This window comes from Acanthopagrus latus, chromosome 23 (assembly GCF_904848185.1).
Source record: "Acanthopagrus latus isolate v.2019 chromosome 23, fAcaLat1.1, whole genome shotgun sequence".
Taxonomy (NCBI): Eukaryota; Metazoa; Chordata; class Actinopteri; order Spariformes; family Sparidae; genus Acanthopagrus; species Acanthopagrus latus.
The window spans coordinates 7,043,189-7,154,867 of record NC_051061.1 but is presented as its reverse complement, the minus strand read 5'-3'; the positions used below and the strand labels follow the sequence as shown (position 1 = coordinate 7,154,867).

At 42.9% G+C, this 111,679-nt stretch overlaps 7 protein-coding genes and 1 long non-coding RNA gene across 12 annotated transcripts in view; 5 read left to right on the top strand and 3 right to left on the bottom strand.

Annotated features, from left to right (window-relative positions):
• Positions 1-466, top strand: part of ap5z1 (adaptor related protein complex 5 subunit zeta 1) — an 8,696-nt gene extending 8,230 nt beyond the window's left edge. For both annotated transcript variants that reach the window (XM_037087783.1, XM_037087782.1), the window contains one exon: positions 96-466. In XM_037087783.1, coding sequence (XP_036943678.1) covers positions 96-348 — 253 coding nt within the window. In that variant the 3' untranslated portion in view covers positions 349-466. The remainder of the gene's footprint in view (positions 1-95) is intronic.
• A 1,283-nt stretch (positions 467-1,749) lies between these two features.
• LOC119013349 lies at positions 1,750-12,032 on the top strand. Its single transcript, XR_005072734.1, has 2 exons — positions 1,750-6,107; positions 7,526-12,032. It is a non-coding gene; the product is annotated as an uncharacterized LOC119013349 (long non-coding RNA).
• A 1,203-nt stretch (positions 12,033-13,235) lies between these two features.
• On the bottom strand, positions 13,236-23,209 carry mmd2a (monocyte to macrophage differentiation-associated 2a). The gene is made up of 7 exons (XM_037087784.1): positions 22,828-23,209; positions 18,957-19,038; positions 17,212-17,372; positions 16,283-16,357; positions 16,098-16,199; positions 15,836-15,905; positions 13,236-14,907 (listed from the first exon to the last, which is right to left on the bottom strand). The coding sequence occupies exons 1-7, from the start codon at positions 22,854-22,856 to the stop codon at positions 14,707-14,709; spliced, it is 720 nt and encodes a 239-aa protein (XP_036943679.1). The 5' UTR covers positions 22,857-23,209; the 3' UTR covers positions 13,236-14,706.
• Positions 23,210-30,311: 7,102 nt separating this feature from the next.
• wipi2 (WD repeat domain, phosphoinositide interacting 2) lies at positions 30,312-38,291 on the top strand. The gene is made up of 12 exons (XM_037089712.1): positions 30,312-30,549; positions 31,389-31,471; positions 32,137-32,306; positions 32,432-32,528; positions 33,467-33,564; positions 33,987-34,079; positions 34,224-34,294; positions 34,375-34,488; positions 34,626-34,790; positions 35,837-35,944; positions 36,102-36,199; positions 36,764-38,291. Exons 1-12 carry the CDS (start codon positions 30,476-30,478, stop codon positions 36,874-36,876), a joined length of 1,284 nt encoding a protein of 427 aa, XP_036945607.1. The 5' UTR covers positions 30,312-30,475; the 3' UTR covers positions 36,877-38,291.
• A 938-nt stretch (positions 38,292-39,229) lies between these two features.
• Positions 39,230-57,470, bottom strand: LOC119013292 (myosin-16-like). The gene is made up of 45 exons (XM_037087676.1): positions 57,037-57,470; positions 56,675-56,951; positions 56,424-56,567; positions 55,400-55,556; positions 54,940-54,967; positions 54,713-54,821; positions 54,489-54,581; positions 54,327-54,390; positions 54,093-54,191; positions 52,890-52,993; positions 52,541-52,679; positions 52,311-52,412; positions 52,007-52,173; positions 51,749-51,919; positions 51,414-51,590; positions 50,926-51,111; positions 49,986-50,073; positions 49,731-49,848; positions 49,415-49,535; positions 48,911-49,047; positions 48,682-48,763; positions 48,416-48,589; positions 47,939-48,019; positions 47,484-47,630; positions 47,268-47,372; positions 47,091-47,177; positions 46,852-46,997; positions 46,544-46,634; positions 45,558-45,614; positions 45,170-45,256; positions 44,823-45,068; positions 44,618-44,735; positions 44,376-44,503; positions 43,870-44,066; positions 43,603-43,735; positions 43,279-43,495; positions 43,061-43,197; positions 42,802-42,905; positions 41,543-41,735; positions 41,245-41,448; positions 40,980-41,105; positions 40,714-40,884; positions 40,426-40,626; positions 39,892-40,053; positions 39,230-39,721 (listed from the first exon to the last, which is right to left on the bottom strand). Exons 2-45 carry the CDS (start codon positions 56,882-56,884, stop codon positions 39,683-39,685), a joined length of 5,847 nt encoding a protein of 1,948 aa, XP_036943571.1. The 5' UTR covers positions 56,885-56,951; positions 57,037-57,470; the 3' UTR covers positions 39,230-39,682.
• A 3,082-nt stretch (positions 57,471-60,552) lies between these two features.
• smurf1 (SMAD specific E3 ubiquitin protein ligase 1) lies at positions 60,553-78,241 on the top strand. 4 transcript variants are annotated; one of them, XM_037089308.1, is made up of 18 exons: positions 60,553-60,836; positions 68,882-68,920; positions 69,299-69,407; positions 69,706-69,839; positions 69,946-70,011; positions 70,123-70,198; positions 70,702-70,913; positions 71,322-71,406; positions 71,874-72,020; positions 72,388-72,619; positions 72,988-73,091; positions 74,150-74,264; positions 74,397-74,575; positions 74,698-74,835; positions 74,942-75,062; positions 75,186-75,387; positions 76,330-76,405; positions 76,502-78,241. In XM_037089308.1, the coding sequence occupies exons 1-18, from the start codon at positions 60,782-60,784 to the stop codon at positions 76,599-76,601; spliced, it is 2,190 nt and encodes a 729-aa protein (XP_036945203.1). In that variant the 5' UTR covers positions 60,553-60,781; the 3' UTR covers positions 76,602-78,241. The 4 variants fall into 4 exon arrangements, with proteins under 4 accessions (XP_036945203.1, XP_036945201.1, XP_036945202.1 ...); XM_037089306.1 differs by having other exon boundaries at positions 76,321-76,405; XM_037089307.1 differs by having other exon boundaries at positions 71,874-72,026.
• An 821-nt stretch (positions 78,242-79,062) lies between these two features.
• rnf216 (ring finger protein 216) lies at positions 79,063-100,262 on the top strand. The gene is made up of 17 exons (XM_037088829.1): positions 79,063-79,219; positions 80,085-80,218; positions 82,031-82,161; positions 82,375-83,682; positions 83,813-83,889; positions 84,510-84,618; positions 85,348-85,509; positions 85,615-85,723; positions 86,246-86,379; positions 86,830-86,880; positions 87,760-87,897; positions 88,518-88,666; positions 89,198-89,276; positions 94,996-95,093; positions 97,678-97,900; positions 98,921-98,990; positions 99,352-100,262. Exons 2-17 carry the CDS (start codon positions 80,152-80,154, stop codon positions 99,726-99,728), a joined length of 3,282 nt encoding a protein of 1,093 aa, XP_036944724.1. The 5' UTR covers positions 79,063-79,219; positions 80,085-80,151; the 3' UTR covers positions 99,729-100,262.
• Positions 100,263-106,649: 6,387 nt separating this feature from the next.
• The window catches only part of fscn1a (fascin actin-bundling protein 1a), a 19,553-nt gene continuing 14,523 nt past the window's right edge, over positions 106,650-111,679 (bottom strand). Inside the window, exons 3-5 of the mRNA XM_037089387.1 lie at positions 110,985-111,106; positions 109,535-109,702; positions 106,650-109,159 (exon numbers count right to left, since the gene is read on the bottom strand). Coding sequence (XP_036945282.1) covers positions 108,951-109,159; positions 109,535-109,702; positions 110,985-111,106 — 499 coding nt within the window. The 3' untranslated portion in view covers positions 106,650-108,950. The remainder of the gene's footprint in view (positions 109,160-109,534; positions 109,703-110,984; positions 111,107-111,679) is intronic.

Genomic DNA, 111,679 nt, shown 5'->3' with positions numbered 1-111,679 from the left:
GACTGACAGCAGTGCACACTTCTTTAAATCGTCTCTCTTTTTTTTTTCCGTGTGTCATGTAATGTAATGCCATTGTGTGTTTCTATCTGTTTTAGGGTGTCTCTGTTCCTCTCCAAGCTGAGAACAGTCACCAGAAGCGGGTCAGTCGCCTGGTGCTCCGACGAAGAGGACCTCGTTGCCATAGTAACACGGGGGGAGGAGCTGTGGTCGCTGCTGAAGGCCCCCGGTGTGGCCCAGAGCGTCCTGACCCCACCTCCACATGTTACCACACCCCAGTGGCACCGAGACATCAACGTGGCCATGCCGCTGCGACTGCGGGCCCTGACCAACCTCACACACTCACAGTGACACACACACACACTTAGAATGCATCAGTATAAAGAAAAACAATCAATCTTAATGAGTCTTGTTTGATTTTTTGCACCTTATTTTTGTAAATAAATGACATTATTTGATTGAAAGTTGATGTGATGAAGCATTTTTGGCATCCACAAAACACACAGATCTCTCAGTTCAATATAGTGTCTCTTCTTTAATACAGTGGAAATAACATTTTACAAAATAGATCATCTGATTCAAAAATAGAAAGAAAGAAATGCTTTCCTGAGTAAGTGGTGTTTTCTAAAAAATATATTCTCTGATTAAAAAAAACAAGAACAATTTAATTGTACAGGAGGTTCAAGAAAACCTGCAGGTGTTATTGAAAAAAGTACAAACATTTTCATATTTAATCTACGCTTGTAACAATTACGTGTAAATTCTCATATTCAGAGGATTGCAGGAAATTCTACGACACTGCTGCTGATAGAAAAGTGCTCAAGCTTAAGAGTGCATCATTTAAACAAAACAAATGGCGATCACGGTCCCCTAGACAACATAATCACTGGAAATGGCCTCGACATTCTTTGTGAGTTTAAAATTTGACCCAGAATACAGTTAGTGAGACACTGTAGTGGCAAATACAAACAGGGTCATGATCATGCATATAAATTGATTTGAGAATACACCTTGCAGTTCTGTATTAACAGGGAATTTGAGCCTGATGAAAGACCAAGGTTTGATGCGTCCTGTATAATAAAAGCTGGAGTGGGGGAGCAGCAGGTGCAGCTACAGCTCACCCAAGGTCACAGATAGGGGCCTGGGTGAGACACTTTGTAAGCCTTAAGGAAGTCAGACAAAAATGAGAATAGTAAGATGACAGTCTCGCGTGATCATGACGAGGGGGGTGGTCCAGGAGGGCACTGGTGACCTGGACCTCGGGTATAAAAGAGGGTGATCGGGGCAGATTTCTCAGTTGCCCCGGGGTACCTCATGGATTTATAACTCTTCTCTTGGAATAAACACCTTTTTGGACTGAAGACTTGCTGCCTCGCCTCTGTTTTGGACTTAGTCTCTGAGCGGTCTTGTCTCAAATTTGGACTTAGTCTCTGAGCTGTTTTGCCTCTGGTTTTGGACTTAGTCTCAGAGCCGTTTCTCCTCAGATTTGGACTTTAACTTTTGAGCGGAGTCACAGAGTCAGATAGTGGAATAATTGGACGGATAAGGAAGGTAGTCTCCCACTACATTTTGGCGAGCCTAGCCGCGGAGGAGCGGCCCGGTACACAGCCTGCGGCGGCGGACCGGGAGGGACGGGACGGCGGATCTCAGGCGCGCCCCACATACACCATTAAGGGATATATTTATATCTTTTCTTCATTTACGAGTGATACCGTCTACTCCTTCCCAGCCCCAAGTCTCAGGTATTGTTCTAAAAACCTCTCCAAAAGAACCTAAGACTGAGAATTATGAAAAATAAAAATTAAATTAAGATAAATTTAATTAAATTATTATTGTAAATTTTCCTTTATAAAAATTAATAAGTAATTTTAAGTATTGTTATTATTATTAGTTTTGGTTGTATAAAAAAAATAAAAAAGTAATAACCTGAATTGAAGTATTTAAGAGGCATGGCAGCGGCCTTCAGGCCAAAATTGTGAGTATGTGTGATTGATAATTATATATGTATGTTTCATGTATGTTTATGTAAAAGTATGATTTAGTCAAGTCAGTTCATGTGCGCAGCGAATTATGTCTGATAAATAATGTTCATGCATAGCTTGCCCTAACCACCTTTTAATGATAAAACAAAGTATGTATGAAGAGGGATGGATAAATGTGAGAGAATGCTTTTTAACATGTTAATTTGCATGTGGATCTGTATGTGTCTGAGTCTTGGAAGTGGAATGGTGTGGTATGTTGTAAAATATGTGGCAGTACTGAGAATAATGGCACAAGGAAACTGCACTAAGCAGTTATCTGTTAAAACAAATAGCTCGAGCTGTGGAGTGTAAGGAGACGGGACAGATAAGTTGAAGATAAAATGCGCGTTGATGTCGGAACAAGTTGTTATTGTTGTCTGAGTGTCTTATCGGTTGTTATCGTTGTTGTTATCCGAGGAAGTCGGTGATAAAGTGGTATTGTGGAAATCTGCAGAAGTCGCTAATAAATTGTTATTGTGGTTTGAGACTATAGTAAGAGGTTGTAGCGGCCCGTGAAGAGGGCCGAAAGAACTACAAGTCTAATCTGTAGTTGTTGTTGTTGTTGTTGTTGTTGTAAGTCGTTAAATAAGGTGTTGTTGTGTTGTGAGATTTGAACAAAGAGCTCATTCGACCCGGGGGAAGGGTCAAGAGAACTGGCGGTCTTACGAATAATCATTGTGCCCTCTCAGGAATGATTTAGACGCGCATGAAGTTCTGTTTGGCGGGGAAGCCAAAATCGCTGTGCCCTCTCTGGAGCGATAAAAAGATAATGCGGATCCAAGAACAGCGCCTATGAAAGAGGGCTGTTATAGTGAAATAGCTGTAGAGTAGAAGAGAAGAAAATAATATAAGGCCTTTGTAAAAATATGTACATAAAGTGTGAAAACTGAAAAAAAAAATGCATGAATGTAAAATAGAGGAGTAAGGTACCGTGTAAATAATAAAATAGAACAAGTGAGGCAGGACAAATTAAAAGAAATAGATAATTGTAGTAGAAGAAATTGTTTTTTGTTCTTTGACAAAAATACGTAAGTAAACAGTTAAATTGTTTAAATAAAAAAAGAGAATAATAATCGGAAGGCCAGAGCAGGAGCAATCTAATCCAAAAAAGATAACGGCAGCAAGGAAGAAAGAATAGAAGATAAAAGTAACGCAGCGCCAGCTGTGCCAGTCAGCGTCCGACAGGATGGGCATAACACACAGTAAGCGGCCGACGGGACTGACACCCGCAGAATTAGTAATGTTAAAACACCCAACGCAAAAGAGAAAAATTCAGGAGTGCATGAAAAGATGGCACGGGGTATCCTCTGGAGCCACAAAGTGGCCGTTAGCAGGGACCTTTGACCTAAATTATTGTGACTGAATAGAGGCTGAATTACAGAGAAAAGACCTAAAGAATGATGATAATAAATGATAATGATAAGTAGAAGGAAACATGACAATTTCCACTGTGAGAAGTAGACGGGAGAATAGTGGGAAAAATTACAGTAGAGGTGAGAGAGAGAGGGCCAGAAGCAGAACACACACATACAATCAAAAATAGATCAGGGGAGACCTTGAAAACCAGCCAGCGCCCAGCACAGAAAACAATGAGACACTGTCAGGGCAGCTGCAATTTAGACTTCAGCCAAACCTTCTGCATTTAGCAGAGAACTTAGACTTGGAGTAGAGAGCAAGCATTAAAATCGATGCTGTGACAAATAAGTAATAAATAATAATAATAATATAGGCGGCAGGTAGAGCAGGTAGGCTCGTCATCGGAACAAGATACTGAACCCCAAATTTCTCCTGATGTGCAGTTGGCACCTTGCGTGGCAGCCTCTGCCATCAGTGAGGGCCCTGCGCTGAGCTGATGACTCGTCCAGGGAGTGCCCTGCCTTCACCCAGACAGATAACTGCGACTGGCTCCAGTAACAAACCCTGCGACCCCATAAAAGGGATGAAGTGGTGACGGACAACAATAATGATGCTAATAATAATAGTAATAATAATATTTAATAAACAATAAGAAAATAGTAAATAATAACAGAATAGTAAATAATAGAAGAATAGTAAGTAATAAGAGAAGTGTAATTAAAATAACTGATAATTATAGGCAAATTAAAGTAATATGATATGATAATAAATTGAATGATGAGGATAAAGTGGTGGGTGATAACACAGATACAAGCATAAAAATGAAAATAAAATAATTACTGATGACTATTGCGCCACTAAACGGGACATGGAAAATCAAGGTGTCGGAACGCATTTTTGGCTTGAACAAACATATTTTGATGATGAGGAAATTGGACATTGGAAACTGAGCAAGAAATCAGTCAAACATTATGGCATTTGACGAAAGTTGGTAATACAGACTCTTCCGGTTTGTAATCAATGTGCTGTAAAGAATATGATCAGGATGTGAGAGGAGGAGGAGAGACTCCCATTTGGAGTGTCAGAAAGTCATATAAGAGGCAATTATCTCTACATGAGGGGTTATCGTTTTAAGAGGGAGTAAGATATGAAGTGCCGTGAAAGTATGTGACCTCCACTCTGTTGTATTTAAGTCAGTAACATTTGGAAGACTGGAGAGAACAGTCTGGACCTTCCCTACATGCAGCATGCATTAAAGAGATCTGATTCATCACACTGAGTCTAACATTCTTAAGATATAAGATAATCCTTATAGGTGAGTAAGAAATTGAAAGGAAGTGACTTATGCAAACCTGATAAAGGGTAATACAATGAAAATAATAGCATATAATAGGAAGAAAATATAATATGATACAATATGAGATACTGTAATAATGATATGATACAGTACAGTATTACATGAGGCCCCACTACAATAAAATGGGTGTATGAGTGAAAATAAATATATGAAATAAGTATAAAGAATAAACTTCGTGGTGACATTCAGTGACTAGTATACAGCCTGTATACTACAGGGGTGCGTTGCTCGGAACGAATGTGTCATACAAACCAAAAAGTTACCCAAAGTTAGTGTGTGGTTGATGAGATCCATCCATACACTGTATGGGAAGAGCAGAATGATTGTGAAATTTGTTTGAATGATAAGTCCATTGAAAGTTTAAGCACATCTGTCCCAGTGAGTCAGCTGAAAACATAAGGAACAAAACCGGAAATTTATAAGCTCTATCTGACCCTCTTACAGGCTCTGCTGAAATAATGGCAGACAAATGGGGAAATAATGTGGTTAAAAATGTTCAACTTTGGCACTGTGTCACCCATGGGGTGCTTCCAGTAAAAGGCACATTAAGCACAGAATGTTTAAGATAGTGTAAAATATGTTAAAAGAAAAGGTAACAGGAAAGCAGGAAAGAAAAAAAGGTAGACTGACAAGTTTTTAAAATCAGTAGTGGGACTGAAACGGTAATGGGAAAATAGAGTTTGAGTAACATAAAGAAGAAACAATGTAGGGCCAGAATTAGGAATTGACCTCCTCCATGCTGTCTCCACACCTACAACCCTCCTTTAAACAATACCTTCTCCACACAAGGTCAGGCATCCCAGGATGACTCTGTGAAGGAGGGAGGAGGATAACCAGTACACCCTGTCTTTTCAGCCCTCTTTCTCTCTTCTAAAATGAGTCACAAATTAACCTTGCTTCTCCAAAAAAGCCTTTTTCTCCACCAGCCAGCTTCTACTGACTACTGACTGCGGAGTCGAGATCACTGAGGGGATGATGTTCCCCGACCCCGTGCTGAGGCAAACAAGGAAGCAGACTGTCATTGAGATCCAGAAGTGTTTTATACACAGACCATGTCAGCCAAACAAATTGAAGGAGGCTACAGAGGTATCACCTGACACAAAGACTGGAGTCGGGTGGGCCACAGAGTCCTGGACAAAGATGGCAGGCACTGCACAACAGCCAGAGGAAAAGGAGACTGGGCCCGTATCAAATTATCAAGGAAAGTGCAACAGCACTGACCAGATAAGCTATGCTGCAGAAGTAAGGTTATGGGAACCCCGAGCTTAATCATCAAGAAGGGAGAGATCCAGAGGAATCCTGACCACATGCACCAGCTAAAGGTGTCTGTTCATTTCCCAGGATTCACCTTGACACAGCCAAAGGAGACAGCAGAGGTCAGAGGTCTGAACTTTGAGCAGCACATACACAAGACACACACACACACACACACACACACACACACACACACACACACACACACACACACACACACACACACACACACACACACACACAGAGGGAAACACTGATTGAATGTTAAAGTCTAAGCTTTGCTTTCTGGCAGTATTTGATAGCTTTAGGGCTCTAAGCAAGTTTGATTTTTAGAAATATAAAAGATGCACATTCTGTTGTTATTCTGTTGTTGACTGTTAGACTAGGTTAAAGAAAATATGCACTCAGCCCTAGGGCTGTCAAGGTCATTGCTCATTCATCAGGGTGCCATTGTTGACTCTCTCATTTCACCATGTACCTCCCCCATCTTGCCCGGAAAAGAAACCAAAAAAAAAAAAAAAGGGGGGGGGGAGAGATTTTTAAAATACTTTAGGGTCATAAATTAAGATGCTGTAATGACTGTGGGTTTTCAGTTACTGATTTAACAAATGCATATTCTAGCATTCCTGTTTATCCTGACTCACAGTTCAAGGTTGCTTTCACTATCAATGGTAAACTTTGTTCATGGATTTGGATGCCATAGTTTTCTTCTCCAGTCCAACTTTGTTCCAAAACCGCAAATGAAAACAAATGATTGCCTTATTGGATTTAGCAGGCTATTGTTGTCCATAGATTGAGCTTTTTCTCATTCATTTATTTTTTATTCTTTTAGGCCTCCCAGACCATAGACGTCCCTTAAAGAAAAAAAATCATGAAAATAAGACATTTCTGAAATGAGGTGTTTATTTAAAAAAAAAAAAAAAAAAAAAGAGTAGTCCCACGGTGACGAAAAGTGATTAATAGATCATTATTTTTAACTTTACGTAACTTTAACGTTATGACCATATCTGATATAATTATGTGTCCTCTAACTGTTTGTGTTCTGCATGCTGTTTCATTTAACCTCAGAAAACCAAAAAGAACAGATAATTAAATATGTTGCAGATAGGGCGCAGTTTGCCTGTCGAATTTTGATGCAAGACGCTCCAACTGGTAAGCAACCTTTAGCATACTATAGCACCAAGTTAGATAACTCTGAGGCTGGTCTGCATCCCAGTTGTCAGGGACTTGCAGCAGCAGCTTTTGCTTTGAGAGAGCCTCAACAGGAACCATAGGACACCCAACAATACTGTATACATCTCACCAGATACATGCCCACCTCACCAGTCCAAGGTTTGTGCTTACACAAGCTAGGTTATGAAGTTGTGCTCTCAGCAACAACTGAACATCCAACGCTGCAATACAGTTAATCCTGCAACATGGATGATGATACCCATAGATAGAATGCAACATGACTGCCTTCAAGCCACAAATGTGTTTCTGAGACCACGTGAAGATATGCATAATCAGCCAATAACAACATATCTCTCTCTCTTTGTAGATGGATCCTGCTTCAGAGACGTGACAAGCAACAACACAGGTTAAGAAATTGTACAGTTGCTGCCAGATGATATATTTACCACAGTCCAAACAATCTATCTTGCCCAACCATGCTCAGCACAGCTTGCAGAAATTAAAGCTTTTAACTGCCGCAAAGCAAATTATCAGAAGGCAAGCGGTTAAATGTATACTCACAGTGGGCTATGCATACGCAGTGTGTCATATATATGGAAATATCTGGAAACAGAGAGGTTTTCTCAGAGCGGAATGGCACACCAGTAATGCATGGAGCAGCCATCTTAACACTAATTCAAGCATTCATCTATCAAGTGTATCAGCTATTATCAAGTGTGCTGCTCACCAAAAAAGCAGTTCCCTAATAGCCAAACGCAATAGCCTGGCTGACGAGGCCACTAAACAAGCTGAAACCGGTACATGTGTTGGACGGTTGAAGGCAGCCGAAAACTGTGAACCACTCACCACTTTACCATCCTTAATAGCAGCCCAGAAGGAGGCTGACATACGTACAGTTAGTGTGGTTAAAACGTGGTGATATTAAAACCACTCAAGAAGACCACCAGAAAGGTTTATGGTGTAAGCACAGTAGATAAAACTTTAGCAGAATGTTTGTGCAAACAATACTCTGAGGAAAGCCTTTCCTGCTGCAAAATTATACAAATTATACAAATGTGTTTGCCAGAGTGCATGAATTCTGATAACGAGTCATCTTTTGATAGAGATAAAGATTAAACTAGGAGTTTGAGACCATGGACTTCTGAAAATAAAGACAGTTCAGGCTAAAAAGGGCAGAGACTATCCAGGGTGGAAAAAAAAAAAAAAGAGCACTCTTCAATTTGGGCTAAGAGAAAAGAAAAGGGTATTTGTAGGACAGAGAAATGCAGGTTAAAATACAGCCTTAAGTCCATGGACGGCAAACATTGGATAAATAATCAAAAAGCAAGGTAAATTAAAGTCTAAATTAAAGGAAATGTGAGAATAATGCATGCGAGAACCAAAACTGAAAAAAAACACACACAAAAAAAAAAACAATCTGAACTGAAAATAAACAACGATAATAGTTGTTAACAAAAATCGAAGACCAACAAAAAAGTTTCAGTTAAACCAACAATAAATGTTCGAACATTCTTATGGGGGTTTAATAAAGTAAAAAAGTAGTGTATGAGGTTGTTGACTGTGTGTTGTCAACTACCTGTGTCTTGAGTGTGTGTTGAAGAATCTACTGGAAAAATTAGTGTTTCCTAAAATAAATTGTGCTATTTTGCAGTGTTGTGTGATTTGGTGCTGATGTAACTGTCAGACATTGGAGACATTTTTGCTGTTCTAAAGAGCTTTGTATTACTGTTAATAAGTGGTTAAGTGTGTTGCAGTACTCAAACGATGTGAAGGTTATTAGACAAACTTGATAGTTCTGGTCTAAAATGTGTGTGCTAATAGATATATTAGTATTGAATGTGATTTATGAGATGGTTGTTCTTGTGTGTTGTTTTTGACTTATGAATACTATTCGTGCAGGCTAAGAGTTTATAAATGCATGTGTAAAGTGTCGTTGAGATAAGGAATCCAAGTGACGGTCGGTTGAGGTTACAGCCGAGGAGACACATCCCCGGGCAGGTTTTATATTGTTTTAAGAGCGGGTTCCTATCTCGCTGATGGCTGAGGGAGTTGTGTGCTGAAAAGTTGTGTTTCAAACTGCAGCTCCATTGCTCCTCCCCTGGTGTGTGTGAGAGGGGGGATGCTAGCGCCCCCCGCTCTACTGCACGTCCGGTGTGACGTAATCACCCTCCCTTTCTCTCCTCGCTGTCGACTGGGTCCAAGCTCAGTGAACTTTTCCTTTTTTAGTACATCAAGGTTTTGTTGTGTATTTTTTGTTGTTGTTGTTTTTCAAGCTCCTTTCAGCATGCTGTCTCATTAGTGGTTGTTGTCTGAAGTGAATACCTATATGCAAGTGATATATACAATTTACGACGATTACATATAAGCTGCTATTTCAAATATTATAACCAATTGTGTTGCAAATACAGTTTAAGCCAGTTTATATTCAAGTAAACGCTATGATCTGTTCTTTGGAGTTACAGGGTGTGAGCTGAAGAAGGCTGTTGTTAATCAAGTAGCATTTGACCAACCTACTCTATTGCCCAAATGGTGTGTTCATAACAAAGAAATTCAAAGCTAATATTAGAACTGAAATATTAGAAATGATATATAATGATGTTGAAAATACTGAGATCCTTTACAAAAAAGCATATATATGAAGTGTCTGTGTTGATTGCATCATGATTTTCACATCAAAGTTCACATACCTGTTACAGAAGAAGTAAAATCATCATTTTAACTACAGAAACATCAAGCATCTAATAAAAACATACATATAACATGTCCACAGTCACAAGGTTCAGTAGAACATGCCAGTGGTATATCAAAAACTAAAATAGCCAAAATCATGGCTGATGGTAATGGTAAACTCACCTGAGAAGATGCTTTGCCATTAGCACTAATGTCTATGCACTCACAAACTAACAGACTAACCCATCTAACCCTGCATGAAATGCTCACTGGATGCCCAATGCCACTGCCACAGTGCAGGGGCCCTATAGAGGGACCGCTTCAGCAGCACTATTTATGGGGTTTAACTCAAATCTACAGATGTGTCCTCCAACAGGTGAAAGACTGATAGTAGTGTCGGAGAGGCTGCCGAGGATGATGCCACCAGCACAACCACGGGCAGTGACACCCTGGAAAGCGCACGTGCAGGACCGTCCGGCCTGCAAGATATACACCACCCGTCCACGCCTGAATTCTGGCCAGAGTCAGAGCGTTCTCTGACTCAGATTAATTTGTTTGTTTTCTTTCTTTTTGTGCTAACCCTTTCAGGTTTCGCAAGGGGGGAGGTAGAAAGAGAAGTCCTAATGACATGTGCCACTATTAACACACCACATGTTAACTGTGCACTTACCATGGTCACCTTAGCCACAATTACAAGGGCATAGTGAAAATGGGAGAACTACTACATCTTCTGTATGTAAAAGCTGACACATATGGTTGTTCACTAACCACCGATGGCACAATAGCTAACGCTCCAGGTTAACATTGGGTGGGACTACCCCGCACCACTGACTGTCAAGAGAATGGATGGTGACATTACAGGTAATACGCACAAACACGTCATGTTAGGACACAGAAACAATCAGAAAATGAAACTTTTAGAAGCCAGTAGATGGATTCGGCTAAAGAGTAACTGAGAAAAAAGAGATTTGGCCAAACTAAGAAGCACAGAAAAAGACCAATAAGAGTGTATTGTACGTTACAAACGTCAAAAGAATACCACTGCCAGGAAGTCACAGAGGTGACTGTTCGGATATAACTGAATGTCTTGCTTGTTGTGCAGTGCACATGGCAGTGAAATTGGATAGATGGAGTTCCAACTCTCAAATATGCCAATGAAAAATTAAAAACAATGACAGCTATGTAAACTTGATAAACTAATCTTCCTTTTCTGTGTAGCACGAGGACGAGTTGGTGTATGTAACCTGGAGAAACACAACCAACCTGACGTGGTGAGACTAATGAAGTGCAGCAATGAGACCTGGTATCCGGCCACCAATGGGGGCAATGCTACCACCATAAAAATGTGTGAATCCAGCCCTTCAACAATTAGCCCAACCACAACTACAGGATGAGCTCTCCGTGGATAATCAGCTAGGAAGACAACATCATGGATAGAGGTCAAAATGTAATTTAGATAAATGTGCCAGCAAGGCTGTGAGCCTGGCTAAGGTTGCTGTCCACTCCTGCAGAGGAACAATCCAAATGGATACAACAGAGCAGAGGTATCTGTCAGTGCCTGCACCCTCCAGGAAGAAGGGTGAGCTATCAACACAGAGACTACTGTACAAGGAGAGAGACAGGCTGACAGGTTTATAAATTATGTTCCGACAATTGTACGACGATCCCTTGTATTCAACATAGTTATGTAGAGTCAAATGTTGTAAATGTGTTGATGAAGAAAAGCGGGCACTCATTTGTGAAGGTCACGTCAGAAAGCTGAGTGCCATAAAAAGCACAAGAAATGTATTAAACCAGTGTGGTTTACAGGAAACCAGTAAGTTCATAGGGACTCTGGTGTAATGTTGGCCTTAGGGCCGCCACACTAACCAAGGCAACACCACGGGTAATATGTCACCAAGGCTAACAAATAACCCAAGCGTGTCATTTAAGTCCAGGTGCTAAGATTGGATAGAGCTCTTACCTGTCGTTATGTAATTGGATCATTGGAAAAATACCAGAAGAAATTTTTTTTACAAAAACAAAAGGTGGTATGAGAGTTTTACGTCAATGATCTAATAATTACTGATCTAATGTTTGCTGAACTGACCAAAGAGGGATCATCTTTACAAAGTGTGTCTAGATAATATTCTAATTCTAAAGGGTTTAAGAATTTGTCTATGTAATCTTGTGCTTTTCTGAAAAAAAAAAAAAAAAAAAAAAAATCTTAAACCTATGATATATTCACATGAGCACGAGTTACCTAGTTATGCATGCTTAAAAACAAACCTTGAGGTGTTGAATGGTGTAATTCATCAAGAGTTTGATTCACGTGTGTCACAGTCACGAGTGCCTTCAAAGAGTTAACCACAATGTGTGATTTAATGCTGTATGTACACATATTATGTTTGCACCAACAGAACAGGTCAGTTGGTGGGCCACATGGTGGGGCATTTTACCTCTCATAAACAGCTAATTGGAGAGGATGTTTCCCCTGTCATGTTGCCAGGTCAGAATAGAAACCTGTCAATGAATATCACTGGGTCATCTGTTTGAGGGCTGGTCCAGAAGATGGCTCAGGGAGAGCTCTCAACTATCGTCTTGATAGTTGAAGCACTTCCCTGTGGGTTGATACTCATTATCAGTCTCGTAGGATGGGGTTGCATTTACGCTGTTTGAAACTGTATATTGTGTTTTATTTACAGTATACTCATGCTGTTGTTTCTGTTTTGATGATAAGACAACTGTACTCCCTGATGTTCAAGTTTGAAGTGTTGGTCCTTTTTAGAAGGACCAAAGGGGGGACTGTAGTGGCAAATACAAACAGGGTCATGATCATGCATATAAATTGATTTGAGAATACACCTTGCAGTTCTGTATTAACAGGGAATTTGAGCCTGATGAAAGACCAAGGTTTGATGCGTCCTGTATAATAAAAGCTGGAGTGGGGGAGCAGCAGGTGCAGCTACAGCTCACCCAAGGTCACAGATAGGGGCCTGGGTGAGACACTTTGTAAGCCTTAAGGAAGTCAGACAAAAATGAGAATAGTAAGATGACAGTCTCGCGTGATCATGACGAGGGGGGTGGTCCAGGAGGGCACTGGTGACCTGGACCTCGGGTATAAAAGAGGGTGATCGGGGCAGATTTCTCAGTTGCCCCGGGGTACCTCATGGATTTATAACTCTTCTCTTGGAATAAACACCTTTTTGGACTGAAGACTTGCTGCCTCGCCTCTGTTTTGGACTTAGTCTCTGAGCGGTCTTGTCTCAAATTTGGACTTAGTCTCTGAGCTGTTTTGCCTCTGGTTTTGGACTTAGTCTCAGAGCCGTTTCTCCTCAGATTTGGACTTTAACTTTTGAGCGGAGTCACAGAGTCAGATAGTGGAATAATTGGACGGATAAGGAAGGTAGTCTCCCACTACAACACTCGCTCTATTGTAATCTCATGTTAGACTTTTCATCTTTTATTCACATCAGAGTAAATCATGAGAAGTGATTTATGACGACTTTACTGTGGATCACAACAGAATCACAACTGGATCAGTTCTGCTGCTTCTTCTGATGACAGTAATTGTGACACTTGAGCTTCGTTGTTTCAAAGCGGGGTTAGCACCGTTGTAATTGAATGCCCGTGTAGTAACATTTGGCACGTCACTTGTGGAATATGAAACAGAGAGCAGTTCATGAGCCCAGGATAGTTCAGGAGGTGTAGTCACAGACTCCACACTGTCAGTTCAGTTACAGAGATGAGTGATTAAAGGAACAGTTCAACTATTATATGCTAATGTTCGTTGTTGCAGAGGGTTAGATGAGAAAGTTGTTACCACTCTTGTATCTGTACAGTAATTAATAAGCGACCACCAGCAGCAGCTTAGCTTATCTTATCTTAGCATAGGAGTAGTGACGTCCTGGAGAACCTGTTGGTTGCCCCACAACCTCACAGATGGACCGCAACTAAGTACATTTACTCAAGTGCTTTACTTGAGTATTTCCATTTTCTCCTACTTTATACTTTTTTGAGGCAAGTGCTGCACTTTCTACTCACTACATTAATGTTTTATCTTTAGATACTTGTTACTTTTCGCATTGCATGCTGCATCACAGCCAAATCAGTGCATTTTTAGATTAACATATTTAGTCAACAATCAGATAAAAAAAAAAAAAAACACTGATTCAGATCATCAGAAAAATGCTCAATATCAGATCTAATAATTGGCCAAGCTAATGATCGATAGTATACAGTATTTATATGTACATGTTAATTTATGAGTAATTTACTTTAATTGTACTTTTGACACTTAGGCACATGTAATATCAGATACTTTAAGACTTATAGTTTTGTGCAATCAAGCTATAAAATGAGCTATGTGCACAGCATGTTATCGTCTCAGTACTTAAATTCCGTGCAACGACAGTAAAGTTGAATCGAATCTAACTAGTAAGCTTTAGAGGCGTCGATTGGTGGATTTGTGATGTTTAGAAAGAGCCAAGCTAGCTGTTATCCCCTTTTTTCCAGTCTTTGTGCTAAGCTAACTGACTGCTAGCTACAGCCACATGTTTAGCTTACACAATCGAAAAAGTGGTAACAATCTTCTCATCTACCTATTGGCAAGAAATTAAGGAGTACATTTTACCAAATTCATAGCTATTAATTTATTTAACTACGATGGATTGGTCATTGAACTTCCTGGCACACTAAATGTTTTTCTGTTTGTTCAACATCTCTCATGAGTGTTTGGTCCCAGGGGTTTGGCCCCACCAGGAGAATTTCAAGCACCATCTCTGCATGTAAGCTCACAACTCAGGTTAGCTGTAGTTAAACTCAGTGGTCCTGTGACTCAAACACGTTTTCTCTCAGTCAGTCCTGTGACATCATCTGACATCAGGTGACGGCGGCTGGTCACCTGGACGTGTGCAGCAGTGTCCCAGGTAAGTACAGGTACCTCCAGATGGCGTAGTAGTGAACGCACGCTCCTGCCGCCACAAAGAGGTGCCAGATGGCGTGGGCGAAGGGGACGAGGCCATCGCTCTTGAAGAAGACCACGCCCACCACGTAGAGGACACCTCCCACCGCCAGTTCACACACGCCTGCGCGCTCCACCTGGAGACATGCATGAACAGGTGTTAAATTATATTCAGCTCAAACACATCATGTACATTTTGCTGACAAAATGTACAACATGGTTCACTAACAAATGACTATTGTGTATCGCCTAAGTTGAATAAGCTGTTTTATTGTTTGGATTTTGGCAACAAAATGTTAAGATTGTGTGTGCTTTAACACAGGAATTACACTTTTTTGCCAGCTGTTTTTGGTTCGATATGCAAATTTTAATGACATTCCAACTAAAAAAAGTAAATCCTGCAAACATTTTTTACCACCGCATTGATGTATTTTTTCTAAAAGTGGTTGACGTTGTTCACCAAGACCTTTTTTGTTGTCCTTCCTTGTAAAAGGTCTTGGTGACCAACCTTTTTCCACATATATACATTTATGTAAATAAATCAACGCAGAGGCAAAAAAAACAAAACAAAGAAATGTGTGCAGGAATGACTATTTTTCATTGGAATTGAGTATTTGGGGATTTGATTGGTTGAGATCTGACTGGTGTCGGTGTTGCCTTCCACTCATTGAAATCAACCAACACCAACATCCACAGAGTCACACTAGCATATCTAAGAAACAAAAATGGTGTGTGGTGCTGTATCTCAAACAGTTTTGTGTCTCTGCAAGTTTAATTTTAAAGCACACTTGAATGGAAGCCACTGAGTCCATGGCGACAGGAAGTCAGTCTAACAAGGCAAACACAGGAAGAATACTTGGCAGTTATGTTTCAGTGACTAGATCTTTGTAGGTGATGGGCTCAAACAAACAAAACCACCAGTTTTGTTTCTTTAAAGACAGACCGTCCGATTCCCACACAATGGCAGGAAGTCTGTTGCAGCGGAAGAGGGGTTTACAGAAAACCTTTTTTGTTTCTCAGAAGCAGAAAGAGACAACACTCAAACCCTTTGTGGTTTGTGCTTACCATAGACAGGATGACCAAAGCAGGAACAGCCCCCATGGCCACATACCCCAACAGCTCCACCAGCTTGTACCTGCAAATAGAAAAACAAGGACGTGAAAAGATAGTATCTCCCTAAAGCATTTTTTACGCGATTGTGTTCTGTTTCTGCTTCAAACAGCGTGTGTGGTGTAAACACATGAGGACAGGAGTTTAGTTTCAGGTCCATTGTGTCAACACGCAGCAGAACGAAGCCAAAGAGACAGAGAGAGAAAGACTGCGTTACCTCTCGTGGAAAAAGAAGACATACATGGATCCCACGCAGGCCATGACCCAGATCAGCCAGCGCATGTGGCACGACCAGGGACCCAGCTCCCTCAGCATCAGCCTACGGAGACAAATCAGTACATCTGAGCGTGCGAAGCAGCTACGTTCTCCACCAAACTGCATATCACGTATTGACTGACCCACCAGGGAGAGTAGGAGGCAGCTATGAAGAAGTAGATGGCCATTCTGTCACACATGTGGAAACGCTGCTCCACCTTCCTGCAAGGTGACGAAAAGGCAGAATATTAGAGCTTGTTTCATCGTGACAACCTATCTAGTGCTGAAGATTGTTTCGGTATATGGCAGGGGGCCACATTTTTACTTTGTTTGTCACCACATTAAAAGGAGCGATTTGTGAGATATGGATGTAATGTTATTCACGAAATGCACAGTCTTCATATTTTGTCTATTTCTGAGAAATTATGCCTCAAAGCAGTGAGAAATGTATGATTTATGCACCCATATCCCAAGATCCCTAACTAATTTAGTGGAAAAGTCAAGTAATAGGGGAATAAATACACAAGCAAATTAAAACAGATTTAAGAATATTTTCAAGACGTCTACATTTACATTTATTCTATTCTTATTCATTTATCTATTTATCAATGATTTAATTTCTCTATCTATTGATTTCTGAGTTGGCAGTCCTCCACAGATAACTCTAGATTAGTTAAGATGATTGAAGAACATGGCTTTCTTTCTATGGAAAACATTTCCATTATATATTTTGTGCAGGATCTGACAAGAGGGCTGACAAACCCCTGAAGTCTGTGTTTGACTGTTAATATGTGAGTGAGTGTTTTTCAGAGGGTGTGAGTTGGAGCTGATGTGAAATATGTTTTCAGTTCCACATCTGCTCTTTGGTCTTTGGCCCTCTGGCTGTGTCATAATTAACAAACTGTATGTCTGAGTGTGATGTAAATGTCTGCTAGAGCAGCACTTAAATACACAAATGCACATCTGCCAAATCCCTACCAGCATTTTCTGCTACACACACATACACACACATTCACACACACACAAACACACACACACACACACACACACACACACACACTTATACACACACACACCTGAGGTGGCTGATTTTCCAGGCAGCAGTGTGGAAGAGCGTTGAGGTGACGAACAGGCCGGTGAGACCGCTGCCATAGAGCCAGGCAGCCATGCGATGCCACTGGTCAACAGACAGGAAGTAGAGCACTGACCCGCCCACCAGACTTGGGAGGATCCACAACTGGAAAGGATCAGAATGACACAAAACCATAATGTCACATTATTTTGTGAATTTCTCTTTAAAAAAACAGAATATATGCAAGGGCGGCTGTAGCTCAGTGGGTATAGCAGGCTGACTAGTGATCGGAAGGTTGCCAGCTCAAATCCCGGCTCCGGGCAGGGCTGAGCTGCATGTTGAAGGGTCCTTGAGTGAGATACTGAACCCCACATTGCTCATCAGTGAGGGCCCTGTGATGAGCTGGCGACTTGTCCAGGGAGTACCCTGCCCTCGCCCTGAGACAAGGCTGGGATTGGCTCCAGCAGCAACACCCCGTGACTCCATTACAGACAATGACAGAATACGTGCATTTTAGAATATGTTACTTGCCTGTAGCTTTTTTTGCATTTTTTCTTATTTCAAATAACTCTTCAGTAATCCAGTAATTTGGAAATGATATTTATTTATGTATTGTATGTATGCCTAATATTTTATATATGTATTTGACTAATATTTCTATCAATTTGGATAAATGATAGTAGTAGCTAGCTCAATTGTAAGTCATTGTGTTCATGACATTAGATGAGCTTGAACTTGTACTTCATGACAAACCTAATACAATTTTGTGGAACCTGTTGAAAGTCTTTTCCAATCTTTTAAAAGTTGTCTCTCTGGATCCAGGAAAAACAGCTGCAACCACTGTTTAAAGGAATAGTTCAATATTTTGAGCATTGCTCCTCTTCTTTTTCTTGCCAAGAACTCAAGTTGAAGATCGATACACTCCTATAGTCTGTAAACTAGGTATGGAGCTACCACTAGCATCTGCTTGCCTTAACTTAGCATAAAACTGCAAGCAGCTATCCTGTCTCTGTCTAACAGCAACAAAATCCAGCTGCCATCAACACTTCAACTCACAATACATATGGTACATGAGATGCAAAATGCAACTAGGTGGATATGTTCACCTAGAACCAGGTCGGATGTTCCCTTGTTCCCATCCTTGATGCTAAGCTAACCTGACTGTAGCTTCATCTTTAGTCTACACTCATGTGGGTGGTATCAATCTTCTCATCTCTCTCAGAGAGGAAATTAAAGCATTTCCCCAAATGTCAAGCCACCCCTTTAACTGACTCTGTCTCTCACAAAAGTTTAGGATGTTGGCTGAGCTGACAGAGGTAATGAATCAGTAAATGGACAATAGTATCATGGAGAGATTTCACTCAGCCCGCTTGCGGCTTTACAGTCATTATTGTCGTGTTTTCCTCAGTTTTCTTTCATCTCTCGCTGTCTGTCTCATTCGCTGTCTGTCTTGCTCTCTCAGAGGCGGAAACCCACAGGGATTACAGCAGATTAGAGAAAGCTACAGGCCGAATCACAGATTATAGCCCACTGCCTCTGTGGCGCGGCCAAAAAATCCTCCCCGTTTCATTCCTCGCAATCCTCTCCATCTTTTCAGAGTCCTCTCAAACAAACTCGCTGCACGCAAGAAAGAACGGAGGGGGCAGTCAGAGACAAGCGAGAGAAAAAGCAGAAAAAATAAAACTGCAGGAGTGACGGGAGAAAAGAGAGCTTTAACTTTGAAAGTGCGTCTCTGTCTGTTTGGCTCACCCCATGCGTGGCACAGTTTGCAGCGTGTTCATATTCAGTGGGCTGGTATCTCTTACTGGCTGGCACCCTGCAGTTCATGAACCTGAGAGAGAGGTGAGGTGAGGGGGGGGAGAGAGGGGCAGAGACAGAGCGGTGCGTTCAGGTAGTGAATGAAAAATGAGGCAAAACAAGGTAGTTCTTTATTAGGTAATAATAAAGTTACTGTGCGCTGAGTACACAAAGGCCAGTGTGTGTGTGTGTGTGTGTGTGTGTGTGTGTGTGTGTGTGTGTGTGTGTGTGTGCAGGGCGCCGGTGTGTGTGTGTGTAAGATGTTCATTCTTGGAGGATTTACAGGTCTTTAATCCACATCACGTTGTCTGAATTTCAGTGTGCCTCATCGTTACTATTCATGCCTGTGTGCATGAGTGTGTGTGTGTGTGTGTGTGTGTGTGTGTGTGTGTGTGTGTGTGTGTGTGTGTGTGCTGTGTAGACTATTTAATCAGCAGTAAATCTCTCAATCCCGGCTTACAGGGAAAAAACACATCTGGAGATGTTACGAAACCACATTTTATACATCAAGATGCACACACAGACGGACACACACACTCACTAATTTGAATGTAGCTTCACATGGAGGGGCCACAGGTGTGTCTGTGTCGGTCAGCTCTGCAACTTGATTACACATTTAGGCCAGCGGCTCATCGTCACACACGCACACACCAGCATCACGCCTCATTCCCGATACGCATTCACATGCGCACAAAAATCCCATCGCTGTTTGTTGTTGCAGTCTATTAATTCTGCACAGAGAATCAGAGGAACTACCTTTTGTTTGATGAAATATTGTCCCGTTAAACGTTAATTTTATATAAAACAATGCTAATTCAAGTACACCCCTGCAAAGAGAAATAAACTGTTGATGTTTAATATTCAGACAAAGCAACTGGAATGTGGAAATAACAAATAAATGAATATCTCAAATAAATCAAACGTGCAAACATGTGAAGCAAATCTGGGGTTGGTGCATGGTTGAGTGAGGCGGCATCAGTGTTACTCTTATGTTGAATAAATAAACTAAGCTACACTAATGTGACAGTGAAAAAGTCAATACGTTTCAGTGTCCAAATCTTTTGAGACTAATGATCTGAGTCCTTTGAAAGTATTTAGAAACAAGTCAAACCACTCGCTGAGATTGCAAGATAATCTTGGCTCGTGAGAGGAAGGAAACCCAGCTGAGATGTCAGCGTGTGATGAAAGGCATCCTGAATTCAAAAAGTCTGCTAAATATTTGTTTTCAAATTTTTTACAAAACTTTATCTCATGCTGCCGGAGCTGTGCTACGATGTTTCCCCGGCCTTAAGAGCTCATTTTCCTTCGTGATCACCATCTTTGGAAAAGCTGTAATGTGTGACTGGGGTTTGGTGGACAGAAGAGACTCGGGCAAGTAACATTCTTGGGTCAGCTCGTTCAACATCTTAGCTTGAGCTGTGTGTGTGTGTGTGTGTGTGTGTGTGTGTGTGTGTGTGTGTGTGTGTGTGTGTGTGTGTGTGTGTGTGTGTGTGCTTGGGGGGAAACAACATAAGCCTTTTAACCAAGTCACAATGCTGGGACCGGCCATCCTTATGGGATCAATACGCAAGTAACATCAAGCCATAATGTAAATTGTTAAACTTTAAGGTGAAGAATTGGTTTAAGGCTAGGCCTCTGTGTGTGTGTGTGTGTGTGTGTGTGTGTGTGTGTGTGTGTGTGTGTGTGTGTGTGTGTGTGTACATATGCATACTACTCATGCTGTCAGGATTTATATATGTATATATCTGTTTACGCACTCACATTGTGGGGACCACAACTCCGCATTATGTAAAACACAACTCCCCATTATGTACAGGACTTAGGGGTGTGTGTGTGTGTGTGCATGTGTGTGTGTTTGCACTCACCACCAGAGCCCTTATGACAAGAAACCCCAGTGTGTTTTCCTGTTGCGGGTCTAAATTGATAGAGGGCATCAGGGCTATCTGGTGCACATGAAAACATCTGTCTCTCACACACACCCTCCACATATTTTCCGTATCTTACTAAAACAAACGCGGCAGAATACCAAGAGCTCGGGAGTCATTCCCTTTCGGTGTCATGATCCCGTCAGCATATAACTCCAACACAGACTCATGATGACATTTATTGAAGTTCTGCTCACATGTGAGTGTCTGCACAAGTCCTGTTTCTAACAGCGACAAATCAAGTCCTGTGTCACACGTGCTGTCTCTCTCAAGGTGCAATCCACAGAGAGAAAACATTAAGTGACATATGATCATTGTGAAGCTGACATCTCATCTTGTTTTTCCCTGCAGGCCGTGCCGAGTGCACAACAAGAAAATTGTATCTTCCTGTTGTGTTATTGTAGGGCCATCAATGGACCTGAATGGGACAGTCTGAAGTCCTCTAATCAGTTATGACAGAACTCTGTGTGTGTGTGTGTGTGTGTGTGTGTGTGTGTGTGTGCGTGTGTGTGTGTGTGTGTGCGTGAATGCATGCGTGGGTGTGTGTTTGTTTGTGTGCGTGTTTGCGTGTATGTGTGTGTAATGAAGTGAAAGGAAGGGATAGGGATTCACAGGCTCTGATCAGAGGGAGCATTGTTGTCCTCATTGGCGCACTGTTCTTTCTCTTCTCTCTCGTCTTTCCACACACTATCTGTTTTTGTTTTGTGTGTGCCATGCAGTTCATTTGCAGTGTGTGTGTGTGTGTGTGTGTGTGTGTATGTATGTGTGTGTTTTAGCCACACAAAGCGAGTGTTTAGTTACAAAAGCCCATTACAGCACATTCCATACATTAATAGGATCGATTACGACCAAGAGGATCAGAACCTTTGGATCATGGGTATGCTAATGTGTACACTGTAGAAATATGTGTGTGTGTGTGTGTGTGTGTGTGTGTGTGTGTGTGTGTGTGTGTGTGTGTGTGTGTGTGTGTGTGTGTGTGTACGCTCTCTGTAACTCCAGGCCTATTCCTTTTACAGTGAAGATCAAGTTCATCTCCTCTGGGACTCAAACTCCCGTTCTCACGATTATCGCCATCTCCCGTTTACACACACACACACACACACACACACACACACACACACACACACACACACACACACAAACCCATGCATGTACAGGCTTTCTAAATGATGAATGTGCATAAGAAGAATTTGACATGATATACTATAAAGTGCTGTGTATGTTTGGGGCCATATCCAAAGCTATGCAGCAGCACATGATGAAAAATAAATGAATACAATTGAAGTATGCAAACCGCTCACCTGGACACCAGACAGATGGATGCAGGGAAATAAGAATAGTGATTCTAAAAGTAAAACTAAATTAAGTTGTTAAAGGTGTAACCGTGTAGTCTTGGAAAAGAAGAGAAAGATCTTGATTGACCGATATTCTTATGCCTAAACAAAATAAATAAGGAAACAAACCCTCTGATGGAAATACACCGAATAAACAAACTGACCTTAAAGGAGGACATAGATTAATTTTTTTCATAGTTTCACTTTGTTTAAATGTGGCGGACCCTGCCACTTTTTTAGCTTCGAACAGTGTTCTGAGGACCCCATCTCCCTCTGAGTTGTGTGTGTGTGAATTTCTTCTCCAAACCCACCTAGAGCCCCTTTAAAAAGTGTGCTTTTCAGCTCTTTTGGTCTGTTTGGTTGTTACATCTCCCTCTTTCTGCCTCTCTGTCACACAAAACACAAACACACTCAGCACTCAAACTAATCTATAACACCCCTCTGATGGCTCCTGTGCCAGCGCGTCAGTGCGCATGGATGCACAGGATGTGTCACACACACACACACAAAAAAAACATGGTGCCACAAATCAGCAACAAACTTCCCTGACAAAACACCAGTTACCTTCCAAATTTTGTCTTCTTAAAGTCCATCTCGTGCGTAGGCTCTGTGTGTGTGTCTGGGGGTGGGCGCGCGCGTCGGTGCGCTCGCGCTCTATTTACCAACAGCACGCCCGCGAGCGTCGTCTCCTCTTACGAATTCCCCATTCCGGATGTCCCGCCGCCGCGCGTCCCAACATGAACACACAAGTCCGACAGAGGCAGAGACCGGCAGAGTCAAGAAACCGCAGCGACGAGCCAACTGGACGACTTTTTTTTTTTTTTTTTCAATTTTTTTATCCGAAGTGTCGCGAGGTCAAACAACGAGCCATCCCGGCGTGAGCACGAGGCGGTGAGAGAGAGAGGGGGAGAGAGAGAGATGGCAGGCTGCACAGAGTTGAGTTCAGATGTGTTCGCAGGATGTTTTGCGGGACTGGGTTTTTAACCCCTCCTCTCCTCCCCTCCCCTTTCCTCTGGCTGATGATAACACGGCAGCAAACACAGACCACCCCCCCACCACCACCACCACCACGCACACACACACACAACGCAGCCACAGTTTCTCCACCCTCCTCTCACTTTACACTTTCAACTGGGCAGTGTGACATGTTTAAATGCTGCTGGAAGATACACAAATGTCGGAGACACAAAGCTGATAACGAACCCTGAAAAAAGGGGAAGCTCTTCTCGTTGCCCAACCTTGAGATAAAACAGCCAGTGTAAACAAAAATGGAACTGGACTTTATTGTTGAGAGGTGGGCAGTTACCATCTGGCACAGGGCAATAACCAGGATTTCACAGGTCCAGTTTCAACAAGCTCTGCCCCCTTACAGCTCAGAACATTTGGAGCCAACACCTGGTAAAAAGTTGATTTCTAATTATTTGGATGTTAACATTTTTTCTATTATTATTCACTGGATTATTGAAGGTGCGCTATGTAGTCGTAATTCATTGACTGATTTTTCATGCCTAAACAACCTAACTAAAGCAACTCTCTTCATTTCCACGACTGATTTAACCAATTAAACAAACTGACCTTAAACTCAATTTCATCCTGTTTTACTTTGTTTGTATGTGGCGGACCCTGCAACCTTTCTAGCTTCAAACCTTGGGACATTATTTTCTTTGGAGAACAGCTTGTTTATTCAGTTACAGGAAAAGATAGTATTTCCAAGTTTGCATTATTAACTCATTGATATTGTAAACATTTTAATTTCTCTCCTGAAACGACATAGTTCCCATTTTGATATTTGCCCACTTATCAGCTTCATGATGAGTAATGAGGCTGCACACCGGTGGGAGGTTTAACAGCTGCTCCTCTGGCGCAGTCAAAACAACCTTGAGCTGAACGCACTCAAGTCTGTGGAGATTTCAGGAGAAGCATATCCCAGAGGGGAGTTCTGTGGGTGGGGGTTATTTTTGGTGAAGTGAGAAGTGCCTGTTTCTCTACATCCCGTTCTCCTGGTGTTTGCATGCTCCCACCAGGAAACCAACACATCCCCTCACCATCAAAAAAAAACATCTGGCCGAAAATGGTTTAACAATGAAACTGGAGTTCCTTCCCTGTTAGGCTGCCCACTGCTTTTAGTGCTTAGGGCGGGGTGAATGCAGAATCAAACTAACTATGCTACAGTGTATGATTTTGTATGACACAGACGGGACTGTCACTGCAAAGGACATCACAAGTGCTAACCTTGCCCTCCATTCAGGACTAAATTTACCTCCAGATTTGGGAAAAGCTGCAGAAAACAAACACCTACATCTCCTTTCTGGTAGACGCTGAAGAGCACTGTGCCAACACAACCAGACACAAGAACAACTTTCCACCCACAGGCCATCACTCAGATGAACACTTACAACTATGTGGTTTTGGGAGGAAAAAAACAAGAAAGAAAGAAAGAAAGAAAGAAAGGAAACTCAGAAAGTGAATATTTACCATATTAAAGCTTCAAATTCATACTCAAAACAGATAGGTGGCATCATGTGACATAAGTAATCACTAAATTCTGTTAACTGTAGCTACCATTGGCTAGTGGGCACAGTTAGCTTTGCAGCTAGCTTTTTAACTAGGAGATTCAGGGAAGTCCAGGGAGGTGTTTCTGTTTGCAGCACTAGCACAGGAGCTTTGGACCGGGATGGGCCAGTGCTAGCTGGTTAGCATGCTAACTTCAGTAGATATCTGTGGAACAAAATACACAAATGTCATGATGTCGAAATTATTCATCAAAACTGTTATTCACATTATGTTGATAGCTCTAATTAATCTTTGAACTTTTTCAACCCAAAAATATTACATATAGCCCCTTTAATAAGGAAATAATACAAACTCAGAAATAGTTATTTGATATATTTCCATATAAACAAGTTGTTTATATTTGCAACACTAGCACAGGAGCTTTGGACTGGGATGGGCCAGTGCTAGCTGGTTAGCATGTTAACTTCAGTAAGGGAGCAAGGTCCCTAGACCACTGTTTGATCCTGGAAGGGTAGCCACTAAGAAGGGTCCTGCTAATATAAACAAAGTAGAACAGTGTGAAATTTTGCTTGTTTATTCAATTTATTCAGTCATGAGCAATGAGTGAAGATTTTTCTCCTCTCTCAAAATGTCTTCCTCAAAACTAAAATAAACTATAAATGAGTTATTCTGTGTCACTGAACCTCTCACACTGACACTATAGTGGTATAGATGATCATTTAGAGATAACGATTTGATGGCTGAATGCCCGCTTATTCACTTGTGTGTGTTTTCTTGCACTGTCACTGTCTAATCCTGTGTGCTGTACATAATGTATATAGACATGTATACATGCATGAAGACAGGCTGCTGTACATAATTCATCCGCTCCATGTTCACATTCATTCAATATTTAATCCATTTCTTGGCACTGATCTTATTGTTTACAATTTGAAGTACTTGACAGGTATTTAGAGTTTAATCTATGTTGTTGTCACGCTTAGGCATATCATTTTTATGTATATTACAGTCACACCCTTTTGTTGTCTTTATTCGTTAAAGGTGCAGTATGTAAGAACTGGCCACCTTTTAAATTCATACTTAATAGGGGACAGCATCACCACGGTAACCATTACCTGCTGCTGACTATAGCAGCCTTAGCTAGTTAGCTCAGTTAGCCGTGCAGCTAGCGATTCAGACTAGGAAATTGGGGACCAGGGGAGTGTCATTTGCACCTCTAGCGCAGGAGCTTTGGACCAAGATGGGCCAGAGCTAGCTGGGTTAACATGCTAATTTCAATACAATACAATATATGATCAAAATTGCAATTTATTCTTATTCCGTAGATAATTTTGTCAGTTTTTTAAATTAATTTTTGATTAATGTGATTAATTAATTTTTTTCATCTAAAATGTTGATACATTGCCCTTTAAATATTTAATTGTCCCTGTTCTCATCTGTATGTCAGTTATACTGTGGGTTTTAAGAGGTGGCCCGACCCTTTGGTTGGGAACCACTGTACCCATATAAACTAGTCAAAACTAGCTCCACAGATGCTTTATATGACAGTAGAATAGCTAAATGGCTCTGCTCTGCTCTCAGCTATAGTGTAAGTTTATCTCCCCATTTAAAAAAAAACCAAAAAAACAGGAAGGGGAATGTCATCCTCTCTCTCCGTCACTGAATTTCTTTTTGCAGATCCACTCATGCTTCTCTTCAAACAACACACACACATACACACACACACCCACGCACTCAAACTGGATGGAAAATTAAATATTATCCAACAACAACAGTGGCCAGCAGAGGCCCTTTGTGGCACTGTGCAGCAGCTGTGTGAGACAGCACAGACACATTATGCAAACACACTGACATCCAAACAAGTTCCCACTCTTCAAACAAAACATGTTACACATTCACCCGTGGCTGTGTTTGGAGATATGATTCAAAATTTCAGTGACAGTGGCGAGGCAGGCATATTTGCACAGGCAAATAACAGTCTCTTTTGGCTGTTCCCAGTACGCTGTAGGTACAATGCAACACAAGCATGTAAAAATGTGGTTAGGCATGAATACAAACATTGATGCATTAGCACAGCATGGAGGCTGATCTCATATTGAATATTGTGAGTGAAACATGGGTTTAATGTGTTGAACATATATCTAATATCTGTGTTTTTATGACAAATTCAGGGCTTTTAATAAGTATATTTTTTAGATTTTAAAGGGGCACTATGTAGTTTTGAAGAAGAAATTAAAACTTAGAATCTCAATATTTACAATACTAATAAGGTAATAATACAAACTCAGGAATGTTTATCTTTTCCATAACTGAATAAACAAGCCGTCCTCAGAGGAAAATAAGGTCCCAGGAACACTGTTTGAAGCCAGAAAGGTGGCAGGGTCCGCCAGATATTAACAAAATGAAACGGTATGAATTAGTCATGTCCTTTAAGGTAAGTTTATTCATTCATTTTATTCAGTCATAAAAAAGGGGAGTTTGTTTTTAGGCATAGAAAAAAATCGGTCAATGAAGATTTTTCCCTTCTACTTAAAATGTCAAAACTACACAGTGGACCTTTAACACTGTTTCCATCATGTTGTCATTGATAGAAATCATTAAAGAAGATAAACATTAACCCAAAAACCTTTTCATTTATATTCTGCTGGACTCCTGTTCATCTTACGGACCTGAACTTTTCTTGTACAAGGATATGCAGCCTCGCTTTCTCTTTCACAAGCCCCACCTCTGTCTCTCGGTCTATCATGTTTACTTGGAGGCTGTGGCTTGTGTAAACCAAAGGCCAGTACACGGTGTGTTGGACCTCAGCCCGCGCCAAGAGGCCTCCGCCGACAGGAGAAGCAGCCGCTCAGTCCCTGAAAACAGAAAACTGGACAAAAGGACAATGCTGACGCAGAATCGCAAGCACGCAGGAGCAAACAAACGAGTCGAATTAACAAAATTAATCCAAAATGGAGGGGGGGATTCATGTCGCTGTGGTCATTGCTCAGTTAAATGTGAAGAATAAAATGCATCAGTGACAGTGCTGAGGTTTATCTTTCTGACTACAGACCCTCTTGTAAATAAGAGCTGTTCATCAACTTATAACACAAATTATTTAACATCTGTGTTTTAAGGATAACATGTAGTCAAGGGGGCCAAAAGTTCATCATGGTAGACATGTTTCTTCCTCAGTGCAGCCATGGTTTTCTTATGTCTGCTGCAGCTTTCTTTCTTTTTTTGTTTCTGCTAAGCATCACGTTGAAATGAATGAAAACTATCACTCCCAACCGCACTCTGACATGCTGAGACTTACACCTGAAACTGCAGTGAAACTCACGCACGCAGATGGAAACTGTGACTCACACCCTTAATTACACAGCCGCCGCGTGAGATCACGCCTCAGACACCGCTGCCCCAAACACCAGAGTCATAATGGTGCATCAGGTTTTTGATGCCCACGCCGACTGTCTTGTGGGAAGACGGGCCATTCAGGAAACAACTGCTGTGGAGCGCCTGAAGAGCAGTGTGGTTGAGCAGAGCAGAAAAGAATGCAACTTCACAGGATTATCGACCTTGATTTTATCATTTTTAATAACAGTGCATCCAAACAAGTTGCATATAACTCACAGATTAAGTTTGATACATGGTCAATAAAAGGTCATGTATACACTTCCACACACAGGGATATATATTTCATTAAAGGTGCATTATGTGTTTAATTTTAATCACTGACTGATTTTTCTTATGCCTGAACAAACTAATTACACAAGCTCTCTTTGTTTCCACGACTCAATAGACCGAATAAACAAACTGACTATAAAAAAAAAAAAAAAACATCTTCGAGCTTTCTACACTTTTCTAACTTCAAACAGGAGATTTTATGTTTCTCTGAGAACAGCTTGTTTACTCAGTTCTGGAAAAAAAATAAAAAATGCACAAAAAATGCAATGCTCTTGATACTGTAAATATTCAAATTCTGAGTAAAAAATGTTTTCCCCAAAACTTTGTTGTGCCCCTTTAATGGTTTTCACACATATCAAAAGTTGTTTGGGCTAATATGTGGAATACATAATTGTTTTTTTAAATAATGTAACATTTACAGAGTATGTGTATGTGTAGTGCAAGAAACAGCCCTATATTCAACATAAATAAATATGTATTTAAAAGATGTGACTTTAATATATTTATACTTAATAGTAATATGAAAAAATGGCTTTATGATACTTTCTAACAGTAGCTCACAGTTTAGCGCAGTTGTATGCATATAATTAAATGATGTATTATGTACAAAATATTTATTATGGCTCATCATACAGCTGAGATTTTACACAAAAACAACAAAAAAAAGATGCTTCACTCAAGCAGACTCTCCTTGTCTGCAGCTACGTTCAGGAACAGGTCCTGCTTGCACCTGTTCACTCGTGCCATGGGAATCAGGAAGAGCAGGAGGCTCCTGGGAGGGAGGAGGTGCAAACAGTACCTGAGATGCTGGACGCATCAGGTTTGGGGGAAGTGCTTGTCCCTGCAATGTGATGACTTACTCCATTTACCCTAGAATGTACACAAACTAAATATCTGTAGTCATGTTTAATGCTCTATTTATAAGATAAATATACAATTCAAATTGGGAATGTAATCATATCAATAGCCTTAATTGTGTCATATGGGTAGAGAGTCAACTCTACACAGTTTGACACAAAACATGATTCAAAGTCATAGCAAAGTTTGGTTCCACTTCCAAGTAATATTTTCAAAATAATATGTGGTACATTTAACTGTAATTTATCCTTGTATATAATCAAATATCAGTCCATTCAAATACAAGATAGGTGCTATTTTAAGAACTAAGCGAGTCCTCAGCGGGTAGAGCAGGTCGACTAGTGATCGGAAGGTCACTGGTTCAAATCCCAGCTCCGGGCAGGGCTGAGCTGCATGTCGAAGTGTCCTTGAGCGAGATACTGAACCCCACATTGCTCATCAGTGAGGGCCCTGCGATGAGCTGGCAAATTATCCAGGGAGTACCCTGCCCTCGCCCTGAGACAAGGCTGGGATTGGCTCCAGCAGCAACACCCTGTGACCCCATGGAAAGGGATAAGTGGTTCGGACAATGACATGACATGGCTTTTTTGTGGAACGGAGATATGTGAATGAAGATGATGATTTCTAATTAACTAGAAAAGATCTGTTGGAAGAGCTTTACCAACACTTTGGCACAAACTATTGATCAACAATCAATTTTAGGCTGGAGTTAAAGAGAATACAGGAACAGGCCACAATGTACCGTACACTGTATCTACCATTAGTTTTAGGTGTTGTTTGCACATGTTGACAGTGGGAGGCGCTGTTTGATCAAGTCCTGAGTAGTTACTGTACAATGGAATATTTCTGCTGCTTTCTCTCTCCTGTGAAGCCGATACATCGAACAAAAAACATACTACACACATTAATTTATGGATTTAATGACATTTATATCATATAATTCAGCACTTGATAAAGCTGCTCTGGCTCTTTAAACGCACCGCACGCCGCGTCTTCTGAGCATGCGCAGTAAGGCGGAACAACAGTCCCTATGAAAAACAACAACAATCACTACAGCAGGGCTAGGAAAAGAGATGGCCCCCTGAAGACCAGCACCTCTGGCCCTTAACACAGTAGTAATCCCAGCCCGACTGCTGCTATTTCCGCCGGAGCATTATATGTCGATGGTGCCGAGCCCATGAACTTGGCTAGTCAAAGCGGGGATGCTGGCGGAAGCCAGCTCCTGTTCGCCAACTTTAACCAGGACAACACGTAAGGCAGGGCCGGGGAGAGTGTCTGGGGATCCGATGGCCTGTCAAGCTAGCTGACGTGAGCTAGCTCAGTGTGGACTTGTCTGGGCGCCTCACGGGGTGACAGGTCGCGATGTGAAATAGCCTGGATGTAGTTTCTCACGTTAAGAATAGAAAGAAAAGAAAAATAACGCTAGTTTTATCGGCAGCCAATGAAATTGTCCAGTTAACGGTAACGTTGTGTGCTAGCTCACCCGTCATTAGCATAGCCTTCTAGCTAACATGATGCTGTTGTACGAGGCTAACTTTAGCCACAATACACATGCAGCTTAGGTGTCATGTAACTTGGGAGCCAGGGGCGAGTTTAGTTATTGTCAATACACAGAGAGCAGACAGATATAAGTTAATGAGATATAATTCTGTTTGTTTTGTTCATAATCTTTGAATGGCTGATAGTCCTTATAGGACTGACGCTGCAGCTAGAGGTCTGTAATAATGCAGTAAATGTCTGAAACTGGGTCAGTGTATATCTTGAAGACTGACTTCCATAAGTCACGTAGCTGCATGTTGTTGTAGTGAGCGGAGTGGCAGTCCGCTAAATGTGCTGGTGACCACACAGGCCTGCGCTTATTGCAAAACAGCTCCAGTCGTGTGACCACTATTACAGCCTGCCTGCTACCCACAGAGACACAGAGACCACAGATATGACACTGACCGGCCGATCCTTCCCGTGTACACTTTAAGACACCTCTGTGAGCTGTAATAACGACATCAGAGCCGATGTTTTGCGTGTTTATGGGTGTAATGTGTTGCTGATGCAATGCTTGTTCAATACTGTGTCTGTTTGTGTTATTTACACAGGTCCTTAGCTGTTGGCACCAAATCAGGATACAAGTTTTTCTCCCTGTCCTCTGTGGACAAGTTGGAGCAGATATATGAATGTAGTAAGTAATGTCCAATGCCTTCTCCACACAGTTTCTTTATTCATTCATGTGTGTTACATCCTTATGTACGTGTAATTGGTTGTAAAGCTGTCTTATATTACTGCATGGTCATATTATTTGAGTTAATGTGGTTTTATTGCATGCTGCCTAAACAGAACGTAATCACTGCACCATTAGAGCAATACTCATACTTTAAATATTAATAAAAGGTTTGTCAGCACTTTTCCCACACTGATATATAATAACATCGACTTACTTCTCTTTATTGGATTTGCATAATTTATTGTATAATCTCGCAACGATCTTATGGCGTCTGTTAACTACCCATATATGGTTAGTTAGACTTTACCATGTGATGATTATGTTAAATTTAAATAGCTGATGCAAAGCAGGCATTGGAGACTCATGCTGTACAGTCAGAGGAAGGCGATGAGTGTTTTGGCTCTCTAAGTGCTCTTATCTATAATTCATGACCCCGATCCATTTGTAAATACATGCACAGAAAACAATTCAGGTGCGTTCAGGAACCACAAAAGTCACTCAAAGATTACAGCAGCACCACATTGTTCACCGACAGCAATTGTATCTTGTGTCAGCTCACTGCTAAATGCGGTTCTAATGTGATGCTTTAATGTGTGTGTTTGTTTGTGTGCGTACTCCTGCAGCGGACACAGAGGATGTGTGTATCGTGGAGCGTCTGTTCTCCAGTAGCCTGGTGGCCATCGTCAGCCTCAAGGCCCCCAGGAAGCTCAAAGTATGTCACTTCAAGAAGGGAACTGAGATCTGCAACTACTCCTATTCCAACACCATACTGGCCGTCAAGCTCAACAGACAGGTAGGAGGAAGTGGACACAGAAACTTCTGTCTGTCTGGACAAATGTGCATAGTTAAGTAATGAATGATTGTCCAGTAGGGCTTTGCCTTTTACAGCAATGCTGATGTTTTGTGGTTCCTCTGCAGAGGCTGATCGTGTGTCTGGAGGAGTCGCTTTACATTCACAACATCCGAGACATGAAAGTGCTGCACACTATCAGAGAAACTCCACCTAATCCGTCGGGTGAGTGAAAGGAACAACCAACAATGTCTCACTCTATCTAGGTGTATTTTATGTAGAGTATAGTAGGTTGTACAATAGTGAAACACCCATAGGATGATAAACATTAAAGGGACAGTTCACATCAAATTCCAAAATACATATTTTTGCCTCTTACCTGTACTGCTATTTATCCATCTAGATGGTTCTGGTGTGAGTAGCTGAGTTTTAGAGATATCAGCTTTAGAGATGTCTGCCTTCTTATCAGTATAATGGAGCTAGCTCTAGTAACTCAGCTTGTAGTGCTTAAAGCCGCCCAAAACACATTAGAAAAACTCGACAGCGGTGTCTCTTTTGTGGCCTTTTTACTCAAGATAGTCCACAGACCTTAGTGTGAGCAGTTTCATATGAGAACTATTTTCTTTCTGTATCACCACGCAGGAGCAAACGTACATCTTCTCGTGGACGGGAGGCCTATGCTCCTGACAGGGCAGGATGTAAACAGTAATGGCGTCCTCCTCGGCCGAGCTGTAATTTTAGCTTAGCTAGCTAGCCTCTCATCCATGAGAAGATGCATGCTTCCTTATGTGTTGCGACATGGAAAGAAAAATAGTTCCTGCTGTCGATGTGACTTTCCCCTCTCTTTCATTTCTACCAGTTTATTTTTAGTTCAAAGTTAACTCCATTTTGTTTGCTGCTGCCCTAAAGGCTGAGATCTGTCTCTGCGATCTGAGTCGTTTCTGTCCTATTTGTATATTTAAAACATCCGCAGAGCAAAACTCACCCACTCCTCTTGTCAGAGCTGTTAAATACGTTTAGATACTTGTTGTTACTGAGTCATTCTTTCAGTTTCACTTGTCGTCAAGATCAGATAAACGTGCTTCTGTTGGCAACTGATGAATCTTCTCTTTCTGTGGCTTCTTTTTGTTCATTAGTTTGTATCTGTGCTAATGTTTCTCCAGGACTGTGCGCCCTGTCCATCAGCAACGACAACTGTTATCTTGCCTACCCAGGCAGTGCTACGATAGGAGAGGTTCAGGTGTTTGACACAGTCAACCTGGTAGGTCACCACGACACAGTAAAGTTTGCTGTCATTCTTTGATAAATACATCATTACCCATCTTGGTAACACTCAAAAGGGGCACTATATAGTTTTTGAGGGGAAGTTTGAAGCCTTATTTTTTCCATAACTGAGTAAGCAAGCTGTTCTCAGAGGAAAACAAGGTCCCCAGAACACTGTTTGAAGATAGAAAGGTGGTAGGGTCCGCCAAATGTAAACAACTGTAGAACAGTATGAAACTGTGTTGTCCTTGAAGGTCAGTTTGTTTATTCAGTCATGAGCACAAAGTACCAGACAGTAACTATTCTGTTTCGACCTCGCTATTCTAACAGCCAGTGTTCCTATCATCCGTCACTGTGCCTCACTGTTTTCCTCCCTCTGAAGCAGCACATCTCTAACTAGTGTCGGAATTTGTTTCCCAGCGAGCGGCTAATATGATTCCAGCCCACGACAGCCCATTAGCGGCTCTAGCTTTTGATGCCAGCGGAACCAAACTGGCCACAGCCTCAGAGAAGGTAAGACAGTTACTGCACAGTGCGCCAGCCTCTGTGGGTTGTTTGTGTATGATTTTTGTTTTCCAGCTGAGCAATTCAAATCAGTGTCGCTCCTTCCCTCTCCGAGTTTCGTCATCCTCTGTGCATCTTTCACTTCCTCCTCAGGGCACAGTCATTCGTGTCTTCTCGATCCCAGAGGGACAGAAGCTCTTTGAGTTTCGAAGAGGAGTCAAAAGGTAGATTTGATGACTGATGTGGTAAAGTTTTAGATTTTTAAGCTGTCGATGGACTGACCTGATTCTGTATGCTTTCTTAGGTGTGTGAGCATCTGCTCACTGGCGTTCAGTATGGAAGGCTTGTACCTGTCGGCCTCAAGCAACACAGAGACAGTCCACATCTTCAAATTAGAGACACAGAAGGAGAAATATGTGTATGTGCCTCTCTGTCTCTGTCATGATATTTTAGATTTTAACAACTTCCTTAGGGTGAGGGTGTCCTGCCCAGTTACAGTTTTCTTCATAATCCTCAGAGAAAGACAGGCTTCTCACATTGTGTTTGTGTTTATAGGCCAGCGGAGGAGCCCACTACATGGGGAGGTTACCTGGGCAAGGTCCTGATGGCGTCCACCACCTACCTGCCGTCCCAGGTAACGGAAATGTTCACACAGGGGCGAGCCTTCGCCACCGTACGTCTGCCCTTCTGTGGACATAAGAACATCTGCGCCTTAGCTGTGTGAGTACACATTCAAACACAGAAACACACACATGCACCCCATACTACATGCAAATATGTGTCTTTGGTGTTGAACAGTATGAAACTGTTTGTAGAAGTCATGACACACTAAAAAGAAAGTGAAAGTTAAATCAGAGCTAATACGAATGACTCAGTGCCGCCTGCTCTCAGGGTCAGATTTTCATACACTGACAGGTCATGCAAATGTGTCCTCCTGCCTTTCAGTCCATTCTTTTATTAGTAACCCCACAAACAGGGACCTGTTCCTGTTCAAAGTGATCTTAAATAAAAACCAGGACAGCTAGAACAGGAAGTTAACACATTTGTCTTCTATATAATCATGTTGTTCGTGCATGATGATGTCATATCGTCATGTGATGTACTTTGCGAGGCGCGGTGCCAACGAGCAGTGGTGACAGTGAGTGGGGGGAAGGGATTTCTGTCAGAGAGGTTAAGAGAAGTAGTAGTTTGAAGCGAAGTTGAGCACATTGAGCATTTAAAGGTTCTTCAAGAAATGATTACACATTCACATAAACCCCAGTGTAGGTAATGGGAAAAAAAATCTCATATCTCTAAAACTGAAATAGGGATTTGGAGTGTTAAAAAATATTTTGTTCATGTTCCTATATTTAAAAATCATTCGGATCAATGAGCTTCATGTGTTTATTTAGTTAGATTTGATCATAAAATGCCTGACATTTGAAATGGCATGAGAAATGACAGCACAATAATCAAAAACACCAGCGTAGGCACTGGCTGATTAATTTTCAGTTTAAAAGGTTAAAATGGGACCTTCAAGGTGATCTGTGAGATGATCTCCAGTTTTTGGCTTCAGCTGAACATTGTATATACAGTTTTATCAGTGCTGCTCATGTCTGTAATGGAGTCCTTCAATGAGAAAACGCAGCAGATCTCGCCTTCATCCGAAGAGAACTGTTTCAGTCGTTGCATAACAACAGCACACAACCCGTGGTAGCTAAATTTGGTGTTCAGTGTATCAGAGGCAAAGATGTTAGTAAATCTTTGTTTTTATTGTCTTCAATCAGGATTCAGAAGATTCCCAGGTTATTGGTGGCAGCCGCTGATGGTTACCTGTATCTGTACAACCTGGATCCACAAGAGGGAGGGGAGTGCACACTTATGAAGCAGCACAGGTAACACACACACACACACACACACACACACACACACACACACACACACACACACACACACACACACACTCTCACAGACTGTTATGAGAGTGCACAGTCAGCAGCCCGAACTGTTCCTGAGTCTCTGTAAGTAAATCTCTGCTGTCATTAACTTCAGGTTAGACGGCAGCGCTGAGCCATCCAATGAGATCCTTGAACAGGGGTCACATGACCGCCCACTTGTGGCCCAGACCTACAGTGCTGCAGTCACTAAAGGTATGTTGCACAAATGTTCACAAGCAATATTATATTTTACTGTTTTTTTTTTTTAGTATCTGTATCAGTAACTGCACACTCTAGTGTGAATTATAGGAAATGTGTTAACTTAGACGGTTTCTTGAGTGTGTTGTGGTTACTTTATAAGCAGTTTTATAGTTCAATCACTGTGATACTTGAATGATTATGAATGAAAAGAAATGAAATTATACAAGAAGTTCACACCGAAGTTTGAAATTCATTCAATTTTTGACTGAAAACTTTATTCTGTTTACTACTATAACTTAGATTCTCCCATATTTTGAATTGCGTGCTTGCCTTTAGACAAATACAGCATCGAATTAAGAAATTACCTCTAAAATGTGAAGTTTCAGTGTTTCTTTGGCATCATGTTGAAACAGAAATTCAAAGGTAAATCACAACAAGAGTATGGCAGGGTCGAATGTTCATATTTTTTTGTCATTTTCAGGAAGTGAATTAAGACAGAATCTTCCTTTCCTCTTGACATGTGACCTCTTGACTCGTTACAGAATTTATTTCACCTCTGACCTCTTGTTTTCCAAGGTTACTGCGAAGAGCAGGGCGCCGTTGGAGGAGCGGGCCTGGAAGACGACCTCAACGACTTGCGCTTGGAGGAGGAGAACGAGCAACCGCCGCTCATCCTCGAAACCGACTGACTTAGCGGACGGCTGTACCCACCAATCAGAGGGCTCCTCTGGTGCTGCTATGAACATGTGACACAAGGGGGGCAGGGGCAGGATCAAAGACTGGGGGTGTTTTTAAACGCTCAAAGTGTTCAAGAGCCTGTCTGTAAGTCTGTCTGTGCGTTTGTCTGTTCACATACATCTTATTCTCCCTCCCCCCTTCCTCCCGCGCTCCCTTTCCCCTCAGTTCCGCCTGCGCAGGCCCAACTGACGCTTTGCATGTACATGTGCCAACCGCTAAAAGACATGCTCCAATTTGAAAACGAGTATCTGTGAGTGTGTGCGTTGGACGTTTGATCAAAAACAAAAAAAAAACACAATGTAGCTGTGTCTTCATTTAAGACACACACACTGACGCAAGCACTGTGTAAAACAAAAGTGATTGTGTAAGTGCCTCGCTGCCCAAGTGTCATGGTTTCTTCTGTTTGAGAGGAGGATTCTGTTTTCATTGGCTTAATAAAAATCTATTTTCAGTTGTCAGATCTTAATCAAGGGTGTGTATTCATCTTTTTCTGACCCGTTTCCTCTCTCACACACAGTCACACTGCCCTGCGAGGAGCGTGGCTCCCATCACGTGGCTCAACCTTTCCCCTCCAAAGAACGATTCAGAAGCTTTTGGCATGAGGCAGAGGTGTTTGCGAACCAGAGTGTGTGTCTGTGCGCTTGTGCTGGGAACCCATTTGTGCGTGCGTGCGTGCGTGCGTGTGTGTGTGTGTGTATGCCGGGCATGTACATTAGCAAAACACTGAGTAACTAGCCTCCACTTGTGTGTGTGTGTCCCTCCCCCCGCCTCACTTTTACCTCATCCAAACAGAGGCTCAGTGGACCTTCCTGCCCCCCTCCCTCCCTTCCTCAGGCCTGCAGTCATTGGTTGATTAAAACTCTGATATTAATGATCTTTTTTTTCTTAAATCTAGATAACCAATCATAACCAATGATGTGTCATGCGTATGAAAACATGCATGGTGTTGTTGACGTGGTACTTTGTCCATACATCGGAAGACATTTGGGAAGGCAGTCTGTGGGTCAGCTGAGAAATGCAGGAAGCTGCTTAATCTCTACTCTGTACATTAGTAGATGTGGCGAGATATCACTGTACCATACTGTCAGGTTATGACCGGGGCTTTGAGATGTTACGCTGTGGGTCGGTGGGTGCGTGGCCATCGAGGGGACTGTTACATTTCGATTGATCTGGAGCTCGGGCTGAGCCTCAACAACTGGTCCAGGATGCTGCATGATTCCCCATTAATCCTCTGGCGTCTGCAGCCGCTGGACAAGGATTAGTCGCGGGATTTTGGAGTGTCGGGCATTTTCTAATGATTTTGTATAAAATGTGAAACGTTCATCTGAAACTAAAATGAAAATAAATTCCATGTTGATGTATGAGATAGGTGCCTTTTGTTCTTGTTGCACTGTGGTAACTCGGTAATATTCATCAAGAAAAGCGAGTCGGACGGCTTGGTGAGGGAGCAAGTTGTATTTATTATTGTATCAGCTAATTTCACCATAATGTTATTGTGCTTCATCCCAGATTTAAGAACACTTTGAGCTGAACTGGTAAGTGCCTGTAGTGGTTTTGCATTGTATTGCATCATAATCCCACATTCATTTGCAAAATGTATGTTACTTTTATTTTTACTGCCGCTTGGGGTCAGCTCAACAGGCTGTAAAGAAACCACTGGCGTATCATCAAGTTCATATTGTTTGCCAACATTAGCACATCCAGGAGATACTGAGCAACGTGAATATTCATTTTACCAACACTAACAAGTCACTGGTTAATGTCACAGGCTTTATACTATTAAATCGACTTTGGTAACCTGCAGTTTATGCACACCTGAGGGTAGAAAAGGTTCAGATGTGATGAGCAGCATAATTTCATATATCAGAGATATGTCATTATGTCATTTCATGATATTAAAAGTTGTAGACTAGATGTTCGGCTCTCTGGCCTACACTGACTGGCTCTCACTATGTGCAGCAGTGCAATGTAATGAGTTGACATCTTCGTGTAGAGAGGCCTTGTGTCAGAATCTAGCTGTGATGTCTTAATTGCATCAGTTAATATTATGCATGCATGGTGTACATTAAATAAAACTGATGCAACCAAATGATCACAAACCTCAGGTGTTTTTTCCACAGGCCCTTAACGGGGTTTCTGTTCATAGTTATATCGTTGCCGGTGTCAGCTGAGGGCCGGGTGTGTCGGGTACATGGTAGAGGTGTCCGCTTGATGTACGGTACGCCAGACTTCTCTTCCTCACACAAACAAAAGCTAAAGAGATGAACGTATGTGTTCCATGAAGAATTCCACAGACCCTCCAGCTCATTTGCTTGAACTTTATTAAGACTTTTGCAGCGGACCGCCACACAAACACACACACACACACACACACACAATCACTTTTAACACACAGGTGGGAGCGACACACGCAGGTGGGCTCTCTGTCGTTGATGTGAGGGCACAGCTTCGCTCGCTCCTCCCTCCGGCGCAAAGACACCAACTGAGACCAGACAAGGCGCAGACACACACATTAAACACACTGTCTCACACAAGACTGTCCACACGTGCAGCACATTCAAGGCACACTGACAATAAGACGTACGTGGCGTGTAGGCGGAAATCGACTAGCGCAGGTTAAGTGACTCACCCTAAGACTATATTGATTAAGACTATTGGTGATGTTAAAGACTTGTTTAATTATTTAAGACTTTCGAAGGATCCGTCTGGGCCTCTTTAAGACTTTCTGTCTGGGTGCCTGACCCCACACTTCCTCAGTCAGGCGTCCTTCGGAGGGCTGGACGGGTGTGTGTCACTCTGCGTGAAGACAAAGACACACTGAGCAATGTTGTGTGTGTCAAAGATGATAATCTGAGTTAGATGAATTGTTTAAATTGCCCACCTGCAAGCGATGTGTGTGTGTGTGTGTGTGTGTGTGTCTCTTTCCCCCTCTACTCGTCCTGTCCTCCGCCAGCAGGCTTGCTGACCTGGACGATCTCCACCGAGGTGAAGCCCTTGGTGGCGGAGGCTCTGTTCCTCATCCGCATCTTATTCAAGGTCATTTCCGCCACCTCTGCACGCTCCTCAGCATCGTCCAGTTCATGGATAGTCTTCCGGTATTTGGACAGGCTGGTGTTGGCTTGCTCCTCCTGCAGAGACACAAGAGGTTCATTTTAGTAAGAAGAAAAAAAACAAGTCGCTCTTTAATTTGTCTGCTTCTGAGGAATTAAAGGAAAGTGTCCTATTTTTTTTTTTATTGACACATTTTTTAATATTCTAGGCTCTAATGGCATCCAAGACTCATAATTAAAAGTGGCACATTTTAAAGGTACTGTTCGGCATTTTAGGAAATATTCTTATGGACCTTCTACCGGACAGTTAGATGAAAAGGGTTTCTATGGGATTGATCATTTGGGAGTGGGTTAGTACACAACTCAACAAGATATATTACGATGGCCCAGTTATAGGCACAGAAATGTTGATATTCTATCTTTAAATCCAGCATCACCAGTCCTACTCACAGCGTCCTCTATCTGCCGTTTGTAGGATTTGAGCTTGTTCTGGAGTTTCTCCACCAGCTCCTGCATGCGCTGATTGGTCTTGTGGTCCTCCTCCGTCTGGAAGACCAGCTCCTTGAGTCGTCGCTCTCCCTTGCGGAGGTTTTTCACCGTCTCCATGTGGCGCTTCTGCTCCTGGTCCAGCTCATTCTCCACCTCCCTGATCTAGAAGCAACGAAAGTGAAGAATCAACACAATGTGTGATTGAGACCTGGTTCCTGGTGAGACCCATCAACCAGCCCAACTCTTCACCCTGTTCTCCAGTTTCTGGATGGTGCGTTTCCCGGCCTTCAGAGCCTGCTGCTCGGCCTCCTCCAGCTTCAGAGTGAGGTCTCTGAGGTTCTGCTCCTGGTTCTTCTTGATCTTTTCCAGGTGGGAGCTCCGGTCCTGCTCCTGGCGAAGCTCCTCACACAGTCGCGTCGCCTGGAGGAAGACACATTTGTCCATTCATTGACAAAACAGCAATCTGTGTCATGCATTTTATCCCTGTGCACTATCATTTGTAAGTTCTCACTTACATCAGTCACAGCCTTTTTGGCTCTCTCGTCCACAGAGCGGAACTCTGAGATCAGCTCTTCGTGCTCACTGGACAGTTGGGTGAGGTCGGCCTCCAGTTTTCTCTTCAGGATGGTCAGACTTTGGTTCTAGATTAAGAGAAATTGAATAAAGAAAAGAAAAGACAGCAGCAAGAAGTAACACTAAATTAAGATCATGAATTAAGAATCAAGAAAAATGGGATTGTAAAATGAAAAACATTTATTCATGGTTGTCTCTGCCACGCACCTGCATGTTGAACTCACTGAGCCTCTCTGTGGTGTCGACCAGTTCCTGCTCGATCTGTTTCCGGGCCCTCTCGGACGCCTCCAGGCCTCCTCTCAGCTCCTCCATCTCTCCCTGCATGAGGCACAGCCGTCTCTCCTGGAGGCTGTACTTCTCCCTCAGCTCGTCGTGCTGACGGGCGTCCTCGTCCATCTGCACCTGCAGATCCTGGGTGAGAGACGGGGGAGGGAGCGGATTACCGCTGTGGCGTTTACAAACCACATGGATTTTTTTTAAGCACTTCCTCAAACAAATCTCCTACTTTGATCTGCTGCTGCAGCTTCTTCAGGGTTTTGACCAGCTCAGCGTTGTTCCTGTTGGAGTGCTCCAGCTGAATCTCCATCTCGTTCAGGTCTCCCTCCATCTTCTTCTTCATCCTCACAGCCTCGGCACGACCTTTGGCCTCTGCCTCCAGGCTGGCCTGCAGCGACTCCACTGCACGCACGTGGTTCTTCCTGGAGGAACGGCACAGGTGAGGGACGAGTTAATAATGAAACAAAGTTCAAGCTGCGTGGTGGAACAGGTACAACTTGTACACTTGCGAATCTGTAGTTAATCAGTGATTTAACGGTTTACTTAAGGGGCGGTAGGAAAGTTATTGTTGGGATTGGAAAAAGGGGAATTTTAGTTTTTTATCTTTTTTTGTAGGATTTGTATGAAAGGACAGCTGTTACCTTCCACATGCCCCAGATCTGTATTTGATTTAAGCCTTTTCTAGCAGATGTACTGCAAAGAAAATGTTTAATAGTTAAATCAAGTCCATGCACAGTGTTTGCGCCCGGGATGTATTTTGCCATATGAAGAGGACACAAATTATTGTGTTTATCCAGGCTCCATGCTCTAGTATATAGTAGGACTGGTATGTAAATTTTTAGAAACAGTAAATGTGGATCTTTACTGCTTGGAGGATGATGTTTCTCTTTTAAAGTTTTTGACAGGGTTGATGTAAACAAAAGCTGGTTGGATGTTGAGAATCCTGAATGTCAGACAGCAACAGTGTTTGAGATAAAATGCCAGTCAAGTTCGTCAAAGCAATTGACAGTTTATCACTCCATTTTCAATCAATGTATGTTTAACCACTACACTTCATTAATAAATTCAGGAGCCTTTTCATCACTTTCCTTAAGCGACTGGCATTTTTATGTTCTGAATAAGTGATTGATGAATGGAAGGAGGGAAAAACATCCAACATGGCTGTTTCCATCATATCATGACTGCCTCAATTACATTTTCTTGCATTTACATATTAAACTTGAAATCAGGGTTGAGCTGAGACATTTAATGTTAGTCTCAGTTATTAATAACCTTGGCGAGGGCCTTGATGTTTTAAGAAATCAAACATAAGGCTCCCATCCCCACTCCAGTAATTTGTACACAGTCACTAAACTCATGATAAAATCTTTACTTTCTTATAAGATCCTGAAACTTAAAAAAGTTCATGTTTAACTGTTTTCTGTGTTGTTGATGGGCTTTGTAATGTCCATCTGTTGTCTATTCATGTGTGTACGCTCCTTCTCTAACCTTGTGACCTCAAACTCTTCCTCCTTCTCGTGGATTCTGCGGTCGATGTCGGCCTTGACCTGAGCGAGCTCCAGCTGTACACGTACCAGTCTACCTTCCTCCACCTAGAGACACACACACACACACACACACACACACACACATCTTGACAACTGGAATATAGACAAAAGTACTGTGGGCAGAAGCAAATGTCCCATGTTTCTCATATTGTCATGCGGTCAGATTTCACACATGCGTGGGGCTTTTTTTTTCGTCGTACCTCCAGCGAAGCCTCGGCCTCCTCCAGAGCCAGCTGCAGCTCCTCCTTCTCCACCTCCAGTTTCTTCCTTGCCTTCTGCAGCTCGTGGACGCTGCGGCCTCCTTCCCCGAGCTGGTCCACCAACTCCCTGATCTCCTCTGCGTGGGGGGAGAGAGCTCAGTATTATCATCCTCCTTTTAGGATATCATCCCCTCCTTCACACAGCAGTTCGAGGCTACCTGAGAGGGTTTTGTTCTCCTTGCGGACGGTCTCTATGTGATCCTGGCTCTCCTCGTACAGCGTCTTCAGCTTGTAGAGCTCCGTCATGTAGGAGCGGCTCTCCTTCTGGCTGTTGTCCAGTTCCAGTTGCAGCTCCTCGTTCTTCTGGCTCCATTCGGCCGCCAGCTTGTCGAAAACTCGTTGCTTCTTATCCAGAGCTGCTGCAGCGGCGTTGGACTGGAGAAAACAAACGCAGACCGTAATACATATTAATGTCCCTTTTGTTATCTTAATATCACTGTTGCATTCATTTATGTGTCTGCATGTGTGTGTTGGTGTGTTACCCTCTCCAGGTCTATGGTGAGGTCCTCCACCTCCCCCTGCAGCCTCTGCTTGACCTTCTCCAAGCTGGCAGCTCTGGCCTGGGCCGCCTCTGCTGCCTCCTCGGCCTCCTGGAGACGCACTGCAAGTTTGCGCCTGGAGAAGAGTGGGTGGACGGAGAGAAAGAGATTGAAAAAAGTATTTTGACAACCTCCATGTTTCATTCATGAACAACACAGACATAAAACACTTTTGGCTCTGCTGTATTCGTCTCGCTCTGTACCACCTACTTGGTCTCCTCCAGCTCCTCAGTGCGGTGGATGGCGTCCGTCTCGTACTTGCTTCTCCAGGAGGTGACGTCAGCGTTGAGCTTGGACACAAGGCGCTGCAGCTCCCCGCGGCCTTCAGATTCCTCCTCCAGCTGCTCTTTGAGCAGCGAGAGGTCATGGCGGGCATTGGCCAGGGACACCACTGCTGCGTTACGACCCTGCAGAGGAGAGGAAGAGTAATTTTATGTGCAAGTTTTAAAGGCAGCAAAAAGAAAACTTCAGAGACTAAAAGAATACAAACAGTCAGCTAAAGATCAGAAAAAGTCTTGAAACTGAAAGCTTAGTCGGTGTGCCCATAGGCAAGGCACCTAGTCTCACTCCTGTGGCCTAAGTAGGAGGCTCTCACTTGGGACACATTCCCTTAAGGTCAAATGAAATAGTGTGTGTGTGTGTGTGTGTGTGTGTGTGTGTGTGTGTGTGTGTGTGTGTGTGTGTGTGTGTGTGTGTGTGTGTGTGGTGACCCGTACCTTGTTCTCCTCGTCCAACTGCCGCTTGAGCTCATCGATCTGCAAGGTGAGGGAGGTCTTCAGCCTGGTCGCCTGGGTCAGCTTACTCTGCGTGTCCTCCAGCTCCCTGCTCAGGTCATTGTTCTCCGCTACACACACACACACACACACACACGCAGGAACAAAGGAGCAAACTGTCAATAAACCAGAAAACACACACACAAAGACACAGTGTGTGTGAGCATCCATGTCTGTGTCCTCACCAGTCAGGTGGATTTTGGTGGTGCTGAGCTCCGTCTGAGTGCGCTCCATCTCCGCCAGGCGAGCGTTGGCCTCCCCCAGGTTGTCCTCCAGCTTGTGGGCGTGGGCTTCAGAGTTCATCTGCACTCAAAAGCAGGATTTCGTATCGGTCATGAGTCACGTCTGATGTGTTATCATAGTGTTAATCACTCAAGATTTAGTCTGCACCTTCGCTTTCTGTATGGTCTCCATGGTGACGTTGAGATCTTCGATCTCCGCCCTCATGCTCTGCTTGTCCTTCTCCAGTTTCACCTTCAGCCTGGTCAGGTTCTCCAGCTGCTCCCCCAGCTCCGCCATCGCATCTGAGTGCTTCTTCCTCAGCGCTGCCGCGGTGGCCTCTGATTGGAGCGCCGCCTCCTCCAGCTCCCGCCTCAGCTTCAGCAGGTCCGTCTCCCGCTTCCTGTTCTGCTCAATCTGAACCGGTCAACCACAGACAGAGTTGTACTTTAAGGTTTTCTGACCAAAACAAAAATGGTCAAAGTTGAGGTTGATCGACAGGTGTCGGTCACACTCACCTGGGCGACTGTGGCTCCTCCTGCCTCTTCCAGTCTATCACTGAGGTCCTCAAGATCTCGTGATAGCTCCGCCCTCTGCTTCTCCACCTGTCGATTAAAGAATAATCACCAGCTATTTTGTTAATTGATTAATCATTTCCATTATTCTTGTTTCAGTTTGTTAAATATAAAGATTTGCAGCTTTTCTTTGTCCTTTTATGATACGAGATGAACAGTGTTTCTGTTTTGGACTGTTGGTTGTGAAAAAAAAAATTGAAGCCGTCACTTTGTGGTGAGCATTGTTCACAATTTTTTGACATTTTACAGACTAAACTAAAATAATCAGCAGTTTCTTCCCTAACTACAGTGGCTACTGTTTAAACAAGGTCATTATAGACTAGAGCTGTACCTTGGCTCTCATGGCTCGTTCTGCTTCCAGCTCCTCCTCCAGCTCCTCGATGCGGGCCTGAGAAGAACCACACAAACAAAAATAAACTCCCATCTTTAAAAACAGATATCTATTATTCTCATTTATTTCTTCCACTCCTCATCTTCACTCGAATTCCAAATCTCAAATTCAACCTTAAATTCAAACACTGTCTTCTTTTCCCCACACAGTCATCTGTTATCTCACATTTACACCCCATCATCCTTTCGTTTTTTTAACCTTACGCAACATTCGTCACCTGACATTTAACGCTGCTCAATAATTGCCAGGCTCACTGCACTGAATTCACCGATATCAGGAGCCCAACACATTCTATTTCAAAATTAACACTTATATAATCAAGACAACTATAGAAATATTATCCACCCTTGTTCTTAGCTCCAAAATAAAAATTGTTTTGTAACTGGGAATAGTAACGAGAATCATACCACAACAGTCTGGAACACACAACGAACTGAGCTAACTAGCTAACAGCCACTACAGTTAGCAGGAGTTAGCTGTTACTGTGTAGTGACATGCTGCCCATATATTTTGAGTATGAATTTGACAAGTGGGTGATTCTTACATATTGAACCTTTAAGCAGCTATCTTTAGTTTATTAGCAAGCTAATTTACTAATAAGAACTAAATGTCATTAGTCCCTAACAAATGTATATTTGACTTGATAGTGTTGCTATAAGCAAAGTCATGGGGGTCATAGAAGTCGTTAGCATTCATCCTCTGGGGAGCATGAATGTCAGTTGCCGAGATATTTCAGTCCGGACTTAAGTGGCTGCAGGCATGGCTGAAAATAACTACACAATGTAGCATAAATATGCAAACATCTACACACGCTGGGGCTGGTCTGGGGCTCTTAATTGCTCTGTACATAGCTAGCTGACCTAACTGATCATCACATCTTAAACCACAGAAGAAGACACAAAATCGGCAAGTGTAGTCGTTTGTACCTGGTGCTCTTTGAGCTTGCGGCTGAGCATGGAGCTGAGAGACTGTTCGTCCTCCAGCTTCGAGTTCATGTTGTTGATCTCAAAGTCTCTCCTGGATGAACACACACGCACACACACACACAAACAAACACACACGCGCACATACAGCAGAAGGGGATCATTAAGTATGAAAGAGAGTGAGGAACACACACAGATGTATCTTCTACTGTAGTGTATTAGTTTGTTTTGTTTGTTATGAGAAGTTATGAGAAGTGTGTGTGTGTGTGTGTGTGTGTGTGTGTGTGTGTGTGTGTGTGTGTGTCCCTCACTTCTTGATGACTTCCTCCAGGTCGAGCTTAGCATTCTCCATCTCATTCAGGTTCTCTATGGTCATCTTCAGGTCCCCCTCTGCCTTCCTTCTCGCTTTCTCCACCTCCGCCCTGATCCTCTTCTCCTGCTCCCAGCTGTCCTCCAGCTACACACACACCCACACATACAAATATTCGGTATATTCAGCCTAACTTGATAATCGAAAATCTTAAGGTCAAGCAGGCCTTTCTGCTTGTACCTCATTCACTTGGTTGTTGAGCTTGCTGTTGGTCTTGGTCAGATGGTTCACTTTGTCCTCTTCTGTTTGCAGATCCTCCAGAGTTTTCTGATTAAATTATAAAATTACATAGTTTATGTTTATGCATGTTGTTGTGTGTGCATGTCCACCTACACACACACGTGCCTATTTGTTTACCTGTTGCAGTTCCTCCAGAGCTCTTCTTTCCTTCTGCAGTTTGCCGATTTGGTCATCTCTCTGACTCAGGTCGCCTGTCAGAGTTCGTACCTTGAAGTCCAGGCCCTAAACACACCATTAAACAGAACTCAGTGGCAAAAGCCTACATCTAATATTCTGTTTTTCTGAAACAAAATAAACAATTTCTCTACTCCTCATCCTCCTCCTCCTCTCTACCTGTTTCTCTTTCTCAGTCCTGGCCAGTGTGGACTCCAGAGACTCCAGGTCTCTCTTCAGCTCAGTCAGTTCCCCCTCCAGCTGCCTCCTCTGGCCGTGGAGGGAGGCTGTGTTGCCTTCTTCTTCCTCCAGGCGCTCACGTAGATCCTAAATTCAGTTATTTTAGACACAGGACAGTTTTTCCAGCTGTTTCTAGGCCTCAAAGTCCTTTAAATCAAATTTCACAAATATCACAGATTGGTAATAAGATTATCTGCATTAACATTATTCATATATAATATATATATATATATATATATATATATATATATATATATATATATATATATATATATATATATATATATAGAGAGAGAGAGAGAGAGAGAGAGAGAGAGAGAGAGAGAGAGAGAGAAAGAGAGAGAGAGATAGATAGATATATAGATAGATATGGTTTATCTTTAATCATCTATTACCTGCAATGATTCCTCCAGCTGGACCTTTTGGTGCATCAGTTGGGTGGCGCGCTCCTCAGCATCACTCAGTGTGTCTTGCTCCTGTGGAAAGACAAGCAGATTAAGCGTGTATATGTGAGTGTTAACTATACTGGTGTAATGACCGAGGAAAGATGTATCAACAGCTCTGGCTTCAGAATATGTATATATTTATGAGCCATTTGTCAACCCAAATGACCCCAAAATGTATGTGCTGTTTAAAGAATGTATGGGCTTTTCAAAGATTTTTATTTTTTTTTCAGAATAACTGAACCAAAGCACCATTAACGGGACTGGAATGTAATGTTACTAGAAGAGTAAGAAGAGAGACACATTTCTATCTTCCTTTATATGAAACTATATCAAATGAACAAGAAAACAGAGGATTTAAAATATTATATAACAATTATTCACACAAGCATCAGCTGACGAAACTATGCGTAGATGACATAAACTTACTGCAGCCAATGCCAAGGAAAGATCTTTCTTCTCCTGTGAAAGGGTGGCCATCTTCCCCTCCAGATTTTTGATTTTACCCTCCAGCTCTTTGACTTTCTCCACAGCCGCCCTCAGCTCCTCTTCCTTCGCCTTGAAGATCTCCTCCTGACGGGCAACCATCAGCAGGGGCTTCACCTGCAGGAGCCGAGGCAGGAAATATGATGATGGTGGTGAGAGAGATGGTGATAACATATCATTTGACATGAGATTAAAATTCAGCATTTTACCTTGTTGTAGAGTTTCCACCACCCCCAGTAGCGTAATTGAAGGAATTTCCTCACGTTGCGTTGGATGGCCATCAGCGCAATTCTGCATCACACACACATAAATATGGACACATTATTATTGCTTACAAGCATTCATTGAACACAGCATCTCTGTGACCCAGCTGTCATAACGGAGAACACATTTTGTGTATACACACACACACACACACACACACACACATACACTTACCGTCTGTCCACCATCTTCTTAAACTCGATCCTCATCAGAGTTCCCCTGAGTTGAGCCTGCAGCATGGTGATGATCTTCACCAGCCGCTCGTCACGCATGTCCTCCAGCTTCGCCAGGATGCCTGCACGGAAAAACACCTGCCGAGGAAAACACAAATATAATTTTGTGCGCAACTGAGTTTGTTTTATATAAGTTACATGTAGGGATGTAATATATTGGCAAACTCTGTTTGCAATGTACTGTACAATATGTCAAGTATATTTTGCCATTTTTCAACTAAAATACCAATTACTGTCTCATTAAATGTCTTATAAACATAATCACAAATGTGGAAAAGGAAATGTATGAAATGTGATATAAGAAGACATTGGCATATACTGACATATATGTGGAGTCTTTACACATACAGTATCTAAATTCTAATATATAAAATCTTATTTTATTTGTGCAATAAGAGGTATTATTTAATTATTGTGTCTTAGGCCAATCATAACAACGGTGTACCTTGGTGTGGCCGATGCGGTACTCCATATTATCCAGGCCAACTGAACTCAGGAGCAACTCAGAGGCCTTCCTGCTGTCAACGAATCCCTTAGGGATGACGTTGGGGTTGAGGATGTAGTACCTACGAAACATCAGGAAGAGGAGGAGAATGAGACAATGGAATGATGAAAATCAAAACATAAGGGCAGTCAGATAATAAGAAGAGGGATGAAACGTAAGAGTTATAAGGGGGGGAAGAGGACCATAAAGATCATGGAAATGATAATGTTGATAAATAACATAAAAATATAGACATCGGAAGAAAATGGAGTCAGACCTTTGTTTGAATTCTGGGTACTGTAGTCTGTTGGGGAATCCTTTCCTGCAGATACGGATCCCCTCCAGCACGCCGTTACATGCTAACTGGTGCAGGATCAGATGGTTATCTGTCACACCTTTATGACATGAAAGACAGACAAATGTGATAATTATCAGCATCATACAGTTCCAAAACCTTCCTTGACAGAGTGAACTCATTTTTGCAACTTGAGATAGAGTAGATGGAATAAAAACAGTGGCTTCACTCACTGACCTGACTTCTTGAACTCGTTGGGCACGATGCAGCGGACAAAGTGAGGAGCAGTGCTTCGCAGAGTGCTCATCAGCTTATTCAGTTGTTCCTGTTGTGCATAAATAATGTAATTATTCATACCTGAGGTAATGAACATATTGTGAGTATTGAAGTATTTTTAAATGAAGGCATTTTGTATGTCTTTGCACTTTTAAGCTAATATATATTTACATACACAATATTCTATAAGTATGTATATTTTCCCTACACTTTGATTGACTGGGGACTCCGCCCTGAAAGTTGCTCTTTAAACTTTATGATGAGTTACGGCTGACAGACTAATTCAAAGATTTTTGACATTTTGGTAAATATGCTTATCCATTTTCTGGTGAAGAATTAGATATGAGGATCAATACCACTCTCACGTCTGTCTGCTAAACATGAGGCTATGGGTAGCATCTGATTAGCTTATCTTAGCATAAAGACTGGGTCAGTCCAAAGATAAAGAAGTCTGCCCACCAGCACTTCTAAAGCTCATAAATGATACAATCTGAACAAAAGTAAGTGTAATGTCATTTCATAATTTATGAGGGATTTAGCAAGAGAATAGCTGTTTCCCCATCTCCAGCTTTTATCTTACGCTAAGCTAAGCTAACCGGCTACTGACTGTAGCTTCATATCTAACTCTCAGCAAAAGAAACTGCGTTATATAATGATGAACATGATACGGAAGTATGTCACACTACTCCTTTAGATATTGTTATTATTATTATTTGATAATATAATAACACATGATATCATATTACATATACATGATATAAGTGTGCTGTTACAGTTCTTTTAGTTCTCTCACTGAGACAGGAATCAGCCACTCATTAGTTTCGGCATTTCAGGCATGAAGTTGTGTGTGTTCGCCCGCACACAACGGGTGAAAGCATCCCTGTGTGGCTGCGTGACGTACTCTGTAGAAGTTGGAGACGGTTTGAAAGGAGGACCCTTTCTTTTGTTTCTTGGCTCCCCCGGCAGCCTCCTCCTCTTTGAAGAGCAGAGCCAGCAGAGGCAGGGAGGACTTCTGGAAGAGTCCCACCACCGTCTCATTCAGGGGGTCTTTGTTCTTCTCCAGCCAGCCAGTGATGTTGTAGCCCACCTGTGAGAGGCACAAGCTGCTTAACTGCACCCATGTACACACCTTGCTTTACATTCAGAGATAGGACTTACTTTGTTGGCAGAGGTAAAGAAGATTTTACACATAACTGCAGACAATGTGAGGAAAGAAATTTACAGTTTTTTTCAGCTAAAACACAAACAAGGTCTTGTAATTAAGTGAAGCTGATACACACAAACCTATGTTATTATTTTTTATGTTTGATTGTGCTTTATATTCCCATCTCTATCTTAGTGTTTGTGTATTTTCCAGCCACTAACGCTGTCATGTCAAATGCTACTCACGGTGCCGGCATAGTGCACAAGTTCAAAGTGGGCCTCGGGTCCTCTCTTCCCCCCTTTTGGCTTGAGGAAGTTGGAGGACTTGCCCAGGTGGTTGTCAAACAGTGCTGCCTTGAAGGTCGCGTCTGTCGCCTTTGGAAACACACACTGCTCCTCCAGGATGGAGAAAATGCCCATAGGCTACAGAGGAGACAGAGATAAGGAAGCAGAAATACAAAAATTCAATGTGAGTGACTCTTGAGTACGTGTGTCGCTCTGTGTGTGTGTGTGTGTGTGTGTGTGTGTGTGTGTGTGTGTGTGTGTGTGTGTGTGTGTGTGTGTGTGTGTGTGTGCGTTACCCTCTCCAGCAGGTCGATGCAGGCCTGCAGGTCCAGGCCGAAGTCAATGAAGACCCAGTCGATACCCTCCTTCTTGTACTCTTCCTGCTCCAGCACAAACATGTGGTGGTTGAAGAACTGCTGCAGCTTCTCATTAGTGAAGTTGATGCACAGCTGCTCAAAGCTGTTGAGCTGGAGGTGAAAGGCAGAGCTGGATCTCAGCGCGATGAGATATCATGAGATCATGATCATAACTCACCCAGCGAATCGTCATCTCACCTCAAAGATCTCAAACCCGGCGATGTCCAGCACTCCTATGAAGTACTGCCGCTGCATCTTGGTGTCCAGGGTCCGATTGATGCGGGTCACCATCCACTTGAACATGCGGTCGTAGATGGCCTTCGCCAGAGCTCCGATGGAGTACACACACTGGTCCTGGTTCTGACCTGACAATTCAAATTCAAATATTTGAATGGTGGACGAGTGCAACGCCTAACCTGGTTGAACAGTCTTTGTTTACAAGAACAGCAATTGATGGGATAATTAATTATCTTAATTATCTGAATAATGTCTTTTTGAATACCTTTGGTCACAAACTCGTTGCCAACCTTGACCCTGGGGCGTGTTATGCCCTTCTGCAGCTCTCCAGAGTTGATGGCCATGAGGTGGGCGACTTTGTCAGCCACTTTAAGAAGGGTTAGGGTTAGATGGAAGTTGATGAAAGGGAAAAAAAACATAAAATAGAGTTTGAAATACATGAGCTGTGACACCAGAATAAGAGAGACAGAGACAGAGAGAGGTGGACTTTGATACCCTCAGTAGTATCCACATCAGCCTGCTCCTCTCTGGGTTTCTGTTTGAACTTCAAGTTGCCAAAGTGCATTATGCCTCCAGTCAGCTTGTACACGCTCATCTTCTCCTCGGGGGTGAAGCCCAGGACATCAAAGGCTTCCTGTGGATACAGCAGCATGGAGAGAGTCAGACAGAGAGGACAGAGACCAGAGCTGCAGCACCGCACACAGAGAAGCAACAGCACCATCAACTGGCCGATGCAGTCATAGATTTTTTTTTTCCTTTGGATATGCAAAGCAGTGATTCTGTCTTTGTTGCTGATTTTAAATGAGAGCAAAGCATCAGTAAGAGAGAAAGGCTATGGACTCACATCAGTGAGCATCAGTTCCTCCCCGTCGTCCATGTTGTCCACCACAGTGACTCCCTGACTCACCCACACATACTGTTTGGGGTCTGGGCTCAGCAGCAGAGCCTCTGAAAGACATAGATACACACATAATCAAAAAAAAAACAATGATTAATTGTTACTTTGGAAGAAAACTCCACTGTTTAACACTGTATGTTATGGTATGTATATTACAAACAAGACATGTTTCAAATGTCTTAAACTACATTCATTTCAACTGGATATTACCTTTGTTTACTCTTTTCTCACACAATTGAACTGTTAACATTTAGGTGAAGTTTCCATTCATACAACTAATGGCAGAAGTTTCTACTTGCCTCCTTTAAGTTAACAATTTCAACTGTTTAACCAGTATTAGCTATAATCCACCACCTCAGGCTTTTTCATTAATGTTAGACAAGTTTTATCTAGCTACTTTGGCCATACCCACTAGTTTTAGCTAGCTCCTTCAGATTTAATCCACTACTTTGAGCTAACTAGGGTTAACATCATTGTGTTAGCTGTGGCTAAGCTAATTTCAGCTAATTTATTTCATCCATCCAAACTATTTCAACTCTGTATCCATAACTTTTAGCTAAGTAGCTAGTTCAACAGTTTAAATGTGCTTTATTTCAACCATTTATCTACTTTTAGCAAACTGTTTAAACATCTGTGCTCGTTTCCTAACTAACTACTTCGGCTAGGCTACTCTCAGTCTTGATGTGTTGTGTTCAGGTGTAACAGCTGACATAAAATATGTTTTGTTTTTTAACCTCTGTTTCTTCAAACGAGCTGAAACTCAGCACTCTTTCCACATTCATCCTGGCAACTGCAGAACCCTGGGCTACCAGCACCGCTGGCTAGAGTGCTGTATGCTGTTGACTCTAGGTTTAATATTTAAGAATAAACTTCTAGAAACACAGTCTTCTCGAACCTGTATGTGACCAGACTCTTAAACAACACTACCCTTCTCACCATCCACTGACATCCATGGAAACGTGTGTCATTGTAAGCTGTTCATTGTAAAATGTCCTTTTTCCCCAGATGTGGAGGAAATGGAGGGCAAATATTAGCATTCATAAATTGGATGGTAAAACAGTAAGGTGTCAACAGCAGTAAGGTGATACAGATCAGTAGCTCACTATATCTCCATATCAGCTGATGTCATTGCAGCAATATCTGTCTCACCCATGAGCTCTGGCTTCCTCCCAGACAGGAGTTGGTAGAAGATATGGTATCCTCTCTCAGCAGCCTGCTGGGAAATCACTCTTGATTTCTCTAGAAGATCTGATGCATGCACACACAAACACACACACACACACACACACACACACACACACACACCACAATGACAATATTTGTATTTGATGAAGAAAAATGGTATTATGAATTTGTACAAAGTAATAAAAGAAAAGCACTCACAGCTCTCGATGTCAGCACCAGCCAGCTTAGCCGTGGGCCCAAAATGGATGCGGATGAACTTTCCCTGAAATGACACATAGGCTACATATTATTCTCACAAGTGTGTTTATTCCATTTTTATTTCATGATGTTAAAAAAAATTTGCTATTTATGTGTCCCTACAAAGCGCGAGGAGTTGTTGTTCCTGATGGTCTTGGCGTTGCCAAATGCCTCTAGCACCGGGTTAGCCTGAATGATCTGGTCCTCCAGGGAGCCCTGAGAGAAGAGAAGAGAAGAGAAGAGAAGAGAAGAGAAGAGAAGAGAAGAGAAGAGAAGAGAAGAGAAGAGAAGTATATATGATTTTCTAAGACAAGAAAAGCAACTTATAAAATCATGTCCGTACATACACACACACTTGCCTTGGAGTCTGAGGTTTTGCTCCCAGTGGCTCCAACATTGGCAAAGTACTGAATGACTTTTTTAGTGTTTTCAGTCTTGCCTGCACCAGATTCTCCACTGAAGGAGAAACAACAATGAGGAATTAATTCTAGTGAGACTTGCAGGATACACTGAGTCCCTTTGTTAAAAAATTTTAAAAAATTAAAAAACAAAAGAGAAGAAAACATGTCCTTACGTGATCAGCATAGACTGGTTCTCATGCTCTGTGTTGATGGGACATAAAGAGGGCAGGAGTGAAACAGAGAGCGTGTGAGAGACAAGAATAATTACTGCTGATTTTCCCTCTGAGCAGATCAGAGGACTGCTGATGTTTTCTGTCAGCAGTCCTAACAACGCAGACAGCTGTCAGCTCTCCCCTGATGCCATATAATGGCTTCAAATATTTTTCTACTCCCTGAACAAATCATCACACACCACACTGATTACATACTTCCAGCAACTGCCCCACTCCCATTTTCCACATAATGACTTTCGAGCAACTCTCAAGGGGGGTCATCCCGAATCACCGCATGCCACATGCATGCTTACCTCTCCTCATCGCTGGCTCTACCTCCCTCCCCTCTCCGAACAATGGCCTACAGTATGTCTGATAGAAATGTTTCACCCTCCACACCGTGCCCTTGCCCTCTCCTCACCCATCAGCATGTCGTGGTAGGCGTTGTCAGAGATGGAGAAGAGGTGAGGGGGAGCTTCGTTGCGTTTCTTCCCCTTGTACACCTGAGCCACCTTGGCCCCGTAGATGGGCAGCCATTTGTATGGGTTGATCGTCACGCAGAAGAGGCCCGAGTAGGTCTGTAAGAGGAAAGGAACATGTGAAGAAGTTTTAAAGGCTGCATCAGGATGGAATGGTTGACAAGATTGGTAATGTGAGCTTTAAAATGCTAATGAGAAGTCTGGCGCTACTGTGGAAAAAGCCCACAATTTGATGTATATATTTATATGTGTATAAGTTAAATACAGCCGAGGAGTTGTTGTGCAAAAAAAGTGATATGTGTGTTTTTGTTGCATCCATTTTCCACACTTCATTGCTTCTATTAGTAATTGCCTACAATGTAAATTCGGACAAAGGAACAAATCATTTTAAGTTGTTAAACTTTTTTTTTTTTTAAACTCCTGCAACTTAAAGTATACGTTACTTTGTTATTCTGAGGTTATTATTCTGGCTTCCTGCCTTTTTTAAGGTTATATTTCAAGATTTATGATTCACAGAATGCCCTTTAAAAGGGGATACCACTGATTTAGTCTTTCACTTCATAGTTTTTGGGGATTTGTAAGAGACAGATAACAAAAAAAATGTGGTCAAAATTGAAGCAGCCTGAGCCAATCCTACGTTGGTTCCTACATTTCCCATAATGCAACCAACAGTGTCTTTTTATTAGACCCACCCTTCTTGGTAAACCCCTTTATATTTTAAACTTTAAGCCTCAGTTTTGCAACTCTCCCTTCTCTTACAAAATATAAAGTCTCCTAGGCGAACCCCAATGACATCATTATGACATCATCAGGGTTGTGTTCTAAGGCTTGGCAAATCTTCTCAAGAGCTACAGAAGATATTATACAACTGATTTAACAGCTGTCCTTAAGGTGTGATATAAACAAGGTCTTGAGGAAGTTTTTGCAGTGCTGTGAGGTCCTCACTGTTAATTAACGGAGGCTTACATAGATCCTCATGCTGACGTAGCGGCTACGCAGGTTTTCCAAGACGCTGGCCTCGTTGAGGAAGGTGAGGTTGGCCATGTCGCTGGCCTGGTAGAACTTCGGAGGGTTCATCTGCTGAACATCATCCATCCTCACGGTCACAGTCTGATCAAAAAGTGGGATAATCACTCAATCAGTTCATCTACATGAATTTCACTTAATAAAAATGTGTGTATGCAAAAAAAAACACTTAGCTTCAGTGTTACTCTTACAGTGTTCTTGGTGGTCTTGACTGTGACTTTGTCCCCATCTTCAGACTGAATCTCCCCAGCGACGAAAGCCTCCTTCTCGTCTTTGATCCAGCAGGAGCGCTTGATGTCATATGGTTTATTCATAGCATCCAGGCGCTCCTTCTCTGAGGGAACCAGGAACGGCATGGGGTCCACATTATCCCCGCACTCCCCTTTATACGCACCCGGCATGGCTGCTGCTGCTGCCACCAGCGAACACTGACCAGCTCACTCACCTTCTGGCTGCTGCAAAGAGAGGCTAACCAAAGGAGAGACAGCAGAAATTCAGAAGAAGGACGTTGGCCATTAGTTAATAAGATCCAACATTTGACTGAAATGCTCACCGATGCAGTAGGCGGAGGTACGCTCAGGAGGAATACGGGTGTTTGAGATGAGGCCATGCCGTTTTATATCAAACCGTCTCCTCCCTGATATGGTCACAACTCTAAAATCAGCCATCACCCCAAGGCCTCATCCCTCTGATCTGCCTGGCGGCACGGGACCTGGGAATTCTTCAATCTTCCGCCGTCCATTTAAGGTTTCCGTGGAAAAATGCCATCACAGGCTGAAACCATCTCCTCGCCCCATCGCTCGAAAATAGATAGATATTCCTCATCCCTCCGGCCTTCCACACCTCGATTTCCATCCCTGTCCCTGTATATGACAGGGTGTGCAAGTCACGTCTCAAAAACGTAAATAGATCGACAGATTGCTGAGGCTTGAGTTTGGTTTCAGGCCACAAATGAAGGAGTTTGGCTCAAGTAACAGACATGATGAGAAGAAAAAAACCCTGTTTCTCTGCTTTTAGCATCACCGTCTTCTCATCTTAACCAGTGCAGCCTCAGTCTTGCTTTCTCATGACTGAAGCAGCTGTTGCTCCTGTTTCCCAAAGGGAGCTCCAATAGATACAGACTGACGTTAATCACACTCTCAGGAGAGTCTGTGGTTGGACTCCATCTGAAAATCTGAAAGCTCTCCAAAGAAATATCGATGTAGTTTGAGATAAATTCTGACATTCGTCTTTTTGAATTTTCTGGTGTTTCACCAATTCTCAGGGGCAAAGATGTTTGAGCTCTCTCACTGTTTCTCCTCTTTCCTTCTTCTTACGGACTCATGTAATTTCCCCCCTCTCCCGTTTTTATTTCCACTTTGTCTATCAAAATCATTTTTGCCAGAACATACCCACATTTGGCCTCTCAGGGGAATTTCCCAACTGTTCTGTGCAATGAATGGCTTCATCTTCATTAAGCGTGTGTGTGTGTCTCCCCAGAGGTGTAACTAAGTTTGTCTCTATGATCAGTATGATATAAGTAGTTGCGAACACACTTGGTCTGTCTCAGGGGTCCCAACGGCACTTTGAATAACACACACTCACCCTGTATAGACACACACGCATGTGCACGAACACACACATAATCACATAATCATACGAACAGCTGTACATGACCGTTTTGGAGGGATCAACTAATTTGTGTGTGTGTGTGCGTGTCTGTCTGCCTGTCTGGCGTGTCTACAACAGCCATCTGTGAGGTGTTGACATGTACATGATACATACATGATACACGATACACAAACACAAGCGCTGGTTAGACAGATGTTGCGGTCGGGGATAAAAAGTGGGAAGAGGAGACTGAGAAGAGGGACAGGCGGAGGCAAAAACACCAGAGAAGTCCTCTAAATCATTACTCCCACCTGTTCCTGCTGCAATTGTGAGCATATCTGTGTGAGAATGACAGAGAAAAGAAGTGTGTGTGGGGAGGTCAGATGAAAAAAAAAATAGATATAAAGGTCGCAACTGTATGTGTGTGTGTGTGTGTGTGTGTGTGTGTGTGTGTGTGTGTGTGTGTGTGTGTGTGTGTGTTCGTGAGAAAAAGTGTGCGTGCATGAGTCTGGCTTCTGGAAGTGTGTGGTATCCGGCAAGCCATTTCACCGCTTATGTGGATTTGCTGTGTTCTGTAAACAGGCTGGTGTGAGGGTCCATTGTTCCGCCAGCTAATACTGCAGCCGAACTGCTAACCCCGGTGCTGCTAAAGAGCCAAATCCCTTCAGCCATTATCCCTGCCCACCCAGCTCCTTTAACGGAGCGCGCCGGCGTTTGAGACCGCTGTATGCCGTACTTAACATTCCCGGTGAACATGTTTTTAAGCATGTCGTATCATTTCAGATACAGCAATGCATCTACTGGAACTTGATCTGCATTCTCGGTCTCACCTGCATCATCACTATAATTAAAGGAGCAATGTGTGAGAATTGGCCACCTGATGATTTTGTACTACAATCATACAGGGGCAGCATATCATTAGAGTAACCGCTAACTGCTGCTAACTGTAGCTGCTGTTAGCTTGTTAGCTCAGTTGGCAGCTAGTGTTCCAGACTGGGAACAAGGAGCACTGGGGCCATGTTGGTGTTGTTTACATCGCATCAGCCTTGGGCCCGGAACAGGGGGAGCCCATGGAGGAACGCTGGCAGGGAGAGGGGTCATAACATAACATAAAACATGTTATTTCATCATATGATGTTGATAGTCTTAAGATATTTTTGAAATTTTAATTTTTTTAATTAAAATATCCTAGATACTGTACCTTTGAATGATGGATTTTGTTGGGTAGTCTCCCATCTTGTTGTATTCAAGTGCTTGTTGGAAGCTGAGGGACAGCCTGTCAATATTTGGGTAAACAGTTCATCTATATTCCTACCTTGAAATTAAGTTTTCAGCCACACTAGAAACAAGACTACCATCTATTTGGTGGATTGCCATGAAATTCGGTAGAGAGACATGGTCATAGTGCTCAGAGGATGAGTCCTAATGACCTTTCTTATCGCCTGACTTTTCCTGTAGAGCCAATACAGACGACCATTTTAAAATCAGAGAGCACTAAAATCTCACTGTCCCTTCCAAAAAGTCCATGAGGTAATATTTGCTGCTCTGTTGCTGATCAAAAACCTGTGGGAAGAGACTTGCGCCAGTTTAGCTCACTGGCATTTATAAAAACTGATTCTGAAGTCTGTATATTGGAGGTGTTCATAGACACCTGAATACATGAAGAGAAGAGTTCTCAAGGGAATCATCTTTGCCCAGGCTACACTGCTGCACTCGCTGTTACAATATGTGACCCTTATGATGCCAAACAAAGCATCAACAAGGGTGAATACTGCAGCTGCTTACAAGGAAAATAGAAAAGATAATACCACTTGAACTGCAATATTACAGGCATATTATTATGATTATTGAACAGTTAAATCATTTGAAACGCTGAATATAAATAAGAAATGGAGAGCAGAAGTGTGGGAGGGTTAATGTAGGCAAGTATGACAAACAACAAGCTCCTCTGAATGGAGAGATTATTGATGAGAATCTACTGAACTGAGATCTGTTGTTTGAGATCAGGTGGGAGAATAGAAAGAAAGGATTCATAACAGCTTTTTGAGTTGTAAATACATTCCGTTTCTACATAGTGATGATGAAGGAGCTTGAATGGAGGCCAGCAGATAACAGTATATGAGTGAAACTGAGAGTAAAACTGAAAGAGAAACTCACAGATAATTTGAGAATGTATGAGTGAATCTGTACACGTCAAAAGAAAAGACTCATGTTATTGTTATCTGTTCATAAATATTAAATTTCTTGATTAAAATAGATTTAAAGTATGATTGTCTGTGGTTCCAATTCATAACATACGTAACAAATATATTATGGGGAATCATCAGGGTATTTTTTTGTTGTTAACACTGAAAGTTACAGTGCCTAAAATAAAAGCAAAACTGAAAGGTCTGAGGGATTGCTGGATTGCTGAAGAAGCTGATCCTCGCGGGCACGCCCACGCTTCCCGGACACGAGCACGTAAGGTTATACCCGTTAAGGACATGACGTCAGTACGTGCTTGAGCCTGCCCGAAAATGTTCTCTCGTGTTGTTGGATTTCGAAGGAGCGCAGGACTTTGCGATGAAATAATACATCTAGACCCGTGAGGAAAACAAAAACAAACCGCATGTTTTTGTACTAAACTCGTTCGCGTTCCCATTAAGTGGTGAAACTGTGTTTTTGGGAGACTCCAGCGGGAAGTTTGTGTGATCGTTTCTCCCGGAGTGATGTCGAATCCTGGGACTCGGAGGAACGGGTCCAGCATCAAAATCCGACTGACAGGTAAGAAAAAAAAACGAGACCGAAAGAAAGCGCTTACGGTGCATGTTTGAACTGAAGCCGTAATGTTTTTACAGACACGCCACTCTTGTAAAGTGTTGCTATCGGGAAGCTAACAAGACATCACCGAGTGTCTTTCAGGCTCTCGGCTCTGCTGTTTGCCCAAACATCCGGTTTTTGTGTGGCAAACACAGCGGCACAAGTGCTAGCTTGTTAGCCGAGATGCTAAGCGAATTACCGAGAGGACAGTCGAGAAGCAGCCTACTGTCCTGTGGGTTTCACAGCTGAGACAGCCGACTAGTCAGCTGTTTCAGCTCGTTGGGGAAACCGACTCTTGAGAGCCACGTTCAGAAACTTTATCCAATGCTAGCACTTGCCTGTGGCGTTAGCTAACACTAACACAGTGGGTAATGTTGACCGCTAACGCTCGCTAGCTACACCCATTTTTTGGGGCTGACCACCAGCCGAACCCGGTGCTTGACCTGAATGCGACGAGCTCTGTACCAGTAAACCAAACGTCGAACTCCAGCCTCTCTGCAAATCAATCTGTCGGTAGATTTGATCTGACATGCTAGCCTAGATTACCCATGAGTATTGATTGGCATTTCGCAGCTGTGTCAGCTGTAGCAAGACAAATGTCTGAGTCGTTTAACTTCTCCTCCGCTCACAGGAGCCTGACACGTTTGCTCTTTACGGACACCCTGTACGCCACTCGGAAATTTTGTCCGTTTTGGGGTCAGACTCTCCTCTGTAGGGCACACAGGAGCCTCTCTCTCTGTCTTTCTCTCTCTCTCTCTCTCTCACACACACACACGGTCACAGCTGGAACAATGGTTTTTACTGTAGCTAATGTAACCCCACTGGGCACCCAGGGGCCTCTATTCAAATGGAAATGTCCTCTCTGTGCCGCTGGGCAGACGCCTTGTCTTTTTGCTGCTTCAAAACTGAGTAAACACACACCAACATTGGCTTACTGGTAGAGTGAATATTCCTCATGTGGTTTGTATGGACTGGTGTAGAGAGAAGTGTGTGTGACTGTGATGGATGTTTTTTTTTTTTATTTTATTTTATTTTTTTGAGCAAAAGTGCTGATGAGATGTGTGTCTTAAACTGTCTGCCACATTCTGTCTTTTAATATTACCACTTTGTACCTCTTCCGCTAGAATTGGATCATAGGGCGAAGCAGGTGCCATCATAACACACAGCGATGGAGAGCTTTGATGATAATTGATGAGTTAATATATTTGAGCTAAAAGGGCAAAATGTCATTGGTGAATTGTGACCATTGTCTTGATTTCTTATTCAAATTTAGGACAAACACTTATTTTCATTGTCGACTAGTGTATCAATTATTTTCTCATATTAATTGATCAGTTGTTTGTCTGTAAAACTATATAAAAAACTATTTAAAAAATGGTGTAAAATGGTAAGTGTTTCTTAATGCTGAACATGACATCCTCAAGTGTTTTGTTTTGTCCACAACCCAAAGATATTCAGTTTACTGCCATAGAGGAGTTAAGAAACAAGATTATATTCACATTTAGGAGGGTTCGATATCTTATAATGTTCCCCTTTTCTTCTTCTTCTTCTGCTGATAAGTAGATTATCAAAAAAGTTGGTGATAAAAGTAAAAGTTGACAACTAATCCATTGACTAGGTGTCGCAGCTCAAATGTCATATGATAGCAAATTAAAAATAAGACAGAAAACACATTTTAAGTTGTGACATGTTTTAGAGCGTGCAGTTATTTAAGAAAATAATTCATAGGTTAATTGATAATTGAAATACTCCCTAGTCCCAGCACACGAGGAAGTGTTAAGAAATACAGTAACAGTAATCATCCATTAGTAATCTAAAAGGTGCGGTACAAACATAGTAAATAAATATAGTTAATCTCGTAAATTAAGACCAAGCCGTTCCTCTAGTGTATGAGTTTATCAGACATTTGTGTCACAGATGAGTCCAGATGAGAGAAAGTGTGTATGGATGTTTTAGACAGTGGTGGGTGGGTGTGGGTTTGCATGTGTGTAAACCAGTCACACATTATTTCAGCCTGGTTACAAACAAAGGTTATTGCCCCTGACTGTGCCCCGCCCCCACAGGTATGAGTGGAATTCTAATTGGGTGAGGAATGTGAGATGACGAACCAATGGGAGTGCAGTGCCGCCCGGCAGGCCAGTGCTCTGTTTAGTCTGTCAGGGAGAGGGGCTGTTTGGCCTACATCAGAAAGGTCTGTGTGTCTGTGGCAGCGGGGACACAGACAAAGACCAGGCCAGTTTGACACTGGTTCAGATTTCAGAGACGTGTGCGCTGGGTTTACATGGACAGATTTCAGCTAGCCAAGAGGCGATTGTTGTCTTTCCGTCTCCATCATTTATCTTTTGTTTTGCAGATCATCTCAAGTAGAATAAGACCTCAAATACCTCAACCGTCTACGCCCAGAATACATTTAAAACTTGTTTAAAAAAATCTAAATAGATAACATTTGTAAAATAAGCGCTTGAGCTAAGGAGTGAGTCATCTTTCTTCATTTTTATCGCGGTTGCTCATGCGCAGTACAGATCTGGTACTGACATTGAGGCTAGTGACATTATTGTGGTGGTTATTTTTTCACTACAACTTTCACTTTAGTCTGTTTTTCAAACTTGACCCCAACTGAGCAACATTTAAGTGGGGCCTGAACAGAGACGGATGAATACTTTACTGGTTAATGTACACAACTTCACCGCACATTAAAGCAACGTGCCAAAGGACAGATGAAACTGTCTGTGTCCAGGCTATTGTCATGTTTTCATCACTGATGATAAGAGCTGGAGCTGATAAACACCTGTGACTGCTCCAGAGTCATGTGACCTGGGAGTGAACACCGATTGTGCTCATTCACCTTGAGGACAATAGCCAGATGTTAGTGGGGCTTTTTAGTCATCTGGTTTAGTTCTTTGACCTACTACTAAATTCATTTTGAAATTGCATTTGAGTGTCAAACACAGGTGAGTTCCGAAAGTCAGCACCAAATTCTTGATCAGAATATTAATTATTTGACAGTGCTTATGACATGCACATCATCAACAATTTCAAACAACATCCCGCCCTATTTTGTTTTTTTTGCATGTTCCCTGACTGCTGACCAGGTTTGAATGTAGGAGATAGTCAGGACGATGCAAAGTGCAGGAAATAAATAGGTCAGGAAGAAGGAAGAAAGGGGTTGTTTTTGTTTGGAAATGAATGGGCTGTATTGTGAGAAAATGCCGCCTAATGCACGAAAGAATCAGTGATTCAGCAGGATTAAGTTAATTTGCTCATGGAAGCAACACGTGCTGCTCAGGTTTTCGTGCCAGGTAGTCGGATTGAACACCGACCTGCCAAGGAACAAACTCAGGGCAGCGTCAGGACAGCAGGTGGTCTGGGACAGCTACAGGAGAGGGTTGGAGACAGCTGAAACAGATGAGGGCTGAAAAAGAGGAATAAGGAAGGACAACTAAAGGGAAAGGGAGCAAAAAAGAAAGGACACTAAAATCTGCTGAAGTGTCTGAGAGGGAGGGAGAGAGAGAGAGAGAGAGAGAGGAAAGTGGGGAATCCTGCTTACTTGTGAAGCTGCATAAGCACTTCTAATCCGCTCACTTACTGAGCCGCCAGCATGTGCACAAACACACACATAAACACTCACAAATGCAACAAAATAAATGTAGAAACTGAGAATGGACAGACGAAGAATGTGAACACATTGTGACAGAAAGCAAAAAGTTATATAGTTTTTTTTAAAGTTGCTTTTTAAACAACTGGTTTGCAAGTGGCGTGTGACCGTTAAATCTGTGCTTTGTGAGCCAATTTGTCATCCTAGTGTGTGTCTGTGTGTGTGTGTTTGGATTCTGGTGCAGGCCATGTTAATAAGTAGGTGAGATACTTGCTCACGTGCCCGCTGGCTGCTGTCTTGTTTTTGGAGCTGAGAGGAGAAGGTTAGACAGGAAATGACATCGGTGTAATCTCACATGGGTCGCCTTACTTCACTTGTAAAACAGTTCAGTCTCAACAGCTGCAGAAGGATCTTAGTATCATGATTACGCGATGAACAGAGCTCACTTTAGCATCTTCTCCAAAGAACGTGACCTCTTTCTGTGATTTAAGAAGTTGTAATGGGCTTTGAATCTTCTACAATTTTGTGGTTTGTGTCTTTTACCTAGAGAATATCAAGTAGTCTGTGTGGTGCAAGAGTAGAGCAAAACTGCAAACCCTCTTAATGTTTGTGAGAGGTGCTTGATTGTGCTAGAAACATGTTGTGACTTCAAATTCCTAGAGGAGCTGCTAGCGTGGCACAGAAGCAGCTCCGTTTTTCATCATCTCCCTCGAACTGTTTTTGCTTGTTCCCCCAAGATTGGATGAATAGAATGCTTCCCCCCTGCTAGCTCTCTCCGGCCCTCAGGTTTTTGTTTTTTAAAGAAAGGACAAAAATGCCCAAAAAGAAAGCGGCAGTGGGGGGGGGAGCGAGAACCAGCTGAGCTGCAACTGTGTGCGTCTTTACCAGCCGTGACCTTGGCAGGATGAGGAATTTCCTGAGACACTGAAAAAGGGCCTGTCACACAGTCAGTGCCGCAAAAGAGCTGGTCAGGAGGCGGAAAAAGAGACAGGGTGAAATTAGGGGTGTCCCTCGTCTCTAGTGAGAGATTGGAGGGCGAGAGGGGTGGCGACAGTGGCAGAGGAAGTCTTCGCTGAAAGAGAAGGCAGGGGCAAATTAGAAACTTGATTCTCTCCCTCTGTAGCTGCGTTTCCTTTATTGTGTCTGTGTAGAGATGAGGTCTCGGTGTGGAATGTGTGAGTCAGGAGGAGGAGGAGGTGGTTGATGAGGAAGAGGGAAGGATATCCTGCAGCCATTCTCAATGGGTTAATCACAGGAAATAAATGAGGCTACACCAGACACATCTGCGCCATCGCACAGTCACCACATCCTAAACCACCGGCAGACTGACTAACTTCCTAGAAGGCAGTCGGGGCGAAAACCAAATCATGCCAGATTTGACGCAAACCTCAAGAATAAGATAACGGCTCAGGTGGTGTAGCGAATCAGTTAGGACAAGATACAATAGATTGTGAGATGCTTTTGTTTTACACAGTTTTGTGTGCCAACCCAGAGGCTAGCATCACCCTGGTTCCCTCAACAAGAAGCCAATGGGATTTTTCAATTCGGCTTTGAATTATTTAAGAAAATAAGATACATGGAAAAACAAAAGTTTAGTCTCTGATTTTGTTCAGCAAGATAATCTTTACAGGTCTGCACCTCTTTCTGATTTTTAAAGCTTTAATGCAGTCAACAGAAGTAAGGAAAAAGGTTATTTTTGTACATTCTCTTGATAATCTTTGTTAAGTTTTGACTTTATTCAGCCCAAATTCTTACATATAGTGAGGAAATGAGTGTGTTACCTTACCAGCTGTTTTCTAATTTAGCCACATGTCAGCAACTACCTTTTTAAAGACTTATAAAAGCTTCAAATTTCACAAGTGTAGTATTTATGTACACATTTTATGTTGTAAAGATGAACGTTAAAACAGACCTTATTTCAGGCATCTAAAAGACAAACAAACATTGACCTTAAAGTGACGGACCAGGAAGTGCAAAAATGCTAATTTATTTCTGGGTTTTAAGATGAATTTCTGTAACCATCTATATAACCCAACCTTTACTCAACTAGCACAGCATCAGGCCTGCAACATTTGTTTTTTATTTTTGCTTATTCCACAGTCCACAATTCCAGGTCATTGTGTTATTAATAATTTTCCAGAGCCCGTTGTGTTCAAATAACATTTTTAAAAACATTTTTTATCAGCAGTCTAAAACCAAAAGATATTCAATTCAGAATGATTTGAAACAGTATAAAGTAACTCTCACTTTGGAGAAAATGCAACAAATGTTTGGTGTTTTGGCTTAAAAAGTTGCCAAATTATTATCTAATAATCAATAGATTCATTGATTAGTCAACTAGTTGTTTCAGCACTGATTTTTATGCATGGAACCTATTTAACAGCTCAGGTAGAAATGCTCAGGAAGAAAGACACCCTTCAATAATTAAACCAACGCAGGGGAGGACATTCCTCCTCCCCCGTCTAACTGGATAAAGGAGACTGACATGATACAGTTTCATGTTCCACTTATTTGGTCAGATGGGCTCCCATTTAATTTGTCTGTCTTTGAAATGGGCCAATCTTTTCTAAGATAATACCAAACATGAAAATAATCTTAATTGCTTGTTGGTGGAATGAATGCAGGGTACCTGCTGTAGCTTTAAAGGAAGAAGCCAAATGGTCATTTAAGACCTGTGTACATGTTGATGATACTCCAGGGTGCCTTGCATGCCTTGCTCCACTGTGGTGTATGAATAATCAGTTGAACATTCATGAAAGGACATTATAATGAGTTTTTATCCGTTCTGCTGTGTTGAACATTGAAACTAATCATCAGCACCTCTGCTTTATTGACAGACAGTCAACAATCATACAGTAACTTTTTGTGGAAATAAATCTGTATCCATGTAGTAGCCATGGTCTCCACATAAATTTGCTGCCGCATGAATATTTCTGCAAAATAAGCAGAAGTCTGACTTCTCTGTTGGCAACAACAGCTTGTGGCATTACTGCTGCTCTGTCGCCTACACATGAACACCAGTACTGAAGTTTGCATAGTTTGATATTTAAGAATTAATGCGATTTCCAATCCCCACAATCTTCTTAGACAAAATGACCCTGAAAACATATTATGTGCGGACACAAATTCTGTAGATAATGTGGTTTAAATTGAAAGTTCTGAGTTCTGAGGAAGCATGGCAGTTTAAGATGCGTAAATCACTACATCTTTTGGAAACTTGGCCAAATGAAATGGTTAAAAAAATTATGACAGATGTCATGACTGCGATATGTTTCAGTATTATTAGATATGCATTTTTGCATTACTGTTTTTATTTTTACTACAAAAAGTACTAAAATGATGTAAGGTTTGTCGCCGACTGTAACAAACATCTTTTCTTGCATCTGGAGAACAAGATAAATGGGCCAGTGCATCTCTGCGGCACTATAGTACCTCATTATACTTTTTTTTTGTCCCACATTTGACCTTCACCATAAAATTGCAGCTTCTGTGATTTAGTTATTGCTCTTGGCCATATTGGAATTTCAAAAATATTTCAGTTTATCATGCAGCCCTATTCAGGGATCAGTCTTTTGTTTCTTTAGAGAAAAGGTTTGCTGTAGAGAGATAATTTAAGGAGATGTTAATATGCATTCTTTGACCACACAAGATTCCCAACAGTGGGCTTACATGCTGACATTTACAACTGAACACTGAGACATGGTGTCTAACTATTATGGATTCCATGTCAATTACACTTTTAAGTGTAGTCACTTTTGGAGTGCCTTACATCAGCTCTGAATAGGAACACGCAGCTTGTTTTTGCTCGCTGCCCACACCACCCTATAATCAAGACTCATACTTGTGACTGGACATGATTGTGTTTCCAAAAACTGGCGTATTGTGGTCCAGCTGTGTTTTCAGCGTTACAGCCTTGTTCGCTGAGCTGACCTGGAGTGACATATGCCAGCTCTCGCACCATGCAGGCCGTCTGGCAAACAAGTCGCAAGAAATTGTACACACACCCACACACACAATAAACTAAATACTTAGAAACACTGACGAATTCACAAAGTGTTGGTCAGTCTGAATCCATAAAGATGATGTGGCAGAGGAGGCATTCAGCTCACTGTGGGCGGCGTGTGTGTGTGTGTGTGTGTGTGTGTGTGTCTGTGTGTGTGTCTGTGTGTGTGAGTGCATGCTGATCCTGACACCAGCCTATACTTTTCTGCTCCTTGTCTGCATGTCACATAAGTTCTACTGCACATTACAATCCATCCCCTGGCATTCATACATTATCCTAACCAGCACTCTTCTTCCTCACACAGTTTTTATGTGCACCAGCATACATTTATACCAGCCTACACACTAACATCACTTACATATTTGTGTGTGTGTGTGGCATTTTGTTGATAATGATTTTTATCTTTTACAGTATTATGTGCCAAGAACCTCGCAAAGAAAGACTTCTTTCGTAAGTACCTTTTTGTGAGCTCATTTTCACATGCCTGAATCTTAACGTTATGATGATTACATGATGAGACGATGTTTTTCAATAAAGGTCTGTGTGTGCCACAATCAGTTTCACTATGCCATGACGAAATTATGCCCCCAGATGCTGTTGAATAACAAAGACAACCAAATAGAATACGCTGTTACTGGGTTAGAGGTTTTCAAATTGCAAAGCAGAATCTGCTAAATGTCTGTAGGAGAAGAAAGCTCAGCTTTGTTATGGAGAATGTGTTATCTGGCGTGCTTAGGCTAATGTAATTGTTTCTAATACTCTGATATCATCTTCTACATGATTTGATAAAAAGGATGTAAACAATTAATTTGAATTGTGTGCTTGCAGGCCTGCCAGATCCATTTGCCAAGGTTGTGGTGGATGGGTCGGGTCAATGCCACTCTACAGACACAGTCAAGAGCACACTGGACCCCAAATGGAATCAGCACTACGACCTGTGAGTCTCCTGCAGCACACTCGCAACTAATACACTGAGGATTTAATAGATATTGTGCTATTTTTATGCCGGGGCTGGACCAGGATTCATATGTCAGTATTTTTGTGCTGAAGGGCAATAAGCAATACAAATTTTTGTATTTTCTACAAAGTGGGCTAAATGTTCAGTTTTAAAGTGAACGCTGGGGTTGTCATTCTTTAAAAGACACTCTAGATTTGAGCATATATAAAGCTCACTTTGACACCAAACAACAGACAGAGGAGACACCTGAGAACCTCATTTTTTGTTCTATTTTCAGCTACATTGGAAAGACAGACTCCATCACCATCAGCATATGGAACCACAAAAAGATCCATAAACGACAGGGGGCGGGCTTCCTGGGCTGCATACGACTTCTTTCCAATGCCATCAGCAGGCTGAAAGACACAGGATGTAAGTCTGTGCTTTTTATACATTTAAATACACGTGACTGCACACATGCTCATGAGAAAAGTTTTTGATTAACTGCATTTCCTTCCTCCCCCTCCTCCCCCTCCAGACCAGCGTTTAGATCTATGTAAACTGAACCCCTCAGACAGTGACGCAGTGCGAGGACAGATAGTAGGTAAGGACGACTCTCCCGGTGTCACTTGTTCTTTCACTATGTGCGTATTCTGCTCCCCCCTGCTCTGTCACACTGTCATCGCTCTGACCTTTACCACCTGCTTGTTTTCAGTGAGCTTACAGACGCGAGACCGCATTGGCAGCGGAGGCCCTGTGGTGGACTGCAGAGGACTGTTGGAAAACGATGGGTGAGTGTGTCACCAGACGGTCACGCTGCCAGTGTCGTACAGTAACATTTCAATAAACAGTTGCTCATTGTCCGGATTTTGAATGTTAGAATATGTTTAATAGATTATTCTGAATCTGTTTCTCAGTTGATAGATGAAGAAAAGCCTCTGTCTTTGTTCGAGTCAGTGCTTTTTATTAATTAATTGGCAGTGATATTGGCTTGTCAGGCAGTGGACAACAAAACAAGCATACTTTAGCATAATGTGATGTCTATACACTCTGTCTTGCATTACTTGCATTCACTCTTGCCTGTTGTACTAAGATACCCTGTAAAGTAGGACTGAGACCCATTTTAGTGTGCTTGTTGTGTTGCAAGATCAGTTCAGTCACAATTATTTGTTTGATCCTCTCCCAGTCTTTTTGACTCATAATAAAAAACAGTTAAACCATCATGTGATTCCAGTAAAACAGAAAACAGGACTAATGGGTGTGTGTCTGTGTGTGTCTGTGTGTGTGTGTATAGGCCTGTGTTTGAGGGATGTTTCAGTGAAGAGCCGCTGCCCTACTCCGACCCCACTGGCGCGGCAGGGGGAGGGAACTGTCGGCTCGACTCGCCCAGTCAAGAGAGTCGTCTTCAAGCGCAGCGAATCAGAGGGCAGGATTCAAGAGGCCATGGCCACACCCCTCAAAACAGACCTCACGGGCACCAACCACCTGACCTGCCAGAGGGATATGGTCAGTCAAACAGCTTTTTTAGCTTGCATATTCTTGAAACAATATTTTCTAGGATTTGTACAAAGTTTTTAAAGTTTAGAAAATTATTCATTTTAACCATATTGTTTTCACGGTTGGGAATATGCTATGATTCAAATGTATTTTCAACATAATCTGGTTTTTCATCTGCACAAACACTCATGAGAACCAAATTAAACAATCCTCATATTTGGATTTGAAAAAAATCATGACAAAAACATAAAAAGTTCAAATGAACAGCTGCAAATATTAACAAGTGATAACATACATATACATAAATGCTTGGTTTCGGTGAAAGTGCTTTAAAAGTTGTTGGATTTTCTTAAAAACCTTGCATGGTATATTTCAGAAGTCGTGTAACATGTTCCTTTGTTTTCTTTTTACAAACAGAGCAACGAACAACAGTGCAGGGCCAGGTTTATTTTCTTCACACACAGACAGGTGTCAGCACCTGGCATGACCCCCGGATACCACGGTACGATCGCACCCCCACATCACTGCGGTCTAGTCCAAGCATGACCTGAAATGAGATTAATTTTTAACAACTCCCCCTGAGAATCTTGTCCGTCACAGCAGCAGAGGAAGAGGACATAGAAAGGACTAGAACAGAACCACACATAGGTTATATTGGACATCACATTGCGAATATGCAGCATCTTTGTATTGCTATGTAGTGTGTCATTGAACTGACAAATGCATTTAGAAAAATATTAAAATAGTCCCACTTTTATGTTAGCTTCACTGCTAATTACACCAACAGATTAAGAGAAAATCTGAGGTTATTTCCTTCAGCCCCCCTCAGTTCTGGGTTAAGGTTAAGAACAAGCAGTATGTGGGGTCAGAAGTGCTGTAGACAAGATGTCTGGTTGAAGGCTCTAGTCTCATGTTGTTTTGGTGGATTTGTGCTGCTAGCTCACTCTGCTTCTTTGTTTTCTGGTGCAGGGATCTGGCCAGTGTGAGCTGCGAGGAGCTTGGACCTTTACCAGTGGGCTGGGAGGTCCGAAGCACTGTGTCGGGTCGGATCTACTTCGTGGACCACAACAACCGAACCACACAGTTCACAGACCCGCGCCTGCACACCATCATCAGGTACAGGCACGTGCTGCACACACTCTTCAAATCCTCTCATGTATGAAAACCAATGTCCACCTGGGTGGCAGACTTCTCTGACACATAAACAGAAAAAGTGGTTTCAGGACTAATCTGTTGTTAATCTGATCTCTCACGGCCGTAATGCCAGACTCAGACTGGTTCTGAACATGACCTACTAACAGTCATCAGCTCTGTTAATGATGGTGAATCGTGTGATTTGACAGAAATGTGGGCTTATGGTAGACTTGGCTGCTCTGGGCGAGTGCACAGCATGTAATCCAGCCTGCTCTCTCTCTCCCTTTTTTCTTTCTGTCAACTCTTGTCATGTCCTTCTCCCCGGTCCTACTCTTGTTCCCACCTACAGCCAGCAATCCCAAGCGAAGGAATCCTCCCAGGCCCCCCAGATGGATGTGGGGGGTGAGGAAGTGGGAGGCGGGGGAGTGGGTGGGGGTGGAGGAGGTGGAGATGGAGATGTGGCAGCACGCTACGAGAGAGACTTGGTCCACAAGTTGAAACTGCTCCGCCACGAGCTGTCCCTGCAGCAGCCTCAGGCAGGACACTGTCGCATAGAGGTGTCCCGAGAGGAAATCTTTGAGGTGGGTGCAAATGTCAGACCAGGAAGGAAATAAAAGATGTGTCCCTCATGAACGCCCCAAAACCAGACAACAATGCACACAAACACAGACAGATCAGACATGTCTACTGAGTGGAGCTGTGAAAGCAGCGTGGATGGAGTGGGTAGAGCCTGTGATGGTTTGCATTCATACAGACATATCCACACTCCTCGTGACTCACACACCAGTCAAAACAAGCCATTCTTTCAGCGTCTTTCTGTCGAGCACAAAGGCAGCATATTAATAAACTGTCTGACAGAACATCACTGATCTAAAGGGCTCACTAATTGTGTCTTTAGTCTGTGATAATGTGCCTGTCTGATGTGTATTTATGCTGCATGTGGATGTAGGAGTCGTATCGGCAGATCATGAAGATGAGGCCCAAAGACCTGAAGAAGCGTCTGATGGTGAAGTTCAGGGGAGAGGAGGGCCTCGACTATGGAGGGGTGGCCAGGTAATTGGCGAATATCCACATCTCTGAGCGGTTCCACGTGCTATGTTTGTTTCAGGATATCCTTTTTGGCAGTAAAAGTGTCCATGAGCCCATCTTTTCTCTAAGTGAAGTTGAGTTCAGCTTGTTGAAGTATACATTTACAAGTCTACTTTTATATCTGAACAAAATGATCATGATGCAGTTTTACACTTGCAACCCTATTAGATACTTTGTTTAGGAAAATGAAGTTAGAAGTCAAAAGTTGAATAAAAATAATAAGAAAATAGGGAAGGTGATAAGTAAATACAACAACATGGGTTCTTATTTTGGAATAGCTGGGGATTTCTGTGTAGGAAAAGAAAGCTCCCCCATCTTTTCAGATTTCTTGAAGGAGCTTTTCAGTCTGTATCTGACTTTTTTAAGGTGTAATTTATTGAAAGTTTCATACAGTGTACTCAAACATTGACAAAGGAAGTATGACAGGTAATGTCTAGGGGTAGACTAAAAAGTGTGGACACATTTCCACACCCTGTTCTTCTTCACTCGGTCATTGTCTCTGTCATCTCAATTTGACATCCAGTTAGTGATTTTAAACCCGGTGCCGGCTGTGGTTGGCTAACTCCTGCTCAGCTGGAGCTGCTGCAGGGGCTCCAGCGAGGCGAGAAAAGATCAGACGTAAAGTAACTCTGGCTCCTTGGCCAGTACTGACAGTATCGATTTTCCTACTTTAAAACACACGTCTGTAAGTGTCAGGCTTAAAGTACGAGAGTTATTGCGGGAGAGTTGTGAGTGTGTGTGCAAAATATTCCCAATCTGACAGTAAAATCATAGTGTAAGCAGGTCTGCTGGGTTTTAAAAGGTATAATAGAATTAGTCAGACTTCAAGGAAAAATAAGACCTTAGAACAAACAAAGAACCTTTCCATTTACTAATCGTAGTAATAACCAGAGAATCTGTCATTATTTATACAACAGAAAGATTAATACTTCCAGTAAGGGGGCCAAATGTTTTAGTCTATTGCTAATGTTTGTGTTACACTGTTTCTGTGTGTTTTGAACATTTGTGATGATTGTCTTTAGGGAGTGGCTGTACCTGCTATGTCATGAAATGCTGAACCCCTATTACGGCCTGTTCCAGTACTCAACAGACAATATCTACACACTACAGATCAACCCCGACTCCTCCATCAACCCTGTGAGAACAAACACACGCACGCACGCACGCACGCACGCACGCACACACTCACAAATCACTCTGAGGTTGAACTGAATAGGGGAGTCTGACCGTCTATCTCTCTGTCTCTCCGTTTGTGTTACTGTCTTTCAGGACCACCTGTCATATTTCCACTTTGTGGGTCGTGTGATGGGCCTGGCAGTCTTTCATGGTCACTACATCAACGGGAGTTTCACGCTGCCCTTCTACAAACAGCTGCTAGGCAAACCGATCCAGCTCAACGACCTGGAGACCACCGACCCGGAATTGCACAAGAGCCTCGTCTGGATATTGTGAGCAGAGAGCTTTTTGTTTTTTTTATCATGGGCTATTTCTTTGTTCATATCCTGCACTCATCCCGCTATGAGTGTGGACAGACTTTCAATATTAACTTATTCTAATGCTCTTTGTGCAGAGAGAACGACATCACTTCAGTCCTCGACCACACATTCTGCGTAGAGCACAATGCCTTTGGGAAGTTTTTACAACATGAGCTCAAACCGAATGGCCGCAATATCCCTGTTACTGAGGAAAACAAAAAAGAATATGTGAGGTAAGCCATGCACCATCTTCTCTGCAAGAGCTGTTGTGCCCAGTCCTTTAGCCAGCTTAGTACTGTATGTTTATTTGGCCTTCATCATTTGGTTTGTATTTTTCAGACTTTATGTGAACTGGAGGTTTATGCGTGGAATCGAAGCCCAGTTTCTGGCTCTACAGAAGGGATTCAGTGAGCTCATCCCCCAGCACCTCCTCAAACCCTTCGACCATAAAGAACTGGAGGTACATGTGCTGTCTGTAAACAGAAACGTGTACTTAGAATGAACTGAGGAAGCCAAACACAAGACTAAATTATATTTGTCATGGTCCACCACCCTCTCCTTAATCCTCCTCTCCCTCTGCCAGTTGATCATCGGTGGACTGGGGAAGATAGACCTTGCAGACTGGAAGACAAACACCCGCCTGAAGCATTGCACAAGTGAAAGCAACGTGGTGCGGTGGTTCTGGCAGGCAGTGGAGGCCTTCAGCGAGGAGAGGAGAGGACGCCTCCTGCAGTTTGTCACGGGCTCCACCAGGGTCCCCTTACAAGGCTTCAAAGCATTGCAGGGTGGGTCATGGACTGGCATAGACACCACGCACACATACAGTTACACACATTGGCTACTATGTGCAAACCTAGCAGCATAACAACTAACGACAGCCACAGCAAAGGCCTTATGGAAATTTCTGTTTTTGAGCCTAATTATTTTAGACTTTTGAGGACATTTTACTGGTGTATACATCCAAACAAGATTATGTATGCCACACAGTTGTATTTTGTTATTTTTATTTTCAAATAACATTATTTTTATCAGTTGTTTTTTTTTCTTTTTTTATCAATCAATTTTTCTGTCTATAAAATATCAGAAAATGTCCAAAGAGTACAAAGTTGAAGATAATCAAAAATATTTTGTTCTTAGATTAAAACTTCTCGTGTAAAACCCTGCAATTAAGTTGAGTGAGATATTTGGTTCACTATCGCATCAGTCAAAGCATCAGAAGCAACTTGAAGATGTCACATTGGGCTCTGGGAAATTGGCATTATATTGACTGAACGATTACAAATTTATTGTCAAATAATCTGCCAGATTAATCAATAATTACAACAACCATTAGTTTCAGCCCAGCAACTGCACATAACTTAAACCATAGAAGACTTTAATTAAACTTTATTAAAGACTTTCAATCTAACAAGAACCGTTCTACAATAATGAAAATGAAGCTTTCATCACGTTTCCTCTGATGCTTTCATATATCATATTTAATAGTATACTATTGTGTTTAGTTCAATATCAGTTGAGAGACATGTCAGTGTGAATCCTTTCTAATAAGAAGTTGCTCTCAGTGCCCAGCATGAACGCAGTACTTATCATTATATGCATATTTACACATTTTTAGAATTTTTGGGTTACTTGAATTATTATTATATTTTACTGTTTAGACTGGTGAATGATCTGTGTACCAGAGTAGAGCAGTGATAACTAGAATGTATGTGTGTAAGGTTCTACAGGTTCTGCAGGACCAAGGCTCTTCACCATCCACTTGATAGATGCCAACACAGACAACCTGCCCAAGGCTCACACATGGTAAGAACCCACAAAAGAGGACGATTCTGATTTTGTGTATGTATATTTGGAAAGATGTCAGGTTTGAGGTCACTAATTATCCCTCTTCTTCTCCAGTTTTAACCGGATAGACATCCCTCCCTACGAGTCTTATGAGAAACTTTACGAGAAACTGCTGACGGCTGTGGAGGAGACCTGCGGCTTCGCCGTGGAGTGATGAATCCACAATCACACCAACAAACACACAGTCACACTTGCGCTTGCACTTGCACACAACCAATCTGACATTTAACATTTACACACACACACACACACACACAAACACATCGGCAGAGACGGAATATCAAGTATACGCAGAGTATACGGAGTTGCCAAGCATCACAAAGACTCACACGGCCTCCTGCCACCTCCTCCCTCTCCACCGAACTGTTAGGGGTTAAAGGAGGAAGCACAGCGGGAGGTGGAAAAAACAAAAACGCAAACAAAAAAAAAAATAAAGTATTTTAAAATTTTTTCAAATGTTTTGAAGAAGCATTTTTATCCTTCAGTTTTAACAAGCTATGATGTCATTCTTCAGAATGTCTACCGCCACAGCGACTTTGACTCCCGAACACACTTGAGTCTCCGGACAGAATCAGCCGATCACATGCGAGCCTGCGAACAGAGACTTTTTAAGAAAATCTGACGTGTGAAGAACAAGGTGGAGACTGACTGTCTTTCTGTCTGACAAGCTGATTGATTGACTAGTATTCATGCTTCATGTTTAACCACTGTCGTGTATCAGAGCGCGAGCATGTACGTGCGTTTGTGTGAGAGCATGTGAGACGAGAGAGTGAGATTGTATTTGTGTGAGTGTGTGAGAGAGAGAGAGAGAAAGGGTGTGTGTTTGTATGTGTGTCAGGCATGGCACCCGGTTACGCTGTAAAAATGATCAAAATGAGCCTGCTCCTCTGTTTGGTGACTTTTTGTCTCTTCCATTTGTATCTGCGACCACTCTGATCCACTCTGATGTTTTATTATTTATTACTAAGTGATTACTGACCAAGCTGCTATATGCTCTACAAAGAGCCCACACTAATCTCTTCACCACCCCCCTCTACCAGAGTTGAAGGGTCAATTCACTTGCAATTCAAGTAATCCACAAAGTGGGTTTTATTGAATTTTGTTACATTTTTTTAACATTCATACTATTGCGGAGAAATACTCTTGTCAGTGAATGAAAGCTGTTAGTGTTTTGGTGTTTTTAATGCCATGTTACATTTATTTGATGTGAAAGGGATCCTTCCCAACCCTAATTTTTAAAATCTAACTCTGCTGACGTTATGGAGAGGTCCAAGGGCATGACCTGGATATTTAACAAAATGAGCCACGAGGATGGAAAGGAATAGTCAGTTTCAGGAATTCTTGGGTTGTGTGTGACATGTATAATAAAATCTCATAAGCCTTTCATACATGTTTCATCATCCATTTCACCATCTTCTTCTTTCATGTTTCATTGTGGCCCTGCTGTCTCTCTACCCATCCCTTTTCTCTTCCTTGGCCTGAATGTTAGAAAAAGTAGTCATCGTCCTGAAGACCACCATGAATGAACAAAGTCTCTTTGCAGTCATCGATCCTCCATAGAAGTGAATGAAATCAAAAACCTAAATGTTGAGCAAGTAATGTGGAAAAGGTTGGGATCTGTTGTAGATTGAACATTGAAGACTGTTACGCAGTATCATTTCAATCTGCATTTTCTAGGTTCTTAGTTCACTGTGTAATGGATGCAAGAGTATTGTAACTTACTATGTACTAAACATTTATGAAAAAATACAATGTAAATAAGATTATATTAAAAGAAATTAAATTGAAAATACATGCCTTGTGTTGTGTGAATCGTTATTTCTATATATGTGACTTTCCAAATAAAACAATATGAAAGTGCTAAACAGACTTCATACACTGATTTGACAGATTTTTGAAGGAATTAATAAGAGGAGCACTAAGTTGTTTTTTTAGAAAATGTTTTAATCAGAAGGGAAATATTTTTTTTTAATGCCTGAACAAACTAAACAAATTGTCTTCATGACTGAATAAACACAATAAACTGACCTTAGAGGACAGCACAGTATCATACTGTTTTACTTTGTTTATATTTTACTCAGAACCCGCCACCCTTCTAGCTTTAAACGTTGTTCTTAGACCTTATTTTCCTCTGAGAACAGTTTCTTTATTCAGTTATGGAAAGAAAAAATGAGTTTGGAAATATTGCTGTTCTGAGTGGAAAAAAAAAAAAAAAAGATAATGTAGGCCTATGCCATTTAGAACAGATTTGTTGTTTTAGTTTTTCTTAATGATTTTGTTATTTGAAATGATGAATATCGTATACTATTTAAAATCATACACTTATCAAAGAAAATTTCATTGATTGACATGTGAATGTCCAATGATAATAAAAACTCTTGAATCTTGAATCTTGAATCTTGAATCATATCACAAGACTTCACTGTTCATTTCTTTCTCTATCATGTGTGACCTTAACTACTCAGTAATGTTGCCATTTAGCTAGGCTTGCCCTTGTGGATATTGTATATTATGTCTATACCGTTTATATATGATCTAAGTAGACTCTATGCTCTGTCAGTGTCTTGGGTTTATCTAAGCCGTCCAATAGCTCGAGCCATGAGTTTGACTGCCTTTAGGACTACATTTCCCAGAGGGCATCCGCACTTACGTCGCGACAGACATTGTACGCGTGACGTTTACTGTTCTTGTTTTGGCAGTTTGTTTCGATATTCACGGATTGTCAGTCCACCAAGAAGCCCTTTTGTACTGGTTATCCACCACGAAGCTGCGGTATTGTACATTACTGTATTTGTATTTTTCAATCGTATATCTCAGACCGTACACGGTCGTTTTGAAGCAATGTTATGGATAGAAATCCCGACAGAAGTGAGCTAACTACTCAGCCTACTAGCTAGCTAGAAATCCAAGCTAATTAACATTAGCCTAGCTGAGAGCAGTGGTTTGTTCTGTGTGTGTGTGCGCGGAAATGATCGAATACATGATCTGACATGTTTGTTTTCAGCCACAGCATCGTTAACTTTAGGATAACAGCACAATGTTTGGACTAATGTCAAGATGATAATGATTTATAACGCAGCTTCACTTGGCTAGTAAGGCATTATTGCCAGTTTCTCGCAGTGTTAGCGTGTGCAGTGTAACAACATGAAAGATTTACATTGATTTCATGCCAACTTTGATCAGATCTCGAGCAAGCGGGGCTGGGTTAGCAAGTAAAGATGACGGAGTGAATGTTACAACATAGACTTGTGGGAACAGGTTTTTTGCTAACAAATCAACTTGTCACTTTGTCAGCTAATGTAACTTCTAGTTGATGACACACATCCTCGCCCTTTAACCCCGCTCATCATGCTTTAGCCCACTGCTTTATCATGAGCTTCCTCTTTGTGCAGTTCTCTCTTAGTACATCCTGATTGAGATGGTCATTGCATAGTTGCATGTATGTTTTTTTCTGAACCATGTGTCATAAGATAATTCATAACACCAGGGTGGAGTTCAGCCCTTCTCCATTTTGGTAAATGTAATGACAAATGATTAATTTTGAAGTGAAAGCATGTGTTGAAACCCAGGGGAATACCAGCTGTAACATTGTGTGTGTGTGTGTGTGTGTGTGTGTGTGTGTGTGTGTGTGGAATAGATGATAACAACTGAGCAGTGATTCTGTGTGCGGGCTGATTCAGGGGGCTGGTAAGTGTAGTTTCACAATGGCAGATGGAGGCAGCGATGACGATGTCATTCACCTGGCAAGCTTCAACGTCCACCGCAGCCAAGGTGAGATGCCTTCATATGCTCATGCACGTGCATATATGAAACTCACAACTGAAAACATGCAGTCAGCATGCCATGCACCTCTACAGATGATATCACCAAAACTCTTTCACCAAAACTAGCCACGGTATATGAGCCAAACAGAATAGATTGCAGACAGTGTGTGTGACAACAGTCCCATGAATATATTTCAAATTGGGGTGAACTGTCCCTTTAATTATCAATGACAACATGCTACATTGCTAGTTACAGTTTTTGGACAGGGTGTGATGATAGTTATTGTATTTTTGTTAACTGCACTACCCTGACTATAGTCCTCTGTGGCTATTATAGTTGATTTGTCTTATACATACTGTATGTACTCGAGTCCAAACGTTAACTCGGCCGATATTAGCCCATTGCAGATTCCTGATGAATCTGTTCAGTATATTTCTTTACTGTATATAGCTGCATATGTCATCCTGTAAATGAAGACCACAAAGCACAGACAGACAATTTTATGTTTTGAAACGGTGTCATCGTTGTATAGTTTGCCCACCAGAGAGTGGGTGACAAGTTTGTTTGCTTTAGTATTTATTATGATATTTATTTGTCAATTTTCCTGCTCAGTACATTTCTTTTCTTACAGTTCTTTTCAGTTGTTTAAGAAAAAAAACACATCAGCTGGTATCAAAAATGTGATACCAGCTGATGTGTCAATATTAAAAAAAACATTTTTTAATATCAATATCTATTGCAGACTCAAATATATCGGTTGGGCTGTAGAACATGGATTCATACTAGGGGTTGACCAGTATGATTTTTCAGGGTTGATACATTTATTTGATAACTTCAATGACTACTTACTTTGCAGATACAGATTATTCAGTGTTGATAGGCTATTACTTAGGGAAAATAACGTGGGACATTGTGTGAGACCACAGAGTGATGACTGCAGATAGAGAGAGAAGGTTGCATCAGAGCCAAAGTATTTCCTTTTGAATCAATTTATCAGCAATTGGACGCCAAAAAATACCGCTACTGATAATCGGAAAAATACTAAATAGCGGCCCCGATATTCAGCCAGGCAGATAATCCATCTACCCCTAAATCTTTGCACTTTGACATCAAGAAACCAGATAATTTCGTAGTGTTGGAAAAGCTCCAGTGGACAGTCACATAACAATTTGTTAAGGTGTGAAACAACAGTGAGTCAGAGAGTTTGGCTGCTGTTATCCCTTACCCACCTCTCCAATCTATTCTACGACTGTGTTAGGCGAGCAAACAAGTTCAGATAAAAAAACTACAAGCTATACTCCTTCCATCTTGGTAAATGGACTTGCATTTCTATAATGCTTTTCCAGTCTACTGACCATTCAAAGTGCTCTATAACACTTGTCACATTTACTCATACATTCTTAAACTGAGGGCAGAGGCTGCCATGCAAGGTACCGACCCACTCATCAGAAGCAATTTGGGCTTCAGTAAGACCAATACCCCTGCACATGACACTGGCCTCAGACCTGTTCTCTGGGTGCTGCTCTGTGACTGCTCCTTGCATATTGGATGGGTCAAATGCAGAAGACATGTTTCCCACAGGGATTATTGTATTATAACAAAGATAAGCTTACACAGTATAAACAAGAATGTTTTGGGTCAAAATGAAAAGATCATAAGAAAAAAATCAGTCCTGGCTGACATTGACGTAAAGTTTGTGTGTGTGTGTGTGTGTGTGTGTGTGTGTGTGTGTGTGTGTGTGTGTGTGTGTGTGTGTGTGTGTGTGTGTGTGTGTGTGTGTGTGTGTGTGTGTGTGTGTGTGTGTGTGTGTGTGTGTAGGCTCCCGTGCTCACAAGAGGGAGCTCATCACCATTTCTGATGACTCTGATGAGGAGCCGGTGACTCTGGTACCTGGCAGCCCTGTTTTAGTCCCGGACGATGCCGATGATGACGACATCAGCATACTGGAGGTGATTGTTCTTATCAAAGATGCTTATGTTTGAAACTTCCCTGTGATTTTAACACAACAGGTAGAAGCGTTAGTGTGTAAACGTTGTTTTGCTCTACAGTTGGCATGAAGTCAGAAATGAATAACATAAGCGACAGAAGTTACAGCACAAGTAGGAACTTTTGTTTCCCGTCCTCCATCACTTTGTCTCTTTTGCCTTGTGTGTTTTCTGCAGCCATTAACTCCTGCACGCAGACATGTGATCCGGCCAGCAGCAAAATGGAGTGGGGCCTCCGACAACCTGATTCAAGTTGTAGGTCATAGTAGCGCAACTTCAGTGGACCCTGGTTCTGCCCCCTCTACCTCCAGAGATGCCAAGGCCCACGCCTCCCTAGCAAGGCGAGCCATACGGATACCAGTGCCGTCAAGTACTTTGGAACACACACAGCCACTCCCTGGCTCTTCATCACACACACTGTCTCAGCCAAAACTTAACACAAACTCAAAGCAGCAGGACGGTACGGCACACGGAACAGTGGAGCTCCATGCAGTTTCATCAGTCCAAACTCCGTCTACCTCCACGAACGCCACCACATCCAGAGCACCTACACACATACATCCTCAGCCTCAGCCCAGCACGTCCGGACTCGCACAGCCACAAGCTGGCTCCTCAGCACATGTAACAGTGGAGCCCCAGGCAAGAACCTCCACCAGTACCACACACTTTTCTTGTGTGCTTGCAAGTTCTTCGACAAATACTCAAGAAAAGGCGAGTACGAGTACTCATTCACAAGACAATCCTCAGGCCAGTACGTCATCTGCACAATCTCGCACACAGACACAGTCTCAGCCCGGTACATCCACACAGTCTAGTGGGACCACCACCCCACAGCCCCACCTCATCCAGGCAAAGGACATGAAACTAGTAGTTGTTCCCCAGCAACCGAGCATCCAAGCCTCAGCTCTCATAACACAGCCCCAGCTGCTGCTCAGGTCCCAGAACCTGCTGCAGCCCATGTCGCTCCTTCACAGGCAGGGCAATCTCATTCAGATTGAGCCTCAGCCCCTGGCCCAGGCTCCGGCCCAGCCTCCAGTCCAGGCCCCGCAGCCCCTTCAGGTGATCCCGGTGATCCCCCCTGCAGTGCTAATAGCTGCAGCGCCTGAGAGACTAGGTCCTCCAGAGGTGGGTCACCGGATCGTCCTAGGGAGCCAGGCGCCAGGGGAGGCTGTTCCAAACCCTCCAACGCAGGCAGGCACCTCTGGCGCAGGCCCTCCAGCTGGCAGCCTCAACATCAGGGTGCCTAACTCTAACCCCCACGCTCCTCCAGCACCCACTGCTTCAGTCCCCCGCAACGGAGGAGAGGCTCGACTGGTTCTGGCTCCAGCTCCTAACCCAGAACGGGTCAACCCATTCGCCAGTCTGGTTGTGGTCCCTCCTGCTGCAGAGGACCTTCCCCGGATAGAGGACGCGAGGCCCGGTCCGTCTGTACCACGAGAGAGAGCGGAGCAGGACGCCCTCGTTAGAACTCTTATCACTGGTGTTGTGAGTATTACATCTGAACAGAACCACCGTGAGCTCATGAGCCAGTTAAATATCAAGTTAAATGATTTTGGTTGTGGTGAAACTTCTCACCTCCTCTGTTCCCGCCTCTTCAACTCTTTGTCTTCTGCAGCTGGATCTATTCCCAGAAGTCCAGGAAGCCTATGTAGCAGAACTGATCCGAAAGAATAATGTGAAACACTTGAATGTGTAAGAGGCGTCATCATTTTTTTTTTCTCCAGTACTTCATGAAGAGTTATGATGAATGATTCAGCTCCACAAGAAATTAAAAGTCCTGATTAATTGATTAATAGAGCATTTTGTCTAGTCGGGGCTACTGCTCTAACCCTCAGGAGCACATTGTACCACACACAAGCCATCAAAGGAACCTTTGGTTTTATTTCCTACAGCCCATTTATTGGCTTTATCAGTATTTATGTCTTGTATGTGCCTGAATTGGTCTCAGTGGTACATCATGTGCCTCCTGACAATTCATTAAGCAGGATGTGTTGAGGGAATTCTGGGTTTAGTGTCATTTGTCAGACTTGATTCTACCGCCTGCTTACTTGAAGCTATGGTTTACCATTAACACTAGTAAGGTTTCATTAAGTTTAAGTTTCATTAAAGCTTAATTGACCTGTGATTTGACTGGTCTGTTCAAGTACATTATTACATGTTACTACGATTATATTTATTTCTGAAAGCAGAATAATGATTTAGGTGTGCTCTATTGCCATCGCATGCAATAAGAGACAGTCCCAAGCCTGCGTTCTGTCTGCCTGTGCGAGCGTGTCCAGATGTTCACATGCTCCCCTCTGCTCTGTCTGCAGTATCTGTAACCTGCTGTTGGAGAACCCAGAGTATCCGAGGAGGGAGACTGCAGCAGCCACAGCAGCTCCAACCAGCATCCTACTGGAGTCTGGAGACACCCAGACAGAGGTGTGTGTGTGTGTGTGGATTATATTGTTATTCTTTATTAAATTGACTGTCTCTGCAGTGTCATTAAAAGCATAGTTGATGTTATATTAATTATTTCAGTTTTGTTTTTTTCGATATATTTGTACTTTTGGACTTTACAACACCCTGGAGTTATTGAAATGTTTGGATCTGACACGTTGCAAACAATCCCACGCAGCCACCATTTAAATCTAATAGCATAATACTAATAGTGTCATTGTAGCCTAATTTTTAACTGCAACTAATCAGAAATGTCAAATTAAACAGAACATAACAGCACAGCAGTTAAATGTCAACTTCTATTTAAGAACTATTTGCTGTTTGATCAAAAAACTTTAGTTCACCCGATGTAAGTCATTGTTAAATATCCTCACTAGCACAGTTAGCATCATGTACAGTGTGCATACAAACTGAAGAACTGGAAACATCACAAAGGAAGGATAGCTTGTTCCTCATCACATAATTACCTCAGTCAAGCTCAGCAGACATATTTTTTCAGGAACAGAAAGGAGCTTTTATTGGTGTCTGCTGTCAACCTGATTATGACCCTGCACTGTTGTTTATCTGAATTGTTCATTTTTCCAAGCAAACTTGACTGGGCAACAATCAAACAACTATCAGAGTCAAATTTGCACTCAGACTGTCATTTTCATTTGTCCACCCTCTGTGTTGGGGTGCTGTGTTTTATGAGCCTCCTCTGGGTCTGTTCAGGTGACTGAGGACCTGTTTGACTACGCCAAACTGGGCAAGGTGGGACACGATGCCGTGATGCAGGCTACTGACTTGCTCATGGCGGACTTCAGAATGCTCAGTTGTCAGGACATCAAATGGGCCCTCAACGCTCTGAAGGGACACTATGCAATCACACGCAAGGTACCCACGGCCACATAGCACACTGTGCCCCTTGGTAATAGCTCCTCCCTTTCTCTTCTTCCTCGCTTTCTTTCATACTTGTCTCTTTAACCCCCACTCTCCCAGGCCTTATGTGACGCTCTGAAGAAGTGGCAAGATTCAGACCTCTCAGGAAAGAGACGACGGAGCAGAGCCTCGTCTGAGCGCTGCTATATCGATTTCCACTTTGAGCACGGTGAATAAACTTTCAAAATGCTTTCTCTTTTTGTGGCCGCACCACGTGCTCTGATGCGGGCCCCCACCTGCATGTGCTTTATTAAGATACACTCACCGGTAGTGCAGGTGTTTTTCGTTCCTCCCAGGGTTCTCATTGTAAAACTAAAACTGAAATTAAAACCAAAACTAAACTGTGAAGTAAACACTCTCTGGAAGCTAAAACTAAATTAAAATTAAATCTACAAGTCAAGACATAAATATTATAAAAAAAGAGATTGAAAAGTCAAAGCTATGGCAACTTTGGTTCCTGCACAGACACTTTTAAATAGTTTCAATAAGTTAGAGTATGTTGATGAAGCCCCTCTTCTTTCATCTGCAAAAGCTTCAGTAACTGATTTTGGTTACAGATCTCCAGGTGCATCATGGGTTAACATTTGTAATACATTTTTTTGTGTCTGATAAGAAATGATAGGAAGCAGTTTAGGTTTTTAAAACCGCTGCTGCAGAGCATCTCACTGACCGGGTTCCCTCTTTCCCCCAGGCTCAGTCAAATTTGACAAGAGGATGTATTTCTTGGAGAATGACCGTCGTTACTGCCGGACGTACAACAATTTAGAGGGTTCTCTGCAGAAGGAGCTGACGTTTTATCAGCAGAAGGCCAAGGAATGGGCGGAGGTATTTCTTTCACACTCTCCACCGTTCTGAAGTAAATCCAGGCTACAGACCAGTATGCTGAGGGAACTTTGCTCTCTATGTTATTGTTTTCATCAGCTTAATGATACAGTGGTGAATATTTGCATGGTAATTCATTACCATAGACCTTTCTTCACCTAGGTCTACATGCCCTGTGTAGTGGCTCCCTTCATGAACAGGAATGTATTTATTTGTAAAATAAATCCATCGAGTTACTTATTAGATCAGTGAGAAGTCATTTGCACTACGACTGTTTGGTCCGTCAGTTATACACCCACATCACAGTGTCACAGTTACACCAGTGGGGATCATACAGTGTGTAAGGCCTTTGTCTGCTAAAGTAGAAAGGTTTGTTCACTGGTTAGCCTCGAGTATTAATACAGTATCTTATAAACACCTGTTAACCAAACTGCTTTGTCTCTCTCTCTCCAGCATGAAGACTTCCTCTTGGCTCTGCAGGTCAATGAAGACGAATACAAAAAGGTAAGAAGCACACATACCTGGAAGACACTGATGTGACCCTGACGATGGCTCTCACTGTGTGTGGTCATTAAAATGACACATTTGTATCCGGATATTTTGTTTGACAGTTATGGTTACTTTCCACAGCGTTATAAGATACAGCAGGTGGTACATGTTGGAAAGTAAAATGGTATTGATGAGTTAGATACATGTTGTTGTTCATGTTGTCTTAGCTCACCATAGACCAGAAATAAAGAAATACACAAAACACATAGTATTCCTCAGGCACACCTGCACAACATTGTAGTAAGTTAGTATAAATCCTCTAGTTTCCAGTTTCCTGGTATTTTTTATAATAATATTTTTGGGCCAAAGATGATGTGTAAGGCTGCTTGAATTTTTTTGCATTGTTGATGATTTGAGGCGACATGTTTTTCAAATGAGGTGGAGAAGGTCATATACTTTCCCAGTCATCGAGAATATACTTTTATACACTCAAAAACCACAGTTCCTATCTTTAAATAGCTTGGAGTATGAGATAAACGGCTCTAATATAAGCAAATTTTGCTGAATAACAAAGTTTTATAGGCAGATGGTAAAGTGCAGCAGCTGCACTGTCTGCCCTGGTGGCTACAGTTTGTCCTGCCAGTTCACACAATTCCTACCAAGTCTAGCAAAGGCTTTCTTGGTTGTACAAGTATCCCTTAAATGAACCAATCAGAAATGATAGAATATTTGTTTTTAAGTTTACCTTGAACATTCAAACGTATACACTATTTTGACTTTTTAATCCTTTTTTACTTACCATGTGGCGATTGACATTTTCATTAATATGACAAAGATGAAGTTTGTAAACATCCGAGCTACATAAATCCTGTCTGTGTACGATTGCTTCTGCAGGACGGCCAGCTGATCGAGTGTGGCTGCTGCTACGGGGAGTTCGCCTTCGAGAAGATGACACAGTGTTCAGACGGCCACCTGTTCTGTAAAGAGTGTCTGGTCAAATACGCTCAGGAGGCAGTGTTCGGCACCGGGAAGGTACACACACACACACACACACACGCACACACACAAAGTTTTTCTCACATCAGAGAGGGACGTAAGTGCTAATGTTGCCAGGCAACTATAAATGACTACAAATGACTATTGAATATAAAAAACAATGTCTTTAAGAGCTAGAAATTTGGTTAGTTTAACCATTTTAAAACTTGCAGGGCAAATCCTGTCTGTTTTTATTAACATTCTATGGTAATATAGTTGGAAGAGATTGTATAAGTCTGTCGATAAGGTTCAGTTTTAAAGTGTCTGCAGGCTGATTTTTATTCTGCACTGAAACAAGAACAATTATGTCATGGAACACGGCAGTAAATAATGAACATAAAATTAGCAGTAAAAGGGTATGAAATACACAGTCGTCAGCTTATGAGGTACGCCTGTATAATCTAATGCAATCCAGTGACACTGCTCAGTAATAAATCATCTCTTTGCTGCTTCATGAGGCTGTAATTTGTCACACTGTTGTATCGGACTGCATTTTAATAAAAGGGCTTTTTCATGTACTTATCCACCTCCATTCACATTCATCAGAATGAACCGAATCATCTGTTAACTCGGTGTCTGTGCGCGCTCCTTGTGACGTGTGCGTGTTGTCGTTGCAGTCGGAGCTGAGCTGCATGGAGGGGGGCTGCCCGTGCTCCTACCCGGTGTGCGAGCTGGAGAAGGTCCTTCCAGAGAACATACTGTGTAAATATTACGAGAGGCAGGCGGAGGAGGCTGTCGCTGCCACCTGTGCTGATGAACTTGTGCGGTAAGCGTGTGTGTGCGCGTGTTCACACTCTAAAATTGTCTCCTATCTGAGTGTGTGCTTTAGCGTTAAAAAAATGGATACACTTCAAAACTATCTGTGTGCACACTTTTTCCGTGGTGTTTACATCATTTCTGGATCAGAATCGATCCGTAGAGCCACTGAAAATTAATCTGCCAACAATTTCTGATGATCAGTCATTTGTCTGAGTCATTTCCAAGCAAAATACCTAAAAAGATCTATTAATTCTAGAAACTTGCTGATGTTCTTTGTTTCATTGTTTGGAAAGTCCAACAAATTTAGAGATGTCAACTTAGGCTCTGTGAAAGTGCGATAGGCAGTTTTCAATACTTTCTAACATTACAAAGACTAAACCATGAATCAACAAGTGGAGAAAATAATCATCAGATAATCCATAATGGAAATGATTGAGTCTGTTGCAAGTCTGAAATAATGCCTCTGTGTTTCCTCTCAGTGGGATTTCTTTTTGTTGGAGTTGTCTGCATCATATGTTTGCCTCTCTCGTCTTTTCAGGTGTCCATTTTGCAACTTCCCAGCCCTGTTGGACAAAGACATGTCTCTGTTTAGCTGTCCAAACCCTCGGTGCCGCAAGGTCAGTCCCAATCTGTATTTATTTAGTTCATGAAACGCTCGTCGGTTCTGGGAAAGTTGTACTGCTACTCCTCCTCTCGTAAATGTGTTCATATTTAGCGTAGGTAAATGCTTTGGCTCTCGCTCAGTATACGCATCCCTTGCTGTAATCAAGGCTGTCCGAGTTCAACCATAGTGTACAAATGAGAGATTGAAGCTGGATCTGACTTCAGAAAGAGACCTCATGAATAATTCAGTCGATGGTAAAACCTGAAAGCTCTGCGTGCATCGTCCACTTCAGCATAAATCATCTCCACGCAGCCTGGACATGAGACGGAGATCAGAATCGGAGAGGGAAGATTGATGAATAGTCTTATGGATGCGATGAAGCGGTTCCATCTGGCGAGGTCGCCACCTCTGTCTCCCTCTCTGTTTATCTCTGGGCCTCCTCCCTCTGTCTGAGGAATGCAGGAGGGAGGCGAAGCTTTCTGTCTGCCAAGGCTGTCACATGCATTCCAGTCAAAAATCTCCATTATTTGGCAGAAACACACACACACACACACACACACACACACACACACATATACCTACAATCATATCATAATCACATCTCACCACACAAACAAAAAACGCTCCTTTCTGTCTCCTGATGCTTCTGTATCATTTTGTTTCTGTTCTCTTGTCTCACACTCACTCCTGCCACACCACCACAATCTCTTTGTGACTCAACAAACAAACACACACACACACACACACACACACACACACACACTCTTCTGCTATCACTACATTCCCGGAATGGGGGAGAGAGATGGGTTTGTGTCAACACATGAAACATAATAAATGTGCATATTCACCTAAAGGCACCGTGGCGTTGAGTCCTCTAGTAACTCCGAGCTAATAATCTGAGAATGTCAGAAGGACATTAATCACCACTGTCAAGATAAAAAAATAACATTTTCTGGTTTCAACTTCTCAAATGAGAGGGTTCGCTGCTTTTTGTTTTGTATATGATGTGAAAATGAGTTGTAGTTTTTACTCCTGGTCGGGCAAAACCAGCATTTTAAAAAAAAATGCCACGTTTGTCTCTGAGAGGTTTTCTGTTTGTCTTCTGATATTCTGTAGCTCAAAACAACTAATCCGTCAAGTTAAAAATTGTCAAATGATTAATCAACAATGAGAATAATTCAGTTCAAGTCTTATTGCAACATAGTTTATAGTCTCTAACAGCAGTTTCAGTCATGGGACTGTGATTCATCTGCTGTTGCTGCCTTTAAATGGTTCTCACAGCAGGGCAGACACCACACTGAGACAATAAGAAATGTGTTTGTGTCTGTGTTTTAAAGAGCCTCAGCGGGAGCTTGGTCATGTATCACGGCATACTTGTTGTATTACTGGGTGTTTTCACAGCAGAAACTTTACCTGGGGAGCAAGAAAATCGTTCTCAGGAACTAACCCTGTGAACCAGGGACTTACATTACCTCCGTACGATAGTTCCAGGTGTAAAGCCATGTCAATTAGTCTGTTGGTGTATGGAAAAAAAATGCATTTCTGCTTGCAACTAAACAACAGTGGTGATCACAGTCAGCCCATCTGTCGCACACTTTCTTCCGTTCCTCCACGGGGATGTGTCAAAGCATGATGTATAAAAAACAAACTGGCTTGCAGCTGCAGAAAAATGATGGCTGAAATAAAATGCTGCAACATTCAAACATTCATAGACTAATTATTGTCCCTCAGAAAGTGCAACTTAACAATGGCTTTCTCGTTGTCTACTAGAATACTTAGCGACACTGGTATCAGTATCACATCATGGGTCAAACACATTATATCCTCCGCTTTCCTGTGACAAAAAGTTAAATTCTGTTTATTTTCTCCAGATCACAAGTTGATTTATGTCTCATCATGGAATAAAAATGTTATTTTCCAGACATAACAAGATTGTTTTAATAAAAAGTTCAAATGGTTGCCTCAAAGTCAAAAGACCCACTTCACAGAGCAGTGTTTATGCAACAGCCCACATATATTCATCATTTGCTGTTCCATGAAAGTGTCATAAATTATAAGTCAAGCTCTCGAGGAAATAAATCACAGGAAACAGAGGAGATAATATGGACCTCTGTAAATTCATTTTAATCTCCACAAAGATTTTATTTCATTTCATGTGTCCACCTTTTGATTTCTTTTTGTCAAAGTGAGTCGCCACATTTTTTAAGTTTATGCTACGTACCTTTTTAACCCTAAGCTCTTTCATTTTTAAAAGTATACCTAAAATGATCTTGAAATGATCTTGAAAATGAGGGGCGGCTGTAGCTCAGCGGGTAGAGTGAGACTAGTGATCGGAAGGTCACTGGTTCAAATCCCGGCTCCGGGCAGGGCTGAGCTGCATGTCAAAGTGTCCTTGAGCGAGATACTGAACCCCACATTGTTCATCAGTGAGGGCCCTGCGATGAGCTGGCGACTTGTCCAGGGAGTACCCTGCCCTCGCCCTGAGACAAGGCTGGGATTGGCTCCAGCAGCAACACCCCGCAACCCCATGGAAAGGGATAAGCGGTTCGGACAATGACATGACATGACATGATCTTGAAAATGTCTTTAAAAGCATTAAATTAAAGTGCAATTCTGACCATTAACCTGTAGGTGGAGCCAGAGGCTCACAATGTAACTGCAGCTGCACCCCATTACATACTCATTTACACACCCACACCCAAAGATACAAAAAGTTCGACATGCTCCAGATATCTGTTGGTCGGATGCTTTTCTGAATCTTATTCTGCAGGAAACCGCATTTTTAGGTCAACTATTAGAAGACAGTTTTGTACTCGCAGTTCTTAAAGGGACACTGTCGAGTGAAAAGGAAAAACGCCCATGCCCTTTTCTTTCTTTGTTTTTTGTTATGTAAGTCAAGTGCTACAGAAAGTCAACTTGCTTCCTCTTAAATGTGTGCAGGAATCAGGATGTGAGGTTTGTGTGTGTGTGTGTGTGTGTGGCTGCCGTGTTTCCCCTCTCTGCGGTGGAAACCCCCCTCACTAACCCAGCTATTGTCACCAGAATATAATTATTTCATTTAGCAGCTTTTCTGTGTTTTTCCTTTTTCTTTCCTTTTTTACATTTCTCTGCTGGCTCCGGGTCGTGTCAGCATCAGCGCGGCTGAAGATGGTCATTGTACAGTTGGCCCCGCGGCCCGCTCGCTCTCCCAGCAGGGAGGGGCTTCATTATGTAACTGACACACTTCCGTGAGCCCACCCGCCTTTTCCCACACCGCCGCCTCATTGGCTGGCTGCACTTTACTCTGGTCTCTGACTGGTTGGACACACTGGGTCCACCGTTTCAAATGTGCTTCGCATCAGGTTTGACCCAGATTCTTCTCCCTCTCTTTTCCTTTCTCCTGCTCCCCTCCCTTGGCTCTGTCTGATCTACACACACACACACACACACACACACACACACACACACACACACACATATATATGCACACAAAGTGGATCTTAATGTATTCCACATGTGGTTATGAGACAGTTGGACAGGCTTGTTTCCTGGTCTGTGTGTGATTATTTCATGAAAGCAGAGGAATGTAGGCCACTGGAAGGCTGTCAGAGTGCAAACAAGAGCGGGTTCTGTGCGCCAGAGTGTTTTGTGTGTCTGAGTTGCGCCGGTTGGCATCTTGTACATTATCACATGTGCTGCATCAGTTCTGCAGTAAGAGCATCTTACATCACACATCATCAAGCTGTAAAATATCTTGTCAGGCCATCATCTCTTCTCCTCCTCCATGCCCTTTGCTCTGCGCTCAGTTTGATTGCAGCAAAAAGCCACCTCCCCACAAAAAAACACACACAGACACACACACTCATGCACACACACGCACACACATACAGGCTTGATGCAGCCCCCCAATCAGAAGCTCTGCAAGCTGCTCACACTGCCTTATAAGGGCTGCTGCAGCCTGCACCGGTAGTGGAGAAGGTAGAAAAAGTGAAAGATAGGGGAGGAGAGGCAAGGTATGAATGAAGATTGGGTGGGGAGGTGGGGAGGGACCCCAGGGAGAGGAGTGCGGTGAATGGAGATGGAAGACAAGTCTGAACAGCACGGAGAAAAAGGATGGCGGAGGTAGCTGTGGAGGCTGAACAAGCACTACTTTAAAGGTTCGCGTTGCTGCCATTTGTGAATCATAAAGTTCTGTGTGTGTGTGTGTGTGTGTGTGTGGGCAACGTTTTCCTCACATTATAACCACACACACGTAAATCAGTCACCTGAGTGCGGGAAAGGCACGCCCCCCCATGCAAGGGGTTGACTCTGACGTCACGGGCTGTATTTTTAGCTGCGCTATAAGAACTCAGGTGTGTTCCTGCTTCTCAATAGCTTGTCAAACAGGTCGCAGACACGCACACACACACACTCTGTCACACTCTCTCTGTCTCATGCTGGCCCTCCTCCTGGTCTGTACGTTACCACTAGGGGGTGATCTTTAACCACTCTGCCTTCCAGCCTCGCTTCTTCTCACTCTCTGTCTTTGTTTGATCCAGCTTTTTTTTTTTTTCTCCTTGACACTGGAGTCCAGCTCTGCACCTCTTTGCTGGCACACAACCTGCCCTGCTCTTCCTCTTCCTCCTCCTCCTCCTCCTTGTCTAAACACTCTAAATTAACTGAAATCATAGAGCAAGGAGTGTTTTTTCTCGCTACGCTTTAAGCCTGTCACACACAATCCCATGTTTCTCGACTGCGCTTCATGATTCTCTCTGCTGGGACACTCCCTTGCGAATGTGCAGCGCCACAAAAAGTTTATTCGACCTTTCATCTGTTACGTGTTTTCCTTAGCTCGGGGCTACAGCACGGGCTCCTCGATTTGATTTCGCAGAGTCTCTAATGTTTCCAATCCAAACCGCTCCATGTGCCAACAAAAACTAGCTTCTTCTCCAGCCCAGTTCCCCACCCTCTGGCTGACCTTGCGCGCGCACACACACACACACACACACAGCTGTCTCATAGAATATAGTGCTGCGACCCTGAGGTAGCTTAAGCACACACCGAAATAACACACACACACAGTGAGTGAGGAGGTCATAGGACATCATTAAGAGGGTGTGTTTGTGACTAACGTTGGGGTTTCCTTCAGAGGTGGAGGCTCAAACGTGCAGATATGGATCACTCCGTGCTGCATCAGCTGTCACATGCCGCCCTCTTCAATATTAGATGAGCGGGTTCAAATATTTATGGTGACACCACTTAGCTAAGGGTTAGCAAGAGAGGCAACCCCTGGCTAATGTGTGCGGTGCTGCTGTCTGCCCTGCTCGCCCTTTAACTGAACGTCTCGGGCCCGACACGTCAAATGATAGTTGGAGGATGGAGTTGCTGTTTCTAGGCAACCGAGCAGTCAGCGGCGAGCAAATCACACTCTCGCTGCAGTCGCACACGCACGCACACATTTGCAGGGAGAGCCACACCTAGCTGTGTCTGCGCGAGTGCAAGTCCCTGCAGTGGCGGCACCAGCAGCATATAGAGCAGAGACGACTGCAGCGCCGCTCTTATTCAGCAGTAACTAGAGTTATGTTGGAGGAGGAGGAGGAGGAGGAGGAGTGATGGGTGGAGGTGGAAATGTGATCATCTGTCAGTGTTTGATAACTAACATGTGAATAAATGTTGCAGGGAGTTATTCTCATTAAAGATGCAGTCTCTTGCTTTGCCATTCTTTCAGTCTCTCATCATCTTTTGTATCACGTCTCTCTGTTCGTTTTCTACAGGAGAGCTGCAGAAAGTGCCACGTCCAGTGGAAGCAGCACGTTGGGAAGACGTGTGAGCAGGTCCTGGAGAGGGACGAGATCCGCATGAGGGTGCTCTTGTAAGTTCCTCCAAGAGAACAATGCCGTCCTCGCCAGAAAAACTAGAATACCTGTTAAACAGGGTGACAACAGCCGATGTATAAATTAGTGGTGACCTGTAGGGACATTAGTAGCCACCTCCTTATACTTATAGTAGTACCTAGAACGACTCCTACCTTCACCTGGGCACAACTGTCCCCTTTAATTCAATCAAGCGCAATCCTATATCTAACTCGACAGCCCCGTATCGCTCTCAATCTTAAACCGCCCATAACTGCTTAATTATAATTTACGAAGACCAGATCTAGGATCTACGTTGAATTAAACTCATTCATAACCACCACGATCCATGCACTATTATTCCCTGTAAAACACCCTGCATCGCACTGACAAAGAAAGTGAGAGATGAACTCCTGGATCCATCCCTTTATCCAGATCCGCATTCTGCTGACCAACCAACAGAAGGACACAGGGAAACATAACCTGAGCATAAAGAAAGTCAAACACAAGACTTCACCAGAGGAGACCGCTTGCAAGACAGTACTGTCGTATTTTGACTTAAAGACGTGAGTAAAGTTGTGTAACGTGCTTCACTTGCGTCGCGTACATACAGTATGCAACTCACACACTCTATATAATGTAACGTCTTTATTCCAAAACAAACCCATGATCTTTTCTTCAAATTAAACAAGTAGTTTTCAACATATTAACGTCATAACAAACTGACTGTTACATCACATATCTAATGCACGTATGAAACTAATGTCACGTCATTAGGAGAGCTCTCTGTTTCGCTATTTTTGGGAGCCATTTGCAAACAACCTATACTGCGTTTTAGGTCTGATGACGTGTTGCGCAGGATCAAACGTGACCCTGCAAGACGCACACACTGACACGCAGCCATCTATGTCAGTGTTATCTATCATTTTATGTCCTTTGATGGGATTTTAATGGAACTGGAAATGGATTGTTGTTGTTTTGGGAGGCCAGGAAACTCAATAAACGCTAAAACACGACACGTATTTCAGTTCAGAGTTCACTAACCAGCCGACGCTTCTTTTTTTTTTTTCAGGACAAAGCACTGGTTGTTCCTTTCTGTTCCCAGTCAGTCCAGATCCTACCTTATTCACTTGTTACAAATGATTGTGGTTTTTAGCGTCTTATACATCTGGGTTAGTGTCTGGTTTAGATTTTCCTCAGTAGAACTAGTTCCATGCTCAGGCTCCCAGAAATCACCTGTCATGGTAATGTCTTACATGACAAAGAATTTCGTCAGACTAAAACAAATGTAGGCGTCTCCCGTTTATCTACACTGTGGCTCTTTTGAGGGCCTCTGTGTTTTCTCGCTGTCCCCTCTGCTCCTCCTCATCAGGGAGGATGCTGGGTACACAGCTCAGTTTCCCGGACAACCCTCCAGGAAGCGGAGAGGCCGGCTGCTTCCTGCGGCCCAGCTGGCCCACAGGCAGCACTTCCTGTTTTGAGCCGTTCACAGATCCTCTTACTTCCTGGTGCTGAAAGAGAGGGGAAGTGGCCTGGTGGAAAGATCAGTGATGCAGGTCTGAGCAGCGCTGACCTGATGAGTCTTAACAGGACGTCAGTGAAAGAATCACAACAGCAACGTTAGAACGCTCCAGATTTTAGGGCTTGGTCCCAAACAACCCACACACTGACTCCAAAACACAGAAGTGTTTTTGTGGATGATGTTTTTTGTATTTTTTTTATCATAGTCTGATCCCCTTCAGGTAAGGATGACTGTGTGTATGCCATCCAACCAGCCCAGGGTGATAAGTATCTGAAAAAGATGAACAATTTCACTAATATAGAATGTATTTTTGTCACCTCTTCCTCTGCTGGAGGTTCTAACATGTTGGATACCAGTGCGCTGCCAGCGGCTCACGTCTGTCCAGGGCGCAGATGCAACTTCCTTGTTTGGCTATTCTGGTTTTTAAAGCTTGCTGTGTTTTTCCCCTTGCTCATTTAATCATGTTCCTGGTAAAACATGATAACGCGCCCTTTATTTACATTCATTTGCCTGTTGTAATGTATGCCGCTTGTAGGGTCAGCTTCCTCTTAGTTTAAACCATGTACTTAAAGTTATTATCCCTAAACATTTGCATGAAAGTCCAGTTTCTTTAAATGCAATTTATGGTCAAAGCCAGTTTGTTTTACTTTCAGAAACTACCTCTGTAGAAGCTTTCGTTGTAAGTTCCCATACTGAACCAGCACTTGACATCAAATAAGCGTTGTTACCAGCAACGTCAATTGTGTCACTTTATGAACTTTCTAAAGACTTAAATGAAACTAATTCCCAGGACATCTGCGTATATTTGACCCAGAAACAAATCCTCTGGGTGGCGGTCTCTCACATGACACGACTAACATGAAGCTGAGCTGCAGACGCAACTTTTGTTTTTCACTTCAACATTAAACAACACAAGGGAGACTCTGTCCTTGAGACACGCTGGAAGAAGTTCATGTGATTTTCTGCAGCCACCAAACCAGTAACATGTTTTTGCAGCTGTTGTGTCTTTTTGTGACTCTACTTTTGTCATTTACTTTCCTCATCTTTGTTTTTTAACTCTGTCCATGTTCCCTGTAACGCAGTGAGGAGCGAATGACGGCAGCCCGGGTGAGGAAGTGTGTGAAGTGCGGGACGGGCCTGGTCAAGTCGGAGGGCTGCAACCGGATGTCGTGCCGCTGCGGCAGCTTCATGTGCTACCTCTGCAGAGAGCCCATCACGGGCTACAACCACTTCTGCCAGCACGCCCGCTCTCCGGGCGCTCCCTGCCGCCACTGCCGCAAGTGCTCCCTCTGGACCGACCCCACGGTAATCTCTCAGACATGTTAACTGGGCACTTTTCCTTCCGTCATGCCTAGCTTTGGTTTGATGGATGATTTGGTATTAGTCAGATTTAGTCCAATCATTTAGCCGGTGCACATCCACTTTTCAAGATATGTCCGTGGTCCTCTACACACACTCAGAAACATGTTGACCATCTCTCCCTGCACTTTGACCCCGACCATCTGACTTCATGGTTGCCGGCAGTTACCTGGCCACAGCATCACTGGCAAACAGGAGCGACAATTAGTCCCCGAGCAGTTAATGAGCTGGAGCGTCTCCAGCCGCTCTAGAGAGGCGCAGGAGCTGGCCAAGAGCTGCTCCTGAAGGCAACGCCAAGAAATGGATGAATACTGGTAACCCGAGGGACACTGGAGGGATGGTGAAAGGGGTCGGCTGTCGTCTTATCATTATTTAAAGGATTTCCTCGACGCGGCTCACAAGTTAATGCTCCCTTCACTCAAAAGTAAATTTTTTAGGTCAGAGAGACACGAACGAGCACAAACTTCCGTTCCTCCCACCTGTCTGGAGACAGTCTGTATTAAACTCAGACACAACAAGCCCAAAACTAAACAAACACTGTGTTGGCTGAAGCTTTAATTACAGATGAGCATTACAAGGTAAAGCAGAGAAGTGTTCCCACATTCAAGCCTCTCTCTCTTCAGTTGTCGTCGGTGTCTGCTTCTGTAACGCCTGCTAGTTCTCATTAAAAGATCTCATTATCCGATCAGTAATTAACGCTGATCTGTGTCTCAAACTGTGCTGTGCTGGGTCCTACAGTCTGAGGCAATTGGGCCTTGAAAGGAACCCTGCCTACCTTGCAAAGGTCCCTGTGTTTTTCCTCTGACCTTCAACTGTGTAATTAGAGTGTATTTGCGGCTGTCACATTGGAAGTTAATTACCTAGTGACCACAGGATTTGTATTTCGCTTTGATAAACCAGTAAAACACCTGTTGTCTTCATCTTACTGGAAATAATAATTCTGAAAACTGCTGTGTGTTTCTGCAGCAAGATGACGAGCGAATCATTCAGGAGATTCAGAAGGAAGGCGAGGCGGAGCTGAATAAGAAGTCTGCAGGTCAGTTCTGTTAACAACGTTTAAGTGTTGCTCAACATTTCTGTCCCATTAATCATCAAATCTGATGAATTATGTTCCCGAGCTGGGGAACGTTGCCCTGCAGCAACGTTATTCTTCCTTTGTGCTGCTTCCTCTTTGTCTTTTAAACCATTATTTATTCACACAAGTTGCCTGTTTACAGCATCGACCGGCAGCGGTTGCAGGGGTGTTTCCTGTGTTTGGTTCGCCTCAGTGTGTTTGTGTAAATTATGTAAGGCAGGCGAGGGCGGACCAGGATTCGATCCAAACCTCTGGGGGGTTATATGCTATAAAACCGGATGGCTGCAACGATAACTTCCCTTTCTTCCTCTTCGTCCTTCAGATAATTCAGGGAAGAGGGTCGGCCCTCCACCGGAGCCCGTCACAGACGCCAAGCGACCACGCGTGGGTCCGCCCCCTGAAAACCCACCGAACCTGAACCCCCTGGCCCCTCCTCACCCGCAGGCGGTACAAGCTCCGCTTTTCGTGCCTCCACGCGCCCGCTACCCACCGGCTCCACCCCAGGGCGGGATGTACCACCCGGTGATCATGCCCCGGCTGCCCCCCGCACCCTACGTGCCCCCTTTACAGCACCTGCCCCCCCTGAACAATAACAACAACAACAACCATCACCACCACAACCCTCCAGTCAACCCTCACCACCAACACATTGACATGCCCATGCACTACGGGCCGCACCGCTACTACAGACGCTTCTAACACACATTCCCTGGGCGAGTGTGTGTCAGTCCCGGTGCGATCAGCTCAGTACAGTCCTACTTTTCATTTCAGTGCTGTTTTTGACATCTGATGTCAAGATTTGAGAGTGCGTCACATTTTTCGATTTGTCCTCGCCACCCGTTTGCTCCTGTACACTCACGCAGGTTTCTGCCCTGCAGCTTGATTTAGTCGTTTCTGTTTTCCAATGATAAAGCGCACTGAAATGATAAGTGCATCTGTAGAAAGAGAAATGTTTGGACACTTTGCCTTTCTCTCCCTGAGCTTGGGACTTCAGTAAAGAAGTGGATCCCCACGTTCCGCGTTCCTTTTTTCATCTTTTACGGTTTGAATATTGGGGTTGAACTGATGAACGGTATAGAATCTTGAGGCAATTTATTTCCAGTTTATACAGATATTTTTAAAGTAAATAATTGAAAAAAAAACAGTTAGCATTCCCTTCTGTATCTTTTGTGTAACATGTTTGAGACCACACAGTTTTCTAATAAAGTTTTCTGTTCACGTTGCTTCAGAAGACCTTGTGCCTCTGTGAACGTTTTTCTGTTTTCAGAAGGTCATTTTTCTACCTGAACAAACCTCTTACTACCTCTCTGTCTGTCTCCCGCCTCCTTCGTCTGTCCCACCGCCTCCTCCCTCATCTCAAGCTGGAAAAAAGAAAAAAGAAAGGGGCTGACTCATGATAACTGAGCCCCTGGGCTATGCACCAATCACATGACAGAGCGGGTGGTTTCTACCAATCACAGCGTAGCGACAGCCGGGCTTTGTGATGTTACAGAGAGAGGGGACTTCTTTGTTCAGCCAAGTGTGCTGCGAGTGTGACAAATCACTTTGCTGCACACACTCGGTCACACACACACTCACACTCAAAATCTCTTGTTTCTGCATGCATGCTATAAAGGCGGCACAGCGAACCCCCGCTTTAGCCCAGGGGTCCTAATGGTTTTAGTCATGGTTGGTATGAGACAGACTGTGTTTGTATGGGGGCCAGAATTAGACTTTAATCAGAGCCGGCATCTCCCAACACCAGCCAAGCCGCTATGAATGAGATCATGTATAAAACAAAGACACACAAGGACACGCAGGGGTTCCTATAGTCTATGAGGATATGAAGTGTAGAGCTGGCAGCTCGGTACTGTGTCGGCTGGTGCTTGAGAGGGCAGGAACAAAATGTGGACTGAAATTAAATGTGTGATTTATTGTTTTGTTCCAACAAATCCTTTGTATAGTGTGATATCAACTGTGATAATGTAGCTTGACTTGAAACTATGTGACAACAATAACACCAAAAGTAATTCTGTTGAATGAGAAGGAGAGGGGCAACGTAGACAATGGCCACAGTCGAAAATAAACCTCAGCGCAACCATTGTACCATTGATTCAGTGCTGCACATTCATGACATTTGGGTTCAGGCTGATGATGATGTGGGTATTCGGTCATAAACCAAAGTATTGAACAAAAAGCTGACATAATATTGACCTGATGGTGGCGAAAAATAAAAAGGGAAGCATCAAAGTCATTACCAGACATCCCGAGGGGGTCATGAATGTCGGGGCCAAATTTCATGGCAGTGGTTCGTACAGTTGTCAATGAATGAATTTATTGTGGTGTTAGAGGAAAAATCAGGGGGTCACTAAGTCAGTAGGATTCTTCCTCAACATGTTGAACAAATTTAGGTATCACGGTATAACCAAATCACCAGTTCTCGGTAGAGTCAGTGTGCGTGTGTGTGTGTGTGTGACTCCCATGACCACTGTAAACATGACGGCTGCTCAGCTGAGTGTATTCACCTCTGTAAGCGCTGACCTCAGCCTGCGACCCTTCACCCTGACTGTCCCTGCTGCGCCGAGGACAAAGCAGTGATGACTCCCTGAAAAACAATCATGCCTTCTTTTTGAATGAATCGCACTCTACTGTGCTTTATTCTTGTCTGGTCCTTGAGGGCACCCCGGGGCCCATCAGACGAATGTGTGGGTCATGGATTACAGTGGGATAGTATTATAGAGTATTATCTGCTAATGACTCATTTGATTAAAAGAACAAAGGATGGGCTTAGTGATGTGATAAGGCTCAATGAAGGAGACTTCTGACAATGCAGCGTTGTCACTCGCACACACTTGGAGGTCCCATGCTCAGCTTGACATGAAAATGAAAATGCTGTTGGATGGAGACTTAAACATCAGTAAAGGAAGCTGCAAACACACGTAGGAACAACTGAATTACCTCAGCAACTACTAATTGGATTAGTTTGGGGTTGCCATTACTCTGTTACAGATATTCATGGGGGATGAATCCATACTGACTTCAGCAATCAGGTCAGACATGTGATTCATCCACCACATTGATTGATGACCAAACACCTGCACTATTTGCTTGAACTGTGCCTTCTGTTAGTGCTAATTATGTAAATGCTAGTGTGCTATCCATGAGGATAAATATGGTCAACATTAAACATGCTGAACATCAGAACATGTTAGCATGGTAATGTTTAGCATTTAGCTAAAAAGCACCACTGTTCATGTGATGACATTTATTTACTTGATTTCTAGTATATGAGATATGTAAGTATATCAAAATATATATTGATATTAAAGGTGCACTATGTAGTTTGGGGCAACAGATCATGTCATCCATTCCGCCCACATCTTACTGTTGTTGTTGTTCTACCACTGTTGCCTTTTCCCTGTATCTTTTTTTTTCTTTTTTTTTTCTCAGTTATATTTATTTTATGCAATAGGAAAGGCACCTTTGACTGTTATTGTGTATAGAAATGTGGTACCGGCCTCACCTTATCTGCCTCCAGATATACTGTATGTACTATAAATCAGTCAGTAAGATAACAGTGTCAATGTTCACTATTCAAACCACTGAAAACAACATTCAGGCCTCTCAGTGAATAGCTGCTGGGAACTGCTGCTCTGAATGGATTTTGATGAGACAGATTTGAAATCAATATTGAACCAGCCATGAACCTGCGTATCTCCTGGGACACCTGAGAGGGACAAATACCACCTCTGATGCAGTGTCCTGTAATTCTGGATTAAGGTTTCTGTGAGAGCTAGTGCGACTGTAACGGTATGTGTCCACACACACACACACACATACACATATTTTTGCATCATTTGTGGTGACCGAGACAACCTTTACAGCTCGAGAGTCACGCATTGTGTGCATGTGCCCGCTTGCATTATTATCTTTGTGTGGACTACGTGTTGTTTTTAACCAGCGTTGTGAGGACATTCCTGCTTTGTTGGGACATTTGAAGGTTAACACATTGTGTTAAACGTTTTGTTAGAATTAAGTTTAGAATAAGGGTTAGGGTAAGGGTTGAAACAGGCATTTACCAGTAGCTGTGGTGGTAAGGCTTGGGAATCCATTATGTTAATGAGGTTCCTCACAACTACAGAAAGACCAATGTGTGTGTGTGTGTGTGTGTGTGTGTGTGTGTGTGCTCGCTCGCCTCGTCCTCAAGGACCGCTGGTGTCTGGCAGCATTTGCTCCCCAGACGCTTTCCGCTGCTCCACCTCCGCTGGCGTTGTTTGTGTCTGTTATTGTTTGTGTGTATCTTTAATGAGTGTGTGTTTTTTTAATGAGCGTGTGCTTTTACAGCTGTGACCTGCACACACAGCCTTTGTTGAATGTTTTAATAACCTGTCTATTGATGACAACTGAGGCTAAACAATAACATACACTTACATTTTTAATGATTTTTTTCAAATAAAAAATATGCTGTACATGAGGATATTCAATACTGCAGTATGTCCTCATGACCCTGCAAACACACCACTAAGCTTTTAAGTTGGTCTTTATCGCCCTTAACTTCACTTTCTGACTGGACAGCATCAGTTGATCTCTTGTTGACTCATAATGACTTCATCGGGCAACTTTGTGCCATTATTAGGCAAAATAATGTTGTGACTAAATATCCACAAAACTAAGTCTCATTAGCTTCAGCTGTAGTTTGTGTGTAGTGCTTAGTAGCAAATGTTAGTTCGGCAAGTTAGTTAGTTAATTAGTTTCCTTAATATCCCTCCATAAATTATTTTTGTGTCTGTGGTGATTGTAAAACAGTAAACACATTTGCATACTAAGGTGCAACAGATAGACAATGAATGAACATTTTACTTGCCAAACATTAGCATGTTAGCTTTACACTGTGAGCATGTAAGCTTACTTGACTATTGTGTTGGGTAGAATTACTTTTAGAAGCAACCATGTTACATTACAAGTTTTTACTGCCACACAAGGAACTTGTTACTTGTAGCTTTACCTACTGTTAAAAAAGACTTGTTCAGAGTATTTTTGCATTGCCAAAAATGAAAAATGTCTTTCGGCTGCCTATGATCAGGCAACAGACTTAGCAGAGATGTGCAGTTTTAGCAGCTGCCTCTATGAAACAAGAAAACACGGGGCTGTTATAGCCCACATGATGTTCCCGCAGGAAATCAATGAACTGTTTAACAAGGTCAACGCTTACAAAATATAAAAGCGCACAACATGAAGTCTGTGTCTGTGCCTTGCCCTCTCTGGCAGTCTAGCTGAGCCAACTCATACTATCACAACACACCCGCACTTAAACATCAGCATGCGGCTGCTGAGCATGACTGTCTCGAGGGGAATGCGTAGCTGAAATTTCCTACGTGTGGCTTATTTTTACACTTAGATTGATCAAACGCATGAGATGTGAAAGTATGCCAGTGTGCCGTCTCTGATGGCTGATCTGTCACACTGAGTCAACGTGCTTTTCATCCTGCACAACCCATGTTGCTCCTACACATCCCCTAAAGAGATTACTGACTGACCCACTGACCCACTGGCTCACTGGACACGCGAGTGATGGAAAAGTATGGCTGGATATAGATTTGATTAGAGCGAAAGAGAGCCGGCAGAGTAGGGACGCTAAATACACACAGAGACACACACATCCTCGCTGGATATAGGAGGAGGTAGTTCGGCAGAGCTTGGCCTCGTGCTGTTTCCTCAATGATGAGGTCTTTTCTGATCAAAGGCAGACGCCCACTTCCTCCTCCTCCTCCTCCTCCTCCTCCTCCCGCTGCTCCCCGGGGCTCCTCATCTTCCTAACCTCCCTGAGCTCCGTGCACCCCCACCCCTTCAAACCACACAAGCCTCACCAGGCCCTCAGTCAGCCTGCATTCTGGATGTAACTAAGGTTTTTTGACATTTGAGGCCTCGACGACGCCATACACACACACACACACACACACACACACACACACACACAGACCTTTCAGCTTCTAGCAGCTGGTGTTTCCATGGCAACAAGGGGATCGGTGGAGGTGTTGGGGGACTCAGATGTGGGTGGAGACGGCGGCCATTTCGCACAGAGCCGCTCTTCCCTCCCTTAACCCTCCCCCCACCCCTCCCTCTCCTCCCTTCACTCGTTCATTTGTTCAGAGAGAGAGAGAAATACAGAAAAAGAGAGAGAGAAAGAGAGAGAGAGAGAGAGAGCTCTGCCTGCAGACACTTTACCCACAAACCGCTGCACCCATTTCTGGGATCTGGGTCATATTTTCAGTGACTCATCTTTTCAGCAGTTTTGCAGAAGAGGGGGGAGGAAAAAGAAGGGAGGAAAAAGCGGTGGGAGAGAAACTGTATGAGGGATTGAGGGATTAATGGGAGGAGATGGTTGGCAGGGGAGAGCAGGGGGAGAAAGATTAGGGAGGGAGGGGGAGATGAGGCAGCAGAGGGGAGGAGATGAGACGGAGGGGTGGTGTGTGTTTGTTTTGCCATGTTGGGTGTTCCTCGGGGATCTGCGAGCCTGACGGGTGGGGGGGAGCTTAAAGACCTGCTCTGGAGGCTCCATCATTACATTACCTCCCCGGATGGTGTTCATGTGTGTGCATGTATGTGTGTGTGTGTGTGTGTGTGTGTGTGAATCTTTAGAGGGGGTTGCCCTTTCCCCGCACTAGAATAAATGTTTCAACACAAAGGCTCCATTCAGGAGACAGGAAAAAGTGTGTGTGTGTTTCCATGTATGTGTGTGTAAGTGGGACAGCACATGGAGCCGCTGTGGACAGACTCTGGCGGGAGACCAAGTAAAAAAGCACCGCGATCACATATGAGAGTGAGCACGAAGAGGCTGTGATTCCCAGAGTCATGCAGGTTGGACTGTGACTAACAAATTGCCTAACAAAAGGGTTTTTTGATAGGTAACGTTATGCAAGAATTCAGGCCTGTTAGTGTGAAATGACAAGAAATAATGTGTCTTTCTTCTGCTTAGATCCAACAGGAATCAAGCCTCATCCATCACCTTTTCCAGCTCAAACATTTGCCGTGTCAAGCCCTTTGAAAACTAATACTTTATTGGTCTCCTGAACATAACATTCAAGGAAAATTTGCATAATGAGCTGACAGTTAAACACCTCCCATGTCCAGTGACTGTGCAAAGACTGGCAACCTGGTTCAGCAGGTTTGTCAGGCTCCACCGTACTGAAGGTTTCTTTTAACACCTTCTTTAAAAAAAAAAAAAAAAAACTACATACAAGAGAAACAGTGTTAAGAATGAATTTAAACTGTGTTTTTCTGCTCTACAAAACATGTCCCGTTCAGGTCAGGCTTGGTTACTTCCTTTTTGGACTCTCATCTGGAGCCGCACTCTATACTGCATGTAATGTTAAAACTTGTGGCCCATTAGCTTGGAGCATATTTAGACAGAGATCTCATTTGAAAAAGATAATTGTAATTGGAAACATTAAAAACTCATCTGGAGACAGTTCTCAACCTATTGCGCTAACTTTAGCTTGATTAGCTAGTTAGTTACAGCTGATAAAATCTGCTGGTTAAAAAAAATGTTATGTGTGATGATGTGACTGTTTTAACTAAATGAAAAGATTCATCCAAAAAAGGGGAACAGCAAGGACAAAAAGAAATCACGAAAGAGACACGTAGCGTTCCAAATCCCAGGTTTATTGGTCGTTGGATTTCAGGTGAACCAATGGCACGAGAGAGAGAGAGATTAATCCACAATATCAAAAAATTATACAAAATAATAATACAAAAAGAAGTTCCAGTTATACAAAGCAAAGATGTGGACTTTCATTCTTCTTCTTTTTTTTTTTAATCTTTTATTTTCCTACTGCCCAAAAACTCAAGAGTAAGGCACAGTCATTACCACATGTTTACCCTTCCACATCCGTTTGTCTAAGCCTTGGGTCTTGGTTACCTTGGAGACGCTTGTTTCTCAGAGGATAACCGATCCTTTTATTCGCTCGAGATTCTCAACCCTTCACGCAAAAAAAACGGTCAAAACTTCAGAGAGAAAAAACTGGACAGTGTCGGTGAGGAGCTGGCTACAATCACGTATCATTTCATAGAAGTACAATGATTGAATGCTGGATGAGGACTACGATGACGGGTGGAGGAGCCCATTGATTCAGGGCGCTTTGCTTTGTCATAACTATTAGTATACAGAAGCCGTTGCTGCTAAATGTGTCGTGGAGAAAAACGGGCTGCTGAAGGGTAGAGAATCAAAGAGGACCTATGGGTGCAATGTGCTACATGACTGCATTACAGACATTCCAGTTAAATAAAAAGCGAAATTCAAAGTCTGCCTCTTTTCTATTCTTTTAACATCAACTCTTCCCACCTTCACTGACGGGTCAGGAACAGAAACAAAACACAATTTGGTCATTTCTCATTGAAAAAGGCTGTCATGATACTCCTTGAAGCTCAGACAGAAATTAAAAAGCAAAGAAGAAGCAGGTTCAGGTCATTAAGGGCACTCTTGCAGCTCATTCAGGTTATATGGCAAGGCTCTCGAGGGACGGAGACGTGGCAGGAGATCACTCTCTGTTGGACCGGACGCTGTGCGAGATGCTCGACAGGACTGTAAAGTGAGTTAGTAGCACCAGGTTCCAGGTTTGGCCAGTTTGTGTGTGTGTGAGATGACAGTTTGTTTAATCCAGTATCAAAGGTTTGGTGTAGATAAAGGCTGAGGTCTAAGTTTGGTCGAGGGATTCAAAAAAGCAGCTTTCAAAAAGGGGTCTATAAACTTATCCACTACCTGCTGAACGCCTACCCATGATAATGTCTGTGCCTTGGACGTAGAAAAAGAAATCCAACTATGTGTTAGCTTTAGAGTGTTTTTGTTTTTTCTTCCAGTAAGACAGGTGAGTGCAGTAAACACGTGTGTCCGCATCATTTTCTTAATTTTATGTTCTTTACACTGTTCTCAGGACAATAGGTTTAACTTGTGTGGGAGGGTGCAAAGGGGGAATTTAACTTCCTACATCCTGTTTGGTCCAGGAGAAAACCCCCCGCCAACCAATGAGAACACAGCTAGAAGGACAACACAGAAAACATTTGAATATTTTACACTTGAGATGAAGCGAGGAGGGGGGGGGGGGGTTAAACCCGTCTGTTACATCATCTTCAATATCTTTATCATCATCATCATCATCATCAGATCCACTCCAGTTATATCATATAGTCATCACACAGAGGTAACAGGGCCTGCTCATGAAAACAAACATACTCGACCTGGTCCGATAGAAGCAGAAAATCCGATCCAAACGCACAAAAACAGACCCTCCCAACTAACAGGAAGCAGCTGATGGTGGATTTCATCCTCGCGGTGGGATCTGTTTTTGGAGATTAGATCAGGTAGGAACAGATCTAGCAGACCAGGTCAGATACCATAAATACTGCCACCATGTGCTGCTCACACAGACAATAGAGACAAGTAGAAAGACGAGGGGGTTAACTCAGAGAGGATGGGGGGAGGACGTGGGGGGGAGGGGGGCTCTTTAAACGTGGCTCTGCTCTGCTCTGGGAGAAAGGGACGGCCCCATTCGTAAGGCGAGGAGTGGAGTGAGTGACAGGTCGAGCAGCGAACCAGATCGGAGCAGAAAAAAAGTGCACAGCCCCACGGTAACTATGGCAACAGATAAAGGTCGGCGCTGCAGAGCAGAGCTGGGAAAAAGAGGGAGGAAGGAAGGATCGAGGGAAGGAAAAGGGAGGCAGGAGAGAAGGGGAGTGTCTCCTTCCTCCTCCTCCTTCTATCCTTCCTGTTCTCTCTGTGCAGTTCATCAACATATAAAGTCATAAGTACAGGATATAATATGAGGAGTGGGCCTGGGTGGGGAGTGGGGGGATGGGGATAGGTAGATGTATGGATGGGGTGGTGCTGCCGTGCTGCGTCGCCACACCTCATTCATTCATCAGCATCGCAGCAGTGGGGCGACCGCCTCAGTACTCCCAGAGCGTGGCGGTCTCCAGGTCGTCGGCGTTGGCCTTCAGCACGCCGGCGTGGTCGCCGCGGAGGTACTTGCTGTCGGCGGCGTGGCGGACGGCCAACTTGTTGTAGTCGCAGAACTCGAAGAGGAAGTCGACGGGCGTGTCGCTGCTGCTCACCACCGACTGCTCGTTCCCCACCATCCAGTATTTACCCGTTGAGTCTGCAGGGGAGGAGAGGAGATGGAGTGAGAAAAGATGGTGAAGGGATGAGTTGAGTGAGTGGGGGAAGGGTGTGAAAAGATGGAGGGAACAAAAGGTTTGGCTTAAAATGACTTTGTTTGAATTACGTAACGTGAAGGCTGGGAAATTATCCGAATCAAATCCCTCTTTTTGGCACAAACGGCTCATGAGTAAATCCATAATGAGAATCCGTTAAATGATTTAATCCCCTGTATGCCTGCGGGAGGTCCCTCCACATGCTGCGACACACAGTACATCTCTGCCAGATGTGTAATGCTGCTGCACATGTGCAGGTTAGCAGACGTGTCTATCAGAAAGTCTCTGACAGAAAGACTGTCTACTCTATCCGAACTGACCTTGCAGACTGTAGGCGCCGTCTCTGAATGCCAGAGTGAAGTAGTCGTAGGTGGAGCGGTTGGAGTCCAGCGTCCCCGTCACCTTTCTGCAGCCGATGAAGCCGTGCTCGCCGCGCAGCACGATGATCGGGCGGTTGATCAGCTTCATGATGAACTCCTCGGTCTCACCTGGAGTCAAAAGGGCGTTGGATGTTTATTCGGAGTGTCAGAACTACTGTGAAGGCATAAAGATCTCCACAATTCGATTCATTGTATGCTCAAATAATCATTTTATCACACAACACTTTGGTTCTAATGTCCAAAGTGCCAAAAGCTGTCCTATAAGGGCGACCTGTGTGTTATATAGCAGCTCTCGCCTCGAGCTCAGAGTGCTGAGTTTACACACATAATATTAAAAATGTATGCAAAGCAACTCAGCTCTAATATGCCCTAAAAAGAGCTCTGCGGTGGCTGACAGCCTCCAGATTCTGCAGCACAAAGCGAGCGCTTCATCTTTGATCCACGCACAGAAGCTGCTTTAATCTGAGGATCTTCTGATCTGCCTGCTGACATGATGCCCACATCTTCCAGCAACGAAAGCAGCCATGTGCTATAATGAGCTGGTAGTATTTTGTGGAACACGTTTGCTTTGCTGCAGGGAGTTTGATGAGAAGATGAATACTACTCTCACATCTGTCCATTAACTGTGAGGCAAACCAGCAGCTTAGCTTAGCTTAGAGTCTGGAAGCAGAGAGAGAGAGCTTTTGTTCCACCTATCAGCACCTCTGCAGCTGAATACTTAAAATGTAGCACAATTTGTTGTTTTATGTGGGATTATGTGCTGGACTGGAGGAGCAACAACTGAAGTCTCTACCAGTTAAAAAAAAAGTGAAACTTCTGATAAATGATTCTGTGCTCACTTTGTCTGACTTATTTCTCATCTTAGTTTTTTTCCCCAGACACTGTCTTTTTGTGAGAAATCAAAACCCCAAAAAAGATTGTAAAGTAACTAGTAACTGTAGCCGTTAGATAAATGTAGTGGAGTACAGGTGTAAGTCACTATACATCGGAAATGCCTGAGAACAAGTACCTCACAACAGTATTGAAGCACAGCACTTGAGTAAATGTTACTTTGGTGACAGAGTGCAGACTGCTCAGTTTTCACATGGTGTTCCAATCAACATGATTAATTTAAAATGAAACATGGCAGAGGAACAAACAGAAAAGATTGCAACTGATCTGAATTTCCAAAAGAACAAACTGCGACGTTCGGCTGTTACGAAACAGAACCGCTCTGCTGGGAAGTGCTGAAGCCTTTGAAGCCAGAAACAACTGGAACATCCAGTCGTGATTTAATTACTGTACTTTTGCAGTGTTGACACCCCCCCGCCCACCTCCGCTGAAAAAGTAAATCAGTTAGCGAAACGTGTCATTGTCTGAACATTCGGCTGAATCAACAAATCTCACCGACCGGCAGAGTCCATGGTGGCTGCGAGCTGGCCGTTTTTCTTGGCGGCGACGTATTTCCCATTAGCGGCCCGGAGAGTCAGCCTCTTCCCACGCCACTCAATGTCAAAGTAGCAATTAGTTGACCTGCAGAGAGAGAGAGAGAGAGAGAGAGAGAGAGAGGGAAGGAGAGAGACAGACAGACAGAGAGAGTAAAGGCATGAGAGGTAAGATGGATAATTAATTCTACATGCCAGTTGGATATCCAGTAGCACTTGTGTGAGTGTCAAGTGTAAACACACGGTGACATTAAGTTCTCCTGTGACTCAGAAAACTACACCCAGCTGCTTTATCCACAACTTAATTGTCGGGTAATTGGATAGGTAGGCTCAGGGTGGAGGGATCAGCTTCACTTGTAGTCTTTGGTTAAGTTGAATCAAGTAGCTTGTTAATCCTTTCACTTGGCCCAGAGGAGGGTGTTACGTCCTCGTCGCACACTCGGGCCTGGCTAACTTTTTGTAAGAGGCGCTCCCAAATGTTCCCCTCAGACCACAGGAGGACTTGGTGAAAGAAAACATTTTTGCGGTTTAATCAGAGTGAAGCAAGTCGAATCTCAAGAATGTGATGGAGGAATTCAGTTAACTTCCTGCAGAGAGCTCTGCAGTGTGTCTCTGCTCCGTCTTATCTTGAGAAATGGCTGAACTCAGGACACGGTTTTTG

What these genes read in the sequence shown, in the direction of transcription:
- LOC119013292 (XM_037087676.1), bottom strand. Translation starts at nt 56,884, where the DNA reads ATGCCGGGTGCGTATAAAGGGGAGTGCGGGGATAATGTGGACCCCATG. An exon ending in GAAGAGTTTGAGGTCACAAG is followed by an intron (nt 41,736 to 42,801) that starts GTTAGAGAAGGA and finishes CCGTTCCTCCAG; the next exon opens with GAAGAACCACGTGCGTGCAG. An exon ending in CCTCGGTGGAGATCGTCCAG is followed by an intron (nt 39,722 to 39,891) that starts GTCAGCAAGCCT and finishes GTCTTCACGCAG; the next exon opens with AGTGACACACACCCGTCCAG.
- mmd2a (XM_037087784.1), bottom strand. Translation starts at nt 22,856, where the DNA reads ATGGACTTTAAGAAGACAAAATTTGGAAG. An exon ending in CAAACTGTGCCACGCATGGG is followed by an intron (nt 17,373 to 18,956) that starts GTGAGCCAAACA and finishes GATCCTTTCCAG; the next exon opens with TTGTGGATCCTCCCAAGTCT. An exon ending in CTTTGGTCATCCTGTCTATG is followed by an intron (nt 14,908 to 15,835) that starts GTAAGCACAAAC and finishes GCATGTCTCCAG; the next exon opens with GTGGAGCGCGCAGGCGTGTG.
- wipi2 (XM_037089712.1), top strand. Translation starts at nt 30,476, where the DNA reads ATGAACTTGGCTAGTCAAAGCGGGGATGCTGGCGGAAGCCAGCTCCTG. An exon ending in TTTCGAAGAGGAGTCAAAAG is followed by an intron (nt 34,295 to 34,374) that starts GTAGATTTGATG and finishes ATGCTTTCTTAG; the next exon opens with GTGTGTGAGCATCTGCTCAC. An exon ending in AACATCTGCGCCTTAGCTGT is followed by an intron (nt 34,791 to 35,836) that starts GTGAGTACACAT and finishes GTCTTCAATCAG; the next exon opens with GATTCAGAAGATTCCCAGGT.
- rnf216 (XM_037088829.1), top strand. Translation starts at nt 80,152, where the DNA reads ATGGCAGATGGAGGCAGCGATGACGATGTCATTCACCTGGCAAGCTTC. An exon ending in CGATTTCCACTTTGAGCACG is followed by an intron (nt 85,724 to 86,245) that starts GTGAATAAACTT and finishes TCTTTCCCCCAG; the next exon opens with GCTCAGTCAAATTTGACAAG. An exon ending in GCTGAATAAGAAGTCTGCAG is followed by an intron (nt 98,991 to 99,351) that starts GTCAGTTCTGTT and finishes TTCGTCCTTCAG; the next exon opens with ATAATTCAGGGAAGAGGGTC.
- smurf1 (XM_037089304.1), top strand. Translation starts at nt 60,782, where the DNA reads ATGTCGAATCCTGGGACTCGGAGGAACGGGTCCAGCATCAAAATCCGA. An exon ending in AGTGCGAGGACAGATAGTAG is followed by an intron (nt 70,012 to 70,122) that starts GTAAGGACGACT and finishes GCTTGTTTTCAG; the next exon opens with TGAGCTTACAGACGCGAGAC. An exon ending in CACACCATCATCAGGTACAG is followed by an intron (nt 72,027 to 72,387) that starts GCACGTGCTGCA and finishes TCCCACCTACAG; the next exon opens with CCAGCAATCCCAAGCGAAGG.